Source organism: Adiantum capillus-veneris, chromosome 21 (genome assembly GCF_014529385.1).
Source record: "Adiantum capillus-veneris isolate H3 chromosome 21, ASM1452938v2, whole genome shotgun sequence".
In the NCBI taxonomy this organism is placed as follows: domain Eukaryota; kingdom Viridiplantae; phylum Streptophyta; class Polypodiopsida; order Polypodiales; family Pteridaceae; genus Adiantum; species Adiantum capillus-veneris.
Window position 1 is genome coordinate 22,930,074 of NC_140951.1, and position 144,179 is coordinate 23,074,252.

Below are 144,179 nucleotides of genomic sequence, written 5' to 3' on the forward strand. Positions count from 1 at the left end.
CTCATAGTGGCGATGAGTGAGAATTCCCGCTAAACTAGCCCTGGTGGAGTTTTCTACTTGCATGGTGTAGTCAAACTCTTGTAGTCTAATTAGCCACTTAGAGATCCTAGATGAGACATCCATGTGTCGCATTACATATGGGAAAACCTCTTCCGTTGTCAGGATTACAAAGGGTTTAGGCAGGAGATAGGAGCGGAAATTTGTGGTAGCAAAAATTAGTGCCAGAACCATGTGTTCTACTTCGGTAAATCCCTTTTCTGACGAGGTCATGACATGACTAGATAAGTAAATAGGACGCATGAAAGAAGTTTGGGGGTCCTTAAGTTGTGATGAAATAAGATGTAGCTAAATAGATAATTGAGTAGATTACTTAATGGAGAGAGACAAATTTACATACACGAGATTATAGAGTAGAGAGAGAGAGAGAGAGAGAGAGAGAGAGAGAGAGAGAGAGAGAGAGAGAGAGAGTATACACGATATACGTGGTTCACCCAATGTGGGCTACGTCCACGGGAAAGCAGCCACTCAATGGCTTTAGTACTTCAAAACAAGAAGTAGTTTACAAAGGGATTATACCCTTAATGGAGCTCCCGCCTTGCTTCACTCTCACCACCCCACACTCACCTTGTTGCATCAACTTCACACTATGAAATGTGTGTAGAAATGGCCTCCTTGTATAGGCCAAAAGGGCTGCCCTCTCTCATGAGAGGCAGCCATGTGTAGCCGCCCTTGTGTAGATAAGTCCAAATCGGACCCTCCAATCCGCCCATGTGTGGCCGCCCTTGAGAAGACAAGTCCGCTTTTGAATTCCGCCACCGGCCACCGGCCATTGACTACCGGCTACCAACCAACCGACGGTTTTTTTTCAACCACTTTTCGGCCGCCGTCCGGCCATAATATTCCGACGAGGGGAAAAAAAAGTCTCGGGGGCAGACCCCGAGGCCCCTAAAGTTGCCCCTTATTTTTGGCCGTGAAAAATTTGGTTTCCGGCGAGTGATTTTCCTTCACGCACGATGGCTTCTCCTCATAATGGGGGCCTTACAAATGTACACTTTTACCACAAAAAATTACAAGGGTAAATCAGGCTCCATACTTAACAATCTCCCACTTGGAGACTGATCTCCAAACCAAACCTGTGACTGCTTTCCATTCTGGCTTCTTATCCTTGAATGCCGATTGAAGATGAGCAAAAGCTCAACTTATCCTTGTTGACCACCTTTGTAAACATGTCTGAAGGATTTTCACTTGTATGCACCTTTCCTAGCTTTAGCTGTCCCTCTTCCAAAAGAGTGTGTATGAAGTGATATCTCACCTCAATGTGCTTTGTCCTTGAATGAAAGACTGAGTTCTTCGCAAGATGGATAGCGCTTTGGCTATCACTGTACAAGACACAATTGTCTTGTTTGAATCCAAGCTCTTCTAAGAATCTGTGAAGCCACATAATTTCTTTGCTTGCCTCCGTCATTGCTACATACTTTGCTTCCTTGGTAGAAAGTGAAACCACTTTCTGCAGCTTTGAAGCCCAGCTTACTGCTGTGCCTCCAACTGTGAACACATAGCAAGTAGTGCTCCTTCGAGTATCTTTGTCACTTGCCATATCTGCATCAGCATACCCTTCTAGAAAAATATCAGTTCCTCCAAAATACAAAGCATTTGTTGTTGTCCCTTTTAGATACCTAAGTATCCACTTCACAGCTTGTCAATGCTCTTTACTTGGGTTGTCCATGAACCTACTCACAACTCCCACTGCATGTGCAATGTCTGGCCTTGTCCAGACCATAGCATACATTAGAGAACCTACCGCTGCAGCATATGGAACTTTAGACATATAGGCTATCTCCTCTTGTGTCTTTGGACACATATCCTTCTTTAGTTTAAAATGACCAGCCAAAGGTGCTGGTTTTGCATTTTGCATTGCAAACCTTTCTAGTACCTTCTTGATGTAATCTTCTTGAGATAGCTTTATTGTCTTCTTCGTCCTGTCCCTTGATATTTTCATGCCAAGTATCCTCTTTGCAGCACCTAAATCTTTCATTGAAAAAGATTTAGACAGCTCCTCTTTTAGTTCTTTGATGTCCGGCATGTTAGCACTTGCAATCAACATGTCATCAACATACAACATTAGGATGATGAATTTCCCATCTCCCAAATTCTTCGTGTAGACGCAGTGATCCGAGTTGCATCTTGTGAATCCATGATCCAACATCCATCGATCAAACTTCAAGTACCATTGTCTTGATGCTTGCTTTAAACCATACAAGCTCTTCTTTAATCTGCAAACCATTTTCTCCTTACCTTTTACTTCATACCCCTTTGGTTGAAGCATGTAGATTTCCTCCTCTAGTCACCGTGAGGGAATGCCATATTTACATCCATTTGCTCGAGATTTAGATCATGAGCAGCCACAAGGCTTAACACTAGCCTAATTGAGTTCATTTTTACAACATGAGAAAATATTTCATTGAAGTCAATACCTTTCTTTTGAGAAAACCCTTTTACCACAAGCCTAGACTTGTACCTTTTCTTCCCACCTTCTTCTTCCTTCAGCTTGTACACCCATTTGTTTTGAAGTGCCCGCTTACCTTTAGGCAACTCAACCAACTCCCATGTTTGGTTGCGATGTAGTGAGTCCATCTCCACTTGCATGCTCTTCGTCCATTCTTCTTTGGATTCATGTTGCATAGCTTCTTCATATGATTCCGGCTCTCCAGAATCTGAGATCAAGAGATGGTTGAAGGAAGGAACAAACCTTTCTGGAGGTCTACTTGCTCTTGTAGATCTTCGTGGAATAGGTTGAGGCTCCTCATTTGGTTGACGTTGTTGCACATTGTCACCGTTTGCAGTCCTTGAGTCTTCACCGTCCTCAAGCTCCATGTACTCATCACCTGTTTCTTTTCTTTGTTTTCTTTCCAAGTAATCTTTGTACATATTTTTTTCGTTAAAAATTACATCCCTACTCCTTAAGATTTTACCATCTTCAAGATTCCATAAGCGATACCCAAAGTCACCTTCTCCATAGCCAATGAAGAAACACTTTTTGGACTTTGCATCTAGCTTTGATCTTAGGCTTCTATCTATGTGCATGAAAGCCTCACACCCAAACACTTTGAGAAATGCATAATTCACCGGTTTACCTGTCCATACCTCTTTTGGAACTCCCCTATCCAATGCCGTTGAGGGTGATCGATTGATTAAGTACACATACGTACTTACAGCTTCCGCCCAAAGCTCAAGCGGTAGGCCTGCATGTAGCCGCATGCTTCGTGCTCACTCCATGATTGTCCTGTTCATCCTTTCCAAAATCCCATTTTGTTGAGGTGTCCTTGGGGTTGTCCTTTGCCTCCGAATGCCATTGCTAGCACAAAAGATTTCAAACGCTTGGCTGCAATATTCGCCTCCATTGTCGGATCTGAGGCATTTAACCTTGGTACCTGTTTCATTCTCCACAAAGGCTTTCCACCTTTGAAATATGGAAAATACATCGGACTTATTCTTCATGACATAAACCCATGTTTTTCTAGTCGCATCGTCTATGAATGTTACATAGTACAATGAGCCACCAAGTGATAGTGTACTTGCAGGACCCCAAACATCAGAATGAATCAACTCAAGTTTTTTATTTTTTCTTTCATTTCCTGATTTTTGAAATTTTACCCTCTTTTGTTTACCATAAACACAATCTTCACAGAACTCTAAGTCCACTTCTTTCAAACCTGGTAGAAGCTTCTTTGTTTGAAGGATTTGCATTCCTTTGGCACTCATATGCCCAAGTCGGTAGTGCCACACCGCACTGTCAACTTCTGTAGTTGCTGCACAAGCTGAAGGTTGCGTGCTAACAGTACACAAGTAAAGTGTACCGACTTTTTCTCCCTTGGCAACCACCAAAGATCCCTTTGAGATCTTCCACCGTTTGTTTCCGAATGCAATGTTGTGACCTTCATCGTCCAATTGTCCTGTAGAGATCAAATTTTTGCGAAGAGAAGGAACATGCCTAACATCTTTAAGCTTCCATTCATTTCCGTTAGTAGTTTTGACAGAAACTGTACCTTTGCCGACAATCTCACCTTTGCCGACAATCTCACAAGCTTCATCATCTCTCAAGTATACATAACCAAAATTACCTTTGGTGTAGTCTTGGAAATGTTGCTTGTGTGGTGTCGCATGGAATGAAGCCCCGAAATCTACTATCCAGGAATTAGACACATTGTCTAATGAGAGAATTAGAGCATCTTGCTCTACTTTACCTGCCACATTGGCCTCCGATGTTGGCTTGTTTTCTGGAGACTCTGTCTCCTTCTTCTTCTTGGACCAACAATCCTTCTTGACGTGGCCCTTCTTGCCGCAGTTCCAACATTCAAGAACTGACTTTGTGCGTGACTTGCTCCGCCTTGAGCGATCACAACCCTTTTGGTTTTTGAACCTTTCCTTAGGCCTTCCTCTTGTTTCCATTGATAGTGCAGCACTTGATGATTCTCCTGTACTTCTCCTTCGCATTTCCTCGCTTAGGAGAACACCCACAACATCATCAAACTTAAGAGTATTTGTACCAGAGATAGAATTACTTACAGCCATCACAAGGCTGTCCCAACTATCCGGTAGAGACGATAGTATAAGGAGAGCTTGCATTTCATCACATCAAAATTGATTTTCACCGATCGAAGTTGACTTATGTTTGTGTTAAAGTCATTTAGGTGTTTTGCAAAACTGAACCATTCTCTGCCATCTTTAGATTGAACAAGCGCTTCATAAGAAATACCTTATTGGATGCCGATAGTTTCTCGTAGAAGTCGTCAAGTGACTTCATCAAGTCCTCCGTGGTCTTCATCTCCGAAACATTGAAGGCCTCGGCTGACGCCAAGCTTAACCGGATTGTTCCCAGGGCCTTTCGATCAAGGACAATCCATGCTTCATCTGCCATCGTTGCGGGATTCTTTGCAAGACCGCTTAGTGGCAAATAGAGGTCCTTCTGGTAGAGATAGTCTTCAATCTGCATCTTCCAATGTTGGTAGTTTTTGCCGTTGAACTTCTCAATCTTGATCTTCCCTTCCTCCGCCATAACTCCCACTCAATTCAAGGAATCCTTTCCTTGAGATAATTTAGATACGAGCAAACCTTGCTCTGATACTAGTTGTTAGGAAATAAGATGTAGCTAAATAGATAATTGAGTAGATTACTTAATGGAGAGAGAAAAATTTACATACACGAAATTATAGAGTAGAGAGAGAGAGAGAGAGAGAGAGAGAGAGAGAGTACACACGATATACGTGGTTCACCCAATGTGGGCTACGTCCATGGGAAAGCAGCCACTCAATGGCTTTAGTACTTCAAAACAAGAAGTAGTTTACAAAGGGATTATACCCTTAATGGAGCTCCCGCCTTGCTTCACTCTCACCACCTCACACTCACCTTGTTGCATCAACTTCACACTATGAAATGTGTGTAGAAATGGCCTCCTTTTATAGGCCAAAAGGGCTACCCTCTCTCATGAGAGGCAGCCATGTGTAGCCGCCCTTGTGTGGATAAGTCCAAATCGGACCCTCCAATCCGCCCATGTGTGGCTGTCCTTGAGAAGACAAGTCCGCTTTTGAATTCGGCCACCGGCCATTGAATTTGGCCATTGGCCACCGGCCATTGACTACCGGCTATCGGCCAACCGACGGTTGTTTTTCGACCACTTTCTGGCCGCCGTCCGGCCATAATATTCCGGCGAGGGAAGAAAAAGTCTCGGGGGCTTCCGCCCCCGAAGCCCCTAAAGTTACCCCTGATTTTTGGTTGTGAAAATTTTGGTTTCCGGCGTGTGATTTTCCTTCACGCACGATGGCTTCTCCTCATAATGGGGGCCTTACAAATGTGCGCTTTTACCACAGAAAATTACAAGGGTAAATCAGGCTCCATACTTAACACTTTTGCATTAGCACGGCTCCGAGTGTATCACTTCCTACACTAGGGTTCACATAAAATGGCTCGTCCCACTTAGGGGGTGAAATGGTGGGAAGCTTAGCTAGGATTTGCTTTACCTCGGTAAATTGCTTCTCATTTTCTTCACTCCATGAGAAGACATCCCTCTGGGTGATTTGTTGTAGAGGGAGGACCACTTGAGATAGCAAGTGAATGAACCTGCTTAAGTATCTTACCTTCTGAAGGAAAGAAACCAACTGCTTAGCGGTAGTGGGTGACGACAAAGATACCAAGGCTTGAATCTTGCTAGAGTCAGCCTCGATCCCTTTTGCTGAAATTACATGGCCAAGGAGAGTGACTTTGCTTTCACCAATATGACACTTATCCACGTTGAGCTGGCCACCCAAGTTTGCAGCCTGGTTAAGCCATCATAGACTTTGCTTAAATGAAGGGCTCGTGAACTATAGATGCAAAAATCATCTATGAAAACCCGTATTGATGTTGCAAAGTAGGGTTGGAAAACAAAGGTCACATATTGCTGAAATGTGGTCGGGGCGTTAGTGAGGCCAAAAGGCATCACCCGTAAGCAAAGCATCCCCAAGGTGTGATGAAGGTTTTCTTCTTCTGATCTTATTTTGCAATGCTAATCTGGAAGTATCCTGAGTAGCCATCGCACACTGTGTCTCGTTCATGACCCACCACTTCATTGAGAATTTCATCCTGGAATGGGAGGGGAAAGTGATCCCTCTTCGTGGATGCATTGAGAGGTTTATATTCCACACAGACTCTCCACTTACCATTATTCTTTGGTGTGACTACTACTGAGGAGACCCATTTTGTGTCTTCGACAGGGTAGATGAAACCAGCTTGTAGCAAACTTCTCACTTCTTTAAGTAGTGCCTCTTGTTGGATTACTTCAAGTCTTCTGAGCTTCTGCACTACGAGTTTACTACCTTCCTTGAGTTTTATGTGGTGTTGCACTACTGTAATTCTTGTGATCTTATCATAGCCATCAATGAACAAAGTAGTGATGTTACCTAGCATGGAGACATATTCCTTCCTTTCTTCTTCGGTTAACTCATTTGAGAGAATTTTTTGTAACTTACCTGCATCCTCTAAGGACTGCGTACCTGATGGTTCCTCTTGGTTTGTCAGGGGTGTTTGAGATTGTGTCAATCTTTTTGGGTCTTTAAGAATGACCCCCATCACTTCAATGCTACTGTCACTCCCGTCAGTGGTGGTTGTCTCTTCTCCTGAGGTAGACGAATAGTCACTGGTGGACTCATCTTCTGAAGCCTCCAAGATCATGTTGCATTGCTTCCCAATTCTCATGTCGTAGAATATGGATTGCCCTTTAGCATCCTTCATCTGAATCATTTCGGTGCTCCAGTCTTGTTTAGCTTCCATAGCCATCAGCCAAGGCCTCCCAAGAATGATGGGGTAGCCCTCCCCTTTGTGTGGTATGACAAAGATGTCTACCTCCACTTATGTATTGAATGCTTTTACTTTGACCGCATTCACAATGCCCACACATTTCACACTTCCATTATTTGCCATTTTGGCTCGGCAGGGTGCCGGCCTACTTACCTCTAGTCCTAGATGGTGTATCATCTTTTCACTTATGACGCATATTTGTGCGCCACCATCTATGTCGATGTTTGAGATTCGTTGCCCCTTGATGTGGGCATCCATGGTTGGTAGGATGTCATCGAGATCCCTTCCAGAGATAGCCCCAACTATCCTGGGTCTTGATTTCTTAGTACTCATCATTTTTGTCCATTGCCTCCTCATTCTTGGTGCAAGGTGGAGTAATTGGGGCCAAGTTATCTTCGGGCCCTACATCACTATATCCTGAACTAAGTCATAGGGTTTTGCATACTCACCTAGTGAGAAGTCCACAATGTCCATCTTTCGTCGCGGTTTAGCTGCTTGCTTGCTAGACTCGGCCTTCCCTTTCACTTTCTCTTCTCTTTGAGAGGCTTCCTCGTGACTGGTTGTTGAAGTCACTAGGGTTGGTCGGGCTGAGCTTGTTTCCTCTGACTTTTTTACTCTTGCTTGCATGCGCAACTTCTTGTCTTTAAGGCGGGCTACTTCTACTGCCAACTCATATGTTGCAGGAAACCTTCCCTTCACCTTCTCTCTAAGCGGCGACCACAGACCAGCAATGAAACGGTCCTTCTTTAGGAAATTAGGCGCTCCTTCGCCTTCCTCCAATGAGGCAACCCATCTCTCCCATAAGTCCACAAATTTGGACTCGTAGGTGGCATACTCTAACAGACCTCCCTGCTTCAATTCCGTCAGTAGCTGCCATAGCTTCTCTGAGGTTGTGCCTCCACCAAACCTCTTTACAAAGGCAGCCCTTAACACATCCCATGCATTCTTGGTAGCCTGGGGCAATGCATACCAGGACTTGGCCTCTACTTTCATCAGTAGAGGAAAAATTCAAAGTCGTGAAGCGTCGTCATCTTTGTTGGAAACGACACAAGCAATGTCGAAATCATCCAAAAAGTCGATGGTGAGATCTTCTCCCTTGGGGAAAGAAACACTTGCCATGGTAGTGACTAAGGAAATTACAAACTTTTTTTAAAAAAAAGATTAATGACAGTAGTGGCTCATAGCGGCTTTTTACACGGTTGGGTGGATATGTTAAAACAAGATAAAGATAGAAACATTAAAGGAATGGTGGTAATCCAATATGGGGAGAATGATAGGGTTTGGAGAATTAAGGATTCTCCTAGTACCGCCGCACCGAATAGGTACACAATCTTCTGTTGGTAGAAGATTTTTCTATCTACATAGATATTCACATGCATATGCTGCAGGAATCTGAATGGGAATGTTGTCGGCCCGTTTTCCATCATGCACAGAGGGTGGAGTACTTACTTATACTCTTATCGTGCCAGTGTTGATGAGTCGGCACATCCATAGGAGGTCGTCGCCTTTCATGGGCTCTACCTTTCCTTCGTCGCTCAGCACGTACGGGGTGATGGCGACGCGTCTGACCACTCCCAGTCTCTTGGCTAGTAGCAATTGTAGATAATTTTTGTAGTCGACGTGTTTCATGAATTCCACTCCATTCAGCTGCAACTCGTCTCCAGCCCACTGGGTTTCACTCGTGGTGGAGAGCTTCTTCAGGATAAGTTGTACAGGGAGAGGAGGAAGACCCTCTACCCGTTTTCCAAAATAGCGAGAGCAGTAGCCGAACCACTGTTCCTTAGGACATGGGAATCTTCTTACCACTTCTTCTTCAGGATTGTCAAAGTGGACTGGTAGTATTCGCATGCATCGTGCGAAGACCTTCTGCCGCTTAGCTTCGGATAACTTCCTCTTTGGCAAGGTGGGTACAACCCGGCTCTGTGAGCTTGAAGCACTTGCTTGGCCAGATGCTTCTCCATTCGGGGTCATGTGTTTCCAGACTAGCTTATCTTTTCCTTACCTTTGGCTCGAGCAACCCCTTTAGGCCATTTTGGAGTAAAGGTTATAACTTTGACTGCAGTTTCTTTAGGGAAGAGAGGCCTCACCGTTTTCTTTCCTCCTTTGATGTGGACTTTTCGTGATGAATGTCGATGTAGACAATTTCAGCCCCTTCGCTGCCTTCGTTGCTGGCACTCATTGACAGTGTGTCTTGGTTGACAACAATTATGACACTTCATAGACCTCCCACCTGATGCTTTCAACTTGTGGTTAGAATGAGCAACACGAGATGGAGAATTTACCTCTTGAATACTGACGACACTGCAGCCTGGCAGTAGTACTTCAATGAAGGCGGCTAGTGCCTCCTTAGTCTCCTCTTCTTCCAGATGCTTCTCCATTCGGGGTCATGTGTTTCCAGACTAGCTTATCTTTTCCTTACCTTTGGCTCGAGCAACCCCTTTAGGCCATTTTGGAGTAAAGGTTATAACTTTGACTGCAGTTTCTTTAGGGAAGAGAGGCCTCACCGTTTTCTTTCCTCCTTTGATGTGGATGACTTTTCGTGATGAATGTCGATGTAGACAATTTCAGCCCCTTCGCTGCCTTCGTTGCTGGCACTCATTGACAGTGTGTCTTGGTTGACAACAATTATGACACTTCATAGACCTCCCACCTGATGCTTTCAACTTGTGGTTAGAATGAGCAACATGAGATGGAGAATTTACCTCTTGAATACTGACGACACTGCAGCCTGGCAGTAGTACTTCAATGAAGGCGGCTAGTGCCTCCTTAGTCTCCTCTTCTTCCATCCTCCAGCTAGAAAATTCCTTCCGCCATTCATCCATGATTGATGGCGTGCGTCACTTTCAACATTGTAAACTGAAGGTTTCTTAGAAGCCCTCCTCAGCGGGGGCACCAAATGACGGGAGCAAAGCGACACTCGAACCCCGACAGCCTCTAAAATGTCGGGGGCCGATAGCACGCCTCGAGCCGGTCACGGTAAAGCGAACAGGGGGCACCACCTAGCTTTGAGCGGCTAGGACGCAGACCACGGTGATGTGAACACCGCAAAATTACAGAGAGAGAGAGAGAGAGAGAGAGAGAGAGAGAGAGAGAGAGAGAGAGAGAGAGAGAGAGAGAGAGAGAGATTAGAAAGAGAGAGAGAGATTGACGAATGATTAAAACCCTTGGGGATGTGAGGGAGAATTATTTCTGCAGTATTTACAATGACCTTCCTTCCGGCGAGGCGGCACACCGTGGTGATAGAGAGGTAGGGAGAAGAGATGGTGAAACTACTTGGTGCGTTCTCTAAAGACGACTCGATGATTGTGAAACTTGCTACCAAGAACGTGTATGTGTGTGTGCATCGACCATTGGAGTCGAGAGGTGGATGTGGCTCCCTTCACATGGTGCAATTCCCAAAGCAAACAAGCCCCCTCCCCGTGATGCCAATAGTGTCAATTCTTCCCACTAAAACACTACCAAGTGCTGACCTCTCATGAACTGGTCCCCCCCGATAGTGACCTCTTAGTGCCCTTTTATAGGTATTGGCTGCTTGGATTAGGGTAATCCCGGTTTGATTAGGGCAAGCTAATCGGGGAGACAAAGCGAAGGCGGTGGGCCTGGTGTGGTTGACCCTTGCTTTGTCTTGGGAGTTATTTAAAAATGAAAACCTCTAGGTGGGCCTTTGTGACCATCACCTAGAGAGAGGGAATTTACAAATTGGGAATTTTACAAGGCTTGGGTGAAAACTGAAAAAATGATGATGATAACCTACGGTTTACTGAAAATGGTGTCGTGGTTGCGTGATGCCGATGAATGGTGTGTTGCCAGGGCGTCTGTGTAGCGCGTACGTCTTTTTGGGGTCAGTCGGGGCATGCCTTTGGCGCATTTCTTCGGTTCGGTGTCGGCGGCGCGTGCTTTGGGTTGTCTTCTTCTTTGTCGATGTCGATGTCGTTTTGGTTTTTTTCCTTCTTTTTTGTATTTTTTTATGGTGTGTGCATATATGTGTGTGTGTGTGTGTGTGTATGTATGTGTGTGTGTGTATGTATGGGTGTGTGCGTGAGTATGTATAAGTATGAGTGCATAAGCGTGAGTGTGTGTGTGTGTATTTGTATATGTATGTGTGTGCGCGAGCGTGCGTGGGAACAAGAGGTAATTTTATGTATATATATAATAAAAATATATATATTTTTTAGTTTTATTCGGGCCTGTTGGCGACGCAGAGGCAGGGGTGAAGATGGAGGGAGAGAGGGGGTGGGTGCGCAGCATGTGTGTGTGGTGTGTGTGTGTGTGTGCATGTGTGTGTGTGTTGCTTCACGGCAGTTCCTACGGGCTGTGTACAGAGCGCGAGAGAGGGGGTGAAAACGAGGCCGCCTACTAGCTGTGTACACACACACACACACACACACACACACACACACACACACACACACACACACACACACAGAGAGAGAGAGAGAGAGAGAGAGAGAGAGAGAGAGAGAGAGAGAGAGAGAGAGAGAGAGAGAGAGAGAGAGAGAGAGAGAGAGAGTGGGGTGAGAGGGTAAGGGAGGGGAGAGGGGATAGGGGGGATGTGTGGCTGTGTATGGCCGAGAGCGCGCGAACAGGTGTGGGCGAGCGTGAGGCCTGGAGGGCGAGACAAGGAGGGGGGGGGGTAAGTAGTCAACGAGCGAGAGAGAGAGAGAGAGAGAGAGAGAGAGAGAGAGAGAGAGAGAGAGAGAGAGAGAGAGAGAGAGAGAGAGAGAGAGAGAGAGGGGGGGGAATGTTATAGCTTAGTGGTGGTTCCCACCAAGGAAAGAGAGGGAGAAAGAGGGGAATGTGAGGTTGTGAGGGGGGGGGGGGGGGGGTACAGAGTAGAGAGAGAGAGAGAGAGAGAGAGAGAGAGAGAGAGAGAGAGAGAGAGAGAGAGAGAGAGAGAGAGAGAGAGAGAGAGCTTGCCCTAAGGCCCGTGGGGACTTACTAAAGGAGAGAGTGATGGCTAGGTGAGGGGGGGGGGTATAGCGGCCCGCCGGGGCTGGAGTGTGGACAAGCAAAGAGAGGGAGGGAGGATATTTGGAAGAGAGAGAGAGGATAATATCCGTGGCAGCCCGCCGGAGTGACAGAGGCACCAATGCACCTACCGGGCGGGGTGATGCAGCAGGAGAGTAGGAGAGAGAGAGAGAATATTGGCGCAGCCGGGCAGTAGGAGAGAGAGGGGTTCGTCTCTTGGCGATAATGGAGGGGTGTGGCCAAATTGGCGGCGCCCCACTAGTGGTTAACTTTGGGGGGGGGGGGGGGGGTATGGTGAATGGTAAGGGTTTTTTTCTGTTATTTTTTTTCTTCTTTTGGTAACAGGCCTTCCCTTTCTTAGGGTGTGGTTCTCACGGTCACGGTTTCGAAATCCGACTATCACAATAGGTGGTGGTCAAGGAAACTTTCGAGGCAGGAGGAGTCGAAGATATCGTGGAAATGTGTAGCCCAATAATGCAGGTCAACACAGAAATGTAGTATGTTGGGGCTGTGGAAGACATGGTCACTTTGAACATGACTGTCCAGATAGGAGGCAACAAAATAATTATGCAACTACTGGAAGGGATGTAGATGAGCCCAAGAGGCTAATTGTGGTGAAGCACATGCTAAATACTATGTTTACAAATAAGGCAAAATCAAGGGATAATTTTTGGTATGTGGATTTTGGTGCATCTAATCACATGACAAGCCATGATGAATGGTTTAAGGAAATGTAGACTTTACAAAGTCCTGGTTATGTAGAAATTGGGGATGATATTGCACATCCTATTACACATACAGGAAATGTGCCATTGTCTATGTTAGATGGTAAAGTGAAGTACACGGGTGATGTACTACATGTACCCAACGTTACAAAGAACCTAGTTTTTGCTGGGCAAATGGTTGAGCAGTGTTTACAGGTCAGGTTTAACTCCATTGGTCTCTTTGTCAAAGAGAATAAGAAGGATAGAAGGTTGGTTGCACAAGGAAATAAAGTGGGCATAATGTTTACTTTGGATGTAAATGTACCTGAGGTGAATGCTGCCATATTTGAAAATGATGCAGAGTAAAGAGATGGTTACAGGTTTACCTATGTTTCGAGTTGCTGAAATGTAGAAATTATGTGAAGCTTGTCAATTTGGAAAGCAGGCAAAAGCATAATCTCCTCATGATAAACATGTAAGCAAGAATGCATTGGATTTAGTGTATACAGATGTATGGGGTCCCCGACAAAGATTGCATCTATGGGTGGATGTAGATACTATGTGAGTTTCAGGAATGACCATACGAGGAAGGTATGGGTCTACTTCATGAAGCAAAAAAGTGAGGTGTTTATGCATTCTCAAAATTTTAAAGTTATGGTTGAAAAATATATTGGGAAACATATAAAGTGCCTGAGGTTAGATGGAGAGGGAGAATAATTCTCCAATGAATTGAATGGAATTCAAAGTCAGTTTTCATACAGGTATACTCCGCAGCAAAATGGTGTTACTGAGTGGAAGAATAGGCATTGATGAATGAGAAGAACATGCCTCATTGTTATTGGGCTGAGGCTGTTGCTACAAGTGTCTACATTATGAACAAGACCCCTACTACTACAGTACATGATATGACACCTGAAGAAAAGTTCAGTGCGGTGAAAAACCAGATGTATTAGATTTTAAAGTGTTCGGATGTATTGCTTTCTTGGGCATTGAACTTATTCGCACGGAAGAAGGTGTATGGCTGTCACAAGGGCATATGCTTTGGATATGCTAAAAAAAGTATGGTATGGATGATTGTAAGCCAATTGAAATTTCCTTAGATCAAAATCAAAGTTGGGAAATGATGCAGGTCAAGTGCTTGATAATGCTACGATGTACAAGAAGATTGTGGGTAGCTTGATCTACTTGATTATCTCACGTCCAAACTTGAGCTACACAGTTGGATTGGTGAGTCAGTTTATGCAGTCTCCTAGGAAATCACACTTGGATGCAGCGAGGTGCACTTTACACTATGTGAGTGCTACTTTGGATTATGCACTCTTTTATAGGGCCATGTGGAGTTGCACCTCTATGGCTATAGAGATGCGGATTGGGCTGGTAGTACATAAGATCACAGGTCTACTAGTGGATTCATGTTCTCACTTGGGAGTGGTGCTATCACATGGAGCAGCAAGAAGCAACCTATGGTCGCTTTTTTGAGTATAGAGGTAGAGTACAGGGGTGTTGTAGTGGCGGCATGTGAGTTAGCATGGCTGGGATTGCTACTTCACGACTTTGGAGTACAGGTAGAGAGACCAATTTTTGTCTATTGTGACAACCTTAGTAGCATACAATTGGCACAAAACCCAGTGTTTCATGCTAGGACGAAGCACATTGAGGTGCACTACCACTTCATCATAGAGAGGGTCTTAGCAGGTGACATCGACTTGGAGTACGTGCCGACGGATGAGCAGGTTGCAAATATCTTCACGAAGGCCCTTGGAGCAGCAAAGCTACAACAATTTTGAGTGAGGCTTGGTATCTGAGAGATGGCCTTGAGCTTGAGGAGGAGTGTTGAGATGTCAAGCTCAACATGTATGACTTTTGGATGATTATCACAACCGATAGTCATCATCACTGATGCGTCTTAGTGGATACACATATCTTCACCAGTGATACTTATAGGTGGACTACACCGAGCTAGTCTACCTACCAGAGTCATGGCACACTTATTTATTCACCTCACTCACTAGCAGTTCATACTGGACCGTTGTACTAGTTCCCCTTTTATGTTGTGTTTTTCCCTTATGTTTTGTAAACCTCTTATCTTGAGTTTGTGAAGAAGAAGAAGTACAATCTTTTGCCTCCAGCTTTGTGTGTGTATGTGTGTGTGTGTGTGCTTGCAAGAGCTCAAGCTCTCTCCTTCTCTTGAAAATAGTGCCATATGCTGCTCCAAAGGCAATCGGTGTTGTGGATGTGGTGGAAGATGCAACTAGCAAAGCAATTCTAGATGTGGAGATTGCTCGATTCACTAGTTTTATCATTGATGTGATGAAGAGTTTATGCTCATGCACAACATCAAGAAGGACTGCTTCTTGTGGATGGATGAGTTCTTAAGACTCTTTGCTAATTGGATAGAGTTCCCCCTCGACACAACACGTGATCTTGTGGAGAAGCCACTCCTTCCATTGTGAGATTCTTTTTTGCAGACATTCATAATTGTCAATGTGACCATCACTTGGGTTGAGCAAGCAGAGGTCCTAGAGGAGGAGTTCTAGGAAGCATTTGTAGTAGGGTAGTGAACGATTCCCGATGACCCAACTCCATTACTTGCTTTGCCCGCCAATTTTTTTTGAGGACAAAACCTCCATTGATTTTTTCCCTACCAACAACGATAATGATAATGATTGGGCCTGAGAGGTAAATCCACCACTCACTTTTAATTGTGTCAGTTAATCCTTGGTAGTCAACCATGAGTACTCTTTTGTTTTTCTTTGCACCACGTTTAGCATTCTGATTGGATTTTAATCCTTTCGGATAAAATGGACAAGGAAAGAGGGTTTTTGCACTTTGCTTGTACTCTAAGATACACTTTATGATTTTCAAGTCCGCACCTAAATACCAATTAGTTTCAAACTCCCCTTGTCCTTGCACTTTCAATATCTCACCTACTATTTTGCACTTTAATGACATCCATGATCCATGGTGTGCTTGGTTCATGAATGTTGAACTTATTTTCTCTAATCCACGCCCTTTGACAATTTGAGCTTCATCTAGCTTAAACTCAAAACTCAATCTCCCTTCAAGTACTACAAAAATACGGAGACTTTCACTTTAAACTAGAATTAAAAAAATCTCAACCACTTTTGGAAGCATTTAAAAAGACAAACCTTCATTAAACAAATTGTAAGAATTCATTAGACATTGCTGCAACCTTTTTATATCCATGAAAATATTGTTATATTTTGTGTAAGAAAACATAGAGTCATCAATCTACGAGGATTAACACTTCATCTTTGAAGACATGGTGATCTCCTAACTACGGAGTGCTTTGAGGTGGATGGCATTGGCATTGAATCCTCAATGTGTAAATACCCACCAATAAGTGGCATAATATCTTCATTGGAGACCTTCTTCATGAACGTAACTTTATAGAGGACTAAAAAAAGATTCTCCATAATATCCTCACATCACAAGGTATTCTTTAACAATGAATATATCCTTTAGGTAGCCAGCTTCATCACAAGCATTTTGAACATTACATGGAGACTTGGAGTTATCAAAAAAAAATAAAAAATTGTAATACCTTTTTATGTACTGCCTCCCTCAAGACATTGACGCCCGATGCGTCGAGAATAAACAAAAAAATTTCCTTGGTTAAGCAACTATGCAACAAATTCACTCAATTATCGGTACTTTCACTTCCACAAACCTCTTGTATAAATTGGTGTAAAGTTCTCAAAGCAATAAAGGCACTAATCAACATTAATGAAATATATTAAACAAACCTCTTGAATCACAAAATACTCCTTGTCATGAGGACTCTTTGTTTGCAAGCACCCCGTTTAAGTGAAAGAGTTTCAATGATAGGTAGATTTTGCTTGCACTCCTTAACACTTAACAACATATTTTTTATGTGCGAGATGGTGTCGTTTAGCTTTTTGATGGTTGAATCCTTCCTATTAATTGCTTTTTTTTTCTTCCTAGAGACCTCTTATCAATTGATGAAGCCGTCCCTTAAGAGTCACAAAAATGCTTAAACATGGCTTGGTATTTTTGTATGAGACCCACTATGTTACCGCTTTCATTGTGAAACAATCACTTGAAATACCCCAAGAGTCCTTTCTCACCTCTCCCCACATATTGTAGAATGTGGAAAGATTAGTGAAAGCAAGCGATATTCAAACCATTGGATCAACATGGTACAAACAACCCTCAGTCCAAAGATCCACATTGGTTTGCCTTGCGTTTAAACGTTCTGTTGATGAAACAATTATGCCATTGGCATTTCTCTCAGTTGAAACAAAGTCAAAAAAATGGAGAAAGACGTCATTGAGTGTCGAGGAGGCGATGGAATGCAGTTGATGATGTGGCTAAGCTCACTATTGATGTTTACTAAGTGGATTATGGTAGGGGATTTCGAAGTTGATAAAACTGAAGAGGATGGAATTTAAGAGGGCCTCTTTATTTTCCATGAGATTATGGAAGTAATTAAAATTTTGACGAATAGGTGTCGCAAAAATTATGGGTGCATAAAAGAGGTGTAAGACTGGTCAAAGGATGTTATTTTTCCCAAAAAAGAAGATGAATAATTTTATGATTTTCTACCTTCCATAACTTCTACATATGATCTTTGATTTGAGAGGAATTATAGATCTGCAATCTATGCGCCGAGCTCTTTTTGTAGATATGCTATATGATATGGTTTTATTTGCTAGATTTTAAATTTTATTTTGGGAGAAAAAATTGAATTCAAATAAACTAACTGTTTTGCCTTGCTGAATTCAAAAATTGTCTTTTGGTTGCTTTTTAAATACTAAAGTTTTGACTTCCTTAAACTACCAAATGAAGAGGCCCTCCTACACCCATTCTCTTCCTAATAGGCTAAGTGGATTAAGTTGGAAAGGGTTCAAAGTAAATTCTTGATGTAGCTATGTACTTTTGGGGAGAAATGATAAGTGCATTGGTATTTGGGAATAAATCTTAAGAGGATACTTTTTGAAAAAAGGCCAATGGTTGATGGATAAATTGGTTTTAAAAAAATTCATATGTATATGTATGGATATATATATATATGTATATGTATATATATATATATATATATATATATATATACATACATATATATATATATATATATGGGGGTGCTTTTAAGAGGAAAAAACAGTCCATGGTGGGTTTTTTCTTAAAGTCACTTTTTGAACCACTTTGCATACGAGTTAATGATGTTGCAAGGGTTAATTAAGAGCCACCTCCCCTTAATGACTAGCATTTAGCCTTTAATCCAAAAACCTTATATAATCTATGCAAAGTCCATATATTTGTTAATGACACCACTTGTGATTGGTTGGAACCTCGAGGCAAAAATTTTACTATTTTAAGTAGCTCTTTAATATACACAATGCCTGAGTTCTCCTTGTTGAGAGTGTTTACAAAGCATAACCTTTGATTTTAAGGTATTCACCATCAAAATATTATGCAAGCAAACATTTTCAAGGACAATCATAGCTTCTGCGAATTTTCTAGACTATGAGGTAAAGCACTACATTATTTGTATATATAACCACAAAATTACAAACAAGAACTTTTAAAATTGCTTTTAGTGCATTTAATCAAGGAAGATTGCTCCAATTCATCACTTTCTAGCCCAAAGAGGATTGCCAATGTTACTTGAATTTTTTTTCAAATTTCTTATGCAAAATGCACTAGACATATAACTTTCTCATATATACATGACATTGCAACATGTCATATAAGAGATAGAGGAGGAGTGAGCTTGAGGTCTTGCAAGTGGACATGCATGCGTGCATGTGCCTCACACACAATTAAGAGAGCACACAATGAAGATGGAGGAAAATGTCAAAATATCTATGTACAAAGGTCATGTGAAAGTGCTAACAAGTGAGCTGACAAGATAAGGGCCCATCACTTGTGCTAGCTACACCATGTTGGTGAGGACCATTGGTAGTACCACTAACAGTTATACTCTTGTCTACTACCTTATGAAATGATAAAAATGGGAGAGAAGTCATCTATGTGAACCCTGTGTTGAGCTTGATATTTCAACACTCCTTGAGCTCAACCCCATCTCTCATACTCCAAGCATCGCTGAAAGTCACCTCAGCTTCAGTGCTCCTAGGGCCTTTGTTAAGATATTTGCAATCTGCTCACCCATCCTCATACACCTAAGATCGATGTCCCCTATTAAGTCCCTGTCTTTGATGAAGTGGTAGTTCATCTCATCGTGCTTCATCGTTGCATTGAACATCTGATTCCAAATTGCATTGAACACTTGATTCCAAATGAAGTGAAAACCTCGTTGTCAAATTCATTGTTAGAGCCCTTTAGTCCCTTGACAAGCAATAGGCCCTATTGCTCTTTCAATAATGAATCCAAAAGTATTGATTTGCTAAGGTTCCTTTGGGAAGCGTGCAAGAGATATAGACCAACATCACTACCAGATACGACTAGAAGTTCTCTTTGGGTCCCCTGGCATGATAATGTGTGGTGGCCAACAACTCCCCTAACACCCATCCCATAGTGCCAATACGACTAGAAGTTCGCTTTGGGTCCTCTAAGTTGATAATCTGTGGTGGCCATTGGCTCCCCCAACAGCCATCCCGCCAAAGTACCAACAACGGTCTACTCTCAAAACACACAACAAAGGGATTACATGTTGAGACGACATTTGCAATACCAACAAAGATAGGTGGTATTTTGACCACACACTTCTAGCAGTATGTTATCTCCAACCCTCATAGCTCACGTTAATCCACTCAAGGATCAACATCTTTCTTGAAGATTTAAAATATTGAGCATGATTTCTTCAAAGTTAAAGAGGGGGGCTTTCTCTTCAAAAATCCCCAATACCCTTATCAGGACCTAGTTCCCTCTCTACATCTCACTCCTAAGAGAAGGTGGGGCCTCTAGCTAGATAGAAGATAGTGGTACTTCAAGCTCAAGATGATTTGATCAGAGTGTATTCATCCAAAGAAATTAGTGCTTCTGTTGGAATTAGGGTTGCAGAGAAACACACACAGCTTGGAGAAGACGAAGGAAGCTCAAGGCACACAATAGAGAGTGTATTACTTAGTGTGCAATGGAAAAATAGATAGCCCTAGAGTGATGGGCGTATATACAATGCACGGGGGAAAAAACCTCCTAAAGAGGGAAAAAATGCCCCGGCGGTCCTAGTGTGTTCACACACATCACTACCACATGTATATGGTAACAAATCCCCCCTGGAGTGATGCGGTGAACGAGAGCTGGCACATGAGTAAAGGGAAGTGCCATGCCCTGAGGACAGGATCAGTCCACAAAGGGGAGTAAGCCCAAAGCTTTGCGGAAAGCTTCAAGCTTCTCACGAGACAATGCCTTTGTGAAAAGATCTGCAAGGTTGTCCTGTGTTGGCACATAAGCCAAGCTGATCTCTCCTGCTGAGAGCCTCTCCCTGACATAGTGGTAATGCACCTCAATGTGCTTTGTGCGAGCATGAAAAACTGGGTTCCTCGCAACTGCCAATGCGCTCTGACTGTCAGTGTAGATAGTGTTGGCAGTGTCCTGTCCAACACCCAAGTCAGCCATAAGGCGTCTGAGCCATACACACTCAACCGTAGCTGTGAAGACTGCCCTGTACTCAGCCTCACAACTTGAAGTGGCCACAGTAGGTTGCTTCTTGCTCAACCATGATATACATGAACTGCCAAGCATGAAACAAAAACCACTTGTGGACACTCGCGTGTCAAAACAACCAGCCCAATCTGAGTCCGAAAAAGCATGTAAGTCTGGCGGCAATGATCCCCCCTTGGGATAAAACAAGCCAAGATGTAAAGTGCCACTAAGGTAGCGGAAAATCCTCTTGACAGCCTGCCAATGCTTAGACCCTGGGCTATGCATAAATCTGCTGACCTGCGAGACTGCAAACTGAATATCTGGCCTCGTGTTGCATACATAAATGAGGCAGCCAACAGCAGTTTGGTAAAGAGTGACATCAGCAGGATCGCCAGCATCATGTAGACTCAACTTCAAACCTGTTTCCATGGGAGTGGCAATAGGTTTGCAATCCTCAAGTCCAAACTTACATAGCAATGTCTCTATGTAACTTTTCTGACACAAGGCAATACCACCATCACACTGCTTAAACTGTATACCCAAGTAATGATGCAACAGCCCCAAATCTTTCATCTTGAAAGTAGCATTCAAATCAGCCTTAAATTCAGCAATATGTCTCTCATTTGGTCCAGTGATCAGCAAATCATCAACATAAAGAACCACAATGAGAAATACATCATCCTCACGCTTTACATACAATGTGCTTTCTGTTGGACTGTTACGAAAGCCTCGTTTAACCAAATGAGTGTCAGCTTTCTCATACCAAGCACGAGGAGATTGCTTCAACCCATACAAAGCCTTCTTACATTTGCACACTTTGTCCTCTTGTCCTTTTATGACAAAACCGCGAGGCTGCGTTACATAAACTTCCTCAAATATGTCACCATTCAAGAAAGCAGTAACAATGTCTGATTGATGTACATCCCAACCAAAATGAGCTGCCAATGCACATAGAAAACGCACAGTAGTCATACGACAAGTGGGAGCAAAAGTCTCTTCATAATCTATGCCTTTTTGTTGTGCATAACCCTTTGCAACAAGTCGAGCCTTATGGCGATCGATCTCACCATCCGGCTTGCGTTTCAACTTGTAAACCCACTTCGTATCAATGGCCTTTTTGCCAGGAGGCAAATCACATAAAGTCCATGTGTCATTCTCTATAAGTGCATCATATTCTGATTTCATGGCAGCAATCCAATTTTCTGAATTCTGTGCTTCATCAAAAGACAGAGGCTCCTCAACATCATGTAAACTAGACACAGCCAAAGCATAACAATCTGATGCATAAGATGCATGGTGAGAGCCTGAACGAGTACGACTAGATAAAGGTGCATCCAATTTACTGTCACGCAAAGTGTGCACCAGCCATTTTGGCATACCTCTAGCCTGCTCATTTTCAGCCCTTTCCTCATCAAGTACATCATGTACATCTGCATCAGTAATAGGCTGTTCTAAAACATTTTCAGAAACCCCCATAGGCTGTACATTTGCCTCATTGGAACTTACATTCGTATTTCCACCACTGAAAAGAGGCAACAAAGTGTCATAAATGTCCTGTGAGCTTACATTATTGTCTCTAGTACATGACAGCAAGGGTTGAACAGAATCTTCCACAAACACTACATCCCGTGAAACCAAAATACGTTTTGTTTGCGGATGATACAACCTGTAACCTTTGCTTTCAGCACTATAACCAACAAAAATACATTTGACAGCCTTATCATCCAATTTTCTGCGCTGCACTTGTGGCACCAAAGCATATGCCAAACAGCCAAAAACACGCATGTGCTCAATAGAAGGTTTTCTATCATGCCATGCTTCATATGGAGTAATAGACTGCAAAGCTTTCGTAGGACACCTGTTAAGTACATAAGTGGCACACATGATGGCCTCAAGCCAAAAAGAATGCGGCAAAGATTGACTTTTGACCATACATCGTGCCATTTCCGTTAGTGACCTGTTTTTCCTCTCAGCAACACCATTTTTCTGAGGTGTATAAGGCACTGTACATTGGTGTTTTATCCCACGACTAGCCAGAAATGCATTAAATTCATGAGACATATACTCCCCCCCTCGATCGGAACGGAGGGTGCCCATAGTACATTTTGAGACATTTTCAGCCATAGCCAAAAATTGTTTGAAGCACATAAAAACTTCGGACTTTGCTTTAAGCGGAAATACCCATGCATGCCTGGAGTAATCATCAATGAAAGTCACGAAGTACAGGTAATTGCCCAAGGACGGAGTTTGCATGGGCCCACAAACATCACTATGCACAAGTTGCAACCTGCATGTGGCCCTAACTGAACCATCCTTTGGAAACTTAGAACGCTGCATTTTACCCAGAATACAGCCTTCACAAACATGTTTGATAGGTGCTTCAAGAGGCGGCAAAGAAGCAACCATATCAGATTTCTGCAAACGCAGCAAACTGGCAAAATTCAGATGACCAAAACGTGCATGCCAAAGTTTTGCATCTGAAATAGCCCTTGAATCTGCAACAGCATTTGCAAAATTTTGTCCACACTTTTCATACAAAGTGAGCTTATACAGCCCACGGCACAAAAGCCCAGATGCAACAATTTCATCACCAAAACTGAGATCATGAACTGTACATCTGTCATCCACAAATTTGACTACAAGTCCAAGTCTAGCAAGTGCGGATACAGACAATAGATTCTTCTTGATCCCAGGTACATAAAGTGCATCAACAAGTGTGAAGGAACTGCCATTAGCAGCAGTGAGCACAATCTTTCCAACTCCCTGAACTGGATAAGAGGCGTTGTTGGCACAAGTGACTGAATTCCCATGAGGGACAGACTCGAGAGAGGTAAACAATTCACGATGTGAGGTAATGTGCTTTGTAGCACCACTGTCGAAATACCACACATGTGAATCTGCAGCAACTGACAAGCATGCATCATGGACAGCAGGATTGTAAGTGCACTCTGCGCTAAAAGCCCATTCTGCATCAACATCAGCATCACAATCTCCTTTCACAGAAGACTCAACAATGGCTGCATTTGTAGTGGAACCAGCATTTGCAGTGGAACCACCCTCTTTCTTCTTCGCCTCTTTGGCCTTCAACTTAGGACACGACTTGATCAAGTGATCATTGGCTTTACAATAATGGCAACGCATTTTCTTTTTGCCCTTATCACCAGAATTGCCAGACGAAGTGCTGCCAACAGAAGCATTAGGAACAGAAATTTTGCCACTCGCAGCAGAACCATAAGAAGTGGCTGCATTACTGTTACCACCCTTTCTTTGAGAAGCAATAAAAGCCTGTTCAACTGCACGCTGCCTAGTCCTGTTTTTTCTAGAAAGTGACTCTTGCAACAGCAATGTGCATAATGCATCAAACTTGACAACTTCAGGATTTCCTTGGGTCATCAGTCTCCAAGTACTAGCAAAAGTCTGGTAGGAATCTGGTAAGGCATCAAGAACAGTCTGCACAAGGGAACTGTCAGAAATGACTTCACCTGCAGAAATGAGTTGCTCATTGATATCCTTGACACTAGCAAGGAAAGTGTCCATATCATCTTCCTCATGCATAATCTTCGACTCTAGCTCTTTACGCAGCAAAGCAATTTTAGCCTCATTGCGGCTTGCATAAATACCTGCTAGAATATCCCAAGCTTGTTTTGCAGATTTTGCTGAACGGATGTGAGGAATAATGGTGCGCTTCACAGACAACGCAATCAATGCATGAGCCTGCGCATCCTTAACATCCCAACGAGCTTGTTCTGCTGTAGGCAAAACAACTCTAACAGCTGCAATCCTTGCAGCAAGACCTGCAACATCCTCAATATCGCCTACATCTTCAGAACCAGGACGTACATCAATGCCCTGCACAATGTTCCAGACACCTTTTGACACAAGAACGTGTTGCATCATATAAGCCCACATAGGGTAGTTGTCCCCATCCAACCTGTCCTCAGCAGCAAACATCTTGAACACATCTGTGTTGTTGTTGTCAGCCATGGTAAATGCTGCACCTGATGTGAAAACTGCCCGAAAATAGGAGAAATGGAGCGGGAACAACTTGTGCTATATAGCACAAACCGTAGAAGACTATAAGGCACCTGTTATGCAAAAAACGGCACTGACAGAAAATCTGCACAAAATGACGAAATAGCCTGTGCAGTACTGCCCGTAGTGGAAACGGAGGCCGAAATGAGCCCAAATCAAAATTCTGAGCAGACCAAGCTCTTTGAGCTCTCCCAAAAAATTTGTCGACCTGCGAACGCTTGCCAAAGCTCACTGAAATCGGAGAAAGTGAGCAGGCGTGTGCTGGAGCAGCTGGCGACTAAGCCCAGGAGGACGTGACCTGCTCTGATACCAATTGTTGGAATTAGGGTTGCAGAGAAACACACACAGCTTGGAGAAGACGAAGGAAGCTCAAGGCACACAATAGAGAGTGTATTACTTAGTGTGCAATGGAAAGATAGATAGCCCTAGAGTGATGGGCGTATATACAATGCACGGGGGAAAAAACCTCCTAAAGAGGGAAAAAATGCCCCGACGGTCCTAGTGTGTTCACACACATCACTACCACATGTATATGGTAACAGCTTCTTTGACTCATCTTGCACAAAGGTTTTGGTCAAGATGTTGACCGTTGGGTCAACAACACAACATAACTCAAGTTTCGTACCAAAGTCTTATCTTTTGCGAGTTATGAAATGCTGCGGATTATGGCTATAAGCGTCATTTGTAATGAGTAGTTATTCTAGTTTCAGAAGCCGCGGTACAATGGCACTTCCAGACTGTAAATACAAAGCCATTTGACCCTTTCAACCCCATTTTTGGTTAAACCTAAGGTAGCCTTAGTATATAAGGTACCTAGGTCATTTTGTAAAGGGAGACTTTAATCATAATCAAAACTTTAGCGCTGCCGTCTACTGTGTGTGAGAGAGAAAGAGAGTGAGCGTGAGCTTTATCCTCTCGCTACGCCCGGCTCGCTCAACACATTGGAAATCCGACTGCACCATTGCTGTAGGCTCGAGGAGAGCTACGCGACAACGCCAAGCATTCCACGCGAGACGAAGCACACACGCCGACGCATCTACGGGCTATTTGTGGCCGTAAGTGTATCAAACGATGTCTGTTTTCTGCGTGCTAGTAGTCTCTAGAATCGTGGCGACATAAGCTACGCATAGGTACTCATAAATTTTAGTTTCGGACACTTTCAAAATTCTGCTCTGTCATCCTACGCGTTTTCCGCAGATAGGTTTAGAGTGAGGGTTTTGAGTGTAGAAGCTTAGGGACGGGTGTATCCTAGTGAGGGGATGGTGTTCCTTAAGTTTCGTACGAATCTGGCATGATTAGGTGAGTTACCTTCCGTATGTGTGTATGTGGCTAGATGGTGTAGTTGAGAGCAGTGAGGTTCTTGATTGTGGTTTAGTTGGCCTTCAAGAGTGTTGTATGTGTAGGATGGTCTCATCCTGACAAGCTAAAGAGATTTCCTCTGTGTGCCTATCGTGTCATCTATGTCCTCGATTGACATTATGTTGATCTAGGTAGTGTTTGCATGCACTTCATGGGTGTGTGAGTCGTTCCCTCAACATTGGGGCCGTTGCTGGGGACACAAGGACCTAAGTAGGTTTCCTACTAACACTCGTGTGATGGTTGCTTGATTTAGTTTCGTCTAAAGAAAGCGTTTTTCTTAAGTGGATCTGGAAGAGGATATTCTGCAATCAAGTGGATAGCCAGGAAGCGTGTGTCTTGCCGAGGGTCTGCAACTAGATAGGTTTAGTTAGGATCTGTGGATTAGAGTAGTTGTTGGTGGTCGAGTGATTTGTGAGGTGATAAAAGCGTTTACTAGTCCGTGTGTGGCAGTGAAGCGTTTTTCTACTCATAGATGCAAAACCCCATATGATTTGTAGGAGTAGCTTTAGGTAAGTGATCCGATTTTGATCTAGAGCTATTCATCACTGAATTATTTGCTAAAGTGCTTGATTGCATTTGAAATCACGGAAAAGTGTGCTTTTGAGGGTAAAAATGCATTGAACAAGCTTTTGTGGATATTTTTGTACGACTGATTGATGCTGTGCATATAAAAGAGCATTTGCAAGGGTTCTGTGTAGAAAACCTGCAATTCTGTAAACATAGACATCCTACGCGTAGGATGTCTCAAGGGGGTTCTGGAGACCAAATTTGAAAATTCTGACTGCACCATTGTGTTCAGAAGGGGGGGTTTACCCTAAGTATACATTGAAACTAGAGTTTTGACCAACTCTTGACACCCAAAAGACCAAAGACGGAGTGTCAAAAACGTGAAAACAAGAAACTTAAGATTCTGAGCACAATTTTGCATAAAAACTGGTAGGAATGCTTGAAAAGTAGTGCTCAAGACTTGGGGATGTCTGTGGATGAATTTTGCCAAAAATTTCATCAGTAGACATCCTACGCATAGGATGTCTAGAGAGTGATTCTGGAAGCAAAAATCAAGTTTTGACATCATACCCATATTCTGCATGTTATGTTGGACACACACACCAAAGCTCATGTCATTTAGACATATAGACTGAGAGTTAAGGGGATGTTACTCTTTCAGAGAAATATTTTTCCAAAAGTGGTGATTCTGAGCAATTTTGACATCCAAAATTTGCTGTGATCACATATTCTTGTTATATGCATCAAGAAGCACCTTGGGTAGAAACAGAAGTCCATTTTGAGAAAAAAAGACATCCTACGCGTAGGATGTCTATAGGGTGATCTGGTGGAAATTTTGAAATTCTGAGTTGACCAGTGTGTTCAGAGGGTAGGTTTTATCCTAGTAACATATTGACTCGGGTGTTTTTTCCTATTTTTGTTGACCAAAAGCCAAAAGGCGGAGTCAGAAAACGTAAAATTTCAGAAAAGGCTTAAATTAAGTGATTTTTGCATGTTTTTGCAATTATGAAGCATACTTGCACTTGCTGAGAGCATAAGGAAGCATCAGGGACACTTCAGTCTGAAAAAATAAGCAGTAGACATCTACAGGGTGATTTGGGCATTTTTTTGAAAATCTGAGGTTACCAGTGTGTTTAGAAGGTAGGTTTTATCCTATTTTCACCTGGAAAGTGGAAATTTGACCAAATTTTGACAAATCAAAGCCAAAATATGAGAATTGCCAGACATCCTACCCAAATTGTGTCCAAGGCCTAATTTTGAGACCAAACCATAGGATGACTCCATAGGCTTGTTCTAAATGTTGTATTGAGTGCATGTGATAAATTTCATCTCATTTGGGTCAGTGAAAGTGAAGATTGAACAGACTTTAGCGTTTCTGGACAGACAAAACGCAAGAATAGCTAGTTTTGGGGTCTTTTGACATCCAAATTAAAATCTAAGCATAGCATTGGGTTGTTGACATCAAGGGGAAGCTGTGGCTCAAGTTTGGGGCAATTCTAAGCACTTAGACATTCTACGCGTAGGATGTCTTCACCATGATTTAGCACTCCAAATCAACCTCTGAGCATACCACAGTGATCAGCACCTTAAGGAGAGTCTGTGGTTCAAATTTGGGGCAATTCTGAGCAGTTAGACATCCTACGCGTAGGACGTCTAAGGCATGATTTAGAGGCCAAATTCAAACTGTGGACGACGAAATTTAGAGTATATGTCCTCATAGTAGTGTCACAGAGGAGTATGGGGACAAAATCCATATATGAGCCCCTAGGGACATGTGTATAGTGTACATAGCATTTAGATTTCTATTTGAATGATTTTTTCTTTTGTTGAGTTGTTTTAAGATTTTCTTTGTTTATTATTAAGAAAAAAATTTTAAAATCCATAATACACATGAAGAAAAGACTGACGAGAGGCCTGAGCACTACAAAGAGAAGAAGGTACAGGAAAACGATGAAACTTCAAGAAGTACGTCTCAGCAGCCACTACAACAGCCGAAGAACTTGTCACAAAGCAGTGTCAACATGCAACCGACAAGTCATAAAAGTCAGAGTCGAGTAGCTAAGCCACAAAATGAGTGAGGTGTTAGTCCCAAAGTTCAAGTAATATTCTCTGTTGTCTAAGCGTCTTAGCTATTCTATGTACTGCTCAAGCTGGAAGAGTTGAGCATATTTACGTTGTGTCGCTCATGCTGGTATAGGTGAGCAAAAGAGTCGAACTCTAAGTACTTAAGTCTGGTGAAGTGAAGGAGAAGGTCCAAAAGACACTCACATGAGCACAGTGAGATACGAGTGGAGAAACTTCTACATCAACAACCCTTTTTGGAAAGGTGGAAGCTATTGAGACATCATTTGATGTCACATGTGCTGCATTTATTCCTTGAAACACCCATCATCTCCTTTTTTCACATTGCATGCTTTTGGTGACAAATTTCTCATATGCATATAGAGTGTCCCATAATTGGCACTTGCATCAGGCACTCTTTCCGTGTTTCACCCAAGCACTCACCTTTCATGAACATGTACTTCACGTTCAACTGCTCAACTCCAATAAGAGCGTATACCAAAGACATTTTTTTTCCCACCGGGTTTTTTTCCCTTTGGTCATCCAGGTTTTAGACCCTAATCTAAGGACACCTATCACCATCCTCTTGTACATATTCCTTCTACATCAACAATAAGGAAATGCTACTCAAATCAATTGACAAATGAATTGGAGCACCAATTTCAAATCATAGCATACTTCTCCTCAATGGCGAGTCGAAGAATGTCCTACGATAACAAAGCTGCAGACAACACTAACAGCATGATTGCACAGGAACAAAGAAGTCCCCAATGAAGAAGAGCAGACAAAAGTAATCAGAGGATCTCAAAAGATGAATGGTTATGATGATAGATGTCCGCTCTAATGGATCATAGTTCTTGTTGTGGTTCGACAAAGTTACAAGCAATGCAACAGATGAAGCAAAAACGACAGCAAAGACCACATCGCCATCGACAATCAGGTCATGTCGGAGACGACATGAACGCAGAAGGGGGGAGTGTTGACCGCTGGGTCAACAACACAACATAACTCAAGTTTCGTACCAAAGACTTATCTTTTGCGAGTTATGAAATGCTGCGGATTATGGCTATAAACGTCATTTGTAATGAGTAGTTATTCTAGTTTCAGAAGCCGGGGTGCAATGGCACTTCCAGATTGTAAATACAAAGCCATTTGACCTTTTCAACCCCATTTTTGGTTAAACCTAAGGTAGCCTTAGTATATAAGGTACCTAAGTCGTTTTGTAAAAGGAGACTTTAATCATAATCAAAACTTTAGCGCTGCCGTCTATTGTGTGTGAGAGAGAAAGAGAGTGAGCGTGAGCTTTATCCTCTCGCTACGCTCGGCTCGCTCAACACATTGGAGATCCGACTGCACCATTGCTGTAGGCTCGAGGAGAGCTCGCGACAACGTCAAGCATTCCACGCGAGACGAAGCGCACACGCCGACGCATCTACGAGCTATTTGTGGCCGTAAGTGTATCAAACGATGTCTGTTTTCTGCGTGCTAGTAGTTTATAGAATCGTGGCGACATAAGATACGCATAGGTACCCATAAATTTTAGTTTCGAGACTTTCAAAATTCTGCTCTGTCATCCTACGCGTTTTCCGCAGATGGGTTTAGAGTGAGGGTTTTGAGTGTAGAAGCTTAGGGACAGGTGTATCCTAGTGAGGAGATGGTGTTCCTTAAATTTCGTACGAATCTGTCATGATTAGGTGAGTTACCTTCCGTATGTGTGTATGTGGCTAAATGGTGTAATTGAGAGCAATGAGGTTCTTGATTGTGGTTTAGTTGGCCTTCAAGAGTGTTGTATGTGTAGGATGGTCTCAGTCTGACAAGCTAAAGAGATTTCCTCCGTGTGTCTATCGTGTCATCTGTGTCCTTGATTGACATTATATTGATCTAAGCAGTGTTTGCATGCACTTCATGGGTGTGTGAGTCGTTCCCGCAACACAAGAGAAAGGAGCCTAGGCCCTAGAGTGTGGTAAGTCCAATAGTATATGTTGCAAATGTTAATAGGAAGTGGAAAGCCTCCCTTGTCTATTTATGGTGTAGGGAAAGGACACTAAATGTCCTTTTCCGTTCGTGAAACATCCAGGGTGAGGGGGGCCATACAACAACTAGTGAACACCATTTCGAGCATCCAAAACGAAGGCAGGGCAAATTCTATGCAACAAAAGCAACCTTGCAATTACGCGCGCTGAAGTGCGTGCCAATGGTTGGCTTTTAAGAAAAAAAAAAAAGGTCACAGACTCCAACAGCTGATGTGTCAGCTATCCAACGGCTTGAGAAGCGAATTCCGTCATTTAATTGCCAGGTAATGGAGGGCAACGATGTATAGCCCCCCTTCCCTGGACTTTGACAACTTGTCCATTGTCGATTCCCATCCTAAATCTCCTCATAAAAGCTACTCGTAATGGGAAGTAAATTCTGTTAGGAGATTCAGTCCAAATTCTCGCCGATTTTTGCAGAAAAAAGCTCATAGTGAACTTTGATTTATGCAAAAGCAAATGAAAAAAAATTTATTTGAGAGGGTTTACCAAAATCTTAGTCTAAGGGTACTTTATGTTGATTTTGATTTGCAAGGTAGAGAGACATGAAGTATGACTAGCTCACGATCTACCAAGCTAGGATTGTTGTGGTTAGAGATGTACAAAACTTTTACAGGCATGGTATTATCAACAAAACCAGTGTTCGCCCCTATAAGCTTTGAAACCTCAACCCTACCTATATCTTTATGTTCAACTCCCCCACCCTCTAACTGGAACAACTCCTAGGAGACATCTCAACTCCTTCAAGAGTAGCATTGCAACTGTTTACTTGTAATCTAATTTCCAAAGAATTTGTGGTTTGAGTTTTCTTCTTTACTTCGTTAGCGTAGAAGGCAAAATAAAAAAGCTGGCCTCTCCGTAAGCCACTTGTTAATTTTAAAAAGGTATCAGCAAAAAGTTAGCTCTCAAACACATGGTATAAGAGAAAGAGGACTTGAGTACATAATCCTCTTGACAATGGCCATCTAACTATGCCATTGAGTATGGCTACCCCATTGCATAGCTCCCATCTCTACAAGAGAGTTGTCTACAATTGATATTCGATGCCAACACAAATGAATATTCAATCCCAATACATAGGGCAAGCATGGCGCATGAAACTTGTAGAGCTTGAGAACCCTAATGATTGAATGCCCGAAGAGTACTTTCTTTCAACTCTCAATTGATGCCTAGTCTTCATTTCTGGCTTTTGTACCCTGCATATTTGTGATCTCATTAGTGAAATTCCCTCGATCCTTTTTCTAAAGAGGTCCTCCTTTTATGCATCGACTGATTCGGCTCAATCCTACCCCTTGAACCTCTTTGCGTGTAAAATGTCTCCTTACATTTAAGCGCTTTTCAAAATTTAAAAACCAAATCAACCCTGAGGTAGACGGTAGTGTTTCCTTCTTGCCTACTGAACCTCTCTTTATAATACGTTACTTTACTATGCATTATGCTATACTTATGTCTTTGGCCAAGTGCTCAGCATAATGTATTCCTGAGCTTTTAATCGAAATAGTTTAAATGTAATCTTCTCTGTACCTTCTTCTTTTCAACTTGGCCATATTCTTTAGTACCCTTCTCTATGTGGAATTTTGTATAGAGGGAAAGGAAGAAAGAAGGAAGTAGGGGGGGGGGGGGGGGGGGGGTGTAAATTGGGTATTGCTTGAATTCTATTGAGGCATGGTTTTGCATTCATATGAGTATCATATACATTGGAAGTGGGTTGTCATAGCACACCCCATTGAAAGGATGACTCCAAACCGCAAAGGGAGTAGGCAGACATTACATGAGTTTGGAATAGAGCAAAATGTCATCCTGTGGAGAGTGTGTGGGCAAAAGCCAGTATGTCAATTATCTTGAGTTAGTAACTAGCTTTGATTTTCACAAAAATGTGTAGCAACACCTTCATTCAATCATGGGCCTCCCTTCATCTTCTCACCCTCTACATGCCTAGATGTGTCCAACTATACGTTTCTTTCATTGGGGCTGAATGTGAACCCCAGCAGTCCGTCGATTCTATCCAAAATTCCTAGTTTGAGACCAAAGGTGGGCTTCTTTCCCCAAAAAATGAGCTCAGTCGACTGATCCTAACAATACATGACCTGAATCTAGGTAGCTATGTTGCACTATAGTCCCAAGAGGACATAGTATATGATTGTCGTCGGCAACGCAACCAGCATGCCAAATATAACTCTGCAACAACCAACCTCAATCAGCTTAATTCACAATGAATCAGTGAATATCAAAAGCTAACACTTCCATATCTGTGTAGGTTTTGGAGGAAGGTACATAAACAACCATAGCAAAGATGAGTATAACATACGCTGTGCTAAGTATGTCCGGATGCAGGTCATACTCCCGTGCGAAGACAAATGGAACGATGCCTTGAGGTAGTGCTGCCTGAAAAACACATGTACGGCATTACACTATTTGCTAAGACCCCCTAGCTATGTTTCACACTATGTCCATCCCTTTGTAAAAATTTGTTGGAACAGGGTGAAATGTTAGCAATATGATGTACTTACCTGGACAATGGCAGCATGTAAATCAACACCCCTCAAGCCAACCACGATGGAAGCTGCCGCCATGATAGCAGGTCCAGACAAAAATCGGATTGCCATAGCAAAGACAGCAAGTCTAGTACCACAGGCTATGAGACGAGGCTGAAGTGCCATAAACAAACCTGGAAACAAGCTGAAAAATTCACAAACATGCTTCCAATCTGGCTGAATATACAACTAACCTGCAATTGACACAAATTGTACCTAAACTGAACATAGCCATTCCCAGGCCAGCATCCGATAGTAAGCTTATTGAGCCTGCGATCATTTTTGGCATGGTCACATTCCACCTGAACAAGCCACCATGAATATTTAAGCTCTCTGTCTGACTTTTATAATAAGAAGATATATGACTTGGCACACTAGGTAACTACATGTATAGCTGCATTCACTCATGACTTCACTCTACACACGCATGCACAGGAATGTGCGAGACATGCTGCTTGTTACGCCAAGTACTTACTTGAACGCAATCAGAGACCAAATAATACCGAGCAGACTGGAATATGTGTTTGGGTTTTGGAGAAGCTTTCGGCCAACCATCCGTAGAATGAGCTTTGCTAAGACAGGAGTGGGGGGCATCTCTTTAGGCTTGCCAAAGCCTTGTAATTTAGGGGAAAATGCACCAGTTGATGACTTCGATATGCTTTGCCTGTGTTTCTCTGCAGAAATTCCCGTCTCCCCAGGAAACTTCACTCGGCTACCGAAACTGAAATCTTCATTAACATAGGGAGCCGGTGGAGGGGGCGGATTGAGTGGCTCATGAAGGCCTGCATTAACACATTTGACTTTAGTTCAAGAAAATTTACCATATCATTCATTGCCTGTAGCAAGAAACTATCAGCATTGGCTTCATCAATTCACCTCCATTTGGTGCTTGCTCATGAAGGGGCTGCACTTGCATGCGCACTTCCTTGTGGTCATAACCAGGCTTGGTAGCATCCGTTGCATTCAAGTCATTGCCTCCGAAGACATGTAAGCCCCCTTCTGACATAGGAGAAGCTGTAGAGCTCCACACAAACATATGAAGCTCCTTGCCATCGTCTTCTACCTTTGGAGAGGCTTTTGGGTCTGCTATCTTCTTAGCTGTTTGAGACACTTTACTATGCAATTGCCCTCCTCCACCAGTGTTCTCATGGCTGAAAGCAGAAACACCATTAGGAGCTTGACTTCTGCCATGAGCATGGCCTGGAGGTCCTCCATACGAAGGCGGAGGCATGCGGGGGGAATTCAGACCCCTTCCCCCTTGAAACTCCTTGTAGTTATCCTCATTGACGTTCGAAGCCCTAGGGGTGGGACCTCGTGAGGATTGCACAGAGTAGACATCAGAGCATGTGAAATTAGACTGCCTTGGGCTTCCAGGTCTATTGTACATCATGGAATGGATGTCGTGATTATTCATGCCGTAGTCTCTGGGTGTGTTGTTCCGGGAGGAGTATACTGAGTAGATTTCAGCCCCTGTCAAGTTTGAGGGCCTTGGTGTAATGGCTTTGGATGAAGGCATAGATGCCAAGCCCATGGACCTTCGTGGAGAAGCAAATGGGTTAAGTGCTTGCGAGCGAGAAGATGTTGAGCGTCTTATGGTCACACGGATCTTACCATCGTCTCCCACATCAGCTTGAGTTTGTAGAGGCTCTCTACCATCTAGAGAGACAACGTCAGAGTCCACCTTGAAGGAGATAATAGATGCTGCATTGTCAGGGAACTGCTCCATGACCAGCAGGCGGGCCGCTCTGTATTCAAAGAGGAAGAGCATGAGGGTGTACCATATGATGCATTGAAGAACCACAAGCTGCACCATGAGCCCACCATAGAATTTCCCATACATGGCTGTGAGCATAGGGATGCCCATAACGAGAGTATTAGGAAGTGTCGCAACAGCAAAGAGGGTGATCATCCAGTCCAAGCTCCCACTCTTGAAAAATTTTGCCCATAAGCCGAGAACTGCAAGCACGGCGAGTTTGGAGATGGTGTCTGCTAAGATGAAGACACCGTCCATTTTGTAAGGGTTGTTGGTGGAGATGAAGTGGAACGACAGCAAGGGAACTGCGAACACAGCGACGAAGCGGTTGATACCGGAGCATTGCACTGGCGTAAAGATTTTCCACCATCTAACGGACCCATAAGCTAGAAACATGGCGACATAGAGAGGCACCAGGGCGCTTAAAACAGCGTAGAGATCCTTAGCGGTGATCATCTTGTCTTGCTTGCCTGAGAATTTTTGGCTGGTTCTTACTGCTTCAAATTAGCAGACGGCTCTACATTTAACTGCCCACAAGGAGACCAAGAACTCTGTGAGATTATGTGTTAATCAGCGATGGAACCACAGCAAAACCCAAGAGCAGTAACTCGTCGCTTCTTTCAAAAAACCAACAACCCAACACGGGAAATCCTAAAATATTGGGTGGGCTCTATTTGAATCGACGCAGAGAGCAAGCTCTGCTTTGCTGTTACAGAAAGAACGATGTACCGAGGAGAGACTCGTTACACAGCGCAAACTCTCAGATGGCTTGCTCGTTTTTTTTTAATGAAAAGAGGGAGGGGCCTCTGTTAAGAAAGAAGAGGAGACCACCCACAGAACAGAGCAAATTGCATGCTAGCGAGCTTCGAGAAAGGCAGAAAGCTTGGGCAGCAGCTTTGGGAGTCATGCATGACATACACACACAAAGAGCAGGCTTAAGAAAATACTCTAGACCTAGCTCCCCTTGTTGATGAGCACAGGCAGCAGCAACAAGCTTTTGGGGCTTTGCATCTAGCAAGTGTAAAATACAGAAGCCTTGAGAATCGAGTGCTTATAGTTTTTTTTAAAGAGCAGAGAGCCTGAGAGGAGAGGCTGCCTACAAAAAAGCCTAGTAAAGCTACCCAGAAAAGAGCACTCAAGTTCCTTTTGGAAGGGAGGGGGGCAGAAGAACAGACAGCATGTGGGAGGACAGAGGCTGAACTGATGTTACAAAGATCCCTTAAAATATATTCTCATTTGGGTATGCTGTGCAGTGGTGCTGGTGCACATATATAGAATTTGATTATATGAGAGAGAGAGAGAGAGAGCGAGTGTGTGTGTGCGCGCTATGTTCTCATTTGTGTCCTAGTATGTGGACCCGTGCTCCGCTTCGCCGGGATCACCGTCGACTGACTTGCGGCTTCCCACCTCTCTGTGCAACATGTGGATGCACTATTCGTGTGTTGACAATTGTGTTTCACAACTATATGTCTACTAAGATGGTTAGCACTTATACATAGATTTTGGTCTGATTAGAGTGTGTGTGTGTGTGTGTTTTTTTGAGAGAGAGAGAGAGAGAGAGAGAGAGAGGGAGGGGGGTAGAGAAGAGAGAGGGGGAGGGGGGTGTGGCATTCTATGCCAGTGAATGTTTCACCTTTGCTGCTGTAGTATCTCAGCAACCTTTGGAGACATCAATGAATCTTTGACATGACCCCATACACTAAAATTCCCCTTCAAACGTTCTTTCTTACTTATAGTCATTTCCCCTTCAAACGTTCTTTCTTTCTTATAGTCATTTCCTCTCTAGCATCAATTTTACATCCTCTCCTTTTCCCCCAAGAAGGTGAATTGAAATTTGTAGAGAGTGATAGTCCTGACTCCTTTAGCGCTTTTGCCATGGCGATGATGGCACCCATTGTATGTGTGAAGGTAGCCTATGCAGTAGGCCTATATCCAAGGCTTCCTGTATTTTGCCACATGTACTACGTAGCCAACTCATGTCACATTTCTTTACTTTGGCATAAATGGTGAATCTTTCAAAACTAGACCGTGCCTGTATAGTGTTTAGCAAACCATTATTTGGTTATTTGATGTAAAACCCTTGCATCTAATGGAGAGTTTGAGAATGAATCCTCTACACACACAATCAAACTTGTTAGCTACATTACTTGCAAGATAGATTCTTGCCTAAGCATGTTAAAAGACCCACTGTGGTTACATATGTTGGTGAAACATCACCTAGCCTGTTTCCTATATATTTTTTCAATAGGGCCTTGTATAGCGCCATCATATGATGTTATTGCTAAAAGACAATTGTATTGACTGTAGAAGACTTGAAAGACAACAAAAAACCATACCATGCCACAACCATACCAAACTGTATGGTAGGATCTTGGTGAGACAACCCCTTGGTTGCATGTGAGAGATATAACTAATGGATAGTTTGCAATAAGCAAAAGTGGTACACAACAAAATTATATCAAAAGATAGTTATAAGCAAACAATGTAGTCACACACAAGCCTCATATATTGTATATCATCAGCATACATATGCAAGAAGCATACAGAGGTTTGGAAAGTAAAAAATAGTCATTATAATTAGCAACAAAACTTGGTCATTTAAGAAGTAATCCTATAAGTGCCATGTAGAGCACAACAAACTTTAAATACATGTGAGATGGCCCGTTAGGATAGGGGAACCATGATCACAGACATACCTCGTGATGTGTAGGGACTATGTATCCATGGACAAGCATAATCTCAATGCCTAACATGCATTTCCATGCCCGAATCAAGATCTAAAAAAGAAAATAAATATAATGATGGTCTCCAAGCACATTCTATGAGTGAACGACAACCTCACATTTGTAAAGTCCCCAACCTAGAGACTGAGGCGACTCGATAGTTGGCCTTCCTTTATTCTTAGGTGTTATAGAAGACATCTTAATCCAGTAAGGATACTATCAATAGAAGTGAGGGAGGCCTCTATCCTTCACGATTGTGGATGTAAGGGTCCTACACCACAAGCCAAGTCGATAATCGGAGGGTTATGATGAGAGTTAAATCCTATTTCACTCAGATTAAAATCTCATCATACTTAGAATCTATAAATGACGCCTTTTTTTCCATGTTTAAGAGGCGCGGAAGCCATACATAAACTCCTAGATATGGTATGAGACTTATCCTTAATATATAGCTAAACTTGTGAAAAGTACTCGAGTAGTCGGGACCATCCATCTGTAAACATAGTTCCAATTAGATACTAGTCTACTACTTGCCATTCCTCTTGTTTTCTAACTACTAGGACATTGCTTTACATATGCAATCATCGGTCTTTCAATTCTGGCCATAGTTTCATTCATACAGCCCTTCAAACGTCACCCAAACGATTCTTTCTCAAACACATTGAAATGAAGACAACCCTATTTTTTAACAAAATGAACTACTTTTGATCATTTGTGGGAGATCCTAATTTTCTTGTACTAAGGTCCATTTATGTATGAGCAATGCAAAAACTGAAATTTTGACTTACAAAAATATGAGTGAGTGTAATGACAACCTGTGGTTGAGGATGAACATCAGCAACGTCATTCACTTGTGCCACAAGTTGAGGGCTGCCAGAGCTTTAGACACGGCATGGGAGCTTTGCTTTCTCTAACTTGGTGGGGCCATCTCTCAAGAAGTGCATAGAAAAGGCCAAAGGGTGTAATACTAGAATCAAGCACAACCACTTGGATGTTAGTTTCAAGCCATCTCTCAAGCAGTACATAGAAAAGACAAAAGGATGTAATATTAGAATCAATCGGAACCATCGGAGTTGCAACACATTTTGGAAAATACATAAAAATATGACTCTAGTGTAAGGTTTATCATCTATTTAACCAAGAATACATTCTATCGTACACACAAACATAAGTATGAAAGAACTTATGATTCACATACCAGTTTCAAGTGATCTAGAAGGGGAAAATTAGGGAGGAATAATAACAAAATGAAAGGTGATTTATCACACAAAAACAAGGAATTCTATTCTTCAATTACTAGTTCATGTATTTATAATACACCCGCATACATGCATATTTAACTAATTCTAGATATTCTTTCATATGCTTATTCTACACACGATTTAGCTTTGGTAAGATATAGACTCAATGGAGGGGGAAGGTGACAAGGGCAGTATTGTTGGGATGGTGTGCTCTCATTGCCGCACAAAAATTTTGTTGCAGAGCTCTCTTGCTCTTTATGTATTTTGTGCTCATTTCTCCAAAGTGTGCTATTCTTGGTGTATGCATTTTGACTCCTTGCTTTGTGTATTGCTATTTCGCGCTACTCGTCTTTCGCGTCATTGCTTTTTGCACAACTAATCGTGGCTATTCTCTTTGCTTTTAGCTATGAGTTCACATTAGCCTTTCTTTTTTTAGTACTTTTCTTCCAGTTATCCGAGGACCACAAAATATTGAACACTCACTTTCTTAAAAGTAGGGGCCCTTTTCCCTAAGATCTAAAACATAGAATGAACATAATTTACACATTATTAATTACATAACAAAATTTATCAACAAAAAAACTCAGGTACATAACAACATCTTAGTTAGGATATGAAGCAAGCTGTCTTTTTTTGGGTGGCCCATGTATCCCTAGTATCACCCTCCTTGGTGGCCACCAAAGTCACCCACTCTTCTTCTCCACCTTTTGTCAGGCCAAGAGCAAGGGCCAGAACTCACATGCGGTCAAGGGGTGATATATTTAGCCATCTAAATATAGCACCCCTTGACCATAGGTGAGTTCTGCTCCTTGGCCTAACATCTTTCCTACTCTTTTGCCACCCTCTCCTCTCCATCACCTCTATCTACCCCCTCTCCTCCTTCCTATCCTGTGCCTGCTACTTGCCTTTGTTGTTGTCTCCCTTCCCCTACCTCCACTTATCTTTCTTACTCACTTATTTCATCTCTCTCTCTCTCTCTCTCTCTCTCTCTCTCTCTCTCTCTCTCTCTCTCATTGCAGCCCTCCTTGATCTCACCCACTCCTTGGCTGCATCCCGCTCGATCTTACCTCCTTGTCCTTTGCCACTGCATACCTATCTTGTTCTCTCCCTCCCCTTACCTCCACATCTCTTTCTCACTTACTTCTTCCCTCTCTCTCTCTCTCTCTCTCTCTCTCTCTCTCTCTCTCTCTCTCTCTCTCTTGCACACTCTCCCCCCTCCTTGTTTCTCTTCTCCCCTATCTATCTATCCTACGTTTCTCAATAACACCCCCACCCCCCCTTCTCTTTCCCTTTGAGTTTCACTTTATATCCCTCTATTTTTATACCTCTCCTACACTCTAAACATGTCCACTCTCTCGACCTTTCCTCCCACCATCGCCTTGTCTAGCTACATCGCTCTCCCACATCCTCCCATGCTCTGTGTGTGTGTGTGTGTGTGTGTGTGTGTGTGTGTGGACATAGAGAGAGAGGGAGGGAGGGAGGGAGGGAGGCACGAACATAGAGAATTATACTCTCTCTATCCACCCAAAGAGAGAGAAAGAGAGAAAGTGCTTCCAACAAAGTGAATTTGTTGGGAGACGGATGCTTAATCTATCCATTTCTCCTCCCACACTCACCCATCAAACTCTCATCATATCTTCCAAAACTTAAGTACACACAATTAGATTAGAACACACACACATACACAGAATAGACTTGATAGTGATAGCCTATAAGAGAAGGAGATGCAAACACAATTTTTGCACACATAGCTTAGCATAAGAGATGAGAAACTTGCACAATAATGGCCTAAAATTGTAGCCCCCAAATTCCATGACATCTCTTGTGGAGTTGAGTATTTAATTTTATTATTAACCTATTTTAGGTGCCAAGTATTTTAGTCCCCTCTTTACACTTTAGTCCATGAGTGGTGGCTATCACTAACGTATTCTCTATAACGTGATTTACCCATACAGTTTCACTATCAGTCTCATGATGATAAGCCATAAAGCTTAACTTAGTACCTAGTTTTTGGAATATTGCTCATCGGTCATGGAAAACTGACTTATGATCGCAATCACTTACAATATCACTAGAACAAAGGATAGTTCCAAATACAACCAGGTTGAGACCGAGTCCAAACCAACATCTTGATACCAATGAGTAAGTGCTAAAGTGAGGAAGGGCAAGGCTTACATTCAACCTTTATGTACATTGACAAACAAAGCTCGGAGATATACAATAGAAATCTTTAAAAAAATTCTTACCAAAGCAACATTTTGATCACAAATTCATCAGTATCCACCTATTGGCTCTATTTGAATTTTTAACACGAATCATTTGGAGATTTTCTCCCTGATTTCCCCTTTTCCTCTGGAAAAGGGCACGCTACTTCCCTCCTCCATGTAGGCGCTCTCCCTACATCGTGCTCCATCCCTTCCTGCACACACTGCTCATTATGGTCCATGTCAGTCACCTTGCCTTAGGCTTGCAAGGACGCAAGAGACCTGTAGCCTTGCACCACCTCATCATTCCCCTTTTATCACTCCCTCCAATCTCTATCCTGCCACTACGAGACACTCCCAACAGTGAACGATACACCTCGACTACAAGCAGGTGTCTCCCTCCATCTGCTTGGTATCTGCAACAAAAAATCTATGAACCTTTCCATTTGGAGTAGCCCGTGGCCGCCGTCATCTTGGTACCATGTGCGTCGTGTTCCCACACACTCCCCTCCCTCTTTCAGGGTGCGGCAGGGAGAGAAGTCCCCAGTCCATCATGCACCAGCAGCAACAGAGGTATCACTATGTGGAAAGTTGTTTCTTACAATGCAAACATTGAAGGGCCTCACGGGCCTCACTTGCAGGTTCCCTAGTCCAGATATGGCTCGGAATCCCTTATTTTTCACGAAAGGGCTACCTCCATTGGGCACACGAAACCTAACATTAATGAGGGTTGCTGGACAGGGCATACAAGAGACAAAGTCAAACAGAGGAGGGATCCCTTTTCCTGCATTTCTCTCGCATGGGAAAGCAAAACGAGAGAGAGAGAGAGAGAGAGAGAGAGAGAGAGAGAGAGAGAGAGAGAGAGAGTTGGTTTCAATCTCATTAAGAAAATGCTATGTTGCTTGGTAGGCTAAACGTACTCTTCTCCCTCCATCAGTCGTCTCAAATTTTCAAACAAATTACCCCAAAATTGTGCACGTGACCACTCTCCCCAACAGGCACCCAACCTCCCAACTTTCTTTCAATTTATTTCCCTTAAGTCCACAAAGCATCTCCCTAAGATTCGGCTCAAAAAAATCGTTTCAAAATCATAGATACATGCTCACTTGGTAAATCATACAACTGATAGAGGTTTTCCACAAATAACCTTGTTAATTTTGGAGTTGTAACCGCAATCTTAGTAGGAATAAACCTACACATATTGGTGAGATGGTCAACCACTACCCAAATGGACTCATGTCCATGTACAATAGTTAGTAGTCCTACGATGAAATCCATGTAGATACTCGTCTTGGGGCAATCACTTTTCAAAACATGTATCATATCATGTTAGTTAAACCAAAGAGGATTATTAAAATGTAGGTTATTCTGAATAGGTCTTCTACAACAACAATGGAGGTAGCACTAGAGGACATGGTGTAGGCCAAGGAGGTTGCTATGGTCATGGAAATTAGGACTAGGGAAATCAATGTTTGTTTGTTAATTAAAAGTAGAATACAGTCGGGGGTCAAAGATGTCCTTAGAACTTTGTAGTAATTATGTGCATAATAATGGCAAGGGATTTTGTAATCAAGACCACTTCAAGCATGGTTTTCCACAAAGAAGGCAACACCTAACTTTGTAGGTAGTACTAGTAGAGGTGTGGAAGGAGATTGTTTGTTATGCAATATATGGTGAGCACTATGCCTTCAAATGTATCTAAATGTGGTGTAAACACTATGTATGCAAATATAATAAATGAAAATAATCATTCATAGGTTCAGGTTGTGCTTACCTACACTTGAGAGTTATAGTAATATACTGCATGGTATGTGGATTTGGGTACATCAAATTGCATGACTAGCCACGGTGAATGATGCAAACCTTGGACACTCTTGGTTATGTTGAGAATGGGGATGACACAATACATCCTATTGTGCAAACAAAGAATGTACCATTATCATTTGATGGCAAAGTAAAGTATTTGGTTAATGTGTTGCATGTGCCCAACAGTACAAAGAACTTGGTGTGTGCTGGGGGAAAATGGTTAAACAAGGTTTTCATGTTAGGTTCAATTCTAATGGCCTCTATGTAGAGGAATACAAGAAGAATGGAAGGCCCATTACACAAGGCACAAAGTTGGATAGAATGTTTACTCTTGATGTAGACATACCAAAGATGAAATTTTTCATGTTTGCATAAGTGACATGAATTGTTGTAGATATTGAGATTTGACATAAACGTATTGGATATGCAAATGTGAAAAGGCTAATGATTATGAAAAGTCGGGAGCTTGCATTAGGTTTGCCAATTTTAAGATGGCTAAAATGCGATTCCTTTTATTGGTGAAAAATTCACACAGCGAAGGGGTTTTATAAATAGTCTTTGAATGCACACGATATGTATGTTTTATATTAGTGAAACCCCCCCCACCAAAACAAAGTTTGTGAGAAATGTTAGTTTGAAAAAAGAAAACAAAGGCATCATTTTCTCACGACAAGCATGTAAATAAAAATGTGATGGAGATAGTGTGTTTTGATGTGTGGGGTCCTCCAAAGACTCTATGTATGGGTGTATGTAGGTTTTATGTTACCTCCATTTATAACCATACAAGGAATGAATGGGTGTCTTTCATAAAGGAGAAGATTGAGGTGTTTACTCACAGTTAGAATTTCAAGGTTATGATTGGAAAGAAAAAAGGTTAATATGTACAATGCATAAGGCTAATATGTACAATGTTGGAGGTCTAATGGAGGGGAAGAGTAATTTTCTGATAAGTTTAACAATTTCTTGAGAAATCATAGCATTCAAAGGCACTTTTCATGTAGGAATACTTTGCAAAAAAAAAAAATTATTGAGTAGAAGAGCAAGCACATTGCAAAAATTGCAAGGGAAATGATGAATGAGAAAAACATGCCCTCAACATGCCTCATTGTTATTGGGCCAAGTTAGTTTCTATGGCTGTCTACATCATGAACATAATACTCATTACTTATGTACACAATTTGATACCCAAGGATAAGTATACTAAGAGAAAACTTGCTTTGGATCACCTTGAAGTGTTTGGATGTATTGCTTATGTGCATATGCTAAATGAGTTTTAAATGAATTTGGAACCTAAAACTAAAAAATGTGTGTTTATTGGTATTCCCTTGAATAGAAAGGGTATAAATGTTACAACCCTGTCACATGTCAAGTGAGAGTGAGCAAGGATGTGGTTTTTGATGAGTTGAAGAGTTGATATGCTGGTGTAAAGGATGATTTTGGGCTTGATGTAAAAGAAGAGGTGGTTGCAAAAAATGTGATGCATAGTCACAAGTTTTGACAAGTCACATAGTTCAAATACGGTTGAGAACCCATGGAGTAAAAAGTTACATAGAAGAGTAAGTCCTAAAAATTCACAAAATGTATCAAGGAAGGGTAAGCAAATATGAGGAGTTTGGTATACCCTTTGTAGACTCCGGAGGCAAGAAGGATGGAGACTAAAAATAGGGTACTTAGCAGTGCTCGTGGACCATGTAGATCTGGGAGAGTAAGATATCCTATACAAAGGTTGACTTATGATAATTATGTGGCTTTCCATTGTGCATTTGTGGAAAAGATTGTGTAGGATGCATAGCTTACTTTTTTTAAGGATGTTGTTGGAGATCCCAATCGAGATCAAGATATAGATGAGCAGATGGCTTCCATTGATGCTAATGAAACATGGGAGTTTGTATCATTACCAAAACATGATAAAGGTGGGTCTACAAGGTGAAACACAATGCAGATGGCACAATAAGCATGTGCAAGGCTAGATTGGTATCCAAAATTGTTTTGTACAAACTTATGGCATTGATTGCAAGGAGACTTTTAGCCCCGTAGCTAAGGTGGTTGTTTTTTGTATAATTATTACAGTGGCTATAGCAAAAAGGTTGGGCATTGCATCAGATGGATGTGAAAAATGCATTCTTGTACGATGACTTGCAAGAAGAGGTGTATATGGAGGAGCCATAGGGATATGAGGGATGTGAAACATCTTGAGTATGTATGCAAGCGAGGGAAAGCACTTTATGGGCTGGAGCAAGCACCAAGAGATTGGCATGACAAAATTGCAGTTTATTTGATAACTATTGGTTTTTGTATAGTTGATGCGGATCACACTCTATATGTGTAGGAGAATGAGACAAATATTGTCATCATATGCATTTATGGGATGATCTGATTGTTGGTGGTAAACATGACACTGAAGTTGAACATGTAAAGAGCCTAGCCTCTTGAAGCAAGAGCTTGTCATGAGATTTTTGGGAGATTAGTGTTACTTTGTGGTCATTGAAATTATATGCACAAAAGAGGACATATGACTATCACACATACAATATGCATTGGATATGATGTTCAAGTATGGCATGACTACATGCAAGTGTTGCCTATTGCTATGCCTTTGGATCGTGGATTGATGCGAGTTATGTGTTTGAGAATGCCACCATGCACAAGAAGATTTTAGATAGCCTCATTTACTTGACAATATCATGACCAATTTTGAGTTACATGGTTGGGTTTGAGATTAGGTAGCCTCATCTCATTAACAATCTCACAACTAGATTTGATGTATGTGGTTATGCAACTTCCCAAGAAGCACACTTGGATGGGATGGAGTGCACATCGAGCTATATGAGTCCTACCTTGGATTATGCATTCTTTTATGAGGTTGGCATGAAGGTGCAACTCTATGATTACATGGATATAGATTTGGTTGGTAGTCTATCTATTCATAGGCAATCTACTAGCCTGTTTATGTTCTCACTTAGGAGGTCTAAGCTATCACATGGAGTAGCAACAAGAAAACAATGATTTTTTTGTTGAATACAGAGGTAGAGTACAAGGATGGTGCAGTGACAACTTGTGAGGTAGCATGGTTGGAGATGCTACTTGGAGAGTTGGGCATACAGGTTTAGAGGCCGGTTGTCAACTGCTGCAACAACCTTAACAACATAGAGTTTGTGCATAACCCAATGTTCCATGCAAAGACAAAGAACATTAAGGTGCGATAGCACTTAATTAGAGACAAGGTGCAATACCACTTAATCGGAGACAAGGTATGGGCTGGTGACGTCAACCTTAGGTACATGAGAACAAATGACCAAGTTATAGACATCTTCATGAAGGCCTTGGGAGCTCACAAGCTGAGGCAAGTTTGAGATTTGTTTGGAGTAAAACATTATTTCCATTTTTTTAAATTTATATTTCCACATACCTTATGCAAGTTTTTGCACCTGACTCTCTCTCTCTCTCTCTCTCTATGTGTGTGTGTGTTTGTATACATTGCGCACACATGAACATACACACACACCCACACACTTTTGCACACGGTGTGTACACGTGTATAGAGAGAGACTTGGGTGCAAAAATGTGTGTGTGTACAATGTACACACACATACATGTATATCTATGAATATATATACATATACAATGTATATGAATATGTATGTATATGTGTGTACAATGCACGCACACATGGATGTATATCTATGAATATATATGTATACATACATACATATTAAACACACACACATACATGCATACATACATGTGTAGAGACACACACCTACATTTATATAACTAACGTTGTCTCCTTGGATTGTGTATGCCCCTTTTGCTTCCAAGCTACCCTATGGACTCTCTCTCTCTCTCTCTCTCACACACACACACACACACACACACACACAAATTCCTCAATCTTAATGACCATGACATCAAGGCTTGCATCACACGAAAATCAAAGCCATTGTTGCAAAACACCAAAGACTTGTTTTTTGACACATCGCAGGTACCACGTTGAACCTCTTTATGAAAGGAATTGTGGGATGCTGAGAATTTTTTTTTTTCCTAGCCGACCGATCTCACTAATTTTTAGTGTTTAGGTTTAGATGTTATCTTAACTTTCTCTAAGTTTTAATCATCTTCATCAAAGATCAACGATGATATGAAGATGGATGTAATTTGCTATTCTTCTCATAGGCCACATTGACCTTTTGTAGATGATATCTCTCTCTCTCTCTCTCTCGCTTGGTGGAATACACTAAAATAACTTCTATCATGGTTAAAGTCAAAGGTTGTATGTGGGTGTACATAATGGTTTCCTATTTAATTGACGACACTTTCTTTTTTTGGAGAACACGTGGGTTGTGCTTGGATACGTTAATAAACTTTAGACAAAAGACTTATAAATTGGAAGATAAGGAGAAATACACCGTGACACACCCAAATTTGAGAAAAGGAAACTTCCTGTCAAAAAAGGAAGATAAATTGGATAGGTTTGAGAAAAGGAAACTTCCTGTCAAAAAATGGTTTGTTTTAAATTTTACAATGGGAAGTCTTGCTTATGTTGTATTGTTGTGAGTACCAATGGATACAATGTATGTGACATTGTGAGTGAGATCCTTAGAGGGGGGTCTTTGTGCTATCTTGCAAGGGGGCCTTTGTACTATCTTACAAGGGGGTCCTTCTAAGGGTCACCTTGTGGATCAAGGAGTAATCTTGGCCATTGGATCAATGCATAAACTAGAGGTGGACCGAAGGTTTGGCATTAGGGATCTATGTTTGCAATTAGGCATTACGTAAGCAAGATTGATTTTTTACGAGCACCCTTGCCTTTCAAATTCTCAAGATTTGATGAAATTTTTTGGCATTTTATTGTATTTTTTGAAGGGTAGATCACATTTTTACCCAAAAATATGCAAAATACCCCAAAACAAGTGAAATGCCCAACAAAAAAGCAGCCTTGATTGTTGGATCAATGGGTTAACTAGGAAGGTACTAGAGGTGAACTAGGCCACCGCTTCTTCATTCGTTTATCTAACTACCAATACAGTCTTGTGATACCCAACACATCCCTCTGCTCAACTTCCTAGTGCCATTTATACCCACGGTAGGGTGCGTGTTTGTGTATGCATGCAATATCACATTTATGCGATGAAGGGGGAACATATTTTTTCCCAACCAAAAACACAATGCGGGGGTGAGTGGGAAGTGTACAAAGGAGTGAAGGTTGAAGGACAAGTGAATTGAAAAGAGAATGCTCTTGAGTCTTTACACGTTTGGGTTTGGAAAGCCTAATTGGTCAACTCTCATGTAGACTTAAGGAACCAAAAAAAAAGTACACAAATACATTGTATGTTAGTAAACAAATCATAGACTCTGGAAGGAGAAGCAACTTGAATCAAGCACAAAATTAACTAGAAAATAGTATTCAATAAACTTTAGGGCATGTTAACTAACCCTTTGTCCTAAGACATTGTAGACTAGGATTCTCTACTACTACTTGTTTTCACATGATGGTGAGTGGGGCAAGTTCACTTCAAAAAAAAGAACCCCTCGTATTGCCACCAAAAGCAGAGGAATAGTTAGCATTTGCTACAAAAGGTGAATTTGAACCCATGATCCAAGAGTATGTTGGCAACACTCAAACATCGGCCAAGCTCTCGATCTCGAACAATTTCTCCTTTTTTCTCCACCACAAAGAGAGGATTCTGTCATAGAAAGTAAAGAAAGCAAGCTTTACAACATGGGGGCATTGGTAGCACTACTTTCCTCTTTCTTTATTCAATGTGCGTGTACTATCTACTATTGTTAGCATTTCTTCCCCTTGTAGTGCAACTTTTAAGACTATTACCACATCAATCCTTGTATTGAATTGTTTCTTCATTGCAAGATGAGTCCAAAATCTTTTCTCAAGACAAGTTCTGAACAAGGAAAAAAAGCCCCTTTTTCCAAAGAGCAAAGTGTACCTTGCAAGCTGATTAAAGTGGGCATGCCATATCGAGTACATACACGGTTGAGATTTCTGTCTATTGCAATTTGCAAGTCTTTTGTGCACAATGCTAGTACACACATGTGTGTTGTCCAATTGTTCACCAATATAGGTTCATGTACTTTAAAGATGGCTTCTTAACTATCTTGTAATCATATTGCATTGATGGCTCTTTGCTCTCCTTGTCCTTAGAGCATGGCCTTCATTCAATTTTCCATATTCAATAGAAAGAAGAAATCAACAAAGTTTGTAATCTTGAGGATGGAGCACTATTTTCTCCATACACCATTATGTCCAAGGCACACTTGTATACCTTATGAATGGATGTCATAAAAAACAATTCTAAAACTTGGAGTCTGGTAAGGTCCCTCACGTAGTTAGAAGTTTTTATGCCTACAATGGTGTTCCTCGTTGAGCAAGGACACGAAATAGAAAAATGCAAAGAATTTAAGAAGTATAGGCCCTTCTAGAAAGAGCACATTTCAAGGTATACTCTATCCCCCCTTGGAGTCCCCTCATGTAAATAGAAGTTTCCCTGCCTCCAATGGTGTCCCTCATTGAGCAAGGACATGAAGTAGAGATTGAAGCAAGGAACCAAGAACATTTCGCTAACAGGGGAGGGAAATGAGGAAGATCTCTAGAAAAGATGCAAAGAACTTACGAAGGATATGCCTTTCTAGAAAGAGGTATACTCTCTCCCAACATGAGATATAGCTTTGACTTCAAAACTCTGGTTGTTCTCAGAGGGTTTTGCTTTGTAAATTCAAAATTTAAAACTTTTTGTATAATCTGAGCTTTCTAGTAAATCGGATGCATATGCTCTCTCTCTCTCTCTCTCTCTCTCTCTAATTCTCCCTCTTTTATGAAAATTTTTATAAAATCATGACAATCATACACTAATGTGCATGAAAAGTGCATATGTTTACACCCTCCTGCCATCAAAATCTTATGCTTTGTGGCATCAAAGCATAAGCTAAACAACCAAAAATACGCATGTGATCAATAGATGGCTTTTTATCATGCCAGGCTTCATAAGGAGTCATAGATTGCAAGGCTTTGATAGGATACCTATTAGGTACGTAAGCATCACACATGACAACCTCAAGGCAAAACAAATGCGGTAAAGCTTGACTCTTGACCTTACATCATGCCATCTTCGTAAGTGACCAGTTTTTCTTTTAGCAACACCATTTTACTAAGGTGTATACGGAACTGTACATTGGTGTTTTATCCCACAAATAGACAGAAATGCATTATATTCATGAGACGCATATTTCTCCCCTCGATCTGAAGTGAGGGTGCTCATAGTATAGTTAGAGACATTTCATCCATAACCAAAAATTGCTTGAAATACATGAACACTTTGGACTTAGCTTTAAGAGGATACACCCATGCATGCATAGATTAATCATCAATGAAAGACACAAAGTACAAGTACTTACCCAAGGATGGAGTTTGCATAGGCCCATAAACATCGTTATGCACAAGTTGCAACTTGTATATAGCCTTTACTAAACCATCCTTTGGAAACTTTTAATGCTGCATCTTACATAAAATATAGCCTTTGCAAACATGCTTAAAAGGTGCTTCAAGTGGCAACAAAGAAGCAACCGTATCAAAATTTTGTAAATGTAGTTTACTTGCAAAATTTAGTTACCCAAAACATGCATGCCAAAGTTTGGCATCTAAAACACGTTTGCAAAATTTTACCCACACTTGTCATTATAAGTGAGTTTATATAGCCCATGACACAAAATACTAGATGCAACAATTTCATTACCAAAACTAAGATCATGAATTGTATTTGTCATCCACAAATTTGACAACAAGATGGAGCCTTGCAAGTGTAGATATAGACAAAAGATTCTTTTTGTTTCTTGGTACATAAAGTGCATCAACAAGTGGGAAAGAATTGCCATTTACAGTAGTTAGCACAATCTTTCCAACTCCTTATTTGGGTAAGAGGCACTATTGACACTACTGACCATATTCTCATGAGAGACAACCTTGAGAGAGGCAAACAAATCATAATGCAAAGTAATGTGCTTTGTAGCACCACTGTCAAAGTACCAAACATGTGACTTTGCAGCGATTGACATACATGCGTCATGTACAGAAGGATCATAAGTACACTTTGGACTAAGTTCCCACTCTACATCTACATCAACATCAACATTACAAGCCCCATTTACAAAAGATTCCACAATAGATGCACTGGTGGTAGATCAAGTTTCATTCTTCTTGGCTACTTTTTCCTTCAACTTAGGACATTGCTATGCAAGTGATAATTGGCCTTGCAATGAATATTCTTCTTGCCTTTTTTGCATGAATTCCTAGACGAGTTTTTGCTAGAAAATGCACTAGACACAAGTTATATGCTATTCACATAAGAACCATGGGAAGTGGTTGCATTGCTATTACCACCTTTTCTTTGAGAAGAAACAAAAGCATGTTCAGTTACACGTTCTTTAGCACTATTTTTTGTTGAAAATGAATCTTGTAATTACAACAATGTGCATAATGCATAAAAATAATAGCTCGAGGGTTTCCTTGGGTCATAAGTCTCCAAGTATCAACAAAAGCCTGGTAAGAGTCTAGCAATGCATCAAGAATAGTCTACACAAGTGAACTATCAAAAATAATTTCACTTGCAAAAATGAGTTTCTCATTGATATACTTGATACTAGAAAGAAAAGTGTTCATGTCATCTTCCTCTTGCTTAATCTTTGACTCCATCTCTTTATGCAACAACACAATTTTTGCCTCATTTGGACTTGCGTAAAGGCTAGCCATAGTATCCCAAGCCTATTTTGGTGATTTTGTTGAGCGAATGTGAGGAGTAATAGTGCGCTTCATAGATAATGCAATCAATGCATGAGCTTGTGCATCTCTAACATCCCAATGAGATTGCTCATCTATTGACAAAACAACTCTAGCAGCAATAGGTATGCTAGAACCTACAATATCCTCAACAGAGCCCATATCCACAGAAGGCAAACATACATCAATGCCCTACACAAAATTCCGAACGCCTTGAGACAAGAACATGCGTCATCATGCAAGCCCACATTGGAAAGTTATCCCCATCCAATTCGGCCTCAGCAATGAACATCTTGCAAACATCTGTGTTGTTGTTAGCCATGGCAAGTGACCGCACTTGATATGCTTAGAAAGAGTAAAAACAAAGTAAGACTAGCACGAGCTATGTAGCACAACCCGAAAAGGATTGTAAGGGACCTATTTTGCACAAAATTGCATTGTTAAAAATTCTACGCAAAAGGATAAAATTGCATGCACAATATTGCCAATAGTTGAAACGGAGGCCGCAATGAGCGCGAATAAAAATTTTAAGCACACAAGCTCTACAAGCTTACCCAAAGGATTACTCAATCTACAAATGCTCATCAAAGATCACCCAATTTAGAGAAAGTGAGCAAGTGGTGCTCATGATATGCCTGGGAGAATGCAACTGTAAGGACATGGGTCCTACGAGCAAGGCCATCGGCATGACCGGACAATGTGTACACTAGGGGGAGGCTATAAGATAGCACGGTTGGGTGGAGACTAGCACACACATTACCACCACCCTTTCACTAGTATCTGATCTATTTTTGGGAAAGGGGAAAAGCGGGTTGCATGTGTGTGCGACACGCTGCTTCTCTCCCACGTTTCACAGATAGCGACGTCTCTGATGTGCAACAAAAAGAAGACAGGCATAGTTTTTTGTGCACAACGCACCAAGGCAAACAATGACAACCGCTCGCAACCCCCCCACCAACCCCCTCCACAATGCACGACTAAGGTGGGAGACCAAGGCAAACTCGACTAGCAACTCTACGACATCGAAGCTCCGAAGGCTTCGTTGGCTGCGCACATAGGAAGGCCCGTTGAACCCTTGCATAAAGGATGGTAAGAGGCCAACACTTTACCATCACGCTATTGAGCTTTGTTGTGTATAATAAGGAAATATAGCATACTTGTGTTGACAAAAAAGCTAAAAGGAAAGGAAAAGCTTCAAACTTCAAGGAAGTAGTTTCACCCTTATCTTTCACTTCTTGGAGGAAGGCAAGTTTTCCTCCAAAAATTCTTTTTTCCTCAAGGAAGTAGCTTCAAAGTGAACAAAAAGCATTCACAAAAACAACGAGTTTTTGTGAGGAATCCACGAAGGTGTTCTTACGCCGAACGACACGTGAAGCGCTACAATTTTTGTAAGGCGAGGTTCGCATGCGAGTAAATCACCGAGCATACAAAACACAAAGAGTTCAAGCTTTACAAGGTACAAGTTGACATTTTTTTTCTCTCTCTTTACATTAGTGTGTGTTTACCATGGCCAGTGAGGATATCCCATCTACGCACACTTTGGATTTTGAGCATGTAGATCAAAATCAGGGCACCGCGAGTACTACCGATACTAATATGCATGATGATGTTGATCTAAGAGATCATGGTCTTGTAGATATGGCTGCTTCAAGACTTTGGAAAATCACCAAAGCGTACTTAAACGCAACCTCTTTGCACTCAATGCAAATGTTACAAATCTTACTGAGCTACTTATGAAATTTATGAATTCACAGACGGCTCAAGGAGCCACAAGTGTCACGGTTCAAGGAAACCAAGATCGTACAACTCAAGGAGTCCAAGAGACAAGTGCTTCAGAATATGCAGAAGGTAGCAATGCATTGCTTAAGAATATCACCATTCTTGAGTTTCACGGGGAAGAGCGTGATCGCAACAAGGATGCGGTCAATACGTTCTTACATAAATGGAGTGATATTCATAGATTGAGATACACCCCGGAATATAAAGATAGTTGTGGAAACAAGTCTATCTCTTTAAGGCAAGGCCTATAAGTGGTGGATGGAATTTTCAATAGATGCTCGTCCTCTGTCTTGGGCTGCGCTTAAAGCTTCTTTCTCCAAAGAGTTTTTGGACTCGAATGAAGAAGATAAGAATTGGTTAGCATGGGATGCATGCCGCATGTCTGGCCTCTCTCTCACACAGTACCTTTCAAAGTATCAAGAAATCATATTAAAACTAGAAGTTCTAGATGAATTCCAAAAGATACAGGGTTTTAATAGGGATATTGACAAAGACTATCGATAGTCTTCATGTCAAGACCCAACATCCAAAAACTTTGGAAGAAGCCATCAGTCATGCCCAAAGATATGATGATGAGGGGAAATGTTCCCTACTTTGAGAATAATTTTGCTAAGAGCAATGTGGCTAAGAGCCAATGGCAAGGTAGATCTCCCACACGCTCCAAGAGGAATAAGAGACAATCTACTTCTCCACGTCCACAAGAGGCTAAGAAGCCTAAGCAATCAAGAGATACTCCACGTGGGTCTCTTAGCACTGCTAATTTCGATCTTGACTTTCAAGTTATGAACATGGACCGTGTTGATGTAGTTTTAGGACAGGAGTGGCTGCATGGTTTAGGAAACACATTGCACACTAGTTATGAACACAACTACTTATCCTTTATGGCCGATGGTAAACATGTGCTTTTGCTTGGTGAGAAAAATATACCATCTGCATCTCTTATATGTACAGCTGAGCTTTCTATTTTGCATAAAATAAAATTTAATAGATGAAGTCTTTTTATGTTACTTGTCTCCAAGTCTTGTGAATTCTCAAGAGCAAAGTGTTGTGAATTCTAGTTTTGGTATGCAAAGTGCAATGAATTCTAATGATAAGCAAAGTGTTAACAAATCTAACGAGCAAAGTGCTCTCAATTTTAATTCTATTGAGCAACGTGTAACTGTTGTAAAACAAACATTACAGGAATTACAAGATTCTCCATCCAGGCATGACTCTAGTTTACTTTCTCCTTTTGCACGGCAAAAGCTGACTCACTTACTCACAGAGTATAGTGATGTATTCTCAAGTGATTTACCGTCGGGTTTACCCCCTACACTTGATGTGCAACATGGCATAGATGTCTTGATAGGCACTAAACCGATGAGTAAACCACCTTATCGTATGAGTGCTAAAGAAGCCAAGGAGGTTGAGAGTCAGTTGGCTGACTACCTTGCCCGTGGTTTCATTAGACCTAGCACTTCGCCTTGGGTATCACCAATTCTGTTGGTTAAAAAGAAAGATGGTACTATGTGCATGTGTGTAGATTATTGTAGATTAAATGCCATAACCATCAAGAACAAGCATACTCTGCCTCGAGTGGATGAGTTGTTTGATCAACTCCATGGGGCAAGATACTATACAAAGATAGATCTTCGTTCAATATACCACCACGTGCGTATCCTTTTGCACGATATCTCCAAACCTGCCTTTAGAACATGGTTCGAGCATTTTGAGTTTTTGGTTATGCCTTTTGGTTTAACCAATGCTTCAGCTACATTTATGACACTCATGGATAGTGTTTTACGTCCCTATCTTGGAAAATTTGTTGTTGTTTTCCTGGATGACATTCTCATTTACAGCAAGACTGAAGATGAACACATAGAACACTTATGATTAGTGTTCAAACAGCTAGCGAGCTCACGCTCTGTATGCTAAGCAAAGCAAGTGCGATTTCTTTAATACAAAGATACATTACCTCGGTCATGTGATCTCTTATTCTGGCATCAAAATGGACACTGACAAGGTCGCTGCCATTCTTCAATGTGGCCACATCCCAACACGGTTGAGGAGCTTCAAGTATTCTTAGGCATGGATGGATTTATCGATACTATATTCGTGATTATGCCAAAATCGTTGTTCCTATGACGGATCAACTTAAAGCAAAAGGTAAGACCTTTTCTTGGAAGAAGCCCAAAAATGCAGTTTTGAACAGCTCAAGGTAGCTATAGCCATTGCTCCCCACTATCAATCGTTGACCCACTTAAGCCGTTTGTGGTAGAGAACGATGCTAGTGATAAAGCAATTGGTGCGGTACTTCTCCAGGAGGAAAGACCTATAGCCTTTGACAATAAAAAGCTAGATAGAGCTCAACAGAATTATTTTGTTTATGAGAGAGAGCTGTATGCCATAATTCACGCTTTACGAAAGTGGCAACACTATTTATATGGTGCCGAGTTTGAAGTAGTTTTTGACCATGAGAGTATCAGATGGTTTACTACTCAAACGGACTTGAAGGGCCGTAAAGCTAGATGGACAGAAATCCTTCAAGATTATGATTGTAAGCTACGATATTGCAAGGGGCGATATAACGTAGTAGCGGATGCACTAAGTCGGATGCCTTAGATTAATTCACTTGCTTTCATGCAAATAAAGAGTGAATTTTTGGAGTCATTACATGGCAAGTGTGCACAAGATCAATCATATGCTAAAGTGTGGAATGCAATTTTAAAAAGGGATCCCTCACACCCACATGTCTTTGTATAGTCAGATCAACATGTCTCTGCACGTATAGATAAAAACTCCAACACACAGAGCTCCACCCCTACTCAGGAAGAGCTTAAGCAATGGAAGAATTTATCCATTAATGATGGTTACTTAATCCACAAGGGTAGAGTATGTGTGCCAAAGGACTCAGACACTAGGTGCAAAATCTTATTTGAGTGTCACGATAGTCCAAGTGCCGGTCATCCACGTATTCATAAGACGTATGCCTTAGTTCGACGAAAAATTTATTGGCCACGCTTACATCATGATTTTCAAGAGTACGAACTGAACTGCCAATAGTGCCAAGTTAATAAGGCAGAGCGCCTCAAGGTAGGTGGCCTTTTACATCCTTTAGAGATTCCACAAGGTAAGTGGGAGAGCATCTCTATGGATTTTGTAGTAGGACTACCTACTACAAATTGTGGCCATGATGCCATACGGGTAATTACCCGTATGGCCATGATGCCATACGGGTAATTGTAGACCATCTCACAAAGATGGGTCAATTCATTCCTATTAAGACTATGATTAGCACATCAAAATTAGCATGGCTATTTGTAGAGCATATATATAGACTCTATAGTCTTCCAACTAGTATCATTAGTGACAGAGATCAAAAGTTCGATAATCACTTCTAGAGAGCTGTGTTTCAAAAGTTGGAAACAAAACTTAATCTAAGTACGGTTGATCATCCAAAAACAGATGGTCAAATCAAAAAAGTTAATCAATTTCTAGAGGATATGCTACGAGCGTGTACGTTAGCAAGAAGCAAACCAATTGAGAAGACTACTTACCTATATTGGAATTTGCTTATAATAGTTCAAAGCATGTGCTATAGGGTTTAGTCCATTTATGCTTTTATATGTATTTCAACCTAGATCACCCATTACGGTGGGGTTGGTGGCTAAGGAGAAGATACAACAAGCAAATATTTTCTCCAAGACCATTTTTACATGCTTCGAGTTGCTAGACAGAGTGTATATAAGAAGTACGCAGATGAGCATCGTCATCTTGCTACTTTTGAAGAAGGAGACAAGATTTTCCTCAAGGTTCCGGAGCATTCAAAAAGTCTGAAGATGGGAAAAGTTGCTAAACTTTCACCATGCTATTGTGGACCGTTTACCATTATCAAACGTATAGGTCAAGTGGCCTATAAGTTAGCTCTTCCAGAGCACTCACGAGTTTATCTTGTTTTTCATGTTAGCCGTTTACGAAAATAGCTAGGACAAAATGACGATGTCATTGACATAGGTGTGTTAGTTTCTTATCAAACCGCCAAGCATCCCTCATGAGCCCGAAAAGATCTTGGATTCTCATGAGATTCGCACCAGACATCATATCAGACGGTAGGTGTTGGTAAAATGGCTAGATAGACTTGAAGAAGGTTCTACATGGGAGAATGTCTCTGTACTTAAGAAACATTTTCCTACGTGCATTTTTTAGGACAAAAACGATTCTTCAAGGGGGGGTAATGTAAGGACATGGGTCCTACTGGCAAGGCCATCAGCACGGCCGGACAGTGTGTACGCTAGGAGGAGGCTATAAGATAGCACGATTGGGTGGAGACTAGCACACGCTTTACCATCGCCCTTTCAGCAACCTACTCTGATACCAATTTTTGGAATTAGGGTTGCAAGTACGCACACGCAACTTGGAGAAGTAAAGAAGCTTAAGGCGCACAATAGAGAGCGTATTGCTTAGTTGGAAAATAGAAAAGGTAAGTTATCCCTAGAGTGATGGACGTATATACAATGCAAGGGACATAAAACCTCCTAGTGAGAGAAAAAGTGCCCCAACGGTATAAAAAACACTCTAGATATGATAGCACTCCAGATTATAAAAAACATTTACCACATGCACTTGCAAACAAAAGGCATTCAACATAGGATCTTATTATTGGGTGCTTATACAAATCTAGCTGATTTAAAGTCTATGGTGGATATATAAATATATATATATCCACCATAGACTTTAAATCACAATGGTGAGTAGATTATATTATCATAACCAATAAATTACAAATTCTTACCATGTTTATGCCGAGCATGACAGCTTCCAGAGATCCTATTTAGCAACACCATTTTCTTTTAGCAACACCATTTGTCAAGGCGTATATGGAACTAAACATTGGTGTTTTATCCCACAAATAGCCAAAAATACATTAAATTCATGAGACATATACTCCTCCCCTTGATCTGAACCGAGAGTTCCCATAGTATATTTAAAGATATTTCATCCATAACCAGAAATTGCTTGAAACACACAAATACTTCAGCCTTAGCTTTAAGTGGATACACCCATGCATGCGTAGACTAATCATCAACGAAGACACAAAGTACAAGTACTTACCCAAGGATGGAGTTTGCATAGGCCCATACACAAGTTGCAAGTTGCATGTAGCCAATACTAAACCATCGTTTGGAAACTTTGAATGGTGCATCTTACATAAAATATATCCTTCAGGAACATGCTTAGAAGGTGCTTCAAGTGGCGGAAAAGAAGCAACCATATCAAAATTTTGCAAATGCATTTTACTTGCAAGATTTAGATACCCAAAACATGAATGACAAAGTTTGGCATCTAAAACAAGCTTTGAATCCACAACTGCATTTGCAAGTTTTAACCCATACTTGTCATAAAAAGTGAGCTTATATAGCCCACGACACAAAATGCTAGATGCAAAAAATTTCATCATCAAAACTAAGATCATGAACCATGCATTTGTTATCCACAAATTTGACCACAAGGCCGAGTCTTGCAATTGTAGATATAGACAAAAGATTCCTTTTGTTTCTTGGTACATAAAGTGCATCAAAAAGTGGGAAAGAATTTCCATTTACAGTAGTTAGCACAATCTTTCCAACTCCCTTGATTAGGTAAGAAGCATTGTTGAAACAAATGACCATATCCGCATGAGGAACAACCTTGAGAAAGGCACGATGGAAAGTAATGTGCTTTATAGCACCACTATCAAAGTACCAAACATGTAACTTTGCAGCAACTAACATACATGCATCATGGGTAGAAGGATCATAAGTACACTATGGACTAAATGCCCACTCTGCATCTACATTAACATCACAATCCCCATTTACAAAAGATTCCACAATAGATGCACTAGTGGTAGATTAAGTTTCATTCTTCCTAGCTACTTCTACCTTCAACTTAGGAATTGGTTTGGCCTTGCAATAATGACAACACACCTTCTTCTTGCCTTTTTCACCAGAATTTTTAGACAAGTTTTTGCTAGTAGACACACTATACATAGATGATTCTCTACTCACATAAGAACCATGAGAGTATTTGCATTGCTATTACCACCTTTTCTTTGAGCATCAGCAAAAGCCCGTTCATAGTACATACTATTTAGCACTGTTCTTTTTTTTAAAATGATTTGTGTAACAAAAATGTGCATAATGTATCAAATTGATAGCTTGAGGGTTTCCTTGGGTCATAAGTCTCCAAGTACCAGCAAAAGTCTGGTAAGAGTCTAGCAATGCATCAAGAATAATCTACACAAGTGAATTGTTATAACCTGAAGAAATGAGTTTCTCATTGATATCCTTGATACTGGAAAGAAAAGTGTTCATGTCATCTTCCTCTTGCGTAATCTTTGATTCCATCTTTTTATGCAGCAATGTAGCTTCTACCTCATTATGACTTGTATAAAGACCACCCAAAGTATCCCAAGCCTATTTTGATGATTCTTTTGAGCAAATGTGAGGAGTAGTAGTGTGCTTCATAGATAATGCAATCAATGCATGAGCTTGTGCATCTCTAACATCCCAATGAGATTGCTCATCTATAGACAAAACAACTTTAGCAGCAACATGTGTGCTAGAACCTACAATAGCCTCAACAAAGCCCATATTCATAGAAGGCGAACATACATCAATGCCCTATATAAAATTTTGTACGCCTTGAGACAAGAACATGTGTCATCATGTAAGCCCACATTGGAAACTTATCCCCATCCAATTTGGCCTCATCAATGAGCATCTTGCAAACATCTGTGCTGTTGTCAGTCATGGCAAGTGACTATACTTGATATGAAAACTGCTTGGAAGGAGGAAAAACAAAGTAGGACTAGCATGAGCTATGTAGCATAATCGGAAAGGATTGTAAGGGACCTATTTTGCACAAAATAGGACTAGCACGAGCTATGTAGCATAACCAAAAAGGATTGTAAGGGACCTATTTTGCACAAAACTGCATTGTTAAAAGTCCTACACAAAAGGACAAAATTGCATGCACAATATTGCCTGTAGTGGAAACGGAGGCCGAAATGAGCACAAATCAAAACTCTAAGCACACAAGCTCTACAAGCTTACCCAAAGTATTACTCAACCTATTGATGCTAATCAAAGTTCACTCAATTTGGAGAAAGTGAGCAAGTGGTGCTGGCAACTATGCCTGGGAGGATGCAACCTACTATGATACCAATTGTTGGAAATTAGGGTTGCAAGTATGCAACACAACTTGGAGAAGATAAAGAAGCTCAAGGCACACAACAGAGAGTGTAATGCTTAGTGTGTAAATAGAGAAGATAAGTTAACCCTAGAGTGATGGGCGTATATAGAATGCAAGGGGAAAAAACTTCCCAGTGAGGGAAAATTGCCTTGATGGCCCTAAGTGTGTTCACAAACATCACTACCACATATATTGTAGCACTTTAGATTATCAAAAAAAATTACCACATGTACTTGCAGACAAAAGGCATTCAACATAGGATCTTATTATTGGGTGCTTATACAAACTTGGTTGATTTAAAGTCTATGGTGTGTGTGTATATATTGCAAAACTCACAATGGTGAGTAGATTATATTCTCATAACCAATAAATTAAAAATTCTTGCCATGCTCATACCGAGCCATGACATCTTCTAGAGATCCTAGATACATTGGTTGATAGCGGAGCCACCCCACGACAAGAGCCCATACCTTTACCCATGTGTGAGTCCTTCATTGCAGTGCTCATGGTCTTCTTCCATTCATCTAAGCTCATTTGTTTCCCAATGAAAATTATTGTCCCCCTTCTTTCTTGGATTATCTCAGTGAACTTAGCGGTTTTCATCGTGTTCTCAAAGGTCCAAGAGTTCTTTGCCTTCTAGATATGTGTGAAGTTACAAAATCTCACAATTTGCGTTGAAATGAGCATTATTTGGCTCTTGAACACCTTTCCCCCCCATGAATAGATCATTCTTGTATAATGCTATTTATCACATCTTCTGGACCCATTTGCAAGTCTTCCTTGCTGTAGATCATTGAGCACTCCTTGAAAAGGTGAGGGAGGTCTTCACTAGCGGTTCTACATTGTGAGCATTTATCAAGAACAATTCCCCTGGTGAGGATCTTCACCCCAATTGTCCCCATATAACCTTCCATAAGAAAACCTTCATCCCCTTTTGCCATTGTGGGTGCCAGATATTCTTCACGATTGTCTCCCATCTTGACTTTGGCTAGTGCTTTCCCCACTACTTGTTAAGCAGGGAGAACCAATCCTTTGAGGCTATAAGAGTGAGGTAATCTTCCTTGGTTTGTGGCTCTAGAAATTTTCTTCTCTTAGGCCACTACCATGCTTTCCGTTCGAACTTGGATTTGTAGTTTGGTAGACACCACTTGTCCACCCTTTCTAAGGCTTTGCTGATTAATAATCTTTCAGTCCCATAGAGGTTAAATTTAGAGTCAGTTGGTCTGTATCTTTCCAACTACTACTGTTGTAATCCCAGAATTGGCTTACTCACCTAATATCTTTCAATACAATGGAGAAGCCATGATCACCAACAACTTGATGGGTCCATAGTGAAGGTGAACATAACTTCAGATATCATCATGGAAGCCCTCCATATTCCAACAAGAAGCCTCAATCTACTATCACAGACCCTACATGTAGATGATAGTAGAACTTTTGTCAAACAAAAGAGCCAAGATTTGACATTCCTAGATCTACTATACTCAGAGATGGAAATAGATTTGCGGCTAGCATCCTAATTATTTTGGGTCTCAAAACCACTAAAATACACCAAGCCCCTCTAACACATAGCAATTTTCATGGCTTTTGGACTTTCAAAGAATCAAGTAGTCAAATGGGACTTTGCTACTTATAGCCTAGAAAGATCATTGATGGGAATCTAAAGGGAGTTGCAAGTACAAGATGTACATTAATGTGGGGTTGATGCTACTTGCATAGCCTACCAGGCACAGGAACGATAGGCCAACTCTTACCTGCTCCCACCTAGATAGAGCTAATCTAGAGAGCCAAGGACCATGCCAAAATATTAAAGGGACTAGAGGCAACACCCACAATGAAGGTAACTACATGGAGGGTCAAGCTCCCAAGCACTAGTCCAAGAAGAAAGAGAATCATTTGCTAAAGAGTCTAAAGAGGATAAATACCAAGAAGAAGGTCCATGTTGGAGTACATGATGGAAAGTGAGCACTAGCCCAAGAAGAATTAAGGGACATGAACGACCATCTGATCCCCGTCAAGATCTGCGTTAGACCCCCCACAAACCAATGGATGCAGACGAAGGGAATCATTTGCTAAAGAGTCTAAAGAAATTAAGGACCAAGAAGAAGTTCCATCAAAGTACATGGAAAGTGAGCCAAACTGAGTGAAAGAAATATCTAAAGGAAAGACAAATACCAAGCAATAGATGGAAGCTGCCTTAGAAATGGTGGAAAAGAGGAAAGTGATAAAGAGATCTACAACATTGCTAGAAAAACCAAAGAAGAAGAACAAGAAGAGAAAGAAGATGAATTCACCAAGCTAGTGGCAAGAAACCATAAGCTTCAGGAAGAAAGAAGGAGGAAAGTACAAGAAGAAGAAGAAGAGAATGAAGATGAATTCACCAAGCTAGTGGTAATAAACCATAATCTTCCGGAAGAAAGAAGGAGGCAGGTAAGTACAAGAAGACATGAATCTTGCTCAAGAATAAAGAGATCGCATGAAGAATAATCTCAAGAGAAAGGGAAAGAAGAGAGAAGAAGTGGTGAAGAGACAAATGACTGAAGAAGATCTTCTCAATAGTCCCATTCAATCACCAAAGGGAGAAGCTATCACAACTCATTTAGAAGAGGCATCAAACTTTCCCTCGCTCACCCAAATAGACAAAGATTAAGTGGAAACCCCACTTGAAGCTACTATTATTGATCTCACTGTAGAGCCAAAAGAGCCACAAAGTAAGAAAGTCCTAAGGGACAAATTGAAATTCCCACTTTTGGCCAAACAATTGAATATGCTGCTATGCAAGAACAACAAGGGGAAACTTTTGGAGTGTTTGATATTGTTGAAGCTCAAGGTGAAGGAAAGTAAGAAGCTCCTTTAGAAGCTTGAATGCAAGTATCTATGAAGCAACCAAAAAACAAAGAATGAATACAAACAAGAAGCATCAATGTGATGGAAGTAGCAAGTCCATCCACATACAAGGGAATAGAATGCTTGAAGACAATCACACAAGAAGATCATAATGACCTAGAAAAGAAGCTGCTTGAAAAAGATCTCAAGATGGTCAAGAAATTCAACCGAGATAACACAATTGGCATGCTAGAAATGTAGTTTCTCAGCCATCAAAACATCATTTATACAAGGGAAAGAGAGATAGCTACAATCAAGACTACACACAAGGATAGATTACTCGAGGAGAAAAGTTTGAAGACGAGAGCAAGCAGCAAGCCAAGGAACTTTGGGAAGAGAAGGCATAGCTAGAAAATTGCTTACAACTTACCTATGCCAATTTAGAATCCTATACATCTAAAGATAGCCACAATGAAGAAGAGATCTAGAAGCTAGAAGAGCAAAGAAAAAAGCAAAAAAGGACGTATGATCAGCTATCCACATCATATGATTCTGCCAAGTCCACACTTACCACACTGCTCATGAATTTGGTAGCCTAGACAGCATTTCTCGCAACACCTTCAAGCACTACAGGGAATGAAGAGATAGTAAGATTAAAGAAGGATATCAATTAAGAGAAATTCCAATGGTAGATGCTAGTAAGTGACATCGTGGATAAAAACTCACAAAAGCGAGTTGAAGATCAAGAAAATGGAGGATAAATTTGCAAAAAGGAAGGCATATTAGGAAATGTAGGTTTATTAGTACAAAAAGGACTTGCAAGAGAAAGATGATCAAATTTATGCAAGGAAGGTGCAACTCAAAAACTTGGAAGCAGTAAAAGAGAGTCTCCCTAGCACATCAACTATCAAATTCATACAACAAGAGCCAATGGACTTGCCTATAGCACATGGGGAAGCTACACAAGATATGCCTAACACCTCCCAACCATAGCCTCAATTGGAGTTCAATTTTGAAGGCACTCTTGTGGAATCCAACCAAGGAATGGCTAAATGGATAGAGGAGAGGCTAGAAGGATCTGTCAAAGAGTACATAAAGTGGGAGCTAGAGATTATGAATTCTCTAGCATTAAAATCTATTAGAGGAAAGCAAAAAATCAAGAATTTGGGCCATGAGATGCTTCCGTGACCATTATAGAAGCATGAGGTTTATCTATGGCAAAAGAAGATGCTGCTAAATTTAGAGCCTAGCCTTGAAATAACCTATGAAGGATGCTGCTAAATTTAGAGCCTAGCCTTGAAATAACCTATGAAGGAGTGGCCATCATAACTGAAGAAGTCAAAGTGATAGTAGAGAATCAACCACTATGGAGATAGAAGTGGTTGGAGAAACGATTGGACAAACTACGAATATATGAAACTAGATACAAAGAGGCACCACAACACATAAGGATAGAGCCCACATATTGCCCACTGCCCAAAAAGAAGGACATGGCAAGCATTTGCAACCTGGAAGGACCAAAGAAAGCTAGTGTTGAATTATCCGATGTTAGCAAGGCCACCTAAAATTGTGCATGCATAAAAAAACATACATGATATAGACATTGTATGCCACTATTACCTTGCTCAAAAATATCCTAGACTTGGCATGTCAATGCTCTGTAAGATAGCCAAAATGATAAATGTGGCCATACAAGAATTTAATGATGTTGAAGCAATTGATCACCCATAGACTGTAGGACCGAGATGCAAACAAGAGAAAGAGTGTAAGAGAAGAAGATGGAGAGAGGAGAAGCAAGACCTGTGTTTCTTGGGGCAATAACTCACTAAGTATATATGTGAGCCCCTTATTCTATTATGTACATAAAAGAATAAGTGTGGTGGGCGGGTGTTGGAACCTCACACGTAAAGGCCAATGTGGCCATGAGGGAGAAAACAAAAGAAAACCATATAAAACCTGTACAAGGTCATCACATCAAGTATGACACGAGCCAATTCCCACTGGCTCATTGAATCTGTGTGCCACCAACTTGAATTGTAGAGGAAGTATACAACAATCAACCACATACTCCTCACCTCATGTCCACTGGTACCAAAATCATCTATCTGCTGTCCTAAAGCCTGTGTGGTGTCAGGAGCAATGTCAGTTGTAGGATCGAGATGCATACAGGAGCGAGAGTGCAAGAGAAGAGAAGACGGAGAGAGGAGGAGTGAGACCTATGTTGCTCGAGACAATAACTCACTAAGTAAATGTCAGCCCCTTATTCTATTATGTACATTTAAGAACAAGTGCAGTGGGAAAGCGCTTGGCCTAACTGGCCACGTGGGGGTTTACCCCAACATAGACTATCCTCATCAAACCCCGGGGGATTCACTCTAAATACAAAATGGGACGCCACCTGCAAGTGGACAACTTTGATAAAACCCCTGTATGCGGCTCATATAAGGGAATATGACCCCCCTTTCCATGCTTATACGACAATAAATGAAGAGATATATCATACCCCTATCTTAAAATATAGGTCTTACATGATCTAACTGAGTAAAACTAGTCAAAGACTATGTAGCATAGTGAATAGCAGCGAACATAGCGCATATGTCGTAGCGTGTATGATGCACCAATGGGCAAAGAGAAACAAATGTCCCTTGCACCCTCTATGTTAAACGCCGAACCATCAGCCAAGTGTAGACAAACAAAACCCCACTAGAGAAGGTGATAAACTAGTCACAATGCGGTGTGACATGGAAAATTGCATCCTCATCTAGCAACCAATGTGGAGAAGTGTCACTGCTCAAAGACATGTAATCAAGAGGAATGCTAAAGGCAAATGTGACATCACCGTTACTGGAATATTAAGCCACTGCTCTCGCATGTGTCAAAACCTCATGTGGACCATGCATAGATCTCTAGTGTTGTCTCATACGCCTGAAACAACGATGCTTAATGTGCCTTGTGTGACCACAATGCCAACATCGTACGTATTGACAAGAACGAGACCGCCGTCTCTCAATATCACACATATCTACTACCATAAGTGAATGCCAAAATGGCAACAAAGTGGGAGATCACTTGACCACTAGACAATCATGAAAACCATGACCAATAGCATCAAAATTGATGCTCACATATGCATAAAAAAACTCCACAATCTTTTATCTGCAAGCATAAACTGGGACAAACTGCTCAACCGAGCATAAATCGCATAACCATATACAGAAGTAGAGAGTAAACTAGCTCAAAACGCATCCCACAACAAAAACTTCCTGCAAAAATATGCAAAACTTGTGAAATGTGTGACTATCTATCTGTAGCCACACAAGTATACGCAATCCTCACTCCTGCGAGAGTGGGTACAAGAACATCAAATTGTGTCCAAAAACTGACAAAACCTGTCAAAAGTGAGAGTAAACACTGATCACTGTCAAAGTGGGAATATATCGACCATTGTACAAGATGGCATAGCACTGCAAACTTTTATGCCGAGAAGACAGGGAAAAATGAACAAAATTTCCTTTGCAAAATGAGTCAAAACTCAACGCAAACCGCAAGCAAAAAACTACAGATAACTGCCAGAGTGGGAGTCAACTCGACCACTAAACCATCAGTGTCTCAGTAGCAAAGTCCACAAATGGCCTACATAGCATTGCCAAAACCTTGGCTCGATCGAGTGGCTCAATGGACATATACCTGTCCAAAAACGTCTGTAAACCTACGAACCTGCCACTTGTGAGCTATACCAAGCTCAAATCGTATCCGCATAATGCATACATAGCATGAAATTGCACAAGACCGTGCCAAAAGCTTTCTGAAATGTACTATGCAACCTCTGAGCAAAACCACTAGGAAACTGGCAAACACTACCTCATCAGTCAATAAACACGTCGATGAAAAATGCCGTCCAAGAGCTAAGTGCGCTTGAGAGAAAAACCTGCTTTGTATGGGCCGTCAGAGCCAAATGTGTCGGCATGTGCCGTCAAAACCGGAAACTGAGAAAATTGTTGTTGATGCCATTTTTTGCCACCAAAGCGAAAGCGCCGATGCTGTGGTCACATGTGCTCAAAACCGAGAAAACACTCGATGTCGCGTTCCACCGTTGGGCAAAAGAACGCTAGCCAAATAGCCACCTAATTGGTGTCAAATCCGATGCCAAGCCGTCATTGCAAAATCGTAGAGGAAAACACCAAAACACCGAGAAAAACCGCCAAAATCAGTGTCCAAATCGATGTCGGAATGGCTAATCGCCGATGCTCAAAGATGAGGCCAAGCCGGTGTAAAAAGTTGAGAAGAACACTAAAGGAGCGGCCAAATCAGTGTCGAAGCCGTAGAGGAGGAATGCTAAGAAAATTGTCAAAATCGGTGTCGAAATCAATGCCGAGCCACAAATCAGTGTTGAAAATTGATGCCAAGGTTGAACCGCCTCCCACCACATCAGACGGGAGCACTCCAATGCCGAGGAGAACACCAAGAAAATTGGGCCAATGTCGGGTGGTTCTCGGGCTTACTCACCAAAGCTTGCTCTTAGTCTCACTTGCTCGCTCTCTCTGTGACTCTTTCTCAGGCATGTGTGTAAGCTGGGGTGTGAGAGCCAAAGGGCCGGGGTGTCAAGGGGTGGTCAAGGGCTTTAGTGGGAACCAAGGCTTGCACACACAAAGGTGTAAGTTAAATTTTTTTTAAAAAGAAAAATTAATTTTCTACAATGTCTGATGAGTTCTATCTCTGTCGACTGTCGACTGCAGAAGAGAGCGAGCAAGCCAGGGAGTGAGAGTGCAAGCGAGGGTGTGTCGGTTGAGATCTGTTAGCCCTGTCTGATGCTCTCTTGCCGCACCCAATTTTCCTCGCTTTACAAATGTTGACCAGCACTGCCCTGTCGGTGTACCTGCTCGAGTTCACTGCAAGCCTTAATGGCTAACCCAATGCTCTATGTTGGCTCCACAAAGCTTTACCTATTGGCACGACTGCTGAAATTTGATGCTCTGCTTTCAAGATCACAACTTTCAAATTGCCCCCCTTGAGCTCGAGTGCCTTGATCTTTCTACTGCTCACGCTGTTGATTGCCTTGGGAGTCTACTGTCTGACCCGTTGCCTACTGCACTTGAGGGTGTGCGTGTGTTTGCGTGTGTGTACCGACCTGCAACTTCAATTGCCAGCCTTAATGGCTCAATTCACTTGCAAGCTCCCAAGCTTGTGAGGCAAGCTTTTACATGCATGGGAACCCCCCCATATATTTTTGCCCTTTTACCAAAATATTTCCTATTATATAAGTTACTTTTGATTTTTCTTCCCTTTTTCACAAAAGTTTTAGCCTTTATTAAATAAATAAGACTTATGCTAATCAATCACGATGTAGCATAAATAAGTAAGCTTTCTTTGTTGATCTCTCTTTTGACCTTAAATATTAAATATATATATTCTAAATTACATTATATATTTTAGTATTTTCTAATATATTTTTCATGTATGTATATTATTCCACCCTACCAAATATTTTATTCACTAGTTTTCATTTTCAAACCTCAACCCCACTTTCAAATTTCAATAATACCTCCATCTAGATGATTGCCAATCTTTTCAAAACTCTAGGTCATGTTTTCATACATATGAAGGAGCTTACACTTGAAGGCAAGAGAGAAGTCCACTCAAAGGGGACCACTAAAAGACCTTTGCAGCCACAAATAATACATTATTTGGCTCAATTTTTTAAAGTAGAGAAGAACTCCGAATCTGAAGGAGCGTTCAACATGAAAGATGTAGCTCGTGACCTCAACTTTTAGCTCAATTTTTTTCAAAATTTTTGGAGTTATGGACACGGAGATATGATTTTTGTAGTGGACCCCAGTTTTCTCGTGTAATGGTGACACAGGCCATCCCCAATTTTCTTCCCTCTAGAATGGCTATGGTTCTACAAGTCTTCAAGCATGATTACAAGAGACAAGGCTCTTTTAATGAGGTCTTGGCAAGTTTAGAGTGATTCTATCACCATTTTTGGAGGATCCATCCTCATCAACAACTATCCACCTTTGACAATCTCTCTTGTAAATTTCTTACCTCTCTCTTCTCTTCCTAATAAGCTTAAGTCTAGCCAAAGCTAAACTATTGTAAATATCTCCTATCCTCTACATCCTACCCACATTCTCTCTTCTTCTCTCTCTATTGACTCTGGTATTTTAAATAATGAGGAGACAAGATGGGAGCCACAGTCACATGCACCCCATTTTCCTAGTCACCAAAGTGGGACACTCACCTCAAATAGAAATATTGCTAAATCCTCGCCTCCTTCCCTATATAAGGAGGCCATGAGAGCTCACTTAAAAAAAAGACACACACACACACACACACACACACACACACACACACACACACACATCCCTATCCATACACACTCTTGTGCTACATGCTTGTAGCATGAACCCTAATCACATAATCACAACACCATCATCATCACCATCACCATGCACAAAAGATGAGCACCACACCTCCACACCACTTGTAATTAAGGGTTGAAGGCACAATTTCAAGAAGAAGAAGGGTGGACACACTCATGATATTCCTCGCCATCAACTCCCATCTCTCCATTATGCCTCCTACGATCTTGTCCCCTTCTCATTTTCCTACCATACGCTACCTATTGTATTCATCTTTTGCAAGCAATCAACACACTCCATCTTGGTGCCATACTTTGTGTCACTTTGGATACATCTCATTGTGAGTATGGTATATGCTTGTTCCTTGCCTTTTTTTTTTTTGCTTATGTAAAGGTGTGCGGATTCACCACCATACACACACACACACTCTCTCTCCCTCTCATATTCCTATCATCTTGCTACTTCCATCTTGAGGTGTGCGGATTCGCCACCTCTTGTATGATAAGTGAGCATACTCGCAAGTTTTCCCTACCTCATTATCTTCCTTACTAACATGCACGAGTAGTAAGTCCATTCTCACTCATTCACCACTCCTCTCACCTTATTCTCCGACCACCCCATTCCACATTTGGGCGTGGATCTTGAAATTGTTTTCCATGGCATACTTCATTGTGTATATGTATGCGTCCTAGCTGCATATCTTGCTAGGTGGTGCCCCTATTGTGTATCCCCCATGATGAGGCCATTGTGCATAGTCTTGGTGTAGAGGCCACCGGGTCTATTTTTCACTTCCGCCTCTCATTTGGTGCCCCCACGGAGGAGGGCTCTTGAAACCTTCAGTTTACAAGGCTGACATGTTTACTTCTCTTCATGGACGAGTGGCTTCTTGAATTCTCTAATTGGACCATTGAAGAGGAGGAGCTTCAAGCAGGTTTGACACAAGTCATCAAGACACTCTTGCCAGGGTGTTGTATTGTTAGCATAGAAGAAGTGGTAAGACCCTCTTTCCCTACTGAGATTTTTTACATTTCTCATCATCCCTGCAAGCGTAAAAGCAAGGCACAAGCTGCATCATGCTCACATTGTAGCCAAAAACCGCACCTTCGACATGAGTGCAACCCAAAGTGAAGAAAAGGCCATCATTTTCTCCCTCGACATCCGCACAGGCGTTCTCACAACGGTAGGCTTTCAAGTAGCACCAGGCTTCTCTACATCTACGTCCCCATCTTTGCCACCTATTCCACCTACATCCACAACAAGCCTTCACAACTTGACGAAGCTACTACGAACGCATGGTCCCTCCCTCTCCCTTGCACCAAAAGATTCAAGGGTTTTCCAGCGCCGACAATCACCCCGTCTCCAAAACAAAAGGGTAAATCCTCCAAAGTCTTTCTATACCTCACTCTCATCTCATGAGCCAGGAACTAGAAACAACAGCATGGATTCTACGTCTTCTACCGAGTGAAGTGGCGGAGCTTGTCATCGACAAGGTCTTTGACACAGGTTTTGCTTGGCGGAAAGACAAGACCCTCCACCTTCAAGGGGTGTTGCTTGTGAATCAAGGCTATGATGACGACTTTACAGCTTGCTATGTATCCATCCAACTTGGATTAATACAAGTGGTAAGACTCACCACCTACCTCATCACACCTGTGTATACACTAGATGGCACTCTATCTTGCAGGAAAGTGAAGTTGCTCAAAGAGAGAGAGTTCAAGCTTTTCCAAGAGCTTGCTAGAGGGGCAGTCCTAGAGCTAGAAGACGAAGAAAACCTTGTCCTGTGGTACTATAAATTTGACCTCGACTACCAAGAGCTCTACACCTCCGACTATAACCTTCCACCACGAAGGAGAGAGCCTTTCCGAATTATCATGTGATGGACCCAGCGCATCAGCCTTTTGCAAGGAACCAACATTATGCACCACAACGAATTCAATCAATCAAAGTAATCTTGGACCGCAAGATGTTTTATCAGCAGATCATTATAACCATGTTTGGTAGAGAACGACTGCAAGAGATAAACACCTCTTCTCTACCCTTTATCCTCCCTATGATTAATCATGAAGTGTCTTTTGATGTAGTTATTTTCATCCTTGTATAGTATGTTTTCCATCTACCGAGCACCCATGTATTGAATCTCTATTTAAAAAAAAAAAAAGATTTCTAAGTCGAGTTAATTTTCTCACTCTCACAATGGCAAGTGTAGCATTTCCAACCTTTACTAGTAAGGTGGGTGAGGATGCTGCAGACTTTCTAGACAACTTGGAAATAGCATGTGTCATCTCTGCGAGAGATGATGATGCTTCGCGCTTGCGCATCTTTCCACTTCTAATGAAGGTGGAGGCAAGATCATGGTACAATGACTTGGCACAAGCAACCAAGGAACGGTGGGACTTATTAAGAGCAGCCTTTGTCAAGCGTTTTGGAGAGGGCACAACATCAGAGAATCTATGGCAATTGTTGACAGAGTTGAAGCAGGGAAGTATGCTGGAATACGCATCATATGAGTCAAAGTTTGTAGATTTATGGGGGTGATGGGTTGCATCGCTAAGAGAGGATGAGGGGGCACCTGATTTGCTAAAAAAAGATCGGTTTGTGGCTAGGTTATGGCCAACTCTTAAAGAGAAGGTGAAGGGAAGGTCTCCTGCTACGTATCAGCTAGTAGTTGAAGTGGCCCGCCTTAAAGACAAGAAGTTGCGCCTACAAGCCAGGAATATCGATGAAGAGGAAGCCGTTAGGACCCGACCACCTCTAGCACCACCTACAACAGCCGCCCAGAGGATTCAACCACAAGAACCAATTGAATATCAGCAAGACGTGCTCAACAGAATCACCAATCAACTTGAGAATCTCTCAGTCCATTTGATACAACAAGGGCATACACACAATCGCAACCAAGAGCAAGGGAGGGGACAACAAAGGAAAAACCAAGAATACCACTGCTACAATTGTGGGGAGGATGGTCATGGCATGTACTACTGTCCACACCCAAGGAGGAAGAATTTCAACAGAGGAGCCAGACAAAACTAGGTTTCACCACCGAGAGCAAGACCACCACCACCGAGGGCACCACAACAAGCACCACCCATGCAAATCCTACAACCACCCATTCAACCACAACCACCACCACCACCACAACCTCTCATTCCACCCTTACCCCCACCACTAGTTGGCAATCAAACAGTAAGCGTCATCAGTCTTGAAGGTAAAGGAAAGGAGAAAGTGGAGGAGGATATCAAGGGAGTAGTAAAAGGTAAGACCAAGTTTAAAGGAGTAGATGCCATAGGGGTAAAACGCGCTAGGCATGGTGAATCTTTTCAAAAGGAAGAAAAGATGAAGACTAAAGGGGAATCTAGGAAAAAGCCGTCCAAGTCACGACGTAAAATTGACATTGTAGATTTCTCTTTGGGTGAATGTTCTAAACCATATAATTTGGTTCAAGATGTTTCTGTGCAGGGCCCAAAAATCACCTGGCCCCAATTACTCCACCTAGCACCTAAGGTGGGGAGACAATGGAAAAAGATGGTTAGCACGAGACGACCAAAGCCAAAGATAGCTGGGGCTATCTCTGGGAGGAATCTAGATGACATACTACTAGTGATGGATGCTTACATCAAAGGGAAACACATCTCCAATATCTACATCGATGGTGGCGCACAAATATGCATCATGAGTGAAAAAATGATGCCCCGTTTGGGTTTAGAGGTGAGTCGTCCGGCACCATGCCGAGCCAAAATGGAAAATAATTTAAAAGTTCAATGTTTTGGTGTCATAAATGCAGTTAGGATAAAGGCATTCAACACCGAGGTACATGTGGACATCTTTGCCATGCCACACAAAGGGGAGGGCTATCCTGTCATTCTAGGGAGGCCTTGGCTTATGGCTATGAGAGCTAAGCAGGACTGGGACACCGGCATAATCCAGATGAAGGATGCAAAAGGGAGGCCAATACTTTACGACATGAAGAAAGGTCGGCAATGCGACATGGATCTAGAAACCTCTATGGATGAGTTTTCTAGTGGTGACTCTTCAACCACTTCAGAGGAGGAGTCAACAGTGAGTGAAGAAAGTGACAGTGGCATTGAGGTGATGGGGATCATTCTCAAGGACCCTAAGAAGATGGAGCAACTTGATGCCTCATCATCAAACCAAGGGGAGACACTAGGTATACAACCTCTGGTAGAAGCAAGTAAGCTACATCAAATGCTCTCTAGTGAGTTGTGTGGGAAGGAGCGTGAAGATTATATTTTGATGCTAAGTAATTTTACCACATTGTTCATTGATGAATATGATAAAATCACTGGCATCACAGTAGTTCAACATCACATTAAGCTCAAGGAGGGAAGTAAACCTGTAGTGCAGAAGCTCAGGCAGCTAGGAGTAATTCAACAAGACGCCCTACTCAAAGAGGTGAGGAAATTGCTAGAATCCGGTTTTATCTATCCTATTGAAGACTCAGAGTGGGTTTCTCCAGTGGTAGTCACACCAAAGAAGAATGGTAAGTGGAGGGTTTGTGTTGATTACAAGCCTCTTAATGCAGCCACAAAGAGGGACCATTTTTCTCTTCCTTTTCAAGACGAAATTCTCAATGAGGTAGCAGGACATGAGCACTACACGGTATGTGATGGCTACTCAGGCTACTTCCAAATTAGCATCGCTGAAGAAGATCAAAAGAAGACAACCTTTATCACACCATGGGGATGTTTTGCTTACAGAGTTATGCCTTTTGGTCTCACTAATGCTCCAGCCACTTTTCAGCGATATGTGACATTTGTTTTTCAGCCATTCTTTGGAAAATCAATCCGTGTTTTTATTGATGACTTTTGTATCTATAGCTATCTCTCTCTTCATTTGGAGAAAGTTTATGAAGGTCTAGCTAGGCTACAAGCTTTGGGGGGCCAACTCAATGTGGAGAAATGCCACATTGGTGAAAGCAAGGTTACTCTTCTTGGCCATGTGATCTCGGCCAATGGCATTGAAGCTGACCCAAGCAAGGTTCAAGCCTTGGTGGCTTTGACCTCTCCCACGACAACAAAGCAGTTGGTCTCTTTTCTTCAAAAGGTGAGGTATTTTAGTAGGTTCATTCACTTGCTCTCCCAAGTGGTTCTCCCTTTACAACAAGTTACCCATCAAGAGATCTTCACTTGGAGTGAAGAAAATGAACAACAATTCAATGAGGTAAAACAAATTCTAGCTTCACTTCCCACCATAGCACCTCCAAAGTGGGACGAGCCATTTTATGTAAACCCTAGTGTGGGCAATGACACACTTGGGGCTGTATTGATGCAAAAGGATCCTCAAATTTCTTTCATGCGTCCTATCTACTTCTCTAGTTGAATGATGACTCCATCAGAAAAGGGATACACGACAGTGGAGCACATGGTGCTTGCATTAATGTTTTCTACCACCAAATTTCGCTCTTATTTATTGTCTAGACCATTCATAATCTTAACAATGGAAGAAGTATTTCCTTATGTAATGCAGCACATGGATGTTTCTTCTAGGATTTCCAAATGGCTCACAAGGCTGCAAGAGTTTGACTACACAATGCAAGTGGAGAACTCCACAAGGGCCAGTCTAGGAGGTATTCTCACTCATCGCCACTATGAAAAGAAGCTAAAGATAAAGCCAAATGATCAAGATATTACACCCGTACTGGAAGTCCCTAAGGTAGAGGAGGCTCACTCTCTTTTCTTTGATGGAGCCTACAAGAGGAAAGTGGACAAAGCTGCAACAGGCATTGTCATCTTCAACGAGCAAGGGGATAAAGTTTTCTCCATTGGGAATCTCTTGGATTCTCACTCTAACAATGAGGCATAATATGCAGCCTTAACTCTTGGGTTAGAGTGGTGTGTGACACAGGGCATTCAACGGTTAAATGTATTTGGTGATGCCATGCTTTTAATAAAACAAATACAAGGAACTTGGGCTTGTAAAAATCATAGCTTGCTAGGCCATTTGCGCAAAGTCAAGGAACTTTTAGGGAAATTTCAAGTTGTACAATTACATCATGTCCCTCGAGCAGAAAATCAAGAAGCAGATGCTCTAGCTAGAGAGAAGTTGCAAGATGTTTCAATGGTGGGTGCTATCAAGTTGAAGCTGCCTCTCTTCCAAGGTAGCGATGCTATGCCTGACATCATGAGTTTCTTGGACATAGGAGAGTGTCCTAAAGATCTTACTAAGGGCCAAAAGCAGTGGCTTGTGCGCAAGGCAACAAAATACCGCCTTATCAATGACGACCTCTACTGCAAGGGTAAGGATCAAATTCTTAGGCGGGTACCTCTCTCTAGAGAGATCACTGAAATCATTTCAAGTTGCCATGATGGTGTTTGCGGAGGACACTTTGCACTTGACATCACTAGTAGAAAGATTCTACAAGCCGGGTTTGCATGGCCTAGTCTACATAGGGATGTGCATCATTGGTGTAAAACATGCAAGGAATGTCAAAAGGCAGGGGATAGGAGGCTCACATATGAGCCACAGAATCCTATAATCTCATATGGACCATTTGAGAAATGGGGAATTGATGCTATTGGGCCTTTGCCAAGGAGCCAATCAGGTAAATTTTATATCATCATGGGTGTGGACTACATGACAAGGTGGGCTGAAGCAGTTGCCACCACCCGAATTACAGCTAAGGAAGTGGCTAAGTTCGTATTTGAAAACATTTGTTGCTATTTTGGCACTCCTCTTGAAATAATTTCTGACAGGGGACCAAGTTTTAGAGGAGACCTTGTAGGAGAGCTAATGGAGAAGTTAGGTATCTCACGACGACACTCAACTCCCTACTACCCACAATGCAATGGTTTGGTGGAAAAGGTAAATGGTATGATCTACAAGATCATCACTAAACATGTAAACAATCACAAAAGTGATTGGGACAAGCATCTTATGGCTGCACTTTGGGATTATCGCACTTCATTTCGCACATCCCTTGGGTTTACACCATATCACTTGGTGTTTGGTAAGGAAGCCATTTTACCCATTGAAGTACAATTGGCTAGTCTCAGGGTGCTAGCTTGGTAGGTGGAACGTCCTAATGCTCATCTCCACAACCACATTCTTGATCTAGAGAGGCTTCAACTAGACAGAGAGGATGCTATCAACTATTATGCAGCACAGTCAGAGCAACGTCGACTTACCTTCAACAAGGGACTTAGGGCAAAAGGTCTCAAGAAAGGTATGTTGGTCCTACGGTATGATAACAGGTTTGACACTAGGAAGGATAAAAAGTTTTCACCCAGATGGGAGGGGCCATTTGTCATTACAAAGCGCTACGCCAATGGCAGTTACCAATTGATGGATGCAGATGGTAGGCTCCACAAAACACGTGTCAATGGATGGAGGTTGAAGTAGTACTTTTTGAGATTTGATCAAGCACCTATGATGGAAATCCCCAAGGAGAGAGACTCCTCCACCTCAATTAAAGAAGAATCAAGTACAACGCTAGAGGCATGAATACCTCTAGCCTTAGGGGGAGGGCTAATGAGACAAGCTTTTCCATGCATGGGAACCCCCCCATATATCTTTGCCCTTTTACCAAAATATTTCCTATTATATAAGTTACTTTTGATTTTTCTTCCCTTTTTCACAAAAGTTTTAGCCTTTATTAAATAAATAAGACTTATGCTAATCAATCACGATGTAGCATAAATAAGTAAGCTTTCTTTGTTGATCTCTCTTTTGACCTTAAATATTAAATATATATATTCTAAATTACATTATATATTTTAGTATTTTCTAATATATTTTTCATGTATGTATATTATTCCACCCTACCAAATATTTTATTCACTAGTTTTCATTTTCAAACCTCAACCCCACTTTCAAATTTCAATAATACCTCCATCTAGATGATTGCCAATCTTTTCAAAACTCTAGGTCATGTTTTCATACACATGAAGGAGCTTACACTTGAAGGCAAGAGAGAAGTCCACTCAAAGGGGACCACCAAAAGACATTTGCAGCCACAAATAATACATTATTTGGCTCAATTTTTTAAAGTAGAGAAGAACCCCGAATCTGAAGGAGCGTTCAACATGAAAGATGTAGCTCGTGATCTCAACTTTTAGCTCAATTTTTTTCAAAATTTTTGGAGTTATGAACACGGAGATATGATTTTTGTAGTGGACCCCAGTTTTCTCGTGTAATGGTGACACAGGCCATCCCCAATTTTCTTCCCTCTAGAATGGCTATGGTTCTACAAGTCTTCAAGCATGATTACAAGAGACAAGGCTCTTTTAATGAGGTCTTGGCAAGTCTAGAGTGATTCTATCACCATTTTTGGAGGATCCATCCTCATCAACAACTATCCACCTTTGACAATCTCTCTTGTAAATTTCTTACCTCTCTCTTCTCTCCCTAATAAGCTTAAGTCTAGCTAAAGCTAGACTATTGTAAATATCTCCTATCCTCTACATCCTACCCACATTCTCTCTTCTTCTCTCTCTATTGACTCTGGTATTTTAAATAATGAGGAGACAAGATGGGAGCCACAGTCACATGCACCCCATTTTCCTAGTCACCAAAGTGGGACACTCACCTCAAATAGAAATATTGCTAAATCCTCGCCTCCTTCCCTATATAAGGAGGCCATGAGAGCTCACTTAAAAAAAAGACACACACACACACACACACACACACACACACACACACACACATCCCTATCCATACACACTCTTGTGCTACATGCTTGTAGCATGAACCCTAATCACATAATCACAACACCATCATCATCGCCATCACCATGCACAAAAGATGAGCACCACACCTCCACACCACTTGTAATTAAGGGTTGAAGGCACAATTTCAAGAAGAAGAAGGGTGGACACACTCATGATATTCCTCGCCATCAACTCCCATCTCTCCATTATGCCTCCTACGATCTTGTCCCCTTTTCATTTTCCTGCCATACGCTACCTATTGTATTCATCTTTTGCAAGCAATCAACACACTCCATCTTGGTGCCATACTTTGTGTCGCTTTGGATACATCTCATTGTGAGTATGGTATATGCTTGTTCCTTGCCTTTTTTTTTCCTGCTTATGTAAAGGTGTGAGGATTCACCGCCATACACACACACACACTCTCTCTCTCTTCCTCTCATATTCCTATCATCTTGCTACTTCCATCTTGAGGTGTGCGGATTCGCCACCTCTTGTATGATAAGTGAGCATACTCGCAAGTTTCCCCTACCTCATTATCTTCCTTACTAACATGCACGAGTAGTAAGTCCATTCTCACTCATTCACCACTCCTCTCACCTTATTCTCCGACCACCCCATTCCACATTTGGGCGTGGATCTTGAAATTGTTTTCCATGGCATGCTTCATTGTGTATATGTATGCGTCCTAGCCGCATATCTTGCTAGGTGGTGCCCCTATTGTGTATCCCCCATGATGAGGCCATTGTGCATAGTCTTGGTGTAGAGGCCACCGGGTCTATTTTTCACTTCCGCCTATTACTTGCTTGGCTTCACTCCTCAAGCCCCAATTATCTCTCTTGCTTTTGATCCTGCCTTAATGCTCCCAAGCTTGCGATGGTTCTCCTACTGCTCCGACCTCTTGAGAGTGTCCAAAACCTCTAAAAGGCTTCCATTTCCTATTGCTTGCTTGCCTTTGATTGCTTGCTCGAAATTACCCCTAAGTTCAAGCTTTTCCTTCATACTCTATTTTCCATAGAGATTTTGAGGCTCACTCAAATATTCCCCCTTCTACAAAGGAGGGATGTGTGCGTCGGGTAGTCGGTAACCGCCAAGATCTTCGATCTCTTCCATTCAAGCCGTAATCTGTGTCATATATGCTACGACCACCAAGCTCACGTACGAGCTCCGAGCTCTACCATAGCCAGCGAGCTCTATCGCTTCCAATTCGATCGTTGGAGAGCTCCGTAGCTCTGATACCACTTGTGAGTGCACGTGTGTGCGACGCGGTGCGGTGTGTGCGAGGAAGGAGAGAAGCACAAGACCGGTGTGGGTGGAGAAACATCTCAAAACTATGAGTGAGGAGCTCCTTATTCATATGTATATGATGAATAAGGGCATGTACACACAGTGGGTGGGCGGCCGGGACACTGGATGTTCGGCCCCGAGCAAAGGTCTTTAACCCAACAATAACCAAGATGAAAAAGACACAAAACAATAAATATTTGTGTGAGACAAGGGGAACTAGAACCTTGGAGTCCACCTCCCAACCACCCACTATATGGCATGGTTGGACTCCCTTTCCACACTGCCTAACCCGGCCTTGCCCTTATCTAGTCTGGCCTTGCCCTTGTCTTGACATTACTCCCCCCTTAAAGAAGAGTTATTTTCCTCAAAAACAAAAGTGGAGAACTTCTTCTTAAGGACACTGATGTTTTCCCAAGTGGCACCTTCCTCAGGTCGATCTTTCCACTTGATTAAGGCTTGTTGATGTACATGATGACGCGTACGTAGATCATGATAGTCGAGAATGTGTTCAGGTTCATGTGGTAAGGTGGGAGGTTCAATGAAATTGACCAAAATTTGCTGGTCAATGACATTGTTGTCCCCATGTAACCGCTTACGTAAACGGCTTACATGAAACACCGGATGCATACGAGAATGTGTAGGTAGCAATAATTTGTAGGCACAATCACCTACTCGCTTGAGTATTTTGAAAGGCCCACATTATCATGGAGATAATTTGGGTGTTGGAACAACTTTAGACTTTCTGAATGTTCTGGCACACGTAAAAATACTTCCTCCCCTTCCTTAAAGGTAACTTGCCGGCGTTTCTCATCAGCGTACTTCTTATACCGATCCTTCGCTTGTCGGACATTCTGATGAGCAAGTTTCAACATATCCATGTGGTCTTGGAGAAAATCCTTAACTTGTTGGAGCTTTTTGGTTGCCGACCCCACCGTAACAGGTAACCTAGGTTGAAAACCATACATGATCATGAAAGGATTAAATCCAGTTGTGACATGCTTAGCACTATTGTAGGCAAACTCGAGAATATATAAATATTCTTCCTAGCCTGACTGTTTCTTGCTAACGTATGCTCTTAGCATATCTTCTAGCACTTGGTTAACTCGTTCAGTCTGACCATCTATTTATGGATGATTGGCTGTACTGAGGTTTAGTTGTGTACCCAATCATTTGAACACAGCCCTCCAAAAATGACTGTTAAACTTGGGATCACGATCACTGACAATGTTACTTGGCAAACCGTACAACTTGTATAGATTGTCCACAAATAACTTGGCTAGTGTAGTTCATCACTCGATAGAGGAGAACTATGTGCGGAGGTTAACATTACACTACTTTCATTGGAGTGAGAAGGATCCCTCATTTGTACATGGCTCCACACTTTGAAATATGCTCCATCATGCTCATATTTTCCCTTTAGAGAATCCAAAAATTCACTACCTGTGAAGTTCCGTGAACAAGAGAGAATTGATCTTCGGCATACGACTTAGAGCGTCAGCCACCACATTGTATCATCCTTTACGATACCGGAGCTTGGTGTCATATTCCTGAAGAATCTCGGACCACTTGGCTTTCCGACCCTTCAAATCCATTTGTTGTGTAAACCATTTGATACTTTCATGGTCAAACACAATCTCAAACTGAGCACCATACAAATAATGGTGCCATGTTTTTAAGGCAGACACTATTGCATAGAGTTTGCACTCATAAGAAGAGTAGTTCTGATGTGCTGCATCAAGCTTCTTTCTTTCAAATGAAATTGGCCGTCCATCTTGTAATAACAAGACTGCTCCAATAGCACGGTCACTGGCATCCATTTCCAAAACGAATGGTTTCAAAGGATCTACAATAGCTAGTATGGGAGCTGTAGCTAATGCATCCTTGAGCGTATCGAAATTGTGATGTTGAGGGGGTCCCCACTGAAAAGCTTTGCCTTTGCCTTTCAGTTGGTCCATCACGGGAACAACAATATTAGCATAGTTTTTAACGAACCTTTGGTAAAAACCTGCAAATCCTAAAAAAATATGTAACTCTTTCAGATTTTTAGGAGAAGGCCACTGTCGGATTGTATCCACTTTGGATTGATCCATATATAGCCCATTAGCTGAAATAACATGCCCAAGATAGTGAATTTCTTCTTTCAAAAAATCACACTTAGATTCCTTGGCATATAATTTATTTGTTTGTAACAATTCGAACACCTACGTCAAATGTTGTAAGTGTTCTTGTTCATAAGCACTATGGACTAGAATGTCATCGAGAAAAACAATGACAAATTTGCCCAAGTACGGCTTCAAGACACTATCCATAAGTGTCATGAATGTTGCGGACGCATTGGTTAACCCAAAGGGCATAACCAAAAACTCGTAGTGTCCAAACCTTGTTTGGAATGCACTTTTGGGTATATCAACAAGTCCAAAACGGACTTGGTGATAACCTGACCGCAAGTCTATTTTCGTAAAAATAAGAGCATGAGTGAGTTTGTTGAACAACTCATCCATGCGTAGCAATGGGTACTCGGTAGTCTATGCACATGCGCATACTGCCGTCTTTTTTCTTCACTAATAGGATAGGATTTGCCCATGGTGAAGAACTCGGTTGGATAAACCCTTTGCTAAGGTAGTCAGCAAACTGACGTTCTACCTCAGAAGCTTCAGAGTAACTCATACGGTAGGGCGTTTTACTGAAAGGTTTACTGCCTGCAACTACATTGATTTTATGTTGCACCGATCGTGTGGGACGATAATCTTGGTGGCAAATCATTAGGAAAAACATCGTGAAATTCCTTTAATAAATTTTGTAACTCACTAGCAAATTTTGCTTGTTTGGAAGTAGCCATTGGTGGTAGAGATGAGAGAGAAGCATGCGGCGTTGAGGAATGTTCCCGGGGCGGTCACTTTTTAGAATGTGTATGCTATCACGTGAGTTAACCAGAGAGGATTATTAAAAGATGAAAATGTATCAAAATGTATATATACAGAGGGGGGTGGGGTTTTTTTAAATAGGCACGTAGTGTAAATATAGTATGTATATTGAGGTATTATTAATAACCTCTTGAACGCACGTGATATAGGAAGCTTTTGATAAGTGACCGCCTCGGGGGAATGTTCAACAAATTCAATGTTAGAGAGAAAATGAGACAATGAGTACCACAATAAAACTTGATCTATTTCATTATCAGAAACAAGTTGCATAAGCTCAGCTGTACATATCAATGGTGAGGAAGGTACATCCTTCTCTCCTAACAACAACACATGTGCACCATGGGATTCAAACATCAAGTTGTTGTGATAGCTATGCTTCAGTGATGGTCCTAGGCTATGCAACCATTCCCTCCCAAGGACCACGTCTGCCCTCTCCATGTTCATAACCTGAAAATCCAAGGATCTGGAGTAGCCTTGTACTTCCAACGGAACAGCTTGGACTTGAGTATCCCAGATTTTGGTATCATGTCCATTCATCATTGCTACCTTGTAGCGGTGGGTACTCGGAGTTTGAGGCAATTTGAGTTTTTTCACCAATCCGTAATTGATAAAATTGTGAGTAGCACCGTCATCTACCGAGATGCGCACCTTGTGCCCTTGCAGAGATTCGTGCATACGTACTAACTCATGTGGTCCGAAGGTCTGTTGCCACATGGAAGCTATGAGACAACATTCATGCACCACCTCGGTGTGTGTTACTTCCACTGTAGAGAATCGTGAGGAAGATGCAAGAGGCAGTAGTTGCACCGTGTGCACTGCTTTCTCCTTGCCATGAGCAGCAGATTTCCCCTTGGGACAATCCTTTTTGCCATGACCGCTTCCTAAACATTGAAAACATAATTTCTCTTTCTTAGCTTTATCAAAGTCCTCAGGAGAGAGAGGACCTCTGGACCCCTTGGGTTTTTTAGATTGTTCTGAATTGGGTACTATAAATTTCCTTTTATTGTGCCCGTACTGTGTTCATGTATTACCATGTGTATTAGCAGGCACGTGATTATGATGTGATTTCTTTTCATCTGGATCATCATGAATATGTGCTTTCACTATGGCTTTCTCAAGTGTTTTAAGGTCTTGAGTCTTGACGTGCTTCTTAAGCTCTGGTGTCAGACCACTTATAAACCCACGTACTTGCTAAAAGGTATCTAGGCCTTCCAACTTGAGGATAACATCCCGATAGTGAGATATATATTCAAGTAATGATGGAGATTGGCGCATGGAACACGTGTCCCAAGCCGTCCAATTCTGATCTGCCTCATTTGTAGGCAAGAATTCTTTGTGAAACATAGTTTCAAAAGCTGCCCAACTCTCTGGTAGAATATTCTTCTCCTTGAGAGACATCCACCGTTTTTAGGCCTTGCCTTCCAAATTTAAACTTGTTTGTAGTGCTCTGACTGCGTCCGGAGTATGCCGTAAGGCGTGAATTCCATCCCACTTGCTGAGAAAGATATTCACTGTATCCTTATTGTGGTCTCGGTCTTCTCCCTTAAAAGTCGGTGGTTTGGTGTTTTCCAACAACTCATCCACCTCTTTTGCAGTGAGAGAGTGCAAAGCACCGGTAGATGGACCTTGTCCATGATCAGAAGGGCCTTGCCCCTGTGTAGCAACGTGCTCATGCATGTGCATGTCAGCAGGACCCTTGGAGTGCTGTTGCATTAATTGGATCACTAACGTGGATAATTTAGTGATTTTTTCATTTAAAGATTTAAAATTTCCTTCCATGACTGATATGCATGTCTGAATTGCACAAAATTCTTGAATATCAAGCAGTTCATAAGCGTCGTCACCTTTCGTAGCCTCGCGGGCACTCTCCTTAAGAGCATCTGGCCCCGAGCCATTACAGACAGGATCAGGTGTATTTTTCTCGAAATCAAAAGTCATATTGATATCGGAATCCATGGCGACACAGTGCAGTGAAAGGAATAGCAAGAAAAATACATGATGTTGACAAGATATTCCGTAGATGTAGGATGTACCGCAACCGGCAAATATCGATAAAGAATCCTGTTGATACCGGTAATTAGCCTTGCTAATTTCTTTTGTGGTCCAATTTCCGCTGAGGATGTAATCCTAAAACCAACGGTAAATCTTTTGCAAGCTGAAATTGACAAATTAATATACAGACAATGATGTAAATGTCACTTAAACCAACTTCAATAATATAATGACAGCTTGAACTTTAAAACATTACCATAAACTGTCACTTAAATTGTGATGTTATACTTAATTTAGCATTACATTAAAAACACAATGACAATTTCAACCCAAAATAAGATGTTTGTATCCATTCATCTTTTGGTCATAGACCAGAAGAAGATACAACATTTATGCCAACTATGTGTGCTTCATTTATACAAAGGGACAAATCAAAAGCTGAAGGTTGATTTTGGGGATTTCTTACCTACATCTAGAGTTTTGTTTAAGTTTTTTAGAAAGGATATTTGATCTGGATTAGTTGGCTCTGGCATTCAATTAAATATGAGTTTCAGAACCCAGCATGGGTTGGTGGAGATGCACTTGGGGGCAGCCCAAGGGTAGTCTTGAAGGTGATTGTTTCAACACTCCAAAGATAGATCTGTTAGCTTTGGAAATGTATTTTTAGTTGGAAACAAGGTAGAAGTGCCCCAATCCGTAATGCTACAATAACCACCCTTTGTCAGCAAGATGCAACATAATGTTGTGAGGTGTCTTGGAAGCGCATTGGCAATGGGGAGTGTCGCACGATGCCAAGTTGCAAGATTATTCCTCGATGTCTGATATTTAAAGCTGTGGCTTCTTACATGGCTTGTTGTGTAGCAGTTGGCCCGTGTGGCTGGATCTTGAATCTTTAGCTACATACACAAGGTCTGAGAAGTCAGGATGTAGTACATGAACTTGCTTAACATATGCCACTCTACCTTCTTTGAGTTGAGGTGCTTGCAAGTGGAAAATATGTCGGTCCTGTAGGAGGTGCAACACTAGTGGATCATCGTCTTGGGCTAGTTCTCCCACCGATGGTAGGCTGAGCAAGAGTTGCCACTTCTGTCTCACTGGATAGCTCGACTCTCAGTCTTTGCTAGGGCCTTCTATCTTGCTTTTCCCTTTCATTTTTGCATGCAATTAATGAACCAATTGCATTCTTTTGTGTACTAGAGGGAGAGAGTTGACTTTAGGGTTTTACAGAGCATCAAAAGCAACCAAGATTTGACCCAAGACTTTCTTGACAAGTCCCCGCATTTGACCACCACTGAAAATTTCAATATCAAATGATATTGTGGGGAATGATTGATGTAAGCAGTCAAAGCAATGATTTGTCAACGTATTGACAAAATCATTGAAAATGGAAGGCTTTGTAGTTTCAAAACATCAATGTAACTACTTCTCTTCAAAACCATGTAGATAACAAAAAATAGATTCAGTGGCAGTTTTTTGATGTGCTCATGATAGCTTCATCTCTGACATGGCTATTAAAACTTAAAATGATATATTAATAGAAAGAGAATAGTTCAAACATACTGAAATATGTAGACATGTTTTCTAATATCAATGTTGAATATTTAGACAGGTTTAAAGTGAAAGATTTGTTTCACCAAATGAAACATATACATTTTCAATGATTATGATCTTTGAATAACATATTATTATCAGTAATTGAATAGATGTACATTGAATTTAATTGTAATATAGTGGAATATTAAATTTCAAAAAATAGATCACTAAAAGTTTACGTTATGAAAAAGTAGGCCAGTTGTGTGAGTTAACAACTCTAACACAAGAGTGGACAGTACTAAACACACAACACTAGAAGTTTAGTTCACACGAAAATAGTCTATTAGTGTACTAAAAGTGTACGTTACACACAAGTAGCCCAAATGTGTGAGCTAATAGCTCTAACCTAAGAGTGGTCACAACTACTTAAATGATTGAAAGATTGAACAATCAATCCGGTCACTGTTAAAGTGTGAGAACATCTTTAACACAATGCAATAGTCAAACCATTAATCATCACATCTAGAAAAATCTACCTGTCATAATTACAAATAACACGTAAAGAGGATTTTTTTACTCACCTATTGTGAGTAGCAAACAATGATGAAAAGAGAAGAAAAGCTTCAACATAGCCCTCACTATGTATTACTATTGTTTAGGTGAGTTGGATACGTAAAACAAAAGCAAAAACAATATAATGTAGATAAATTATATAAAAATTGATACATTTATAGATGAAGAGAAAGTTAAACTTAACTCTTCACTCTTCACTCTTCAACTGTGTCAATGCGTATACTTTATTTATACTATAGTTTTGCTTTGTCTCTAGTGTGTAAAGTAAACTATACTAGATAGCAATACTTTAGATATGTTTGTATATTTTGTTAGCTTTTGAAGTGTGAGTATTCTCATAGACAACACAAAGTGATGAAGTTCTAACCCATCTTTAAAGTGTGAGGAAGTAACCTCTATACATAAAACACCATATTAGTGAATTTTCCAATTCCCACTTTCAAAACGAGCTTAAGATGTGACCACATGGCCAAATCTTAGCCAAAGTTTTGAGAGTACGCTTGGAAGACCATTTCAAGTACTACTTTGTGTAAGGATTTGATCTAAAAAAAGAATTATATTTTTTTCCATATGGCCAAATCTTCAAGACATTGGTGATTCCCAAATTGGCTGTAAAGTCTCAAACTCTCTAATATGGTGGTATCATGAGTGGGATTCTACACTCCCTATGACTCTCTCTAGAGTGTGACTGACAGGGTCACACAACCACAAGACAAAGTGCTAGTGTCTAACTCTGACTCTCTTTAGAGTGTGACTGATAGGTCTACACAACCACGAGACAAAGTGCTGGTGTCTATCTATTCCAGGATTGTGACTATGACAACACAACCTCAAAATAGTCCTACATATGTGAAAACCAATTTTGTGTGCTAGGAGAACCTCTAGCACAACACAAATTATAAAAAAAAAAGTTAAAAATAGTATTGCAAGAAATATTTTACCTGCTTGCTCTTTTGTCTCTGATCACTTTGTTGGCAAGGATTGTTGTGTAAACAATCTTCAATCAAAGAAATATTTTTATTATATGTTTTACATGGTATTATTTGAAAAAACACCGTATAATTCGAATACTACATATAATTTTCATTATATGGCCGTATAAATGCAACCCAAAACTAGATGGGTGACCAGGTTGAAAATTTTCAAATTTTTATTGTTCATTATGCGTTTTAAACCTTTGATTTGGAAACTATCATAACTAGCATAATGAGGTGCTTTGAATGGGATCAAGGCTTCTAGGGCCATGCCAATTCTGTGCTTGTTGAGTTGGGATCTATGCCAAGGCACAAAGGGATGGGATAATTGGTATTCTTCGGATACAAGTTCACATATGGCAAGGTTGAATTGTACTTGACCATATCAATGCTAGTTCTTGATAGTGTAATGCACTTAAGAGTATCCGCTGCACTACTAAGGCTGTCATTGTATCCAAGGGCTTATCACTCTATGTTTTTCTAAGTTGCACAAGGCGTGTTAGTAAGATGGAATCTATTTCAAATATATCTATAGGATTATTTTAAAATAGTCATATAATCATTGTGTCTTGTGTATTTGTTTGTCTTCATTACGTAGGAATGCCCTCGACATTGTTGCCACTTATCAGTTAGTTATTTGCTTGATAATCATCAAGATGGATTCCAAATTAAGTTAGTATCCACAAGCACTAGAGTCACAAGATTACTTCAAAATAGATACAATCTTGTTTGTTTTATGTAATTTTTATGATTGATTATTTTTCTATTGAAGATGTTCCAAGATATAACTCTACAACATTCGAGAAGTGAGGCATGCTTGCAAAATACACAATTGAACATGCGACATCGATAAAATCAATAGATCCACCTACTTGGCGATTGTATATCCACAAAAATCCACAACAAGATTGATATGAGAGACACATCACAAAAGCATATGCATGTACACCTCTAAGAGTGGAGTGCTACACCGGCATGGCAAGAGAGTAGAGAATAGGAGAGAAGAATAACACAGACAATGGGTGCAATCTCACCCCATGCAAGAGTGAGCGTTTTCCTCTTGCACGTATTTATTTATAGATTCTTGAATGCTCAAAATGATTACAGACTATTCGCCTGGACGTATAGTGACCATAGCTCATAAAGAGAACTTTAATAATGATATGTTCATAAATATGCTATTCTTTTACATAATCCAATAGCTGCTTATGCTTTTCCCACCTATCACCTACAATAAGTAAATATATCTCCATTTCCATTACATACCTCACCGTTAGAGTAGCAATTATCCTCAATTGCTAAGTTAAAAAAAGTCTACGAACCATAATTGTAAAACAGAAATGGGGTTTTGATACCACTGCACCAGCTGGGAAGCGAGACGTGCTTGCAAAATACACAAATAACACGTGATAGACAATAAAATCAACAAATTTGTGTACTTGACAATTCCATATCTACAAAATTCCACAGCAAGACTGACATGAGAGAGACAAACAACAATAGATAGCACAAAAGCAAGTGCATGTGCACCTCTAAGAGTGAAGTGCTACATTGGCATGGTGGGAGAGTAGAGAGTAGAGGAGAGAAGAATAATATAGGCACTAGCTACAATCTCCCTCTGTACAAGAGTGAGCATTTTCCTCTTGCATGCATATATTTATAGATTTCTTGGATGCACAAAATGATTACAGAATGTCCACCCAAACCTACAATGACCATAGCTCATAAAGAGCTATGGTCTCTATAATAATAAAATACTCATAAATGTGCTATTCTTTTGCATAGTCCAATAGCGGGCTTAAGATTTTGGCACCAGTCAGCTGCAATAAATAAATATATTTACATTTCCATTACAACTTTAACATTCTACTCAATAGAAGTTGAGGCTAATATATTTGATTGTCCTTGTTGCATATGACTGAATCGACAGTCAATATATAGATGATGATTTTCTTCTGTAGTAGAGAGGCATGACCTGGTTATCAAGCAACTAGCTCATGCAATAACATGACCCTTGTAAGAGAGATTCAAGGTAGGAAATCTCTTCTTTACAAAAACCAAAGAATACCTAGTATGACTACTTTCTTTTAGGTTTTGAGCATATTTCTCTTCTTTCACTAGGGAGATATGATTATTTAAATGACCCAATTGTGAATAAGATTCTAGCTTGAGAAGATCTCTTGCTTAGCCGATAGAACCAGTTGTGTCTCTAGGAGCACCATTTTTTAGGAACGACCCAACTTGTCAATGCAAAATCACTCAATAGGTGCTGGTAATCACTTATTGAACTCTTTCACACTTGTGCTTTCAAGAAGAGAAGTTCTCAACTACCAAGAGGACATAGTAGATAAGCTCCCTATACCAATCTACCTACAATTACTATTGGCAGCAAGGTAGCCTATGATAATGATACCCATCTACCTGGTGGTTTAATTAGTCTACTTTTGGAATCTACCCAGGCGTTCAAGTTGTCAAGATGATACCGAAGGTTCTTGACCCAAGTAAAGCTGAGGGTTTTTTGTCACTTGTGCATCAATGTTGCACAAGTTTTTTCAATGCAAGTGACATGGTCATGCATAAATACATGGTAGGAGTTACAAGAATGGCTAGAGGCAAGTATATTGGACCTACAAGCTAGGGATCCTTTTTATACATGTCGTCAGTCACAATGTGTACAACATGTTTTAGGAACTCGTGGAGTCTGGTTTAGCTAGTATGGAACAAGGTTTATGAAGGACCCTCTCACTCCTCTCATTGAGTGTTTCTAGTTACCTCCACAAACAAGTACTTCTTGTACTTGATGGATGCCACACTTACTGACATCACTATTTGAGACATATTCCACATGTGGAGAATATGAGTTTTTGGGACGAGCATTAGCCCCTCTTTCTTAATTATGTGGCATGACAAAGTCCCTACATGCTGGTCAAATCCATTTCTTAGACCACTTCCAACATGTGATATCAAGAACAATTTCAATGCTCAAAAAATAAACGGGATATCTAGTCAAACTTATTAATGTTGCAAGTACTGCAAACAACATCAATGGATGGTTGTTTCACCTTTTTAGGTTGCAAATTTGCATATCTATTATGCAAACATAGCAAGGCTAGATTCATGTTAATGAAAATGTTTCATTGTTTTTTCCTAGATGTAATTTATGATCACATTCTCTTATGGTTCAAATGTTTTACCTAAATGACCTTCACAGATCCATTATTTTTGTATAGATTACTAGAATGATGCTTCATTCTTACTGTAATGTACAAAAATGAATCTAAGACCGAGTCATTTTTGTACTAATTATTGTCCATTTTTCAAAAGCTAGTAATCTTTTGAACGTTATTTTCTTTTGTGTATATGTATTAAGTTCAATACAACAACCCACACACATAGTCTCTTTGTAGCTGCAACTCTAAAAAAATTCCAGACATAAAGATGTGCTGAAACATGCAAGATTTATTGAACAATTAGTTATTTATATGAAATCCAATTAGAGCAAAGGGATAGTTGATGCTCTTGGATGGGGTTGTGCACACACATGTGTAGCTAGGATATCTCAAGCACACTAAGAGTAATTATGAGCTCAATAACGATAAATAATGTACCAAAAGTCACCCAAGCCACCCTCATTAGGGTGAAGCTAATCATAATGGGGGTTCCACCAAGAAATTAGAGAAGAGGACAATGAAAATATGCATGATGGTAGTTTGTAGACACACTCTTTATTAACAAAACCAAAATGCAAATGCCTACAACCTACACACACATGCTACACTACAAGAGGTTCTTCAAAGTAGCGACGATAGTAGTGTGATGCTCAAATGTGGAAAATTCACGGTGTCTATAAGCGTCGCTATAGTATTGTTGGATAGCAATGCTTGTAGCGAAGTTGACCCTGTAAAAAAATAATATGCAAGCACCAAAAACTCAGATCTACATATCTGAGTGTTGACACTCTTGCAAGATAGGTATACCCGTGCCCCCCCCCTCCCCCCCCCTCTCTCACACACACACACACACACACACACACACACACACACACACACACACACACACACACGAGGAGAGGAAGGAGAGCCATGTATGCTTCTTCCCTCTCCTCCCTCTCATGTTCCCTTCCTCTCTCTCTCTCTCTCACACACACACACACATACGCACACACACACACACACACACACACACACACACACACAAACACACACACACACACACACATTGAGAGAGAGAGAGAGAGAGAGAGAGAGAGAGAGAGAGAGAGAGAGAGAGAAATAGAGACATAGAGGAAGAGAGAGAGAATATGAAATGAAATGTCATATTAAACGTCTTCAAAATGTCAAAATTATTTATGAGACCAATCCGATACACTCCTTGTGGATCTAATCTAATTTCTGTGTTGTCCGAGAAAGTAGTGTATCGGTCGGCGATGAAGAGCTTCGTCAATGTCCATCTTTGTAAATAGACGTACCATGACATATATAGATAGAGATAGATAGATAGATAGATAGATAGAGATAGAGATAGAGAGAGAGAGATAGATAGATAGATTTTATTATCGTCCTCGGAGGTCAAATATGACCTATGGGACCAAAGTTACATGTGATGTAGTATGTGTATGGCTGATGAGTGACTCTCGATGCTCCAAAATTGTAGTGATGAGAGTCGCAATGGAGAGCCCACACTTTTGCTGGGAGAGGAAAGTGTGTAGGTCTAAGTTATGGCTGAAAATGTGAGAGAAGAAAGTTCGGATGTGATCAAAAGCTGAGCACTCTAGTAGTGTGTGGTACTCAGACTCTCGAACTTGCAATGAGCATAATGTGCACAATCGACTTGACTCTTCTCCATTGCCCCAACGCCCTATCTCGCATCGAAGGAAATGGGAGCTAAGCCGAATTGCTGCGATAGTGCGTATCGTGGACAAGGGAATAGGCTCAAGCATGTAAGTGTGAGTACGGTTTCCTCTCTCAGCGAAGAACATGGTTTTGTAGTTGGGGGCAATATAGGTGGTGTAATGTATGAAGCGTGACCCACCGGATTTCTCCCAAGCCGTAATACATTGGCGTTGTAGAAAAGCTTCATTCACTTGAGAGTCAATTGAAGCATCATGTAGCAAGTGTAATGCATCCCATCTCCCAAACCACTTCTTTATGTCTTGCATCCATCCCGTGCTCAAGATCTTGCTTTTATGCGTCTTTTGAACTTTTTTGCTTGCTTCCCATGCAATTGTAGGAAGTCGATGTGAGGGGTTTTGACGCATCTTTATCATGTACTCCACAACCCTTTCCATGCCCATAACCTCAATTGGAAGAGATCCCGACTCAAGAAGTAGGAGCATATATGGTGTTTGTGTCTTAACTTGGAGAAAGTTTGTAAGAAAACGCTTTTGGACATTCGCAAACTCTTTCCAAGTAGACTTTGAGATGCTCCCGCCCCACACTTCAACTCCATAAAGAAGAACCGGTGTCACCAATGCATCAAAAAGATACTTCTTGAGAACCCAACACTTGATGTTTCCCGCATTACACATGTTCTCAAATGCATAATATGCTCTCTTTCCCGCTTCCAAACGACGCATAGCACATTCATGCCACTTGTGATTGGATGGAACCTCAAGGCCAAGGTACTTAAAGCTCTCAACAACTTCAAGTGTCTCCTTGTTGTACACAATGCATGGCTTTGCCTTAGAGAGAGAGAGAGAGAGAGAGAGAGAGAGAGAGAGAGAGAGAGAGAGAGAGAGAGTCATAGGTTTAGGATTTAATTCTTATATTTGAGTTAGAGTTTAATTTAGAGTTTATGTTTAGATTTAATGTTAGAGCTTTGGGGTTAGGTTTAAGATTCAGCTCTATATTTAAGATTTAGATCATAGTTAGGTATATTTAATGATAGTTAGTGATCAGAGTTTATGTTTAGATTTTGGATTTGGTTCTTATATTTAAGTTTAGCTTTAGGATATATCACATATTAAATTTAGAGTCAGGTTTATGATTATGTTCACAGTAGTTTGCATGTAGCTCACATGAGCTTAGGTATGTAGTTGTTTGCAAGCTCGCATGTGGAAATGACTTGCAGACAAGGCGTTTGTGCATGTGAGCTTGCAAGTGAATAAAGAGATTAGGTATGTAGTTGTTTGCAAGATGTTCTTTACATCCCCAAGATAGAGTTCAGGAATGAGTTTCTACTCTCTTCTCTCTACCTTCTCTATCTTTCTCTCTCTTTCTCTCTCTCTCTCTCTCTCTCTCTCTCTCTCTCTCTCTCTCTTTTTCTTTGTCTCTTTCTCTCCACGGTCACGACATTAGGTTGGAAAGCTTTCAACAACACTGTACCTCGCAATGGAGTTAGACAAGCAATGTGCACAGTAAAACGGTCCGCACACCACAAAATGGTGTCTTCACTTACAACCATAGCTCTTCGAGGTAGTTCACAATAGGGAATGGCTACAACTGAACAAGAGGAAAATGGGTTTTGTCCACTGCATGCTAGATGTGGGTTTGTAGATTTATCATACCCACAAATTTAGGAATTGGCCAATAAAGACGAGAATATAACATGGTGGTTCTGATGTCCGTGCACCTCTAGACCGAGGTGTGCGGGGATCGGAAATGGCTAGAGAATTTGAGTCAGTTTACAGTGTGATCTATGGTTTGTTGATTGTGAGGGAGATTGAGAGAGAGAGAGAGAGAGAGAGAGAGAGAGAGAGAGAGAGAGAGAGAGAGAGAGAGAGAGAGAGAGAGAGAGAGAGAGAGAGAGAGAGAGAGAGAGAGAGGATGCCAAGGGAAGATTAAATTTATGTTCAAGATATAAGGTTTTTACATTCATAATGAGTAGTGACAAGAATGTGGGGCCGTCCAACCGAAACGCCTATCTCTCAACAAGGATCTTATGTCCTTGTAATCAATGCAAACATGCTGTGCGATAGACAACACACAATTCTTTGCAACACTTTTGTGAATTTGGCGAGTTTGCCCATCTATTATAGATTGAGTTGTTGCCAATTACAACTAGTCGGACTTTGACGCTAGCCAACATGCAACAATCTTGCAACCCAATTCGCAACCACTTTACTCAAGCAGCATACGTGAGGCCACAAGATGCAACCTCTAATAGCTTGGAGGGTGATCATGCAGAGCATATTCCCAACGAGGCTATGTTTGAGCCCGAGATCAACGAAATGATCGAGACGATCATGCATTCAGAAAGGCTTATTTATGATGACATCAAAGTGAAGCCAATACACCATTGTATGGTGGAGCACATGTGTCTAGATTGAAGGCGCTCCTGGTTCTTCTCAACATACAGGCAAAGTTTGGATGGAGTGACACTAAAGTCACAACACTTTTCAGGTGATCTATTACAATGTGTCTACTTCAATAAAAAACTCTAAATGTATCATGTACCAAATTACTTACACAAGTGTTTTGCATTTTTTCTCTATGTAGATTTCTCAAAGAGCACATACTGTTACCTGATAATGTGATGCCAGAATCCAGAGAGGAAGCAAGAAATATCTTGCAAAACTTAGGGGTGGATTACAATTCTATTCACGCTTGTCGTAACGACTGCATTATTTTTAGAGGGGAATACATAGACATGGAGGAGTGTCCAAAATGTGATTTCGAGATATATGAAGGTGTTGCAACACTTTCCTCTACTACCTTGCATCAAGCATTTCTTTGAATGTAAGTCCATGGCCGCTCTAGCATCATGGCACAAGGAGAATAGATCTTTGGACGGTGTGCTACACATCCCTGCAGATTGCACGACATGGAAGCATATAGACGACACATGACTGGATTTTGCCAAGGAAGCTCAAAATTTGTGCCTTGGCCTAGCTATGGATGGCGTAAATCCATTTTTTCAGAGGTCAACTACATCTTACAGTGTATGGTCAGTTGTCATTGTCAACTACAACATTTACCCGTGGTTGACTACCAAGAAGGGACACCTATTTCTAGGCTTGATTGTGCTGGGGCGGTATTAAGTGAAGAATGTGGATGTGTATCTTCGTCCACTATTGGAAGAGCTACAATAATCATGGATTGGCATAGAAGTGGTGGATCTGAGCCAACACATAGGTTGACGTAATGCTTTAATCAGAGGCATTCTGATGTGGACCATACATGACTATCCCGGACTAATAGAACCTTAAGGTGATATATACTCAAACTCAAACACTATAAACCTTTGTTTTTCTCATGCTTATCTATTGTCATGTGTATACATGCAGGGCTCCAGACAAGCGGATATAGAGCATGTGTCACATGTGGACCTAGACTTAATGTACGTTGGGCGTCCTCACTCAAGAAGAAAATCTATGAAGGTTATCAAGCGCATCTTCCACAGGATCACAAATTATGCGACAGTTTTTTGGGAAGGGAACGGCCAAGGATGTCTGCTTGAGCATGGTTAGAGCAAAAGGAGATGTGTGATGACAGTTTTCCCCCCAGGGATGAAGAGATTCTCTCTATGGTACGAGGTACCATATTGGACCAGACTCATGATCAATCACTTGCTCAATCCAATGCACATATTCAAGAATGTGGGTAATCTGCTATGGGACTATCTCATCGGCAAGAAAGATACTTTGGGAGTCAGAATTGACCTTAGAAATGTGGATTGTATGGAGCAAAACTGGTTGCAGACAACTCACCTGATGGATCTATAAAACTCCCTAAAGCACCATGGATTTTGATAGGAGGCCAAGAATGCAAACTAAAAGAGATCATTCGATCTGTGCGCATGCCCAATGCGGTAATGCACTTGCTCCGAACATGTTTCACTAAAGAAGGGAAGCTTACTAGTTTGAAGTCTCATGACTGGCATAAAATGTGTCAGGTATGTTTGAAGTGAAATAGATCATAAAGGGAATTCGTAGCATATCCATGTGTGGATTTTAATACCATTGTTAGACGTGTGTTGCAGTTTATTTTTCCGGTGGCCATTGGGGGTTGTTTATCCCCTAGCATCCATACCACAATCTACAAGCTCGTGAAGTTGGTGCAATGGATCTCCCAAAAGGAGATCCATGTAGGTTCCATACCATCCGCCAAACTAAACACTATGGAGGTTGTTTGCATGTTTGAGAAACACTTTCCTACTACCATGCTATCCATTCAAGTGCATCTTCTTGTTCACATAGTTGATGAGGGGGAAATAGCAGGCACAGTGCATTCCAGATGGATGTTCTTATTAGAATGTTTCATGAAAACGCTCAAGGGATATGTGCATCAGAAGGCACATCCGGAGGGTAGCATGACAAAGAGTTGGTTGGTATTAGAGTCCCTAGTTTACATTGGAGAGTGGCTAGATAGATTTGATCGTGCCCGAGATACACTTTGGTGCACCATAGATGATGAGCGTATATCTGGGATTGTGATGTGCAATCTTAGTGTTGAAAAAAAAATGACGGAAGATATAGAGGCTAAGATCAATCAATTTTGCATGCTTCACAATCCAATAATGCAAAAGTGGATTTCACAATATGAGGATGCAAAACAAGAGCGACATAGGCCACTGTGAAGACGACCACTGACGATGCATTATCCAACGGGTCTTGAGAGCCTACCAACATTCATGATCTTAAGATGGTTGCACAACCAATTGAAAAGCGCACAACAGTGCGGCAAACAGGTGACTGAGGAGGAGTGGGAGTACTCCCGGGGTTGTAGCCCCAAGGTATGTCTGCAATGTATGACTCGTGGATTTCTAGATGTTTGGACGACCACTCATAATCTTTGTTGGTTGTTGTATAAGTCATACACGGCAGCATGGTGTAAAGGTTGACATTTTAGGGTGGAATGGATCGACAAAAAGCGTTTTACACAAGATTGTGGAATCATGGCAAAATTCGAACAATTTAGTCGACGACGGTCCTCTAACGCAGATCCTGTGGTGGCGGAACTCACTAACTTCAGCACGCTACAAGAAATTTTGAGGATAGATTTTAGAGGATTTTTGTGGATTTGTTCGGCGTGCAATGGTTCAAGATAACGTTACTGTGCGCAGAGAAGAGTCAGGTTTCCTTGAGGTGGACTCAACCAAAAAGTGGACCGACCTTCGAGACACTTTCGTACTAACTGAGCATTGTGACCAAGTAAGTCTGTAAATATTTAACATCCAACTTTAGAGAACCGGTGGTCTGAAGGAACTCATGTAAGTTATGTGGCTCTTACAGGTGGTATTCCATCCTATAAAGTCTACACCAAACTGGTGGTATGTCATAGAGGTAGCCCCTTGTAGTGCACGAACGTGTATGAGGGCTACAATGTGCCAATCACCTTGGCATTAGTGAAGGAGATCCAAGAGGATGCTGATTCAAAATTTGCTGAGGTGGTGCCAGACGAGCATGGCGCTGCTACTCTCTATGGGATGCATGCTGAGGACCTACGAATTGAAACGGAGAACATCTGCCTAAATGGAGAGCTCTATATAGACATAGGGAGTTATGCGAGGATGAGAGAGAGACCTCTTAAAGCCACAAACATTGTATTTGGCCAATTTTCCTTCATTTTATAATATATATTGTATTCACGTGGAGTTTTGCCCATTCTTGTCTCTATGCTAAAGTTGTGAAATTTAAATTTTCAATCAAATTATAACTCATTCAGATTTTCTTCTCCATTTATCATTAAGATTTAATGTTCATTTATTTAATGTAGGTATGGATGATGATCAATTTCTTTCTTCCTTGGACCCTGAGTAGAGGAGGTGGTACGAGGACCACCATCGCTCCAGTACACAGTTGTGTCGTTCCACTCTTTAGAGTCTCCGTCTGCTTTGGAGCGATCATCGCACTCCAAGAGTTCGGTGTCCACTAGACAATCTACACACTCCTCTAGGCACCGACGCTCTAGTGGTGGCGGTGGTTGCTGTGGAGGAGCCATTGCTGATGCTTCCACAGTGCCTCGTAGTCATTGGGGCTCCTTACCTTCCCCTTCTTTGCCCACCCCCACACCAACCACGGCGTCACTCTCTACTCCAGGTTTGCGTGACTATCGACCGTTCCTGGCTACACACCACTCGCTACTTCTTCGAGATTCACCACACTCGACACTCCTCACTTGGGGGCCCAGACTCCAATGGAGACACCTGTTGGTCGGACGCCACTCAAGACCCCTGTCGAGACACCCAGGTTCACGCGTCACAGGCGAGAGGGCTTGCCGTACTCAATCGACATCAGCGGGAGCATCATCTTGGATGATGACGGTGTCAGGAGTTTTTTCGAGAAAGGGATTGTGCATATGTACATATACATGCATGGTGCATCAAATAAAGGATTGCCCAATTTCCATACCCAGGTCGTTACGTGGGGCCCACGTGTGTGCAGGTAGGACATGGTGTACATAGTGCAGCGATTTTCACTATTATCAGTACCAGTGTGTTTTTTCTACAATAAGGAGGAGTTGGTAGCGCATAAAAATTCTCGAGGAAGCTATCTGCGGGCCGACGACATGAGGTAAGCAGGTGCGTCAGATGGCATCTAGTGGCGTCAGGAGGGCGAATGGGGTCAATACTTGCACACGGAGAAGTATGGACACGACGTGGGTGTTTTCTTGTGATACTTATGCAGAAAGGTCATCATAAGGACCACTTTTTGGGGCCACTTCACGTGGTTGCGGGATGCATTATTTGGAAAAACTGAGTACCAGGTGTGCGGATGATGCAAAAAGGTGACAACTATGCACTGCGAGGTCAGTTTTTGGCCTGTTCGGGGTCCGTTTGAGGTCATCTAAAGGTCCACAGGTGCCCAACTAATAAAGCTAAGTGTGGGAACTGAAAAAACTGAGAGAAGACCAGAAAAAAACGTGGAGAAGAGAGGAGGAACAGCCGCAAGTGTGTTTTTGCAGTTTTTGGAGCATTTTTTGGCTGTAAATTGCTCATCCGAGGTCGGGTTTGAGCACTTTGACATTGTAGACTGGGGTTTTGGGCCGTTCCGGACGCGATGGCGCTGTCCATTTTTTCAAATTCCTTCCTCTTTTTTTGTTGTTTTGGCTGTGTAAGTTTCTCCTATGAGTGAAGTTTCTGCTCCAGTTTGTGATTGTATCTGGCTTATTTTACCCATATTGTGTGAGCTATTTGCCCCATTGGTGTTGGCCCAAGATCATTTGTATCTAAACATAAAAAATTCTCCTCTTTTGAGCTGAGTTTTTTGGGTGTGTGTGTGTGTGTATTTGTGTGGAGTGGGCAAGTGGATAGTCTCTCTCCTCTCACTCCAGAGGTGTGTTCCTTGTCTCGGCGAGGTGTGTTGTGTAAGCCGAGTGGTGCCCCATAGTGTGCGTGTGTATCATTCCAAGAGTATGTGTTGGATCGTTATAGAGGCGCTGTGTGTGTTTTCATCCCGACCACATTCTTTTGGCGCCCCCACGGAGGATCTGCTTCGAGCTTCAAGCTTCGAGATTCGGGGCTACATGTTACAGGTTACAGGTTACAGGGACAGGTACAGGTACAGGTACAGGTGATTCACACAGGTACAGGTAGCTGGAGTACAGTGATATACTAGCAGTGATGTCACTTGCGGTTGTTGTGGGTATGCATCACTTGGCGCCTATTTGAGCGCATTGTCTGCTGGATTGTACGTTACTTGTGGAAACTGCCATTGTACGCATTTGTGGAGCCATACTTGGTTGTATTTGGCAGTCCCAGCCATTTCTGAGACTTGTTCTGGAAGATAGTCATTTCTGAGACTTGACTATACGCGATTTGCATTAGCCTTCGTGTGAGGGTCGATAGCGTGAGCTTTTTATTGAGCTGGGGGATTCTCAAATGTGGAGATCCTTTCGGTGATACAGGTAGCTGGAGAACCCTTTTTGTGACCTCGCCATAGGCTATGTACTAGTGAGTCCTACTTGATGCTCGAGTTCTATTGTTGACAGTTTATGCATACATATACAGTCTATATTTTGGGTTCCTACTGCTCTATTTCTGGGGAAACTCTGCCAAAATTTTTCCAAGTTATGATGGCTGGTTTTTTGGTCTTTTGAGCCATTTATGTTGTTATGCTGCTGAAATTTTGGCAAAATCAGAGGATAAGTCAGGTGTGCCTTCTTGGGAGCTTCATGGTTGGCTTTAATGGATGATCAAAATGGCCCTCAATTCACTCCATTTCATTTAACTCAAAGAATCCAGATAAATGTTCATGTGTCCAGGAAGATTTTTTTCCAGCAGCGCATAGTCTTTATGTTCGGGCCAAGAAGATTACGAGAGATCTTGGAATGTCCTTTGCCTGTTGTAATTCCGATGATCAACTATGAAAACTAATTTGATGTGAATGTGTTTGTCCTTATCTAAAGTTGAGCTCCATTGAAGTTTCTGGGAATTGAGTCAGTAAAAGTTTTGGGTTCTTGCACGTGTGTTCAAAGGGGTTCTCAAAGCATTGAAACTTGGGTAGCCATGGCTTTCTCTTATCCGGAGTTTCATGGAAGAAGTGATGAAGATGTGGAAGACTTTCTGGAAAAGATGGAGGTTTCTTGCATTAGCAACCAGATTCATGACCCTGCGCAGATGTTACGTGTTCTCCAAATTTGTTTGAAGAGTGATGCACGAGTTTGGTCCAAAGCATTTGAAGAGGAGTTGCGTGTAGCGGATCCACCTGTAAGATTGAGTTGGGACAATCTACGACATGGGTTGGAAGTGGAGTTTGTGAAGATAGAAGATCCTGACAAAGTGTGGCAAGAAGTACAGGCTTTGGTGCAAAAGGAAGGTGAGCCAGTAGATGCGTACATACGTAAGTTTTCATTGGCATGGGAGCGAATGTGCAAGGCCTTAGCACCACAGGCACCCCCGCCTGACATGATGAAGAAGGACAGGTTCTTAGCTGGTCTCTGGGAGAATATACGTTGGAGAGTGGAGCTAAAGAAGCCTAGGACATATGAAGATGCACTAGAGGTAGCAAGGAACAAAGAGTGGAATTTGAGGAAAATGAGCTAGTTAGGGGTGGAGTCTTTGCCTATGAGGTCTGAATTTCAGCCTATAGAGTCTTTACAAGGTCGCATGTCTGGGGTTCATCAAGAACCAGTGGTTCCTGTTACTACTCAGGTTATGCCAGCACTAGTCACTACAGCAGTGCAAGATGATGGGCTAAGGCAAGACATGAGGCAAATGGTAGATTTGATGAAGAATCTCAGCCTAAACATGCTAGGTCAAGTGGGAAATAATCGAGGTCGAGGGAGGTTTGCAAATCAGCCAGGAGGTGAAGAAAGGCCTAGGAATGGTGTTGGACAAAGCAATGGTAGGTTTTGGAGGCAGACGCCCACATGTTATAATTGTGGAGAGTTGGGTCACATCAGCCCGCAATGTGATAAGCAACCAAGGATGGGGGGAGACATGTATCCATTGCCAAGACAGGTGCTAACTAGGTCAAATGATTATGGCATCGAAATTAAGGGAGACAAAGGAACCAGTGGACTGACCCAGGAGGAAAAGGGAAAGACAAAAGTGCTAAGTGTAGTCACCTTGGAGAAGGCATCAAAGCTAGAGGATACATTACTGATGCCTATTGGGAAGAGGACCACAGAGGATAAGGAAGGAAGAAGTGCCCCAGGTCCTAGTAGGAAGAAAGGAAAGAGCCATGAAGGCGAGGATGTCAAGGCCAAGAGGAAAAGGAGAGCTCGTCGAAAGTTTCATGTTTCAAATTTTCCACTAGGGATGGGAAATTAAGCTATGACTTGAAGGAGGATCTGACAAGCAGGAAGGCAGATGTTACTTTTGGGCAGCTTATAGAGATGGTGCCTAAGCTAAAGCGACAGTGGAAGAGGATGGTTAACCCAATGGAGAAAGAGCTAGAGAGAGGTTCAGTAAAGGTGTTGGCAATGGATGAGCTACCAGACATTTGTCCAATAGTAGATGTGTGGCATAAAAGGAAAAATTTGGGACAAGGTTATGTGGATGGTGGAGCCCAAATATGCGTCATAACACACTCATGCGTTGAGAAGATGGGTCTCACAGTGGCTGGGGTGTCAGGTTTTCGGATCAGATTGGCAAACCATCAAAAAGTAAAATGCTTGGGTGTTGTAAAGAGCTTAGAAGTGGAGGCATATGATGCAAAGGCAGTGGTTGATTTTCATGTGATGCCAGCAGGGTTGGGAGCATATCCTATTATACTGGGCAGACCATGGTTACGTGCAGTGGGAGCTGTTCAAGATTGGCGACATGGTACGATTAGCCTCTATGGAAAGACAGGTATCAAGAAGCTTTATAATATGGACACAAGGAAACGATTAGAGGATCTTTATGAAGATGAGGATGAGTCTAGTGATGAAGACTCTTCCACGGTGACAGATGAGGACAGTGATAGCACTACCAGCAGTGATGAGGATGCTGATGTTGCATTTCTTTTGATGGACAAAGAAATCCAGGAGTTTGGTTTAGTTGCATTTGCGAATGAAGTTGAAGATGAAAGTGAAGGGCCTTATGAAGTGATTGAAGGGCTGATGCAAACCAAGGTTGAGTTGTCAAAGAAGCAGGAATTGATGACACAAATGATCAGTGGAGACCTCTCAGCTATGGAGAAGGATATTTATTTGCACATGCTGGCTAGTTTTCCTGATTTGTTCATTACTTCATATGAAGAGATCAGAGGGTTCAAGGGCGAAGAGATGCATATAGAGCTGAAAGAAGGTGCTAAGCCAGTGCGGCAAAGGCTAAGAAGGATGGGTCAAGAGCAAATGGAAGCCTTGCGAGAAGAGGTGGACAAGTTGTTGAAGGTAGGGTTCATAGTCCCTGTGGAGACCACAGAATGGGTGAGTCCAGTTGTAGTCAGTCCAAAGAAGGATGGGAAGTGGAGAATTTTTGTAGATTTTAAACCCTTAAACGCAGCCACTAAGAAGAACCCATATCCTCTTCCATTCATCGATCAGATCTTGGATTCAGTGGCAGGTTATGAGAGGTACAGTGTGTGTGATGGTTTTTCAGGCTATTTTCAATTGAAGATTGCTCTTAAAGACCGCACAAAGACCACTTTTATTACGCCATGGGGCTGCTATTGCTACATAGTATTGCCATTTGGGTTGTCAAATGGACCTTCCTTCTATCAAGAGAGAGCAAATTGGGTGTTGGAACCATTCATTGGTAGTTGTGTTAAAGCTTTTATGGATGACTTCTGTGTTTATAGCAGTAGGGCTGAACACCATGAGAAGCTGCAGATGGTATTGGCTCGATATGATGAATGTGGTGGCCATTTTGCTCTAAAAATCACCTTGCATAAGATTTTGCAAGAGGGGTATGTATGGCCTAGTTTGCACAAGGATGTTCACCATTGGTGTAGGTCTTGCAATAGGTGTCAAGAATTTGGGAAGAGAGTGTTGAAGTCAGAGCTACGAAAAACCATTATGGCGTTTGATGTGTTTGAAAAGTGGGGGATTGATGCAATAGGCCCGTTACCTATCACAAGCAGAGGCAAAAGCTATATTTTGACGGCAGTGGACTATCTCTCTAGATGGGCAGAGGCTATAGCAGTAAAACAGATCACTGCAAAGGATGTGGCAAAATTTGTGTATGATGAAATATGTTGCAAGTTTGGGGTGCCACTGGAGCTACTTTCAGATAAGGGGCCTGGCTTTAGAGCTAAACTGCTAGATTTTTTATGTGCAAAGATGAAGATTAGGCATCAGCATACCACTCCTTATTATCCGCAGTGTAATGGCTTAAATGAAAGATTCAATGGTGAGTTGGTACAAATTCTTTCTAAAGTGACAGAGAACCAAGGAAAGAATTGGGATTTGGAATTGTCTAGTGCATTATGGGCTTACCGTACTTCGGTGAAGACAGGTACAGGGTTTACTCCATTTCATTAGGTGTATGGAAAGGAATCACTATTGCCTGTGGAAGTAGAGTTGCCTGTGGTCAAGATGTTAGAAAAGTTGCTTGGGCCGCCTAGTGATGCATTCAAAGAGAGGCTCTTGCAGTTACAAGAGGTCCAGTTGGATAGGATGAGCGCATTGGAGCATTATGGGCAGATGCAGGATAAGGCTTTGGCAAAGATAAATGAAAAGGTTAAAAGTAAGGGTATCAAGAAACATGACTTGGTTTTGCGCTACAATAGTAAGCTGGATAACACCTTCCAAAAGAAGTTTCAAATTAAGTGGGAAGGCCCTTTCAAGGTAGTGGAGTGTTTTCCAAATGGCACATATCAGCTAGCTAACCTGGATGGTGTTCTACATAAGTCAAGGGTAAATGGATTGCGTCTTAAATTGTATCATGCTAGATTGATGATGGTGGAGCAAGATGAGCTGTCTGTGGATCAAGCAGTGTTGGTGAGGGATGAGGAGACCTGTGATGCGACGAGTCTCATATCTCTCTTTGCTGCTGCTGATCATGAATGATCTAGCAGGCTAGGGGATGGACAAATTATGTCAGGCGTTTTCTCGAGCAAGGGATTGCGCATATGTACATATACATGCATGGTGCATCAAATAAAGGATTGCCCAATTTTCATAGCCAGGTGGTTACGTGGGGCCCACGTGTGTACAGGTAGGACATGGTGTACATAGTGCAGCGATTTTCACTATTATCAGTACCAGTGTGTTTTTTCTACAATAAGGAGGAGTTGGTAGCGCGTAAAACTTCTCGAGGAAGCTATTTGCGGGCCGACGACATGAGGTAAGCAGGTGCGTCAGATGGCATCTAGTGGCGTCAGGAGGGCGAATGGGGTCAATACTTGCACGCGGAGAAGTATGGACACGACGTGGGCGTTTCCTTGTGATACTTATGCAGAAAGGTCATCATAAGTACCACTTTTTGGGGCCACTTCACGTGGTTGAGGGATGCATTATTTGGAAAAACTGAGTACCAGGTGTGCGGATGATGCAAAAAGGTGACAACTATGCACTGCGAGGTCAGTTTTTGGCCTGTTCGGGGTCCGTTTGAGGTCATCTAAAAGGCCACGGGTGCCCAACTAATAAAGCTAAGTGTGGGAATTGAAAAAACTGAGAGAAGACCAGAAAAAAACGTGGAGAAGAGAGGAGGAACATCCGCAAGTGTGTTTTTGCTGTTTTTGGAGCATTTTTTTGGCCGTAAACTGCTTATCCGAGGTCGGATTTGAGCACTTTGACATTGTAGACTGGGGTTTTGGGCCGTTCCGGACGCGATGGCGCTGTCCATTTTGCCAAATTCCTCCCTCTTTTTCTGCTGTTTTGGCTGTGTAAGTTTCTCCTATGAGCGAAGTTTCTGCTCCAGTTTGTGATTGTATCTGGCTTATTTTATCCATATTGTGTGAGCTATTTGCCCCATTGGTGTTGGCCCAAGCTCATTTGTATCTAAAGATAAGAAATTCTCCTCTTTTGAGCTGAGTTTTTTGGGTGTGTGTGTGTGTGTGTGTTTGTGTGGAGTGGGCAAGTGGATAGTCTCTCTCCTCTCACTCCAGAGGTGTGTTCCCTGTCTCGGCCAGGTGTGTTGTGTAAGCCGAGTGGTGCCCCATATTGTGTGTGTGTATCATTCCAAGAGTGTGTGTCGGATCGTTATAGAGGCGCTGTGTGTGTTTTCATCCCGACCACAACGGCAAGAAGGTGATCTCGTGCATGCGCGGCCTTTTCTCTCAAGTGTCTCGACACTACATACTAAACACCTGGATTGAAGTGGCAAATGAATTGAAAGACAGAGTCATCAACATGCTGCATGATGAGTTTCCCGTGTGAAATCGAGATGAGCGCTTCAATGAAGATCTGACGAAGGTGCAGATGCGCGATTATTGCAAGCACAAGTGCTCTGAAGTGTAGAAAGCAATAAAGCATGGGTGGAACATGCCAAATTGGCTAGCCAAAGAAGATTGGAAGAATGCAAAGCAAGCAGCGTGCGAGAATCCTGATAAGTGGAAGCAACAAAAGGAAGCAGCTAGAGAGCGAGTAGAGGCAGGGACCCTTTAGGTTTGGTAGTTATGGGTATTTGTACTTTTAAATTCTAACATAACGTATTCTTTGTATGTTTTGAACAGTGGTCGATGATAAGACGTGACCCCGCACCATACGAGCGTGAGTATGCGGACAAAAAGGGATTAAACGTCCTTATGGACATTCTGAGTTCTCGCTCCGGCTTGGTTAGTATTTATCTTTACTCTCTTACATTTGTTGTATTTTAATGATAAGCTAAAAATTAAATTGGCTTGTAATTATATGTTTATACTTATAAAAAGTCTTGTTGTTTTTTTCTATAGAATCCGACAGATACGCCGCTTGGCCGCGATGAGACGTGAGAATAGTTGACATCAATCTAGCCGTAGCCAGATAGCACTAGTTTTCTTTTCTCATAGCATGTATAATGAGATGACGTGTGTACCTCATTTTTGTAAGTATTGGTCAACGCTGTATTTTCTCAATAATGAAATTATGTTGTAATTATTACATTTTGGTCAAAGCTTAACAAATCAAGTGATTTTGCCTATGATGTGTATAACTTTGTCAGTGTATTACTTTGTTAATTCACTTTCGTCGAGATACTTTTGTCAATTTTGCATCTTTATTTTGAAAAATTTATGTTCAAGATGGTTGATGGGGTGGCAGGGCATTCACCAAAAAATTTTATTCTCGAATGTCGCTATATGCGTCTCTATTTTTGGTCCTGTAGCGTCTCTATATGCGTCACTAAATTGAAAATTGTAGATTTGCTATATGTGTCACTATATAGCGATGCATATAGAGACGTTCTCTTTGTAACGTGTTTAGAGACGCTTATAGAGACGCCAGGGGAAAAAAATATCCCCGTGTATTTTAGTCGCTATAGTTGTCACAAGTGTGAAGAACCACTTGTAGTGCTAATCAATTCCAATTAGTCAAGATGGTTAATGCCCAAGGAATCAAGTCCAAAAACTTGCCCAATGCTTGGTTATTAAAAAATGATTAGAGGCCTCATTAGAGAGGGGAAATCAATTAACAACCAAGTGTATTCCACACAAGGTCTAGCATAGAAAAGATTAATATCCCTAGGACCTAATCTAAAATAGGAGACACTAACCTTAATTTGAGCTCTGATACCAGTTGAAGGAGCCTAGTCTATAGCGGAAGTTCTAAGCTCCCATTCATTATGGATAATTACAAGAGATTAAGAAACACTTAATGCTATGAGTAATGTCAAAACATGAGATAGATTACAGATAGACTCATGCAAAGATTGTTTACAATGTGGCTTGCAAAGTGTTGGGGTGTAGGCCAGTGGCTGTGGGAAACCACCCTTGTACACTTGTTTCACCTAATCAATATAGAGAGAAAAAAGAGAGAGTGTTGATTCTTCTCTTTCTTCTCCACTAACCCAAAACAGAAGGCTTACTGTGTATCATCCCCTTCCCCATTCTCTTCTTCCCCTCTCTTGCACACACTCCGTACACGCGCTACACGCGTACAACAATTGGTATCAGAGCTACGGCGATGAACCGCGCACGCGACCGCTCTTCGAGGACCGACTCGGAAGCGACAGAGCTCGCCGACTATGGCGGAGCTCGGAGCTTGTGCTTCATGAGCTTGGCGGTGGCAGCGGATCCGGCACGGATCAGAGAGATTAGGTGAGGTCGACGGTTCCCAGCTACCCTACGTGAGAAACACCTCTTTGGCTTGGAGGGAAGCTTGGAAGTTATGAGATCTCTGTGTGCGCTATGTGCAGTAGATCTGAAATTGGGAGCTTTGAGAAGTTCAATCGAGTGAGGGAATCGACTTGCAGTAGATCTACAGTGTGTAATCAAGCCAATGAGCAAGGCATTGAGCTTGTGAGCGGGCAAAGCCGAGCTTGTGAGAGCTAGGGAGTGTGCGGTGTTTCTTAACACACACACACACACTCAATTGTAGCTCGACATTGGGGCAACCAGTGAGTTAACTAAGCAACGCATCGACCGATTGGGGTCAAGGTAGCCAGGACAAAGCCGAGCAAGACAGAGTTTGTGGGGAGTCGGCACCAAGGGGCCACAATGAATCCTTCAAGGCTTGTAAAACCAGTAGCATTCGAGATCCTTTTGGAGCTGCAGTAGCAGGTGCAAAATCGAAGCAATAGTAGCATTGACAGAATTGGGCAGCAGGTGAATTTGCCAATTTGGGGAATCGAGTGCCCGAGATCGAGTTGCAAGGCAAGCAAGCAAATGAACAAGGCTCGAGTGCTATTTGACAACTTGAGTAGGGGGGAATTGCAAGTGCCCGAGCATCAGGATTCAATGCTAGTCTCTCGCATCACACACACACACACACTCAATTGCAAAAGGGTGAGCAGCAGGTTGCAGTGATTGGAAATCGCAAGGCATAGCCATGGCTTGAGCATTTCAGTTGTGAAGAAGCCGACAACACACCCCTTCCCTCACAACAACTTTCAATTTTCGACAGTAAATTGATTTTTTATTTTTGATTTCAAGTGACTACACAATTTTGATTGTATTCAAGGGTCTGTTCTTGCCAAAGACCCTTGACCCCCTTTCCCCGACTCCCCTCAAACCCCGACTCCCCGAGCTTGGAGATGGAGAGACAGGGACACATTCTCTCATTGCGGGAAAAGCTTGTGAGATAGAGAGCGAGCGAGCGAAAGAGAGTGAGAGAGAGAGAGACAACTTGATTAAGAGATTGGAAGATACCAGAGTCTCATCGTCGACATCAGCGATTCTCCGATTTCGACATCGACTTCTTCGACATCGTGATCCGACTTCGACGTCCACACACCGAGTCTGACAAGCTTGAGAGCGATCTTGACAGATCGAGCGAGAGCTGTGATCGATACCGATCCGACTCGGCATTGACCGCTCGATATCGGCTTCGAGCTTTGGAGTTTTACGGCTACTCAGCTAGCCACTTCCGCCTGGCGGCGAAGGCGACATCGACATCGACACCGCTCATGCGCACCGGCTTGGCACTGCTCATCGACACCGGACGTTTCCCCAGACGAGCGCGTTCCCGAGATCGATGACCGTGCTTGTGACATGCGCGGGTGAGGTACCTCTATAATAGAGGAGTGACACCCGGCATCGGCACCGAGCGCACCGATCACACTGTACGACACAGTTTACGGATACGACACCTTTGGTGGCTATTCGACTAGCATATTTTTGCCCGACGGCAGAAATTGGCACATAGAGACACCGGCACGCAGGTTACAGGCTATAGGGGGTTTTTTAGCCCATTCACTCACAGATTCTCCAGGTTATCAGACACATCACTTTCACAGGCGATTTGGCACTCATTTCGACAGCAGATTCTCTGTGGACAGATGCGTTGACAAATGCATTTTGTTGTGAGCACAGTGCTACTGAGCTCTTTTGAGAGCAGATATCCCCACAGGGATCACTTTCACTGCATGCAGCAGTTCTTGGCACCTGTTTGAGCGCGGTTTTACTCATGTACGTTGAGTTGCGGACACTACCCACTGTACTACGTGTGGAGCCATTTTTGGCTATTTTGGCAGTTTTTCCGGGCCGTTTCTGAGACTCGGACTGGAAGAGCCCTTTTTGAGACTGTGGCTAGTCCATTTGTGTCTGCATTAGCCTTTGGAGGGTTGATAGCGTGAGGTTTTCTTTGAGCTGGGGTGTGCTCGAATGTTGAGACACTTTCGGTGATACAGGTAGCTCGAGTTCCCCTTTACGGTACCCTCGCCATAGGATATGTATCTGGATGGTTTTTTATGCTTTTGACGCCGAGTTGGCAGTCACATAGTAGTGGTTTTGTGCAGTAGATGCCCAGTTAGTGCAGTTGGCACATTTATGTGTATTTTGAGTTGAGTTTTGACTCCTCATACAAAGGAGACTCTGCCGGATTTACTTCTTGCGAGTCGTGACTTTCATTGTTGGCACTTTTGAGTCTATTTCGGTTGAGATTTTACTCCCGATACAAAGGTTACTCTGCCCAAATTTCTACAGCTTCTCACCATAGTTTGGCACCTCTCAAACCCTCTTGTCAACGATGGCTTCTTCTTCAAAAAAGGAGGAGTATTTCATTCGAAAGTTCGATCGTAGCAACCTCACCATGTGGAAAGAGCGCATGAAAGATGTTTTGATAAGCAAAGGCCTCTCAGAACCGTTGAAAGAGTGCGTAGAGGATGATGATTATACACAAGCTCAATGGGAGCTTTTGGATGCAAAAGCCATGGCTACGATACGTCTACATCTAGCCGAGTCAGTCATCATAGGAAAAAAAACAACCAAGGAACTTTCGGATAGCTTATGTTCAGCATGGGAGAGCAAAAGTGCATCCAACAAAGTTTTTCTCATGAAAAAGATTATGAAGCTCAACATGAAAGAAGGTAGCACAATTTCTCGTCACTTAAATGAGTTCAAATCCTTTTTCAGTCAGCTAACATCGCAAGGCTTTAAAGAGTTTGACAACGAACTCAAGTCTATATTCTTGTTATGCTCTCTACTCAGTTCATGGGATATCGGTTGCACAGCCATCAGCAATTCGGCTCCAAATGGCAAGTTAGAGTTCAATGTTGTCACAGATGCGTTGCTCACTGAAGAGATTCGTCATAAATCTCTCGACATTGCTAGTCATGGAGATGCATATATGGCTGGCAGTTCAACAAAGGCAAGAGTAGAGAGTGAAATCCTCGTAGTCCAAGCAGACACAGGAACCAAAGTAGAGACCGCAATGCCAGAAATGTCGAGTGTTACTATTGCCACAAGAAGGGCCATTACAAAAAAGATTGTCGCAGTTTCCTAAGAGATAAGAAAAACATGCAAAAGGATAATTCTAGCAAAGGCAAAAGTACTGTAAAGATTGAGGAGCTCAATGTTGTTGAGTCTCCCATACCTACCACTACAGTAGAGGATGCTCCTCCTCCAGTGATGATCATTATGCCCACAAAGATTCATGCCGAGGTGACAATAGATCCCTCAGATGTTGTCATTTTCACTTCAGATCTCACTCCAGATGCTTTAGTTGCACAGGACAAGGGTTAAGCACAGAATTGGATTCTTGATTCTGGTGCAAGTTTTCATGTCACACCGCATAGAGAGTGGTTTTCCTCTTATACATCCATGCATGGCATAGTCAAGCTTGGTGATTCCTATGAGTTTGACATTATTGAAATTGGTGATGTGAAACTTCAGATGCATAATGGTACTACTTTTGTGTTGCAAAATGTCAGACATGTACCCAAGCTTACAAAGAGCTTGCTTTCTATAGGACAATTGGATGATCTTGGCTACACTACAGTTTTTGGTAATCGTTCTTGGATGATCCGCAAGAACAACCTTATCATGATGAAAGGTAGTACAAACGGATCCCTGTACTCTTTGTTTGTTTCATGTGTTGACGTACACTCTATCTATGTTGCGGAGCTGCCGTCTATTGAGTTGTGGCATAGGTGGCTAGGGCATATTAGCCAAAAGGGAATGAAAACACTTCAGAGTTTTGGCTAGTTACTTGTGTTAGATTACACGAACTTTCCATTATGTGAGCATTGTCTATACGGCAAATAGACTAGGTTGACATCTTCGCCATTGAACAAGAAACTAGGCGAACCCCTAGACTTGGTGCACAGTGACTTGTGTGGTCCAATGCCACATAAAACTCTAGGGGGGGCAAACTACTTTCTAACGTTCATAGATGATTCTACCAGAAAAGTATATCTCCTTAAGCGTAAGGAAGAGGTCTTTTCAACGTTCCAAAAATTCCTCGCCATGGTTGAGAACCAAGCAAGAAACTTAAGCTCAAGGCTTTTCGCACAGACAATGGTGGAGAATACGTCTCCACAGAGTTCAAGAATTTTGCAATAGACGAGGCATTCGGCGGCAGTTTAGTGCTCCATACACACCTGCACAAAATGGGATAGCTGAAAGAATGAATCGTACGATTCAAGAGCGAGTTGTCTCTATGATGTCTATGGCGAAGCTTACTCCAAAGTTTTGGGGGGAAGCTGTTCTGACAGCAGTGCACAACAGGTCACCAAGTTCTCCTTTAAATTTTAAAATTCCAGAGGAATTATGGACTGGCAAAAGGCCAAGCTATGAGCATTTACGTGTATTTGGATGTGATACATATACACATGTTCCCACAGAACTTCGTTGAAAGTTAGATTCCAGATCACACAAATGCATTTTTATTGGCTATGGTGCAAATGGAGGGATGGGATATCGTCTCTGGCACCCAGAATCAAACAAAGTCATTTGTAGCTCACATGTGATTTTCAATGAATCAAAAATGCACAAGAAGCCCATCAAAGAAGTTGAGTACAGACGTGTTCGTTTTGAGGACGTAACCTCTGAACCAACTCAGTTCAGTAGTGTTGCACCTACTCCTCAAGTGCAAGATACTACTATTGCTCCGGAGAGAGCAGAGTCCAGCAGTCAGGCACTGAGACGCTCTGAGAGAGTATCACGTGCGCCCGAGCGGTTTGAGCCGGGTATACACCACATTTTGGTCACTGACAGTGGAGAGCCAACCTGCTACAAAGAAGCTATACAAATGGATGATAGCGTTAAGTGGGAGCAGGCTATGCAATCAGAATACAATTCGATTGTGGCTAATGAGACATGGGATTTGGTTGAATTACCAAAAGGCAAAAATGCTTTACCCTGCAAGTGGGTATACAAGAAGAAGCTAGTATATAGCGGAAGATCCCGAGCCTAGATACAAGGCTCGTCTAGTTGCCAAGGGTTTCAAGCATCAAAAAGGTGTGGATTTTGATGAGATTTTCTCTCCAGTAGTCAAGATGACTACACTTCGCACCGTGCTTGGCTTGGTTGCTATCTAGGACATGGAACTTGTCCAAATAGATGAGAACACAACATTTCTTCACGGGGATCTAGATGAAGATGTCTACATGAAACAACCAGAGGGCTTCGTATGTGAAACCCAAAAACCAATGAGGACAGAATTGGTTTGTAGACTTAAAAAGGCACTATATGGCCTCAAGCAAGGTTCAAGGCAATGGTATAAAAAATTCGACAAATTCATGCAGTCTCAGGGTTACATAAGAAGTCAAGAGGATCATTGCTTATACACAAAAAGATTGAACGATGGTTCTTTAATCATCTTGATCTTGTATGTAGATGATATGCTTATTGCAGACAAATCAATTGATGAGATCAATCAGTTGAAAAAGATGCTAACCTCTTAGTTTCCATGAAAGATTTGGGAGATGCCAATCACTTTCTTGGTATGCACATCAAGAGAAACATGCAACGTGGAATTCTTGAATTATCTCAAGAAAAGTACATTCACAAAGTCTTGCAACGTTTTAGTATACAGGGGGGGGGAAGTCATTGAGTACCCCAATGCAAGCATACTCCAAACTTAGCAAGGAAGATTCTCCCAAGACAATGGCTGAGAAAGAGGAAATGGTGAAAGTGCCATATTCTTCAGCAGTTGGCAGTTTGATGTACTCTATGGTAGCCACAAGACCAGACATTGCACATGCAGTGGGAGTGGTTAGTAGGTACATGGCAAACCCTGGCAAGAAGCATTGGGAAGCAGTGAAGAAATTCCTCAGATATTTGAAAGGTACAACTAGCAAGTGTTTACACTTCGGAAAGAGTGATGCATCTATTGTAGGTTACATGGATGCGGATTATGCGGGTTGCGTGGATCGTAGAAGATCCACATATGGCTATGTGTTCAAGTGTGCTGGAGCAGCTATCTCTTGGAGATCGTGTCTCCAGGATTGCAGGTCTTTATCTACCACTGAGGCAGAATATGTTGCTGTGTCTGACGCCAGCAAGGAAGCCATATGGTTGGCTCGTCTAGTGGGAGATTTGGGCATAACTATACTAATGCCACTATTGGCCACCATGACCTTCAAGTGGGAGGTTGTTGGGGTGTAGGCCAGTTGGCCGTGGGAAACCACCCTTGTACACTTGTTTCACCTAATCAATATAGGGAGAAAAAAGAGAGAGTGTTGATTCTTCTCTTTCTTCTCCACTAACCCAAATCATAGGCTGACTGGGTATCATCCCCTTCCCCATTCTCTTCTTCCCCTCTCTTGCACACACTCTGTACACGCGCTACACGCGCACTACACAAAGATCCATCTAAAGTGTTCTTAGTTGGGCTATCATATAGGTGTGGGAGAGCATTTTAATGTTTGCATAATCGATTGTCACTAGCACTTTGCGTACCATTTAGTGTAGGGTGTTTCTAGGCTTGTAGGTGGAGAGGGACTCTCGTGGTGGATTAGGAGTGTAGAATATGGCACACACCCCAACAATATAGCCATGAAGCCGTGCCCTTGGACCTTTGGAGGATCTTCTAAAGAAATTAGAATTGGGCAATAGTGTCAGAGACAACTGGTTCTATCCATATCGACACTTGCTGCATTATAAACATTGATTGAGCTATAATGTTCGGTTATAGCATCTATTTGATCGAACTTTCCTGCCATTTTTCTAAGAGGTATCCTATTTCCCCAATGTCAATTAGATTGGATTGCTCAACAATGCCATTGAATGCTCTCAAATTACCTATGCCTTTGAGAACCATAGTAAACCTTTGTACCAATCCTTCCTCGTTCCTACCATATTGAAATCCCCAAGCCACAGCAAGGGTTTATCAATATTGTATAAGAATGAGCACCATATGTGAATTCTATTTTTCACAGATCCCTATGTAGCAAGAGACTAAAATAGGGATATGCAAGGTGAAGTTGAGGCTGCATCAATTGGCTTCCAAGTCAAAGTATGTTGGGGGTTGTGATGGAGGAGTTGTGAATGAGGTTATCACAATTGACTACATTCATCATTCAAAAGAGGAAATATTTCCTTATCAATCGTCAAAAACTAAGCGTGGTTTTACTGTTGCTATAATGTCTATGGGGTTTGACCCGACTACCTGAAAACAACTTAAGACTTCGTATGTTTGTCATGAGTCAATGAGCATAGCAGTCGAACACATGACCACAAAGTCTTCGCCGCCACATTTTCCACTATCAAGAGGACTTTTGCCTTTATTCTTGGATCATACGCCCTCATCTCTCGCGCTCTCTCTCTCTCTCTCTCTCTCTCTCTCTCTCTCTTCCTCTTCCAAGTTCCCTTCCCGTAATAATATCCAACTCCAAAGGCTTCTAATAACTTTACCAATTTCATTACTTAAAGTAAAGGAAAAATTACCAAAATACCCCTCTAATTTGAGGAAATTCCCAAATCACCCCTCAAATTTCAAAAATTCCCAAAATACCCCCGATATTTTGTCATAAATTCCCAAAATGCCCTTCAAATTTTCCAAAATTCCCAAAATACCCTTGCTTGTGAGAGAAAATTTCTCAAAAAATAAATTTTTTTGTAGGTCTTCACAAGAAGAGTGATTGTCTATCGTACAAGATGCTAAAACTACAATTTGAGTTAATTACGTAGGCTTTGGAGATGAATTGCTTCATTATTTTTAGACATAATTGCCTTTTTTGCGATGGTTAACTGGTGACAAATTACATGCTAAGCACTCAAAAACGGATCGCAATTGTCAAAAACAAATGAAGATTAGAAAATCTTGAACAATCCAACCAAAATAGATACAAGGGTATTTGGGGAATTTTTTAAATTTGAGGGGTATTTTGGGAATTTCCTCAAATTAGAGGGGTATTTTGGTAATTTTCCCATGTATCTATTTTGAGTCGATGTGGAAGTACACTTGTCATCATGTGAGCAAAAGTGAACAACACGAGCTCGTGAATTGATTTAAGGGAGAAGAAGCTTTGAGTTTTGCAGCTTCGGGGGTAGCAATGGATCATGGAGACTCGAGAGTGCTTGAACCTTGGTCTTTGAGCGCTAGTATAATGAGCAAGTGCAGGCTGCGCATGCTACAGAGAGAGAGAGAGAGAGAGAGAGAGAGAGAGAGAGTGTTGATTGGGGGGGGCTGGCAGGGCAGCGTGCATTTCGCACAAGCACGCTGGAGCTGAGTCGCGGCCCGCAACTTGACAAGCATGATGGCTAAAATGACTCATGAGCGACTGGCAAACCGGCTACCTTCCAGAATATCCACCGTATACTTTACGATACTGCGATGGGACCCATCATAATAGGGCAGGGACTACCGGTAATTGTACTGGTTGTAGGAGGTGGGCGGCTAAAGAGGAAGGCTGCTCACACTCGCTACACAGAGAGAGAGAGAGAGAGAGAGAGAGAGAGAGAGGCAAACTTGCAAAGAGAGCCTCCAGGACTTTGGAGTTTGGCCGGCCTTTCTAGCCCACTGTGCACATGAGCGCGCCCTTACAGCTGTGATCCTGTGACCAGTGAGCTACTGTCCGCATGGGGCACACACTTCTGGTAGCCTAGTGCAGCTGCAGCACCTCGCTGCCCCAGGCTTCCAACTTCCCACTCGCCCGGCAGCCTCTTCAGTGCAAAGTGCTGCTGCACTGAGTGCACTCAGAAATAGCGGCCCGCCTCGGGAGTAGTAGTCCCGGGAAAATTATGCGCTTCATTTTTCCATATTTTCATAATTTCTTTACTCCAGACAAAATGACATGTCAAGTTTTTAAAATTATTTTTCCTCGCCTCCAGCTATCCAAGCTTCAGTAGTCTGTGCCACCTGTGGCGGCTGCGTAGCCGGTGCCCGGCAGTGGGCAGGTGGGCACGCCTAACGCGCGCCTGATGAAGAAGCTGCCACGTGTCCTTCTAGCCCCTTTGTGGGGTCCGCCTCTCCTTGGTCATGTGGGTTGGTCTCCCAGTCAAACCGACAACATGCTGCCACGTTTCGAATGTGATAGCGACGTCTGGAATTGACCAAAGAAACATTCCGATTCTAAACATTCAGTGACAGTCGCCAGTGTCCAGCCAGCTTCCAGGGCCAGAGGCTATATAGCCTAGGGTAGGCGCTAGGGCCGCTAGGCGAGCACACTGCTTGGCTTTTTTAAGAGAGTACTCCCATGCTGCTTTATTAGAGAGAGCGAGAGAGAAGAACAATTGTAGGGGGGGGGGGGGCGCTAATTGACACCACCTTGTCACGTGGGATTTACGTTCCACCATCTTCGAACGATGTGGATCGTCCATTTTTTCTCAAGAATAAAAAGATTTCTGTCATTTGAGCCTTTGCGACTCAAACCCACCACCTACACAACCGGAGGCCATGACTCTCCCATTAAGCTATTGCACGCCACTTGAAAGGGAGGCGTGAACATAGAATCATATAGCAAAAAGTGGGGATCACATGGTGTTCACTTGGAGATCACTTTGGGATGGACGGGGTCACACTACAATCACTTTGGGATAGTTGGGGTCACAGTGTAATCACTTGGTAATGGGTGGGGTCACAAGGTGATCACATGTTGATTGGGATTCACATGGGGATCACTTGGCGGTCACTTGATGTTCACATCAAATTTACTTGGGGTTGTGATCACATGGTGATCACTTCGGGATTAAATCGGCATCGGACGATGCAAAACCGATCCCACTGCTCCCAATCAATAGGGACCGTAGATCCCACCTGACAGAGGCGGTGTCAATTAGTCATGAGGGGGGGGGGACCTTGGATATATATCGGATTGCTCGATTGCGTGTCGGTTATGGTGACTCACTGAGCAGGTCATGACTTTTTTTTGGCACACATAACAATGTTTAAACAATTGATTTTTAAAACCTCCAACAAGGTCAAGCAAATAGCAGAGGCGAGTTGGTTGGCTCACCCTCCTTGGATGGAAGGTGCACTATGGGAGCTCGCTTGGTGTCATTAATAGGGAACATAACAAATCCAAGCAAATTGGTAAATTCGAGAAATGTGGGGCACAAAACCTATGGCCTCAATTTTCCCCACGTACCCCAAGATCATCCCTGCCCAAAGGCTAGTTTTGTGCATAGTTTTGCAACTATGCCAACGAAGCTTAGTTACTTAAAGGATGGCTTAGTTATTTGACATCAACAAATAAGTAAGCCTTGCGTAACCACAACCTAAACTTTGAGGCCTTGGGCTTTGAAACATGTCTCTCCTCCCTTCCTCTTGAACCTTTTTTAGGCAACCCCCCAGATTTGCTTTTAGACTAGACCTTTGGCCTGGCATTACTCGCCCCTCAGAGAAATCTTTTTGTTCTAAAAAACAAAAGTAGGAAATTTCTTCTTAAGAACACTAATGTTTTTTCAAGTGGCACCTTCTTTAGGTCGATGTTTCCACTTGACTAATGCTTGACGACGCGGTACATGATGACGAGTACATAAATCATGATAGTTGAGAATGCGCTCAGGTTCGTGTCGCTAGATTGGAGGTTCAAGGAAATCAACCAAAAATTGTTGAGCAATGACATTGTTGTTCCTATGCAAGCGTTTATGTAAATGACTTACATGAAAAATCGAATGCATAGAGAGTGCGTATGTAAAGAGAGTTTGTAAGCCATATCTCCAACTCACTTTAGTATCTTAAAAGGTCCACAATCTCTCAGCGATAATTTAGGTGTTGGCCCAATTTTCACACAATCAGAATGTTTTGGCACATGTAAAAATATCTCTTTTCCTTTTGTGAAGGTTACTTGCTAACGTTTTTCATCAACATACTTTTTGTATCTATCATGTGCTTGGTGAAAATTTTGGAGAGCAAGTTTGAGCATATCCATGCGATCTTGGAAAAAGTCCTTGACGTGCTGAAGTTTCTCAATTTCCAACCCCACCGTAAGTGGTGATCTAGGTTGAAATTAACCATACATAAGCATGCAATGACTAAAACCAGATATTACATATGCTTTGTACTATTATAAGTAAACTTTAGAATAGGGAGATAATATTCACAATCATATTGCTTTTTACTAACGTATGCTCTTAGCATATCCTCTAGCACCTGATTAACACGTTCAGTCTCACCATCTGTTTCTGGATGGTCTATAGTATTGATATTGAGTTGTGTATCCAATCGTTGAATCACATCCCTCAAAAAATGACTGTTAAACTTGGGATCACGACCACTCACAATATTGTTGGGCAATCTGTATAGATTATACAGACTATCAACAAATAACTTTGTTAACTTTTGACATTTGTGGACTTGGTTGGAATAAATTTGCAAAGTTTAGTCAACTGATCTACTATCACCCGTATCGAGTCATGACCTCATACAGTGGTTGGTAAATCCACAAAAAAATCCATAGGGATATTTTCCCATTTACCATTGGGAATCTCCAAAGGATGCAAGAGACCTCCTTCTTTCTGGCGCTGCGCTTTATTAACTTGACATTTTTGGCAATGCAAAACATAGTCTTGGACATACCCGCATAAACCTAGCCAGTAAAATTGTTATCGTACAAGTGCATAAGTTTTCTTTATGCCTGGTTGCCCTTCACTAGGACTGTCATGACATTCATAAAGAATCTGGCACCTAATGTCTACGTCAGTTAGTACACAAACTCTCCCCTTGTGGAGTAGGTACCCATCATCTATGGAATTATTATTCTATCTCTATAGCTCATCATTCAAAAGGGGAGAACTGGGTGGGAAGGAAAAAGACTCATTGCTAGCATTGGAGTGAGAAGGATCCGTCATTTTCATATGGCTACACACTTTGTAGTATGTTTCATCATGCTCATAGTTTTCCTTTAAGGATTCCAAAAAATTACTTTGAAGATCTGTAAAGAGAAGAGAGTTGATCTCAGGCATACGACTAAGAGCATTAAGCTACCACATTGTATTGTCCTTTATGATGTTGGAGCTTCATGTCATACTCCTGAGGAATCTGAGTCCACTTAGTCTTTTGACCCTTCAAATCGGTTTGTTATGTAAACCGTTTTAGAATTTCATGGTAAAAAACAAGCATCAATTGAGCCGCATACAAAAAGCGTTGCCATGTTTTCAAAGCAAACATACTGCATAGAGTTCTTTTTTAAGAAGAGAATATTGCTTTGGAGAATCAAGTCTCTTCCTTTCAAATGCAATTGGTCTTCCTTCGTCCAGAAGGATTGCTCCAATAACAGGATTACTAGCATTAGTTTCTAGCACAAATGGTTTCATAGGATCCATAATAGCTAAGCTAGGAGCCGTAGCTAATGCAACCTGAGATCATCAAAACACAAAGAGAGCAAGAGAAAGGTGCAGCTCTCAAACCAAAGGCCGACAGAGGCCGCTCACATTGCTTCTCGGCCAAGTTACCCTTCGTCTTCTTCTCTCCACCTTCTCCACGGTTCATATTGTACATGCAAACCCCCCCAAAATAGGCCATGCCTTTTACTCCCAAAACAACTTTGATATCAGTATGAGGCCTTGGGATCTGAAACCTATCTCTTCTCCTTGCCTCTTGCCCCAAGATCTGGTTTCAAACTAGACCCTTGGGCTGACATAAACGCATGTTCTTTTGGGGTTTTGGATATGAAGAACATATAGTCATAGCCCTTTTGCCTCTTTTCATTGTGGTGATTGGAAATGTTGTAGAGGCTCGAGGGGAGCACCTTTACGAAACTATTCATATAACGTACGTTTAAAGGGTATTGAAACCATTTACTTACATGCTTAAGGTTATAAAATGACCCCTTTTTCTTCAAAAACTTACGGGTTTTTTCTCTAGAATCAATTAAAAAACCCCTTCTGTTAATATAATCCTATTGAAATTTAAAAAATTTGGTAATTAAAAAACCCATTCAGTTGAACTCACGTGGTACCTTACATGTCTAAGAGGTGAACCCCCCAAGTGTAGAGGCTAGTCCCTTAATCGTTCATAGTGTGCATGCTTGCAAGGGCTCAAGTTCTTTCTTGCTCTATTTGTTTACACTAAACACTAGCATTTGGGTTAGAACCATGCCCAATGGCGGTCGAAGGCAACAAGAAAATCGTATGCTCCCCCTTGATAGTAGGTTCACAAGTGAGGACCTTTGTGAGAGAGGCACAAATGGCCTCTTGTTGTTATGGAATTTCCTCATGGGATAGAAAAAGCATTTGACAGCACACTTGCAATTGTCCAAAAGTTTACAGTATGGCTTGGAAGGCACCGTGTCTCTGATTGTGAGAGTTCATGATGTGACAAAAAACACTTATTCAAAGGGTAAAAACAAAGAACAAAACCTTCATTTCAGCCATAGAATCTCCACTCATATACATGTCCAAGATCAACTCAAAACTTATGTGTGTATAATGATTTCATTTAGCTTCAATTCCAATTGCAAAGATTCAGTGCCTGTTTGATTGATTCGTACAAAACCCTATCTTCCTCCCTCAATTTCTTGTTAAGGCAATTTCATGGAAGCTTGGACAAGACCCCACATATTTTTGAAGAGAGAAAACCCTAATCAGAACCCTTAGACACTCAAGTACACGGTAGGAGCAACATGGGACTCCACTAGCACACCATAGTAGAAGCATGTGTATTCCCCTTCAAAGAGGCTTCAAGTGTTGATCATTAGCTCCAAAGAAGCATATCCCTTTCTTAGAGGCAGAAATATGTGGCACTTTTAGCCATTTTAACCCAAAATGGGTAATTTTTGACCATTTTATGGCCTTCTTTGGCCTTTTTAAGCCCACAATTGTTTGATTTCGATCGTTAAATCCCCAAATGAGCCAAGAAAAAGCCCTAAAATTGCAAATAAATTCCTTGAGATCAATTTTCATTTTGAACCTCATCTTTCCATTTGTCATGACCTCTAATTACCTCATTTATGGTTATGCATGCTAGCTACTATTTTTGGACAATGTTCACTCATATTGATCTTTCTAGGAAAAACAAGTGTGCCACCATGATACGCTTGCCATCTGCACATTATTAAACCAAATTATGAATATTATAAAGTGCTGAATTACACAAAAGTGCTACATCGAGTGCTGCAACTCCTTGGTAATGTACTATGTTCACAATTGCAACCACTGCAAGCGCTTTCATACATATGACATTATGCACATTGTAGCATTTTATCCTATATATCAAAAAGCATAAAAAGTGTGGTGAAATTTTTTATTTGAAATTATGTATGCCATTGTACGACATCCACCCCCTCTAAATGTGCACACCCTTCGGAAAGTGCCAGAATAGCCTTTGTTAAGCAATAAAACTTATGGTCAAACAACATGTATCTTTACTTCCATTCTCACTTTTTATTTGACATTATGTATTCTCCATTGCACGACATCCACCCCCTCTAAACAGGCACATCCTTTGGTATGTTCCACAATAGTCTTTGTTAAGCATTAAAAATTATGGTTAAACAACATGTGTCTTCACTTCCATCCTCACTTTTCACATAGTAAGATCCATCAGCTTCATGGATTTTCTATGCATCAAATGGATCAACATTTCCTCTTCTTTTGAACATCTTAATCCTTTTTCTAACAATGGGGAATTTTCACTTTTGGCGCATCTACGTTGTGAACGGGATGGAAACACACAGAACGCCTCTATAATGACCCGACACACACTCTTGGGATAATATACACACACACTATGGGGCACCACTAGCTCGGCTTACACAACCCACCTGGCCGAGACAGGAAACACACCGATGGAGTGAGAGGAGAGAGACTACCCATTTACCCACTCCACACGGAGACACACACACACACACACACACACACACACACACACACACACACACACACACACACACACACACACACACACACACACACACACACACACCCAAAAAACTTAGCTCAAAAGAGGAGAATTTCTGATGTTTAGATAAAATTGATCTTGGACCAACACCAATGGGGCAAATAGCTCACACGATATGGGTAAAATATTCCAGATACAATCACAAATTGGAGCAGAAGCTTCGCTCATAGGAGAAACTTACACAGCCAAAATAGCAAAAAAATAGTGAGGAATTTGTCAAAATGGATAGCCCCATCGTGTTTGGAACGGCTCAAAACCCCAGTCTACAATGTCAAAGTGCTCAAATCCGACCTCGGACGAGCAGTTTATGGCCAAAACAGTCTCCAAAAACAGCAAAAACACAGTTGCGGCTGTTCCTCCTCTTCTCTCCACGTTTTTTCTAGTCTTCTCTCTGGTTTTTCAGTTCCCACACTTAGGTTTATTACTTGGGCACCCTTCGCCTTTTAGTTGACCTCAAACGGACCGCAAACAAGCCAAAAATTGACCTCGTAGTGCATAGTTGTCACCTTTTTGCGTCCTCCGTACACCTGGCACTCAGCTTTTTCCAATAATGCATCCTGCCACCACGTGAAGTGGCCCCAAAAGATGGTCCTCATGATGAACTCTCTGCATAGTTATCACAAGAAAACACCCACGTTGTGTCCGTACTTATCCATGTGCAAATATTGACCCCATTTGACCTCCTGACGCCACTAGATGCCATCTGACACACCTGCTTACCTCATGTCGTCGGCCCGCGAATAGCTTCCTCGAGAAGTTTTATGTGCTACCAACTCCTCATTATTATAGAAAAAACACACTGGTATTGGTGATATTGAAAATCGATGCACTATGTACATGCTGTCCTACCTGTACACATGTGGGCCCCACGTAACCACCTGGCTCTGGAAAATGGGCAATTCTTTATTTGATGAACATGCATGTGTATGTACATATGCGCAATCCCTTGCTCCAAAAAACTCCTGACATAATTTTCCCATCCCCTAGCCTGCCAGAGCATTCATGCTCAGCAACAACAACACTAGTAGATGGTCATTCCACCTAGATCCCACACAAAAACACTTGGCATTCCATGCATCAAAAGCTTAATCAAGGTTCCACCTGGTTCCCAAGGAAAACCTGTAGAGATGCCATATATCAACTTTGCATCAAGAAAACCATCAATTACTTTGGCATAGACCTGCATGTGCAAATATATCTCCTTCTCCATAGCTGAGAGGTCTCCATTGATCATTTGTGTCATCAATTCCTGCTTCTTTGATAATTTAACCTTGGTTTGCATCAACCCTTCAATCACTTCATAAGGCCCTTCACTTTCATCTTCAACTTCATTCCCAAATGCAACTAAACCAGACTCATGGGTTTCTTTGTCCATCAGAAGAAATGCAACATCAGCATCCTCATTACTGATGGTAGTACTATCACTATCCTCATTAGTCACTGTGGAATAGTCTTCATCACTAGACTCATCCTCATATTCATAAAGCTCTTCCAATTGTTTCCTTGTGTCCATATTATATAGCTTCTTGGAACGTGTCTTTCCATAGAGGCTAATTGTACCACGTCTCCAATCTTGAACAGCTCCCACTGCACGTAACCATGGTTTGCCCAGTATAATAGGATATGCTCCCAACCCCACTGGCATCACATGAAAATCAACCACCGCTTTTGCATCATATGCCTCCACTTCTAAGTTCTTTAGAACACCCAAACATTCTACTTTTTGATGGTTTGCCAATCTGATTCGGAAGCCTGACACCCCAGTCACTGTAAGACCCATCTTCTCAACGCATGAGTGTGTTATGACACATATTTGGGCTCCGCCATCCACATAACCTTGTCCCAGATTTTTTCTTTTGTGCCACACATCTACTATTTGGAAAATGTCTGGTAGCTCATCCATCGCCAATACCTTCACTGAACCTCTCTCTGGCTCTTTCTCCATTGGGTTAACCATCCTCTTCAACTGTCTCTTTAGCTTGGGCACCATCTCTATAAGCTGCCCAAAAGTAACATCTGCCTTCCTACTTGTCAGATCCTCCTTCAAGTCATAGCTTAATTGCCCATCCCCTAGTGGAAAATCTGAAACATGAAACTTGCGATGCGCCCTTCTTTTCCTCTTGGCCTTGACATCTTCGCCTTCATGGCTCTTTCCCTTCTTCTTACTAGGACCTGGGGCACTTCTCCCTTCATTTTCCTCTGTGGTCCTCTTCCCAATAGGCATCACTAATGTATCCTCTAGCTTTGATGCCTTCTCCAAGGTGACTACGCTTATCACTTTTGTCTTTCCCTTTTCCTCTTGGGTTAATCCACTGGTTCCTTCATCTCCCTTAATTTCAATGCCATAATCATTTGACATAGTTAGCACCTGTCTTGGCAATGGATACATGTATCCCCCCATCCTTGGTGGATTATCACATTGCAGGCTGATGTGGCCCAACTCTCCACAATTATAACACGTGGGCGTCTGCCTCCAGAACCTACCATTTCTTTGTCCAACACCATTCCTAGGTCTTTCTTCACCTCCTGGCTGATTTGCAAACCTCCCTCGACCTCGATTATTTCCCACTTCACCTAGAAGGTTGAGGCTGAGATTCTTCATTAAATCTACCACTTGCCTCATGTCTTGCCTTAGCCCATCATCTTGCACTGCTGTAGTGACCACTGCTGGTATAACCTGAGGAGTAACAGGAACCATTGGTTCATGATGAACCCCTGGCATGCGACCTTGTAAAGACTCCATAGGCTAAAAATCAGACCTCATGGGAAAAGACTCTACTCTTAGCTGGCTCATTTTCCTCAGCTTCCACTCTTTGTTCCTTGCCACCTCTAGTGCATCTTCATATGTCCTGGGGTTCTTTAGCTTCACTCTCCAACGTATATTCTCCCAAAGACCAGCCAAGAACCTGTCCTTCTTCACCATGTCAAGTGGGGGTACTTGTGGTGCTAATGCCTTGCACATCCTCTCCCATGCCAATGAAAACTTACGTATGTACGTATCTACTGGCTCACCTTCCTTTTGCACCAAACCTTGTACTTCTTGCCACACTTTGTCAGGATCTTCTGTCTTCACAAACTCCAATTCCAATCCATGCCTTCGATTGTCCCTACTCAATCTTACAGGTGGATCAGCCACACACAACTCCTCTTCAAATGCTTTGGACCAAACTCGAGCATCACTCTTCAAACAAATTTGGAGAAGACGTAACATCTACGCCGGGTCATGAATCTGGTTGCTAATGCAGGCAACCTCCATCTTTTCCAAAAAGTCTTCCACATCTTCATCACTTCTTCCATGAAACTCCGGATAAGAGAAAGCCATGGCTACCCAAGTTTCAATGCTCTGAGAACCCCTTTGAACACACGTGCAAGAACCCAAAGCTTTTGACTGACTCAATCCCCAGAAACTTCAATGGAGCTCAACTTTAGATAAGGACAAACACATGCACATCAAATGAGTTTTCATAGTTAATCATCGGGATTACAACACGCAAAGGACATTCCAGTATCTCTCGTAATCTTCTTGGCCCGAACATAAAGACTATGCGCTGCTGGAAAAAAATCTTCCTGGACACATGAACATTTATCTGGATTCTCTAAGTTAAATGAAAATGAGTGAATTGAGGGCCATTTTGATCATCCATTAAAGTCAACCATACAGCTCCCAACAAAGCACACCTGTCTTATCCTTTGATTTTGCCAAAATTTCAGCAGCATAATAGCATAAATGGCTCAAAATACCAAAAAACCAGCCTTCATAACTTGGAAAAATTTTGACAGAGTTTCCCTAGAAGAAGAGCAGTAAGAACCCAAAATATAGATTATATATGTATGCATAAACTGCCAACAATAGAACCCGAGCATCAAATAGGAATCACTAGTACATAGGCTATGGTGAGGTCACGAAAAGGGTGCTCCAGCCACCTGTATCACCGAAAGGATCTCACATTTGAGAATCCCCCAGCTCAATAAAACCTCACACTATCGACCCTCTCACGAAGGCTTATGCAAATCTCGCATAGTCAAGTCTCAAAAATGACTATCTTCCAGTCCAAGTCTTAGAAATGGCTGGGACCACCAAATAAAACCAAGTATGGCTCCACAAAGGCGTACAATGGCAGTCCACAAGTAACGTACAATACCAGCAGACAATGCTCTCAAACAGGCGCCAAATGATGCATACCCACGACAACTACAAGTGAATCCCACTTTCCAGTGTATCACTCTACTCTAGCTACCTGTACCTGTGTGAATCACCTGTACCTATACCTGTACCTGTAACTTGCAACATGTAATCCTGAATCTCGAAGCTTGAAGCTCGAAGCAGAAGGTACTCGAAGAAGATCCTCCATGGGGGCGCCAAAAGAATGTGAACGGGATGGAAACACACAGAATGCCTCTATAATGACCCAACACACACTCTTGGGATGATATACACACACACTATGGGGCACCACTCGGCTTACACAACCCACTTGGCCGAGACAGGAAACAAACCGATGGAGTGAGAGGAGAGAGACTACCCATTTACCCACTCCACACGGAGACACACACACACACACACACCCAAAAAACTTAGCTCAAAAGAGGAGAATTTATGATGTTTAGATACAATTGAGCTTGGACCAACACCAATGGGGCAAATAGCTCACACAATATGGGTAAAATATGCCAGAGACAATCACAAATTGGAGCAGAAGCTTCGCTCATAGGAGAAACTTACACAACCAAAATAGCAGAAAAAAAGAGGAATTTGGCAAAATGGACAGCTCCATCGTGTCTGGAATCGCTCAAAACCCCAGTCTACAATGTCAAAGTGCTCAAATCCGACCTCAGACGAGCAATTTATGGCCAAAACAGGCTCCGAAAACAGCAAAAACAAAGTTGCGGCTGTTCCTCCTCTTCTCTCCACGTTTTTTCTAGTCTTCTCTCTAGTTTTTCAGTTGCCACACTTAGATTTATTACTTGGGCACCCTTGGCCTTTTAGTTGACCTCAAACGGACCCCAAACAGGCCAATTGACCTCACAGTGCATAGTTGTCACCTTTTTGCGTCCTCCGCACACCTGGCACTCAGCCTTTTCCAATAATGCATCCCGCCACCACGTGAAGTGTCCCCAAAATATGGTCCTCATGACGACCTCTCTGCATAACTATCACAAGAAAAGACCCACGTTGTGTCATTACTTGTCCACGTGCAAATATTGACCCCATTCGACCTCCTGACGCCACTAGATGCCATCTGACGCACCTGCTTACCTCATGTCGTCGGCCCGTGGATAGCTTCCTCGAGAAGTTTTACGCGCTACCAACTCCTCATTATTATTGAAAAAACACACTGGTACTGGTGATATTGAAAATCGATGCACTATGTACATGCTGTCCTACCTGTACACATGTGGGCCCCACGTAACCACCTGGCTCTGGAAAATGGGCAATTCTTTATTTGATGAACATGCATGTGTATGTACATATGCGCAATCCCTTGCTCCAAAAAACTCCCGACAAAGTCATGCAGAGTATAAATTGCCTTTCCATACACATGCTTAACAACATAAGGACCAAGCCATCTCTTTGCAAGCTTCCTTACTGTAGAGTGCTCGTTAAGAAGAGTAATTTTGTACACCAACACACAATCACCTTTTGGTCTGAGCGTGCGACTCTTATCAGAATTGTCTTTATTCTTCATCCTTCCATCTTTCAATCATGATATTGAAAGCTCAATATCTTTAGACCTTCTTTCTAACTACTTTATATGCAAAGCAAGAAGGCCTCCCTTGCTTATTCCATCCTCCTAAGGCAATGCATTCCATGTTAGAATCACACCCTTAATTGGAAAAATAGGTTTTTGACCGTATATCAACTCCACAGACATATAACGAGTGACTAAGCTATGAGCTAGGTGATCAGCCCATGAAGCATATGGAAATACTTTGGCCACTTTTGAAGTTTATCTTTGTAAGCCTTAGCAAAATCTCTACTAATGATAGGAGGATGTCCACTACAAGATTTCCCATTCCCTTTAAGATTGTAAGCAGCAGTATCAAGAGAGCAAGTTTGATGCCCAACTTGGAAAAGAATTACCTCACTTACTCAGTGTCCAATCCCTATCTATGGTAATTTTTCCAACATAGCCATAAGGACAAATCACATCAACTAGAAGAATTTTCACATTGCCTCTGTAGTCTTTGCCGTCAATGCATGACCTTCCTTGACTTATAAAATCAAGTCTTGCAAGAACTATGTTTCTCATTTCATAATCCCAAACGCATAGTTACCAAATATACTACTTGTTTGTAATGCATGGCTAATGGTTAATTAGGATGCAATCAATCATAATGCCTTACATCTGAATACATTTGACATGTTGCACATGATTCCACATATTGAGGTATATCTTTGTACATTGTTTTCCACCAATATCTTTCTTTCAATTTGGCAAAGGTTGCATATAAACCTTGGTGACTAGCCCATATACTCTCATGAAAGTTTTTGATAAGGCCCATTTGAGTGTCCTTGCCACATACTACCCTAATTTGTGGAAATCCACCTCTTTGTTTTGGAGGCTTCCACAAGTATCCATTCTTAAAAAAGTACCCATATGCCTTTCTTCCTAATATCCTCTTGAATTCATTTTCAGACCAATCTGCTTTCTTCTGCAAGGTGCTTTAATGAAAACCAATAAGTAATCATTCACCTTCATATATGTCCTCTTGAAATGGAACAAGTGAGGCTGCCAAAGATATTTGATCACCCTTAGCATGAGAAATAGTGTAAAGTTATGTACCAAGATCATCTCCCTCAACAACCACGTTCTCTTCATCTTTATACCTTGCTCTTAATAGCATATCTGCCATTGGATTTCCCTTCTCTACATTCAGCCTTCAATCATTGGATCCAAAGAATTAATGTAGGAAATCCACTATAACTCAACAATGTTTGGAGTTGAATGATTTGTAATCATGCCGAGGAGAGGTAAACAATTGGTTTACACAATCACTATTTCCCCACTATTGTTCCTATCAAGTACTCCTTGTCACACTTCAATGGTGTAACTTAATCTCCACAATTCCCTCTTTATTTGTGCATAATTGTGTTGGCAAGAACTTAGAACCATAGCACTAAACCTCACCACATAGCTATTTTCTTCTTCATCATCTTGCCCTATTGCCCATTCAATCCTTATAGAACTTGTATCTAAAGTCACAATCACATGTCTTCCACATGCATACTCTACCTTCCTCAAACTTGGTGATGAAAGAATTATCTTCTTTAACTTTTGCATGGATTCTGGATGCTCTTCTTCCCATTGAAATTCTTGATTCTCTCTCAATGAACAACATGTGCATAGTGTGGCATCCACATAAGATATAAGATTCATGCACCCAAAAATATTTGTATTTTAGTTATTGTTGTAAATGTTTCTTTCATGTTTTTGATTGCATCCACCTTTTTTGAGCAAGGCCTTCTACCATAAGGAGCACACATATGCCCGACAATCAACATTTCTTTCATGTTTTTGATTACATCTACTTCTGTTGGGCTATGCACCACAATAAAAAAATCATTGACATGAAGTACATTCTTTTTCCTTGATAGGGTAAGCTTGACTTCTTCTAACCTTGGAATCTTCAATCTAGTCTGCAAAATATCTACCTACGGAACCCCTTGAACATGTAGCTTCATTGTTGTATTTCTCTTCACATCCTTTGAGAACCACATTGTCAAGAACTAGCATCGTGATTTGAGGTACAAAATCATGCAGAACCTTATTCATTTTGTTCATTGTATGTGGAACTGAGTGAGTAACTACCTTAGGTAAGCTATACATTCTTACCAATACCAAAGAAATTTTTGTGGTTGTCATATCTGTGCTCTCAATAGCTAGCTAAAATTGATCATACCTTGAGTAGAGATCTCCCATTGAGTAAACTACCCCTCTTGCAAATGCTTTTGTCAATTCATCCACAATTGGTCCTCTATCCATATTCTTGATAGTAACATTGTTTACGGGCTGCATATCTTGTACAAAATGAAAAGCTCCACTTCTATTGGGCAAAGTGAACCACCTTCTTAAATATGGTGTGCAAGAAGTCTCCAAGATACCCATGCTCATCTTCCCATTGAGTGGATATATGAACTTTGGCAATTGTGCTTTTGGGTCTAAAATTGGATGCAAATTCCAAGGTACATGATGTATAGTGAACATCACCATAGGTGCAATGAAACTAGGATCAAAACATCCTATATCATGTAGCTAAAAAGAGAAAGCCTTACCATGACTTGAAAGCATCTGTTTAAAACATGCCTTTTCTTCTTGTGCTAAAAAGTCCTCACAACCAACCTTTAGTTCTTTTAAAGATTCCATTGTGAACTGGTGTTTTGTACTTTCTAGATCTCTAGGATTTGGTTTGCATAGAATCTTGTTCTAGCTTCTCTCTGCAATTTGATGCTTATCTTTTTAGATATCTAAGATTTGGTTGCAAAGAAGCTTGTTCTAGCTTCTCTCTACAATTTGATGCTAAAGGTAAGGTCACTGCTCTTACTTTGTTTGGTACATTTTTGTACTTGGTCTCTACTCTCGCTTCCCATCTTTCATTGACATTGAAACCTTCCTCACTTTTGAAAGACTCAATCACTTCATAGATTTCCATAGTGCACACTTCCACAAATTGGCTTCCATCTTGTATATTCCATTATAGTCTCATGCTCATACATAGTAACAACATAAGAAACCCGCTCAAAGAAATGTGAATTACATTCACTATTCTCTATTAACCCACTTTACTTATCTTATTATGTACATTCTATACATGTTGATGTTCACTTCTCTTCGTATTCAAGCTTCATGAAACATACTAACCCATGGTCTAATAACCCTTGAAACCTGTTAAAAAGCTTCTTCTCCATTTGGGTGATGTGAGAACATTTTTTTTTATAAATTTGAAATCCCGCTTCACATTGGTAAATGCCGAAAACCCCTCCTTGTAGTTCCTAAACTCTTCGTTTTCTTTTGGTAGATGATACTCCTAAAGACTATCATAGCTCCTCTGATAAGCTACACACACTACAAGAACTGTACAATTCGCTTCCCATCTTTATTTTTTTATTCTAGCATAACTAGAACCATCATCCATGGCTATGATGTATGGTTACCCAAGGATAAGAGAATAAATAGACATTTGCCTTACAAAGAATTTTTGCTCATTATTGACATTGCCAGTGGTCACCTTAAGATTACGACAAACCCATATAGATCTTCTGGTGAGTTGCTTGTAGCTCTAATCATTCAAAAATGTGTTTTGGTGCTTTAGTTGTTCTTGGAAAATCTTGGTGATTTGGTTGTATTTGGTACTATTGATGCCCCGATTCCTCTGCTTTTGGCACTCTCCTTGTGAAACCCTTCTTTTGGTACTCTTTTGTCGGTAATTTTATTTTGGTAATGGTTTTTTGAGATGATAACTTGTTTGTATATATGATACTTTGTCTATTTTTTTCATCTTCCATCTTTCTTAGGGCCACATGCCTTCCACATACATATCAACCAAAGCACCACCAAGCACAACATGTTTCTAAAAAAACCCCTAAGTAGAAATCTCGTTGTGAATTCTCTCATGATCCATGTGGACATATTTATTAAGGCCACATGCCTTGAAAGTGCAAGAATAAGTGATTTCATGAGGCCTCCCTTCACATGTAGTTAAAACAACCTAAATATTTCTTGGCATAGCCCTATGGGGAATATCATGCAATAAATGTGAACCAAGAGATGACATCCTGGACAAAATACCCATAAAAAACTCCTCATGTATTCTTGAGATCACCACTTTTGGCATGTATATCAACCCACCAACAATGATATTTCTCTACAACCACCTCTATCAAGCAATCACATTGTAAATTCACTCACCCATGTCAATGTCTTGCATATGACCACGTACCTTAGAGGTGAAAACATAGGTGATTGCATCTGGAGAGAGGCCTTCCCTTTGCATCTAGTGAAAACAACACTCAACTTTCTTGCCACATCCATGTTGGGTACATCTTGCAATCAATGAGTTTCATAAGAAGAAATTTTGGACAAGAAGCTCATCAATACGTTTTTGTGCTTTTTGTAATGGCACCATATTTGAAGTACATATCTACCAATGCATTGCCCAACATAAAATGTTTCTCCAACATCCCCTGGCTACAAATCTCATCATGAATTGTCTCACCCATGCTAAGGTCTTGTGTAAGGCCACATGCTTGCAAGGTTCAATCCTAGATGATTTCATTTAGAAGAAAGCAATTCTATTTGCATCTAGTAAAATAGCCTAGATATTTTCTTGCCACAATTATGTTGGGCATATCTTGTAGTCAATGTGTTCCAAGTGGAAATTTTGAAGAAGATCCCATCAATAATGTTATTTGTGCTTAAGCAAGGACACCACATTCAACATACATGTTGACCAAAGCACCGCCAAGCACAATGTGTTTCTCCGAGAAATAAGAGTCATCAAAAGTAGCGGGAGGGCACTTTTGGGAGAGTTAGTTTGTATTTGGTAGACAGAGATTGTGTGCGAATAGCAATGCGCCAAGAGGATTAGTCAATCAGTAGGAAAAAAATGCACATGCTATGCTTCTTGTGTAAAACTTTTAGGGTGATGGCAATGCCTTAAAGGCTACACACATGATGTTTGAAATTCACCATAGCGGTAGCCAAAGTTGACTTGGCAATCATGTTTTGACCACAGCATCGAAACCTTGAAAGTAGGATATTGTATGTAGCCTACCACTGTGTTGTTGTGCCGCTTTCTGGGCATAATACTAAAACCGAGTTCAGATGCATTTCTAGATGGTTAATGGTTGTTATTGGCATCCAATATTGCCAAAGATATGCTAAAATGTATTCTAAATGAAGTATCAAATGACATTTTGGCCAAAATTTGTAGTTAATTGAACAAATTTTACAAAGCTGATGCAGTATAGTTTCAGGGTGTATGCCATATGCATTTTAGAGATGATAGACATAGAGTAATTGTTGCTAGAAATGATGTTGATTTGGTTGAAATTATTTTTGAGATCATGCCATGCATTTTTGGGCTTTTCTTGGATCCAAAATGGCCCTGAAACAATGGACATAGCTCAAGTTAACTAGATCTGATGGATTTGAAAGTATATAGATGTGTGTCGGATCAATGCTACGACTGTGAAATGGGTGAGAAGTGGGCCAAAATTGGAGGATGGACTCTACCCAATAAACTTGATGCTCATTGGGATTTTTTAGAGCTTAATTTGGATTTAAATTGTTTCCAAATTGGCCATAATATAATTGATTTTAAATTGGGCATACTACAATTTTCCTATCATAGTTGGTGGGGATTTGAAAGTAAAAGTGGGAATGGGTGAGGGGGTTTCACGTGGTGCCTCTATTATTCCATAAGCATTGTCAAAGGGGAGCTTGGTGTGTATTTATATTGGAGGATCACTACTCCCTTAAGCATCACAAGGGGATTCCAATGGCCATGAGCTTGTGGATATGGTGTTGATCTTTGTCTCCCTCACAGGTGATATTTGTAGGTGTGGCTATCGTTGCATTGTTGAAAGGCTCGAGTTGAAAAGCAGTGGTGCCACTATGTTTAACACTTGTCATAGTATCACTATGCCATTGAAATTGGTGGTGCTATAAGGGGGTCACACTTGGATGCCCTCATGGCGCGGTAGCTTTTATGTGGGGAATATACCTTATGATAAGAGGTAAGGGGATAGCACCGTGCGATGACTATCCCACCTCAAGGAGCTTGTGAAGGGATGAGTGTGTGTTACAGTCGAAAGCCTGGCTGCCCTGCAAAATACTCGAAAATAGCACATAGCGAGACATAAACGACTAAATCTGCATACCTCGAATCACACAACGCCTAATCCATGCTGTACACGAGCAGAGAGAGAAAGAGAGCGTGATAGAACGAGAGAGCGCACCTCCTAGAGCGGAGTGCTACGCTGGCACGGCGAGAGAGAAGAGGGGAGAGGGGAGAAGAAGTACATAGACACTGGGTGCAATCTCCCCCCGTGCAAGAGTGACCATTTCCCTCTTGCAAATATTTCATTTATAGATTTCTTCAATGGTCAATGTGAGTACAAACTGGCCGGTCGGTCATAAATGGCCAAAGCTCATAAAGAGCACTTGAATAATAAAATGTACAATATATATTTCCAGTCGCATAGGCCTAGCTCGGTCTAGTCTTTTCCACCTATCAACTGCAATAAATCATAAAATATCATTTCTATAACATACATCTCTGTTGGAAAGCAGCCGTCCTCAGTTGCGAAGATAAAAATCTGCAAACAGTACTTGTCAAAAACAATGATTAGAAATCTGTATCAAATAGTAAAAGAAAAAATCCATAAAATTAAACACATTGGTTATGCCTGCCGTCATCCACATACTATCTATTCTAGTGTCCCAGACCACTAGAATAAGCAGTATATGTCATACCCTGATGAATCAGGATATCATTGGTCACGCTCATCGTCAATCTCATAATGTCAAGTCTCATCACATAAACACTGCTAAATAATCACCAGATACCAAATCCCAATCCAATTCCAATTGCACAATATAAGTAAAAATCCAAATCACTTTTCATTTTGTACCCGGGTAACAAAATCATACCAGTTACAGTGGTGGCCAGCCACTGCAGCATGATTGTGTGATCGGTGTTGCCTCATCCGGCGAGTCTACACCAATAAAATGTGCTGCCTAAATTGGTGAATCTGCACTAATGCTGCCTAAATCGGAGAATCTCCATTTGGTATAAGTGTAAAAATCATGAATCTGCAATTTATCAATGTGCTGCCTAAATTGGCGAATCTGCACTAAGATGAGCATTTACACACTGCCTAAACCGGCGAATCGGTGTGCTTGTGACCAATGGACTAGACAAGGCATAAAGGAGAAAAAGTATATTTACTACGTTGTCGACATCACAATGCAGTATATCACCAAAGGACTTACAAGTGGTTGTGCACTATCCCCAGAGCACCTTAGCTCGCATGAGTAGCTAGCTGCATAGCGTACTGACAAATCATCTCAATAAAAATTTCTTTCAATACAATTAGAGGGCATGACCTTAGCAGTGTAAGAGGGTATCATAAAATTGGGTAAAATATGGTTAGGAGATTAGTATAAAAGCTGTAGAAATGAGTTTGCAAAATAAAATAAAGAGATTACTTATCTGACGTCCTCGCATTATGGTCTGCATAGGTTTTGGTGAATCCTTAAATGAGTTAGAGAAATGTTAAAAAAACAAGTGAAGATCCTGATAAAAACCATTTGAGTAAGGTCAATCAAGATGGCGACTTTTATTTCCTTCAAATTGTGGTAAACGAAATAAAGGTAACGGTGTGTAGTAGTGCTATTGTATAGCAACTAGTAAAATAACATTGAGTCATACGAAGACGAGAAAACCCAAAAAATCTTTAGAATTTTACAAGTGCAATAATTTTAAGGCCCACATATGAATGCTTGATATTGGACAATCGGAATTGATGAACTGAATCACAGAGAAGATCATGTGATATAGAACATTGCTTGTGGAAGTTGACCTTAATGTCACTGAAAAAGGAAAAGACATTGGATAATAAATATGGTGAATGGGTGGGAACTTGGAATAGTCATGAGTAGATATGGGACTTGTTTCAAAGTGTTATCTATCTTCTAGATATACAAGAGTAATCATACTAATTGTAGTTTGGAACTGTTGTTCTTACTGCACGTGTTTCATGCTAGGAATTGTCTTCTAAGGTGTGTTCGAGAACAAAGAAAAAAGTATATAAAAAAATCTAATGAAATTCAATCCTATTATAGTTTGAAGAATCAGGAAATGATAATGCATGACAAATAGATTGTCTTGTGATAATTTTAAAACTTCATATCTCACGTACCGTGAAACCCTAAACATTTCTTAATGTTATCCTTGCAGTCTTACATAAACATGAAGAAGTGGATTACAATGTGCATATTTTGAAGTAACAAAGAATCCGACAAAGTTACCCTTCTTGAACCATCTTTCTTTTGAGAAATAAATTGAGTTATCTTAAAATAATGAAGATAGACAACAATCAATCAACAATTTCTCAATCCACGATAAAGCAAATTGGTGATATAAACTAAACAAACTCCGACTTAATGGGATGAACAATTGATATATAGGGATTCCGTTGAGTGTATTTTTTTTTATCTTGATAGGAGAAGGCCCCTCGGGAGATTCCATCCCGGAAGAGGATGCCGGCCAAAGTCTGCGAAGACAATTGTGGCGAAGCATCATCATCATGGACTTACGTATGTTGAGAGTATTCCCCCACATGGAGCCGCTTGATATAAGCAATTATACAAGCAAATTGTGAGGTGTGCATTACCCACAAAGTCTTCCTTGACAAGTAAACACCAACGCAGTCTATTGTTGTGTCGTGTTTTGAGACGGTCTCGAGGGCAGACGATATGATTGCTAGTAGCATGACAAAGTTAGTGGCCCCGATGACATAAGGTAGTCAGGACTACTCACACGCTAAGCTATTAAGAGAGAGTGAAACGAAATAAAATGTTATATTACGCGTCTTCAAAGTCCTATGGGATCAAACTCAAATAATCTTTATGGAGTTAATACAATGTCTGAATACAAAATAAAACGAAGTAAAGTAAAAAAAAAAAATTAAAATTTTTAGGCTGAAATCATTGTCTTCGTCGTCATCATGACTGGGAAAGTATTGAGTCCGTCACAGAAGAGCTTTGTCAATGTCCGTGTCTGTAGGCAATCGTCCTCGAGGGGGAGAGAGAAATAGCCGGGGGAGCACGGGGACCGGGGGGGGGGGGCTCTTTTGTAGAGAGACAGAGAGTTGTGAGAGTTGATTGACCTTCATTATCAGTGAGATCCTCATCAACAACCTCAAGAAAAACACTACACTCGAGTGCCGGCTGTCTCTGGAAGCCCGGAACCATGCACTGATGGCCCTTCAACTCGTCGCCATGCATGCTTGGTCACAACATGGCTACATCTTTGAATGAAGGTAGTTCGATTCTGCAGGGTGGTTGCCAAAAGGCTGAGGTCTGTGTGTAGTTGCGGGTGTGCGCTACAACCCATAATGAAGGTCTTTATGTGAGTATTGTGGCTGGTCTGGGCGTCAGTTTGCAGACGAAGGGAAGAGATAGTGATCACTAGATGGGGAGGGGGGAGAGGGAATGCAAACCGTTGTAGGGGTGTCAGTTTCGATGAGAGGGAGACTAGAGAGAGATGTAGTTGGAGTGTGAGCGCCACACGTAGACTAGGAAGGTGCATCTTCCCTGTGCCATGCAAGAACGAGAGAGAGAAATCTACTGACGAGGGTGTGTGTGTGGTTCAGTGGGGGAGAGAGAGAGAGAGAATACATGCAGACTGTAGACAGAAAGCAATGGTATAGAGGATACAGACCGTGTGCACAACTGGAGAGAGGGAGATAAAATGAGACGGCTGCATGCGCATGTTTATGCAGGGCCGAAAAAGTAGGGAGAGGGAATCGGAGTTGGCTGCAGCGGTTGGTGCCGCCATGCAAGAGGGAAAGCACACTGTGTGTGTGTGTGTGTGTGTGTGTGTGCGCGTCAACTATGAGAGAAAAATAGAGCCAAGCTGCAATCAAAAGTGGCCGATGACGGCTCCAGTGCATGTGTGTGAGAACGGGAGAGAAGGGAGTGATAATTAGACGGCTGCATGGCATCGCCGATGCTCAACCACTCAAACTTGGGGGTAGCCTGAGTTGATGGCGATGGTAGAGATAATTGCTTGTTTGACACAGCGGCAAAGGCTGCATGCAGCCCACCTAAAGCTGTAGGTGTGGTAGGCAGTGAACCAGAGAAAGATAAGAGTGACATGGGGGGTTGAGCCGCTGCATGGCATCGGTGGCGGCTAGAAACTGAGAGAGAGAGAGAGAGAGAGAGAGAGCGAGAGAGAGAGAGAGAGAGAGAGAGAGAGAGAGAGAGAGAGAGAGAGAGAGAGAGAGAGAGAGAGAGAGAGAGAGAGAGAGAGAGAGAGAGAGAGCTGGTGGGTGTGTCACAGCACGAGGCTGCTGCAACTTACGAGCTGGAGCGAGAGAGAGAGAATGGTCGAGGTTGTGCGCCAGTGGTTGGCTGAGAGAAAAAGGGTCGACTGAAAAGTTGGTTGATAGAGAGAGAGAGAGAGGTTGACGGCCGTGAGAGAAAGAGAGAGAGAGAGAAAGAGAAAATCTAGAATTGCATGGCTAACTGAGTTAACACCGCTATTCGGCAAAGAGGGAGAGATGCTGAGGTGATAAGCAAGTGCTGGACTGCACGTCCGGCCGCTCCTTGCTCAGTTTTTTGCATGGCATCTAGTGGTCTACGCACCTAGATGTGCATGAGATTCTGTTGGCGTCAATGGACACATCCTATCGGGAAAGGGGTAGCGAGGTTCTCACAAGAAACTGATGCAACGCTGCCTGTCAATGCCTGCACTACCATGCTTTCGCCTACTTAATGCCTTAGCACACGCCAAATCTGCCCTGGCCTTTATGGTGACATGATGACGATGATGATGCGCATAGAGAAGGGAGGTTGGGGCATGCTGCCGATTTCGAGCACATGTAGCAAAGCCACGATATCTTTTGTTGTCGAGAGCAGTAGACTTAATTGATTAATGTATTTATTTATTTATTTTTTTGCAGGTTTGAATTGTTGACCCTATGTCGGGGTTGGTTCCCGATATGATTTGATGCCAAAGCCGGCTCAAAAGTTTTTCAATCTAAGTGGTCATCAATCCATTCTCTCGAACTTTCTCAAGCCCTTGAACTCAATTTCCTTAAGGTCTCTTCGGATTACTCAGATTTTGCTAAAATCTCTCTACTACCTTCTTCTTCTTCTACAAATCCCAAACAAGGACTATATACATCCGCCTTTCTATATTGTACATCTTCAACTGATTAATTTTCTCTAAAATTCGTAGAAGTCATAACACGAACTACTTTCAACATCAGATGCTTCATATGCTTCATTAACATGAATACTCTAATTTTCATACTAGCTCTAATGAATAAAGTTAATAGTGAGCATGTACAATCACAGTTCAATGAATCGCAAACATATGTAAGTAGAATAAATAGATAATTAAAAAAATTGATTTTCTTAGCTTTTGATTATCGAGATCCTTAATCTTTGGAGCGTAGCCTGGGCTCTGATACCACTGTTACAGTCGGAAGCTTGGCTGCCCTACAAAATACTCGAAAATAGCACATAGCGAGACATAAACGACTAAATCTGCATACCTCGAATCACACGACGCCTAATCCACGTTGTACACGAGCAGAGAGAGAAAGAGAGCGTGATAGAACGAGAGAGCGCACCTCCTAGAGCGGAGTGCTACGCTGGCACGACGAGAGAGAAGAGGGGAGAGGGGAGAAGAAGTACACAGACACTGGGTGCAATCTCCCCCCGTGCAAGAGTGACCATTTCCCTCTTGCACGTATTTCATTTATAGATTTCTTCAATGGTCAATGTGAGTACAAACTGGCCGGTCGGTCATAAATGGCCAAAGCTCATAAAGAGCACTTGAATAATAAAATGTACAATATATATTTCCAATCGCATAGGCCTAGCTCGGTCTAGTCTTTTCCACCTGTCAACTGCAATAAATCATAAAATATCATTTCTATAACAGTGTGGTTGTGAAGGGTATGGATTTGTGATGACTTGAGGATGAGGGGATATTTCCTAAAAATAGGGAAATTCAGCAACCAATCTTGGCTATTGGACAACGACATAACAAAGGGGAGAAGGAGAATTCAAGGGGTTTGGTTTGGATGTTTTTGGATAGTTTTTGTTGGGGACGAGTCAAAAGCGAGTGAAGAGGACATTGTTGAGTGGTGGGTGTGCTTGCCAAGGAAGAAGAAGATGGGGAAGAAGATATAATCTCTCTCTCTCTCTCTCTCTCTCTCTCTCTCTCTCTCTCTACAATAGGAAGCATTTTTTCTTCTTCTCTATTGTTAGAGGTGGGACCTTCTAAAGTTCTTAGAAATCGTGAAAGATTTTCAAGATTTTGCGATTATCAAAAGAGAGCATCACAAGATTGGAATATAATGGATTTGGCACTACAAGAGGTACTTCACATTAGCAACGTTCAAAAGTGAAAATCCACGGCGTCGATATGAGCAAAGAAAATAGAGACGCCCATAGCGACGCTGATAGGGGTAAAAAATAAACCGAGAGCGCCCAAACTCAGATCTCAGATCTGAGTTTCGGTGCTCAAGCGAAAGAGGTAAACCCGCGCTCTCCCTCCCTCTCTCTTCCCCCCCCCCCCCCCCCCCCACACACACACACACACACACGAGGAGAGGAAGAAGAGCCAGGTATGCTCCTTCCCTCTCCTCTCTCTCATGTTCCCTTCCCCTCTTTCTCTCTCTCTCTCTCTCTCTCTCACACACACACACACACACACACACACACACACACACACATTGTGTCTTTGAAAGAGAGAGAGAGAGAGAGAGAGAGAGAGAGAGAGAGAGAAAGAGAGAGAGAAAGTGTGTGCATGTGTGTGTGTACTCTCTCCCTCTCTCTCTCTCTCACACACACACACACACACTGTGTCTTTGAGAGAGAGAGAGAGAGAGAGAGAGAGAGAGAGAGAGAGAGAGTACACACATGCATAAACAAAAAACACATACACACACACACACATGCATAAACAAAGAATGTAGACACACACACCTTGAGAGAGGAAAAGAGAGAGAGGGGGGGGGGGGAGAGAGAGAGAGAGAGAGAGAGAGAGAGAGAGAGAGAGAGAGAGAGAGAGAGAGAGAGAGAAAAGACGAAAAGAGAGAGGTAAGGGGAGAAAACAAAGAGAGAGAGAGATAGGTAAAAAAAGTAGAGAAAATATGAAATGAAATGTTATATTAAGATTTAGAGTTAGGTTAGATTTAAAATTACATTTGAAATTAGGTTAGATTAAGATCTAAGATTGAGTTAGATTACATTTAACTTATATTAAAAATTTACACTAAAGTTAAAATAAGCTAAACTTAAGATTATGTTAAGATTTAAATTAGATTTACGATTAGGTTATATTTAGATTTATGTTAGATTTAAAATTAGGGCAAGATTTAAGATTAGCTAGGTTAGATTTAAGTTAGATTACATTTAAGTTAGGATTTAAGATTGCATTAGATTTAGGTCTATGTTAATTGAGTTTAAGATTAGATTAGATTTAGATTTAAGATTAGTTTAGATTTACATTTAAGTTAGATTGCATTTAGGTTTCGGTTAGATTTAAGATTAGATTAGATTTAGGTTTATGCTAAGTTTAAGATTAGATTAGGTCTAGATTTATGCTAGATTAGATTTAGGCTACATTTTAGGGCATGTCAATGAAGGCTTTGCCCAAAGAGCAAACACTAGGTACACAACAATATGTGTATTCCCATCAGAATCTACACCTATTAACTCACCCACTAACCATGTTTCATTAGCTCAGAATCACCATATGTTCAATTAGGTTAGATTTTGGATTTAGTTTTTATACTAAAGTCTAGCTTCGGGATTACAAAAAAAATTTAGAGTTAGGCGAACGGTGATCCCTCTCTTCCTCTCTGCGGATACGACCTTAAGTTGGAAAGCTCTCAACGGTATGATACTCAGATTAGAGGCCATCATGTAATGTGCTAAGTAATCCCTTGAACAAGGATCTACTGTGAAGAGATGTTAAGATGTTGTGAATTGCTACATCTAGAGAAGAGGCAAAGGGTTTTGTCCACTATATGCACTATCATGTAGACGTGGGTGTGTAGATTTCTTGTACCCACAAATATAGGCATTGACCAATAAAGACGAGATTATAACCCGGTGGTTCTGATCTTCGTGTACCTCTAGACTGAGGTGTGCGGGGATCGGACATGACTAGAGAATGTGAGGTAGTTTACAGTGTGAACAAAGGGGGAGAGAGAGAGAGAGAGAGAGAGAGAGAGAGAGAGAGAGAGAGAGAGAGAGAGAAGATGGAGGATGCCAATAGAAGATTAAATTTATGTCCAAGTTATAAGGTTTTTATATTCATTATGAGTAGTGACGAGGATGTGGGGCCGTCCAACCGAAACACCTATCTCTCAACAAGGATCTTATGTCCTTGTAATCAATGCAAGCATACTGTGCAATGGACAAGACACATTTCTTTGCAGCACGTTTGCGAATTTGGCGAGTTTGATCCATCTATTATAGATCGAGTTGTTGCCAATTATAACTCGTCGGACTCTGACGTTGGCCAACATGCAGCAATCTTGCAACCCAATAGAAGTATTCGCACGCGCTTTGATCAAGCAACATACGTGAGGCCACAAGATGTAGCCTCTGACAGCTTGGAGGATGATCATGCAGACCACATTCCCAACGAGGCAATGTTTTAGCCCAAGATCAATGAAATGATCGAGACGATCATGGATTCAAAAAGGCTTATCTATGATGATATGAAAAGTGAAGCCGATACGCCATTGTATGATGGAGCATGTGTGTCTAGATTGAAGGTACTCTTGGTTCTTCTCTGTTGAGATGTCGAGCTCTACACCTTGAGCTGGCATCCACTACGGGTCTTGGCCGTTTACGGCATTTACTCACTGGCGCATTAGATGACCGACACGGAGGATCTCTGCCAGCGATTCTACAACTGGACTACACTTATAGTGCCAGCCTAGTACGCTTCTAGCGAGTTCACACTTAGTGACCGCATGTACATATGTGCTACTTTTCAGCTTTAGCACTTAGTCATTTTGTACTCTCTTTTCTGTGAAAAAGAAAAGGAATCTTTCCATCTCTGTGCGCTTTGTGCTTGTCTTGTGTATCTCTCTTGCATCCTCATTCTTTACATGGTATTAGAGCCTTGTGTAGGCAAGAGAGGCTAAGAGAGCAAGAGCATCACAATCCCTTCGTTCGCAATCCACGTCCAAGTTTCTGAACAGGTCTCCAAAGTGCAGTACACAAAGATTTACTGTACAAGTACAGTGGTTGTATGTACGCTTGATTGTGGACACTCGT

The 144,179-nt window shown here is 41.7% G+C and overlaps 1 protein-coding gene across 1 annotated transcript; it reads right to left on the reverse strand.

Annotated features, from left to right (window-relative positions):
• Window positions 1-32,227: 32,227 nt before the first annotated feature.
• LOC147430652 (putative auxin efflux carrier component 1b) lies at window positions 32,228-36,079 on the reverse strand. Its single transcript, XM_086493251.1, has 6 exons — window positions 33,994-36,079; window positions 33,593-33,899; window positions 33,334-33,419; window positions 33,094-33,251; window positions 32,892-32,968; window positions 32,228-32,761 (listed from the first exon to the last, which is right to left on the reverse strand). The coding sequence occupies exons 1-6, from the start codon at window positions 35,324-35,326 to the stop codon at window positions 32,695-32,697; spliced, it is 2,028 nt and encodes a 675-aa protein (XP_086349377.1). The 5' UTR covers window positions 35,327-36,079; the 3' UTR covers window positions 32,228-32,694.
• Between the last annotated feature and the right edge of the window lie 108,100 nt (window positions 36,080-144,179).

Coding starts and splice junctions, on each gene's coding strand:
- LOC147430652 (XM_086493251.1), bottom strand. CDS start 35,326: ATGATCACCGCTAAGGATCTCTACGCTGTTTTAAGCGCCCTGGTGCCT. Junction 33,252..33,333: donor AATGGCTATGTTCAGTTTAG/GTACAATTTGTG, acceptor GCTTGTTTCCAG/GTTTGTTTATGGCACTTCAG. Junction 32,969..33,093: donor TACATGCTGCCATTGTCCAG/GTAAGTACATCA, acceptor TGTGTTTTTCAG/GCAGCACTACCTCAAGGCAT.